At 40.5% G+C, this 144179-nt stretch overlaps 2 protein-coding genes across 3 annotated transcripts; both read right to left on the reverse strand.

Moving 5' to 3' along the window:
* Positions 1–474: 474 nt before the first annotated feature.
* PHKA2 (phosphorylase kinase regulatory subunit alpha 2) lies at positions 475–45993 on the reverse strand. Of its 2 annotated transcripts, none has more exons than XM_075096505.1 (31): positions 45761–45993; positions 40137–40295; positions 38735–38782; positions 38065–38233; positions 37142–37224; positions 36441–36521; positions 33723–33821; positions 33258–33404; positions 32972–33025; positions 32294–32416; positions 30153–30248; positions 28668–28775; positions 27883–27961; positions 26398–26532; positions 23818–23927; positions 20953–21097; positions 20370–20448; positions 19311–19474; positions 18494–18667; positions 17292–17380; positions 16006–16142; positions 14374–14530; positions 12812–12891; positions 12482–12560; positions 12227–12356; positions 10386–10487; positions 9626–9744; positions 4763–4930; positions 3106–3159; positions 1525–1725; positions 475–1005 (listed from the first exon to the last, which is right to left on the reverse strand). In XM_075096505.1, exons 1-31 carry the CDS (start codon positions 45836–45838, stop codon positions 832–834), a joined length of 3621 nt encoding a protein of 1206 aa, XP_074952606.1. In that variant the 5' UTR covers positions 45839–45993; the 3' UTR covers positions 475–831. The 2 variants fall into 2 exon arrangements, with proteins under 2 accessions (XP_074952606.1, XP_074952596.1); XM_075096495.1 differs by having other exon boundaries at positions 16006–16139; positions 45761–45937.
* Positions 45994–48650: 2657 nt separating this feature from the next.
* On the reverse strand, positions 48651–112185 carry ADGRG2 (adhesion G protein-coupled receptor G2). The gene is made up of 28 exons (XM_075096532.1): positions 111743–112185; positions 100709–100827; positions 93031–93651; positions 81969–82010; positions 80602–80640; positions 78670–78702; positions 77712–77753; positions 75822–75881; positions 74505–74572; positions 72861–72934; positions 71743–71782; positions 71576–71610; positions 70082–70164; positions 69347–69407; positions 68022–68758; positions 67061–67259; positions 66559–66715; positions 64357–64506; positions 64011–64133; positions 62843–62888; positions 62634–62737; positions 61965–62089; positions 60842–61110; positions 59914–60013; positions 59330–59604; positions 56645–56746; positions 55750–55902; positions 48651–51041 (listed from the first exon to the last, which is right to left on the reverse strand). The coding sequence occupies exons 2-28, from the start codon at positions 100824–100826 to the stop codon at positions 50857–50859; spliced, it is 4041 nt and encodes a 1346-aa protein (XP_074952633.1). The 5' UTR covers position 100827; positions 111743–112185; the 3' UTR covers positions 48651–50856.
* Positions 112186–144179: the final 31994 nt, after the last annotated feature.

A 144179-nucleotide genomic window follows, 5' to 3' on the forward strand; every position in this document is an offset into this window, starting at 1 on the left:
ATTCTTAACTCTGAGGCTATTTGCAAGGGAAAGGATCGGGAGACTTGGAAAGGGTGTTTGAGTGGAAGAGGTTTATCTTGCTCCACTGAGAGGAAAGGATTACAGGCATAAAACTGTCTGTTACCTTGGAGAAGCTGGAGTCTTGAGATTTTGCCTCCAAAGCCTTGGGGATGCAGGGAAGGAAGCTATTTTGTTCAGATTAAAGACAGATGCAGCTCCCTGAGAGAGGCTATCCTCTCAAATTAGTGGATATTGTAAGACATTTGCCTCTACTGGCGTTAGCCCTGCACCGACTAGGTGCAAATGAGATGAGAATCACAATAAACATGTATTAGAAATATCACCTGGTTATTTCAAGTTACTCCTGTTCCGCTAATTTACACTTCCCTGGATGTTTCACACTGTGCATTAGTGACTCACAATGATGTACATTTACACACAGCAGGAGAAAAATTAATGAATTCCATCACTTCCCTTATTTGGGAGACTTTATGCCTGAGAGAGAGCTCCCTCGTTTTATTATGCCTTTTGATCTCCACCGAGTAATCTGTTTTCCCCTTGGCAGAACTGTATAATTCTTGCTAATTTAATAGGAATTACATTTATGCACTTTGGGCAGAATAAGCCTCATTATTTATTATTTCTCACGCAGTCTCTTCAAACCAGGCCAAATTCCACCTACCTGACCCCGGCAGGTAGGCATGCGTGATGACTAGCGTAAAATGCTGAGGTAGTGGACGGCACACATACATGCAGCAACTCAAGGAGAGGTTCATGCCAGGGAACCGGGACAAAGAGCTTCTGAGCCTTCCCTTCTGCATGAGGCATCGCTTATTGCATTGCGCAGCCTGTGCTAGGCAGGAAATCATGTAAATAAATAATTATGGCTTTTGTTAGGTACGTCATGGTGCCATAGGCCCCACTTGGAGCACTGTCATAAAAAAAGTGGCAAATTCCTGTGGCTACATCTTTCTCCAAGAGCCTACCAGTAGCTCCGAATGATTTCTGAAAAGACATAAGCAAAGAAGTAGAGAGAGTTAGGCGTGCACGCCTATTTATTGGAAAAAACCTGCCAGTTATGATTTTGCATTTGTGCTGAATACTGAAAGCAATTCTCCTTTCTCTCATGAAAACCTTAAGCAGGATCATTATAGGACCCACACGGCTTAGTTGGATCAGTGTAAGTAAATGAGGAACGCATAACTTCTCAGATTTTTGTCCTTTGGGGGCACGGGTGGGATTACTCAAATATTGGTAATTCTAATGCCTCGATGAAGCAAAACTTCACTTCAATCTACACACTTCCTTCACAGCTTGTTAGCTAATACGATTTTATTCCCTTCAAACCTCCCACAATTCTTAAATCACTTTTCCAGATATATTTTCAGAAGACACTTAAGTGATTTGGTCTGGCTTTGTAGCGGAAATAACAAGGGTAAGATCAAGCTCATCACATGTATTAAAAAAGGAGCAGGGGCCAATTTTCAAATGCGGAGGCTTCCCGCCGCTGCCCTTTGAACTCACCAGCTCCTGCAGAAACAGGTCGTTGGCCATGTGCACGATTCGATCCACGTGGATGATGCCCCCGATGCTGTTCACCTCGACGTCAGAGAGGAACGTGAGAACGAGAATAGCTTCCACCAAGAGCTGCCTGTACTCAGGCTGGGGTACGTGGTTCAGCACTGACTCCACGTGCACAGCAAACTTGATTTCGCACGGGGTCATCTGCCAAGTTTGAGTGGAAATGGTAAGAAAAACTGACAAATCCAAAAGACTAGCTCCCCACATCCTGCAAGCACTTAAACATATGCTCCTCTTTGCACATGGGGGTAGACTGACTGAAGCGGACAAGATGTTTGCGTGGCTCTAGCACTTACAGAAACTTTTTGCATTGCTAGGCCCTGATCCTGCAAACAGTTACGCAACGTCCAGGAGACTGCTCCAGCCCTGCAACCCATCACACACACAGACTTCAGTTACATACAGGACTGCTGATGCTTAGCTGGCAAATTAACTCTTTGCTCCTCATGCTGTGGTCTCACGCACTCTGACTCCTAAGTATCTTCCTGGCAGCGCAGGTTAGTTGCAAAGCCAAAATTACTGTTGGGTTTTAAAAATAACCACCTGCTTAGAGTGAATGCTTTTCCACACAGAGATACAGCTGTATTGTTTGTAGAGCAGCCTAATTTACACTGGCATACGGAGCACAGCTGTATGGATGTTACGTGAAAGGCTGCTGCCTTCGGAGGTTTGTGCTTATTTCGTTTGATTCCTTTAAACAGCAAAATTACATACTGTCTAGGTCTGACAGGCTAAAAATATAAGCCTATTTATCTATACAATAGGAATAAATAAAGCTCTCCATTTTGCGAAAAAAGGTTTAATTTTGGCAGAAAATTCCAGCTCCCCTCTTCAGCTGTTACCACCATCCCTCAGAAGAAAAGGAAGCCAGAGGCAAATCTGAGGGAACCGGACAGGACAACAGTCTCAGGCACACAAGCACGTCTCTTGTGCTGACGGATTACTGTTCACAAGAGTTTGTTTTATAGACGTGAATTCAAAACTTGCCAGAGTGCCTAAAGACGGAGTGGCAATCCAACTATGGAAAAAAAGTCTAAGGAAAGGTTATGGATTTAAGGAGTCAAAGCTTTGGTTAGAAACAATCATCCTTAACTGGTATTTACTTTTGAGACTGTGATGCCAAAATACACTGGCTGCTGTTGTGGCATATTGAAAAAAAAGAAAAGGCAGCAAGCAGCGTGTCTGCTTCATTCCAGCAAAGCTGTGCTCTTTCCTCACCCCGCCCGAAGGGCTGCCGTCAGCCACCCTCTTTCAAGCACTGCTCCGTGGGTGCACGGCGTTGGTGACGGTGTGCAGAGGGCAGGCTTGGCAAAGGGGAAAACCTGCCACAAACCTGCTCCCAGGCCTGCCCAGCAGGAACTCGTCTGCACAGCACTGGGGAAGCTGGCAGAAGTGCTGGGGGAAGTTCCAGATCTTCTAACCTTCTTAAAACCAAGGATCTGCAACAGCAGCCCCACTGCATCTTACACTGTCAAACCAAACATTCAGTCAAGGGGCTAGAAAATCGCTGGCATTTTACTGTACCTCTCTGGTGGTTGAAGAAGGAAGGACATAGCCGTCAATGGACAGACCATGGCACTGAAACAACATTTTGACAATGAACAGAAATTACAGTTCTTGAAAGTAAACCTGAGTGTTCTCTCACACCAGCCAATATGTAACAACCCTCGGTTAAACAAAAAAACCCCGAAACAACAAAAAAAAAAACAACACAAAAACCCCCAAACAACAACAAAACCTGTTAAAAATATTATTTCACTTTTGCTGAAGAAGATACTATATCACCTGGCAAACATTAGAAATAGCTTGATATGATATGTAAAGAGCGTGCTGTGTTCTAGTCCAGCTACTGAAGGGGAGGAAAATACTTAGAGCCCCTACAGCAAGGGGCACACAAAGGAGGAAAACAATTCAATGAGAACATTCTGTGGGAAAGGATGTAGAAATAAAAGATCATGCAAAAGCATGACAACAGAGCACGAAAATGAGAACCTTTAGTTTTCATTTTTGCTAAAACAACATTTTGTTAAGTGTTTCAGATCCAGGGCACCACAGCTCAAGGATGTCAACATGTTGCGGTGTTTCGACACGGGCCACCAACAGTGGGGGAGCGGTGGTGTTAGAAATACCAAGTGGGGTAGAAGAGAAGAGTGACAAAACCTAAACGGTGAGAAGGCAGGCTAAGGAATGACATTTCTGGGTACCTGAGGAACAAAAATGCGCCAAGAAGAGGAGAGAGCTTTTATGAATAGCCCAAAGAGAGTTTAAGAATTAAATACTGAAGACAACTTAAATAAGCACAATTGGCTTTAACAGCCAGAAAACCATTCTAACACTCCCAGCTATTTCGTCAGGTCAGGACAGAAGTGACGCTCGCTCTACAGAAAGATCCCATTAGTAAATAGCCACGAGGTCATACATGACTCATCTTGGCTGACATCAACACTAACAGCTTCAGCGTAAGTGATTTTAGAAGGACAACCAAAATCAACCTGAGCTGCTGATGCATTTTTTTCCCAACTGTGTAGGCATGAGCAGCTCAGTGCTGCAAGCTGCTGAATGCTGGCTTTCGTCCAGGAAAGCAGAACAGGTACATAATTACTTTGAAATGAGTAAAAACTCCTAATTCCCCTCTCCTCCTTCCTGAAAGTTGCTTCAACACATTTCCATACCCCTGATCTCCACGGTGCTGGCAAGGGCTACTTTTCACTTAAAAACAAACAGAAAAATGTTAAGAATGCCATACAGCTCAGAAGAGCCAGCAAGAGATCTCAAGACATTTTGGAAGAATCAGCGCAGTTTCCTACCTCATTCCTCACAGCCTTTCCGAGCTGGAGCACGCGCACCGCACTGCACTGCGGTGCCCCTCAGTGGCTCTGACCACAACTTGCATTAGGCCATTGGCGATGCAAAACAGACGGGTGGAACAGAACCGTTCAGCCGAAATGCAGTGCCAGCAGTTTCAGAGAAAAACACACTTTCAAACATGTGAACTTGTGTTAATGGAGCCCTTTTATGTTCAAGAGACACACTCCTACTAATGATTCTAGTTTCCACCTGTCTTCCAGCTGAAGACAACTTCAACCCCTGGCAACGTGCCACTTCTGGACCTCCACCTCCCCAAGCTACCGCACAGCTTGCTTGCTTGCTTGCTTCCTGCCCTCCACAGCTGTCAACTTACCTTCTGAAGGATTTTCCACACCTTCTCATAAAAGCCAACAGGAACTCTGTTAATAGCACCATCAAGCCTTCTTCTGCGCAGCCACTGCCCTCGTCGGTCACCCTGGCTTGTGTCTCCATTGGAGCCAGTAGGAGAAGTACTAGTGGGAGACGGAGGAGTACTGCCCCTCTGTAAGAAGCATTAAAGCCTTTGTTAGCTGTTTTCTACCACCCCAAGTGCTACTCACGGTGAATACATCATTCTGCTACAATGAGACCTCAGAACCAGGGCAAAAATACAGGCCGTGATGGCATCAAGATGACGGACCAGGATCGATCCGTTTCTCTCCCCTTCACAACAAGCTTCACTTCTCCAGTACTTCAATCATTTCTCAATAAAACAGACAAGCAGTTCAACAAGGCAGAACCCAGTAAACTTCACTGTTTGGTTCAACATAACGCACGACTATTTTAACAAGCACGAGTTGGCTGCCAGGGCAGTGTCACTGGTTGCAAGATGGTGGGATTTACAGGTGGGTGTGACTCGGACTTTGGGCTCAGTGTCGTAAGGGAACCAAAAGGTCTGTGAGTCCAGCACGAGAGGTCCTCCTTGCAAAAGGCTCTATCAAAGTAAGTAGATTAAAAATTGATTTCACATGGTCACGTAATCATCATACCTGCCTCTCTGTAAGTATCAGTCTTGCTTCCTTTGTCGTCACTATTACTCTATTATTTTACTCTACCAGACTTGGAGTCTAAATTAGGCAGCAAATAATCTTCAAAGTTGTGGCACTACCATCAAATTCTTGTTCCAGTTTCCACACATGCAGCCTGTCTACTCTCTGTTCCCAGAGACCATGCTCTCCTGTTTCCTCGTTCCTTTTTGCACACCTATTATTTTCAGTCCAGAAAGGACTTCACTGACAGCCCCACCTCAAATCCCATCATCTCTGAGTAAGGAACTGCCTGAGCAAAGTACTGGGGAAGGTGGGAAATAAGAACGAAAGCTGTATGTTTGCTCACTGACTCCACACAGCCAAGCTCTGCAAAAAGACCAGCAAATGCAAAGTCCATATTAACTTCTATTGGTGTCAGTGAGGCGTGTTCCCTTGATGGCTTGATGCATGCTATTCCCTTCCACTGCACACTGAGACAGACAGAACTTCCTCCACCCTGTTGCGCAGAGCTAGGGGATGCAGGAGGTCAGCAGGAGAGTGGGTGCCAAAGAAGAAATCCGTCTGTATACAATAATTAATCTGGCCACTCAGCTGGTTCAGAGAAGCAAAGATCTCACTGAACAATTCTGTGCACTTGAATCAAACACACAGTTGAAGCCTGCCTTTCTGCACTGGTATGTGGGAAGAGACAGGCAACAGCAACCTGGCAGTTGTCAGGCCAGGCCACAGGGCTAGTGGTGCTCTGCAGTTGGGTATTTAGGACAGCTGGGAGGTGTGCCATCGACAGCAAGCCTGCAGACACAGAGAACCGTGAATCACAACCGCCAGTTTAAAGTGCACGCTTAGCTGCAAGCTTTCCGTCTCTTCATGACAGATCTGGAGCCTCAGACTTACTTTAAATTGTTGAGGTTTCTGTTGGTAAAATATTTAAGCAATTATCTTCCTTCTTAACAGTGAGAGCTTAAGAGGAGCTACAGTTCTCTGCCTTGAAAGAAGATGACTGCCTGAGGAGATACCCATGCCCATAAAACCCCTGTCTCAGCAACCTGAAGCTGTTCTGGGTTCATTAATGTCCAGAGACTGCCAGCGTTTATCCACGCTACATTACTTTTAAATACTGATGACACCTGTAACATAATCCACCATCAAGTAGCTAAATCTGCTATAGTGCTTTATCTGCTACAACTGCTTAAGCTTCATAAGAACTAAGTGGATCTAATTGTGAGACTCAACTTTGATTAAAAGATTACTAATGAGAATTGGTTCCCAATGAAGATGAACAAAACAAAGAGGTAGGGTTTGAAAACAAGTTTTTTATGCAGGAGAAGCCACAGGAGGTGTCTAGAACTAAGACCTGTGCACACACACACACGTATGGTGAAAAGCAGGTGCAGAGCTACAGACGGTGTTTTACCGTGGAAGCGAACATGATGCTGGACATGGAGTGGCCCTCGTGAAAGAACTACAAAACAAAAAGAGACACCAACACATCAGCCAGCCAGCCACGACAGAACAGGATGCAAAGAAGGTTAAGTGACCCATCTGTGCAAAGACAAGAAAGATGGAATAAGCTCAGGTCCTCAGGGGAAAGCTGCGACAACCCCTGGACTCTTGCAGTGCTGCACTTCAGGTGACTTTGAGGCAGCTGCTGCCGATTCCCAGGATCACCATGCGGCAGACCCTGCCGTGCAAGGACCCTCCATGATTGTGGTGCAGCCACAGGCTTCCCACGCCATCCACCGAGCTCCAAGCATGGCCAACACAAACTGTTACAGTTCAGGATGCATGCAAAAGCTTCCCTGTGACTCAGGGCTGGGAGAAAACCCCAGGCCCCCCGCTTCCATTCCCCATTCATTGCAATGTCAGCAGCTTCTCTTTGCACGAGAAGGTCATCTTGCTGCAGAAAGTCTGCGGGCTGCAAACTGGGTGGGCAGCACTAAGCAAACAGCTGCAAGGCAAAATTTTTGCTGAAATGTGGATGCACCACCTCAGACTTACAGCACTTCTCTGTAACTGTTCACACCAAGCAGTGCCTCCTAATTAAGTGTTAATCGTTCAGACCCAGGCAAAGGCTTGATGTTCAGACTCAAGAAACAACGGCAGCAAAGTAAAGAGCTACAGTCGCTCAACACCTGAGCTCTAGTGCAGAGATGTTAGCGCTAGTACTTGAAATGTTCCCTGTAGCACAAATTTGATTTTCCCCTGCCCCCCCGCCAAAATTAGTATCTAGTGAATTATTCAGAGAATGCAGTGAGCTGTATCAGGAAGCTGCCTGAATGGCAAGGTGGGGGGAACAAAAATAAAACCAGCCAACTCCTCCTCTGTGCAAAATACCAAGTTTCCATCTAATGCAAAAGCAACACAGGAAATACATTTCCAACCTCAACAAAGGTCCAAGCATTTCAGCTCAGGCCCACCTCTGTATTGAAAACAAAATAATGCTGCCACCTAGTGCCTCGCCCTTCTTCCTTCCTGGGACGGCCCTGAAGTCAGACACCCGCTGTACGACTGCAAGCCCTGCTCAGAGCGAACCCCCAAAGTCACTTCAGGGCCAGTGGAAAGCAGCTAGCAGCACCTTCACAGCCACAGCCGTACAGCGAGGCTCGGCCACGACCACGCTCAAGCAGTGGTATGGCTCAAACATGGTGACCAAGCCTCACGAGACAGACACCGTGCGTCTCACAGGTGCCTTTGCTTCCCTGTCTGACCATGTCCTGTGAAGAATCATCGACTGAACTTTATTGTCACCATCAAATGCTCCGTGCCAAGACCATGCAGAAATGCCACTCCTTTCTGAAGGCTTATCGAGCAAATCTGTTTCATACAAAGGAAAACATCATAATCTTCCTCAGAAACTTAAAGAAATGGCCTAAGATTAAATGAATCGGTCTTGATAAGCTCTCAGAAGAAAGGGTCTTCAAAAACATGTTTCTAATACAGAATCACAGCATGGTTTGGGTTGGAAGGGACCTTTACAGATCATCTGGACCTAGCTCCCTGCTGTGGGCAGGGACATCTTTCACTAGATCAGTTTGCTCAAAGCCCCATCCAGCCTGACCTTGAACACTTCTATGATTCTATGAATGATGGGGCATCCATAACTTATAAAATCACAGAATCATTAAGGTTGGAAAAGACCTCTAGGATCATCAAGTCCAACTGTCAACCCAACACCACCATGTCTCCTAAACCGTGCCCTGAAGTGCCACAGCTACATGTTTGGTTTTTTTAACACCTCCAGGGGTGGTGACTCTACCACCTCTCGGGGCAGCCTGTTCCAACTTCTCTGGGCAATCCAGTGGCTCACCATCCCCATCGTAAAAAATGCCTTCCTTATGTCCAATCCAAAACTACCCTCTTTCACTCTAAATCCATTGTCCTTTGTCTTGTCATAACAGGCTTTAGCAAAAAGTCTCTCCTTTCTTATAAGCCACCTTTGTATACTGAAAGACCACAACAAGGTCTCCCTGGAGCCTTCTCTTCTCCAGGCTGAACAACATCATGCCATTCATTCTTATAAATGTAGTTTACTTGATCAGTACCTCACTACTATTTATCTAGAGCAAAAGAAAATTACTAATAGAAACATAAAAAGAGAGAAATCAAAAAGACTCATAACAAAACATTCAGTTACATTCATTCAGAATATTTTGGAGGTATTTTCTAATATATTACTTCATATGCTTAGCTGCTGTGTACTTTAAAGTACTGAACTTAAATATATATATTTAGTAGTAATCACCCTCCATTCCTGAAAAAAAAAAAAGAAAACAAACCAAGATCTTTTTTTCCAAGTGTATCTCTTCCAAAAGGCACATGGACCACATTAGCAACTTGTGCAGATTATAAAAACGAACACTGTCTGCATGAAAGCTTGATTTGGTACATCTGACCTTTCCTTAGCTTAAGACGATTAAAGAATTGTTTTAAAGTTGATGCCATGAATGCACTGAAGTTTGTTCAAGTTATTCTATATTCCGCATGTGAAACAAGAATAAAAAGAAAGTACAGTTTTGGAGGAAACATCCCTTTACTGCTTTCTATTTAGTGATTGGCTTTAAAACAGAGCATCTTTGGAAACTTCTGTCATTTACCAAGAATCTGTGTGGCATTAAAAACAGTAGCCTAAAATTAACACACAAAATCCTAACATAACGCAGTACCAGAAAAGCTGCATTTTCTGACGAGCATTGACAGGAAACACTCACCTGCTTCATCTCACTCTTCAATTTAGTAATACCACTTCTTTCTGTTTTGGTTGCTCCAGAATGCCCCATTTCATGAATAGAAATTGCAGGGCTAGATGAAGAGGAATCTACAGGTCGCACTAAAAGAAGCAAATGGACATTTTTAGAATTCTAGGGTGTAGAAAACCAGATGAATTTGTATCTAGAAGTTATAGATAAAAGCATATCCTTTCACAAGTGTACAATGCTCTTGGTGACAGTATCCTCTCAAATCATGCCAATAGTTCACACCTGATTACCTCAAGTCAGGGGCCAAGATCCATAGCTGGATATTGGGACCTGATTTTACAAACCACTGAGCAATCACAGCTTCAGAAGACATGAGAGTTGCAATGAGTCTGTGAGGGCTTAAGAACAAAGCTGGGAGACAGCTGAAGTGCCAGTCAGAAATACCTGGGCATCACAGACTTGCTCCTTGAAGGCAGGTTAGATATGCTCTTTTTGTGGTCTTCGTTTGGTCATATAAAATTTATTTATTTTAAAAGTTTGCCTTCATATCACTGAAAACTTGATACAATCTTATTTCAGTGCAGGACAGCTTCCATCATGTGTTTTGTTTATTCCACAGCAGGCATACACAGGTACTGCCCACCTGTGATTAATACATCACCTATACCTCTATTTTACATGCCAAGAGCGTAGATTCCTACTCATAAGACAATCTGACTTTGTATTTATAGTTCTCGCTTAACATATACAAGTACCCAAGTGGACAACTTACAGCTTCTTTCCACACCAAACTCTTTTCCACTGAGAATATGGTGTAGGAGATTTTTCATATCAAAGGGACTTAGATTCATCAAACTCTCTGAAGCTTCTTCACCTAGTTAAAACAAAACAAGAAGAAAAATAAAAGATAAACATTGCTATAGGTTGCTTTATAGGTTGTTCTCCTAAGTGAACTGCTGACTGAATGAAGTTCAGTCACAATTCCCTTATGGCTAGCACTTTCATATTAATTTTCCTTAAAGAGTTGTCACATTTCAAAGAAAATACATTTCAAGACTAAACAACAAACACTGCACGGAAATAACACTAATTGCATTAGTGAATAGTATGCTGCAGCTTGTGTGAAATCTCACTGACGCTGATGATGAGAAAGCAGTTGCTCCTTTGTAGAGCAAGATCGCTTGGAAAGGCGTTACAGCCATCTCCCAAAAGCAGATGACGTGCAGATCTAAATTACAGAGCCAGAGGCACCCAGTAAAGAAATGCATGCATGTGGAAGGCTTGTGTTGTATTTGATTAAAGGATCATGCTTGTACGTGGGAGAGAGAAAAAAAGCACGTACGCACACATGAGCACATGTGTGTGCACAGACAAATCTCCCATAGGAGAACGTGGAAAAGGCAGCAAAGAAGCTGAGGGCAGTGTACAAAGCAGATGGCTTTTAAGGCTAAGGAGTAACAAACGGGATCCCAGGAAAGAGAGGCTTTGCACTGTGAACAAAGCAGCTTCTGCTATTCAGCTACAGGTTTGGGGGAAACATGGCTTTCTGAACACTCTTCATAGAGAAATAGAATTATCTCAGAAGATTACTTGACTCCTTTTGTCAGCTTCTGCTAAGGGAGGAACGTGCCACCCCCCAGCGGCAGCTCGCCACTCAAGTTAGAGAGCAGCAGCGCCCAAAGTCAGCTCCATCTAACCAACTCCCAGGGACCCCCCCTTCACTCCAGGAGGGAGAAAACCAGGGGGACCAGAAAACATGCTCCAACAAAGTGATGCCCTTTTAGGGCGTGCTAGGGCATTAGGAACGGTAACAAGAGCTGAGCCACAAAAATCCGGCCTAGATCGTGCTCCTAAGTGTCACCATTTGACTACATATTTGTCACATTAACTTGATTTCTTCTTATGACTGCTCCTTCTTAGACTTGCGATCCCTTTAAATGGGGAAAATTCTTCAATGATTTTTCAGACCTCTCTTCAGTCATTATTTCACTCTAGTTTTACTTTTCTCTTCCAAAATGAGTTTTAAAACATTTTTGTCTTGCACTACTTGTTTTTTACCCAATTCTTGGGGTTTTATAGGGCATATGCAACGCCTTGGAGGCCCATAAGAATTTTTCTTTACTGACCTCCTGGCAAAATAACGTATTGCTAGCTGAAATCTAAACAGCAAATATTTTTCAGCTAAGCACATTCAAGGGGAGAAGGCTTACACATAAAAGAATACCAGAAGTTACTTTGAATAATAACAACCAGAAGCATGAATTAGGCTCAAATATTCAGAAGATACCTAGTGTTCTAATTCTCATTGACCTTATTGGCATTGCGTCCCCAAATACACACATGCACGTGCAATTTGACGACCTGAACCTCAAACACTTACTGAACGTCAGGGGACTTAATTATTTAATAACCACTTCAGTTTGAATAACTGGGGGGGTGGGGAGGCAGGAATCTTTCATTAAGTCGAAAAGAGAAGTTATTTTCCAAGTTTGTAACTGCAAATGCTGAGTGAAGAAGTGAATAAAAGGATTTAACACATACAAATGAAAAATCAACCACTGAAGTGAAGCAGAAATAACAGCTTAAGTACCTTTATGATAAAATAGCTCTTACCTGAGCATTTCAGACTCTGAGCCAGCTCAGTGGCCATCACCTGAATTATCAGACCAATGCGGAGCCTGAGCATCTCCACAAAAAGACTAGGCTGTGACCGGACGTACATCGCCAAGTACATGATTATTTCCTGTAAGGACAAATCCATAAGGGCACCCATTCAGAGTGGGTCCTCCTGGCTCTCCCAGTCACAGAGCGAACACTGGCACCACACTGGGCACAGCTGGAAGAACGCTTTTTACACATGCTGCATACCTGTGTCAGGACTGCAATACTGATGTCTTGGCCGCTGGCTTCATAAATAAGATCTGTGAGCTCTTCAGGTGGCAGTGGGCTGCAAGAAGGCAAACCACAGTCAGCAGTGTCTCAGGCACTTGCCGTTAACCTCTTGAACAAGCACCGGAGCCAAGTCACCCAGAAACATCTTTGCACCACAAAGGTGCCTACGATTCTGCCTGGGTGGCTTCAGTTCCTTCTGAAGGTGAGGAATAAGTTGTTTTAAAACAAGCTAAGAGCAGCAGAATGGTACCAGCAAGAAGAAGTAGTGCCGGCTGCTTCTGTAACTGAGGCAGAGCTCCAACTTACGTGGTAATGATTTTCTCGCGGGGTTCTGGTGGCAGGCCCACTGTAAGCTGCTTGTGGTGCGACAGAAGGTCTGTGCATGCCTAACACAATGGGACAGAAAGCAAGAGACCTTTCTCTGAGCCATGTGGAAGTGATACAGCTTTTAATTTCCAAAAATGAAGCACTTAAAAAGTGCTGAAGTGCATTCCTGTTAATTACCAGACAGGGAGATCCAGCAGAGTGCTGTTACCTAGTTGCCAAAGATCCCCTGAGGTCAACAGGTCTATGAGAGCCTGCCCAGGCTGAAAGCTTGCTTCCCTGCTCAGTGAAACTGGCTGCATAATGACTAGGGATGCCAGTGGGGTTGACAGATCAATAAAGGACTTTATCATAAGATAAATGTTTGTTCTTTATTTAAGACAAAAAACATTTTTAATCAACGAAAAACTTGGCAGTATTAGCTAAAAAGAAAAAAAAAAATCCTGTGTACTAATACATCTCTTAAAACAAACACACACCAAACGCATTGCGTCACGTTCCTGAATGAGGCACCCTGAAACATTGTGAAATCAGTGGTTCCCCCAGTACCACAGTGTCTGCTCTTTCGTATCAACCCTCCTTTAAAAGCGGGTGTTCAGTTTACTTGTTTTAGCATCCTGAATCAAAGGACCTCACAGAACAATGTTCCTCTGATTTTGAATAGTCTATTTTCCTTCCCTTAGCATAGAACAAAACAGATCCTGCCTACTCTCCTCCTCCCCAATTCTTCGTCACAGTATCTTCCCAATTGAACATACACAGCCTTCTGTGAGCATGTCTGTACTGCTCGTCCATCATGTCTTGAGGATGGAAAAGACATTACGGGCTTAATGAAGTACCATGCAGGGTGATTATCACGAATTGTCACTAAAATAGGGCACCCTAGGTGTGACAGTCAAAGCTTCAAAAATGGCCACGAATTAGAGAAAGAGCTCTTCAGAAATACACAGGGATAAGTAGGAAATTAAACAAATACTTCAGAGTACTTGAGGGGAAACATTTTTATAGCATTCAAAATCAAATCTGTACCCTTACAGTGGATCTTTCTTGTTACCATTTAATAGTCCCCGATATTTTAATGCCTCTGAACTTCCACATCCACACACACGGCAGACTGTCTGCCCGACGGGATTCGAATTGGCAGAACATGTTTTTGCATCGTCACTAGCACCCTGACATACTGGTGCTCCAGAAGTGTTCATGCTATCAGAGCAGCAATAGAGAATTACCAAGACAACTACGGCTTTCAAAGCAGAGTTAAGCGTTTCCAATTAACAGAGCTGAAATGAAGCCTTCAGAATCATTTGCAGTGTGACGTCCTCAGTCCATGCCAACATTAGCACAGTTCACAGTACAGATGAAAGGCAAAGCTGTCGTAATAAGATTTTAGATCAGAAAAGCAACTGATGTTTACTGAAAAATGCTGCACTATGTAAATTGTGAAGTAAGACCTGAAGAGACAAGCACAAGCCCCACTGGAAAACTGGTAGTTTTATCTCTGTTTCCAGACAGGAAACTGAACCAGCATTATTTATATTTCATACCTCAGCCAGGACTTCCACTCTCTTTTTGAGTATACCCGAAATGTAACGGATCAAGCCCCATTCTTGATTAAGGCCTGCCTTCCTGTAGAGCTCGTTGAGAAGGCAATGAACAGTGACGCCGTACTGTCCATCCAGCTCTGTGTCCCAGTCAGCGCCTCTGCCAGAAAAGACACAGAAGGTAACTGTCATCAGATAAAATGCTACACTGCTTAACCTCACCATGCACCAAACAGTCTGATTTTGATCATATTGCTCATTTTGCTGACAGAATTAAGTAGCACATGGGACATACAGGCCTTCACCAGAGATCAAGATCAGTTATACGTGGACAAAACCCTCTTGATACCAGGAACTTTTGTATTAACTTGAGCACTCATTTAGCCATGAGCCTGTGACTTCGAAGCAACCACCCGAGGGATTTCCCACCAGGCTTTGAACTGCGCATGCACGCAGTTTGCTGGAGGAATGCTCCATGTGGTGCTCTTTCAGAGCAGAATTCAGCAATATCTTCAGTGCTGCTGAAGGCTGCACCCATTTTTCAGATGCCTCTAAGTTTTTTGCCCTGCCTCTTTCTTAGCTATTAGCTAAGCTTCTACACTGCTTATGTCATTACTGAAAAAGCAAAGGAGATTTCTGTTCCTCTCCTGGTTTTGAAATTCACCATATTACGGGTTCTCTTTGATAACATTTTGAAGCATCACAGAATGACCTTTCAACTTCTGCTAGAGGAACAGAGTCCACCAGAAGTCCGCCTGCCTGCCCAACAGAGAATCCCTGATGACACAAGTCCAGACAGGAAGTTAAGGGTGTTGCATGTAGTGAAACAACAAAATTATATCGTTTCAGGATTTTCCCTTCCCTTCAAGAGAGGCTGCTAAACATTTTGCTTGGGAAATCAAGAAGATCAAAGAAAAGGTCCTCACAGGAGAAAGAATAAAATAAACAAAAATACAATCTTAGCAGCAGTAAGGAAGACCAACCAAAGCTAACTTCCTGCCAGGTTCCAGCAGTATTTTCCTGCACAGGCAAAAAAAGCCCAATAAAGGCATTCCAGAAGATTATTCCATTGGTTTGTATTTGCATTTTGTTCCCATCCAACCAATTTAAATAGCAGCTGTTCACTAACCCCAGCAGCTGGGGTTAGACTGTTTCCAAGAATGTTTTGAAGAGCACTGAGTTTTAGCCAGTGGTGCGCTTAAATACGCAGAAGCATTAGAGGAAAAATAGTGACTACTTATTAAAAATTGCATTTTGCTTTTAGTTAGAAAGTTACAAGATGATGAAGTTGTATAAAAATCACACCAAATCTTTGCGAACTTCACAGAGTGCCACAAACAGAGCTAGGTGTTTTCTCATTCATGGAAACGGTTTGTGCATTCACTTGTGAGCCTTGGAGCCTGTATGTATTCGTAACTGTGTGCCAATCAACTCTGAAATACGTACAATCTTTTTTTTTTTGTATCAAATTATTGATGTCATCAAGCTAACTGAAAATATTCTCACTAAAGCACAAAATAGTTTAACCTCTCCCCTCAAAACACAATCCTGAACAGCAGAAAGCTTTTGCATGAGAATAATCAGATAGATGTGACCAAACGTAAAGATGCTGAAATCTATACTCGGACAACTCACTTTATTATATGCAAGATATATAAGATATCTGCTTGATCATGGAGCGTTGGACATTCCTTCAGCTGCTCAACAAGCTTCCTGCAATCCAAATCACCGTGAGCGTCTTTAGGTAAATGCAAAACATTTTCACAGTCCTGCTAACAAAAATGGATTAAAAAAGAAAAAAAAAAAAAAATCAAAGAAGTGATCTTGAAAAAAGTAGCAGATCAAATTCAAACTGTAACTTCCATTTAAACAATACAACAGACTTAACTCTGCACTTGAAATACAGACATAACACATAGTCCTTGCCAGACTATGGCAGACATGAAAAGGAGTCTAATCCCAGGAAACACAACACCCAGAATGGAACATTGCCTCTAGTTTTGGTTCAGTCAACACGGAAAGCCATTTTTTGGACAAAAGAAATATTTTGTCAAAGAAGAAAACCAAATTACTTGCCTGCTTTTCCTGTCATTTGCTGTTACTTGTAAAGAGAAAAGCAGAAGGATAGTACCTTTTTTTAGTTGAAATAATTTAGAACTTTTTGAGTTCCATCTCTAACTTGTATATATGTCGTGTTTTATGAATGCAGATGTTGCCATCATAAATTTTCCAAGCTTATTAAACTAGCATGTTAACTAATCAGATGATGCAATCCTGTGGTGAGTTCTTGGATGAAGAGTTTTGTTTAATAAGCTATCCAGCAATTTACATGGTCCTAAAATACCATTTCCGCAAACAGAGCCTGTAGAGCAGAATCCTTCAGGAGGGTGGCTACAGCCTCCTGTAACCATGCTCAGCAGCTGGTCACGTGCACTAAGACAAAACAAGTGCCCAGCACAACCCCATCTTCATGCCTTGCAGTGGGATCTGGCTGGTGCCATAAGGACAGCTGTCCTTTCACACACTCCCCACACACCCACTCTTGCCCAGACATTACCATAAGCAGTATTTCTTGGAGAACATCTCTAAAGGCCGTGAACATCCCATCCTTCCCTTTGTGTGTTCAGTTAGAACTAAAGATGATGACTTAACTTTTGGCCTTTAAAAATAAGCACCTATTGAATAATTTTCTGTTTGGCACACACAATTAAGAATTTTCCACTTGATAACGTCTATTTAACCGAAAAACATTCACCCAGCCAAAAAAAATGAATTCCAAAAAAAGGGAGCAGCTATCCAGGAAGAACGGCTTGTCTATGAAGGAAAATGAGAACTAGCATAGGGTTTGGCTGGGAAACACAGGAAAGGCCACAGTATTGCATCCTAAAAACACAAACAGCATAAAAATTCCCACAGCTTACCTTTGTCTCAAAGAAATGGGGATTATCAACCAGATTCAGAGACTTCCGGTGAGTGTTCAGAACTTTAGTAGGAAGTGACATAGACACAGCTGGAAAGCAAAGCCACCAGAAAAAAGTCCGTTTCAGTAACATGAAAATTGAAAACACCTACATGAAGCAAATATACTAGGTAAAAACAATAGAAATACCTCCAAGACTCAAACTATAGAGGCAACGCTTCTGAGATGCTGTGCATGGAACTCGGAAACAAGCTCATGTTCTGACCCTTATCTCCTTGCAGGCTTGCTCTAAGAGCTCCCGAGATCAGCATGTCAAAGGTTCAGGTGCTACATGCTCAACTGATAGCTCTTACGGCGATGGCCCGTGCCTCAGAAATCCTACAGCCCAACGACCTGACTCTGCTAAGCGCTTTAAACATTTTAACAGGAAATATGTGGAGAAAATGGTCTAACTGGTAAGACATCCAAATTAAAACGATACTGCGAAATGCAGGCTAATACTTCGTTAACTTACTATGTTGAATTCAACAGAGGATCAGATGATGTGGCACATGAAAGATGGGAGAAAAGACTAACAAAAAAGCTTGGAAGTTATTAATTTACCCTGAATTTAAGGGAAGCCTTCCCCTAACCAGGGCACTGAATACCTCATACCTACATATAAAACAATGCATATGTTGGAATCTGCTTATAAATTCAGTCAAAGCATTATTTTGGTGTAAACCCTCCAAGGAGTCTATTAGAAATGTAACATAATTAGGAATACTGCCCTCCCTCTCTACTCCATTTGTTCTTACAAATTTAAAAAGTACTTGCACATACTTATGTTTCTTTGGCATTGAAACATTCCATTTCACCACAGCTTTTTAAAAATATGAAATGTATAAACAGAGACAAAAAAATATCCGCTGGTTCTAAGATTCTATCCAGCTGAGAAGCAGTAGCTGTTTCCATAACATTAACTTTGATTAAATACTATATTTCATAGCAGGTTACTTATGTATTCACTAAGACATGAGCTACTGTGGGAACATGACAGTAACTGCTTCAGACTCATTCTTATTTCTTGATAAGTACAACATACTCATGCCATTAGTTCTTTCTAAATGTAAGAATTTTTAAATACTTGAACTTAACCCTTGTGTCACCCAAAGCAGGTTTTCTCTTATCATCACTAAATAAATAAATAATAGGGAGAAATACCTGGAACCTCCAAGCCCTTTGTCTTGGCCATTATTGACAGTATCTCTTTTGTGGAATGGCTTGCACTGAACACAGGTGGTTGATTCGCAGTCTTTGAAGTTGGAGGCAGGTATGACTTCAGTGCTGTACTCTGCAGGACATCATTTATATACTGATCCAGCTCATCCTGGCTTTCTGGTGTGACATACATAAAGGAAAAGGTTTATTAAAGGTAAAAATCATTATTTAACAGTGCTTTCTTTTTCAAGCACACCACTCCATTCTTGCTTATATAGAAGGGCACTGAAAAATTCAATATCATAAGCAAGAGGTTTTTAACCAAATTGGAAAGTAAAAAAGATTTATCAGTTTTTGACACTGGAAACAGTTACATTATGAAGTTGTTTTTCCCTTTAAAAGGAGACAAAAGGGTTTTTATCTTGCTAGTAGTCCACAGATCACGATTGGACTCTACGACCTTAAAGGTCTTTTCCAATCTAAATGACTTTATGATTCTATCATCTCTTCCACACAAGCTCTTGTCTGTGACTCCCCACAGTCTCTTCCTCCCTCTGGCCTCTTCCATACACCCCCCATCTGCTGACTCTTCAACTCAGCTTTACTGCAGCAGTTACTGGTCAATGCCATACTACGAACATAGGAAGAATATGCACAAATTCCTTCTCCAAACTAAGTCATATGGGTACTGTCCTCGGACTGATGCATGAGAAACCTGAATGACTATCAACTGCGCACAAAATAAACTCTGCATTGTAGATAAGCCGAGTCTCTGCTGATAAACTTGACAGAGAAAAAATTTGAAGTGAAAAACCACTACCTTTTTCACAGAAATCTGCCGGATAGCCTCCATATTCACTGTCAGGACTATTACGGCCTTCATTAGGGTAATCAAATAGTTTGACGTCACAGTCTGGATCCAGGAAGCTCAGATACGTATGAAAAGAGGTAGTAAGAAATTCTGACAGCTTGCCTATCTTCACCCTGCAAACAGGAACACATGCCAAAGAGCGTTAACATCCACCATTTTGATACTGATTAATGCCTACTGATCTTTCAACAACAACTCCAAATTTGTGAGACCTACTGTTAAATCTTCCTTTGGTAACTACAAAGCAGCAGATACTGATACTGAGAATACCAAATGCAAAACAATAGTTGCAGACCCAGCTGGGTACTTTCTGCTTAGCTGCTAATTGAACTTGCCTGTGTTATGGTAACACCTACAGGCCAAACTCCAAGCATAATTATGCAGGGTGTTTTATATTTATATGAAGAGAGACCTTGAACAAAGACCTAAACTCCAAGGATAATGCATGAGAAACTGGGGCTGAGGAGTTCCTGTGAACAGCAACATCTTTTCACAAAACTGCAGTGCTGCTGAAAAGAATAAAGCATACCTGATTTTCAGAGGAAGATATTGTTTGAGACAGGGCAAGCAGAAAGAGAATAGGGAGGTACTGTGGCATCATATTAAATTGCTTTTATATGTAGACAAATGGAATACATACGCTTGCAAGTACTACATGTAATGCATGTTTAAGACATGTCCAATATCTGTGAAAGGTAACTACTTCTTAAGAGCAGACGCCCAGCCAAGACAAAATTTTTGTATTTCCAAAGGTTTGACATTCTTTTTTCCTTCTCCATTAATGGCAATCAGAGGTGATACACCCTTTGGGATACAGATCTTTTCCATTGCACCTGAGGTCCATCTACCATCTGATTGCCACATAATAACTAAAGCTGAAACTTCTCTCTCTGCAGAGCTCTAGTACAAGGTCTGTGCACTATCACAAGTTCAAAACTGAAGCTTGTATAGGATTTAATTAAAAAAAAAAAAATCATGGAGAAAATCATTTGGGGGTTCTGACATTACCTTGCCCCTCCAAAATAACCATCCTCTAATTTTCTTATGGTGGCAAGAACTGCTGGATGAATGTCAGTACCATCATCAACTAAAAAAGAATAATGGAAGAGTTGAAGCTTACCAACACATTCTTAAAGTATCATGTCCAAACAAAGTGGACTACTGGGTGTTCTCTACAAAGCAAATCAGACAAATCTAAAACAGAACCCACAACTGTTATCAATACTAGCTTATCCAAAAACCCCAAACAAGCAACCAAACAAAAAACCCTGAGACAAGTTCTAAAGGAATTTCTCAAGACAAAAACCAACCCACTCAAGACAAGTTCCAAAGGGATTTCTATCAATTTTTGTTGGACAGAAATACTATGGAGACAATGGGGAGATACAAGGATACAAAGGGGCAGGAAAACCAAAATTAAATACTACCATGTCATCCAAATTCACCGTACACTTGAGAAAGTTAAACTGTGCTTTCGATGTTAAAACTCAGATGCTGAAACAGTTATGCTCCTTGCCTCCTCTCAAACCAACCTCTGTCCTACTCCCCTGCAGTAATCTACTCTGCTTGAAACAGAGAAAATTCAGTTTACCAAGCATTGTGTTGGTGATGGGAAATGTCAGGGTTGGTCTCCCCGTCATCCTCCAACAAGAGGTGAGGTAAGCCAGCTCTGTCTTCAGCATCTCTACAATCATCTGATTGTCTAGAGCCAGATAGAAGTGATGCTGGTCAGTAAACTAGAGAACAAAAAAATATGGCATATGAGTATCTGTCAGTCCTCTTCTTACTTTTTTCCATCTCTTCCCTTAAATCATTCACAAAAACCATATGACACAGACTGTGTAAATTAACCTAACAAGGCCTGCCACTCTGGAAAAGAAATCCATGCTTATGCAGAGTCCATTTTCTTACGCTTGTAGGCTGACCATGAAAGAAGCAAACCATACAAGCAAAAAGCAGACAATCACACTCACAAAGTAGAATCTTCCCAATGATGAATTACAATAACCTATGACCTGGAACAGGGAAGTACTCTAAGTGTGGAAGAAAAAGCTAAGAATAGCAACAAAACCAATAAATAGGCTTAAGTGCATGCTGAGGACTGGGGACTACTAACTATATGTCTCTTGGGAACAATCTGAAAGTTGGGCAGAACACGGAAAAGCTGACAGTTGCTGTGGAAAAAAAGGTACATTAAATGTACAGTGGCAAAGTGGGCTGTTCCCACTACAGAGGAAAACCAAGGACCACAGTAAGAGACTATTATGGCTACTTCAGGAGCTGGAAACCAAAAAAGCTGGACAAACAATGGAAAGTATGTCAAAGCAGCCACAACAAAAGTTAAGGAATCACATAAACTTTGAGGAGGAGTGGAAAAAGGAAGTTGGGATGTAAAATAAACATCAACTAGTAAGACACATAATGGTCAGGGAGAAAATATCCTGTAAACACATCAGAAGTAATATGAAAATACAGAAACTGTAGGTCTATTAGTAAAGAAAGAAAGGAGGTAGGAAAAGAGGATACAGACAAGCTGAATAATTTGATGCTGATTTTACTGGCAGAAGGAAAGTAGTGAATTATGACCTGTAATACTACTTTTAACAAAGCAATAGAGTCCAGCCTGAGTATGGGAAGAAAAGGTTAAAAAGCACATAAATTCAAGCTGGCAAAGTCCAGAGAAATTACTTCACAGAACTTAAGGAACTAGCCAAAACAATCACTGAGCCACTTGCAATTAGTTTTGGTAATTCAGGAAGAACAAGTCCCAGAAATCCAGAGAGAAGCAAACACACTGTCCGCCTTTAAAAAGGAAGAGACAGAATCCATAGACTAGTCAAGCTAATTTCAACGCCTGAAAGCACAGGAAAACAAAGCCAACTTGAGACTGCCAAGATAATTACAAAGTGATGAAACAAGATGGCCAGTCATATAAAAAAAAAATCTCAGCAAACCAGTCCAATTTCTTTCACTGGGAGCAGCTAGATGGTAGGTACAAGAAAGTGGCTGACATCTCTCAACTGTTGCAAATTTTCACACTAGTGAGCTGAAGAAAAAACACCTGAGAAGGCAGAACTGCTTGAAAAACTGTCCTCAAAAGGGAGTTATTAACCATTTTGTCAGAATGAGAGGGTATCTAAATGAGGTCAGCCTTTCCCCACATCTAATCAATGTTTTCATTGGAGAACAGGATGAAATACAAACTACGAAACCACAATATTTGTGGACATTACTCAAGATCAACACAGATGAGTTAACTGCTAACCTTAGCGAGGTGAAATTAAACATTAATTCCACCGCCGCAAAAATTAGTCGGGGGAAATGCCTGGCTACAAAGTACAACGGAAAATGTTATGGAGGCGTTAGTCAAATGTGGAATAAGCAGGAACTGTCAGTGTGTTGCTGATGCAAAGATAAATGCCATTTTGGAATATATTAATAAATATGTCCATATGTGATACTTGGCAAGATTTCAGCTGGAATATTGGGTCCTACTTACATAGTAAAATGTGGACAAAGAGATATTTTGGAAAAAAAAAAAAAAATCATGACTCTAAGGAATTTTTCCCTAATTTGCAAAAGTGAAAATTGGTGTGGGGGAACTACACAACAAACAACAATCTGTTAAAAAGCTGCTTGTGATCAGCTGACGTGGGGAAGAATGGGAAGGAAGCCACATTATTTTCAGTAAATATGATGTTGTTTGGATGTCATGAAGCACTGCAGAAATCTTCTATAGAGTCCACTGAATGTCTTCCGCTGGAATATAAAGACTACATTAGTCAAACATCTATTTAGGAGGGTGTGAGTATTCTTTATCCTGCTCTAGTTGCACATGTTTGGAGTAGCTGATCCCTTGGCCTTCTAGTACCAACTGCTAGAATAAGTCTACAGGTGTCATATCATTATATGTATAAATAATAGCCATTAATTCTGGGAGAATCCAAACTTCCAGCTACACTGAAAAAGGCACTAAACAGAAAAGAAAGACAGAACATCCCTTTCTCAGCACTACCGACCCTTTCAATAATACAACGATAATATTACATCTTAGTCTCTTGGGGGTTATAGTACTTGGCACGCTTATGTGAAACTAAATTTTCCATCAAAGCAATCAGTAGGAAGATATCTTAAGTGACCTATTTCTGCAGATACTATTTTATTAGCTAGAATGTTGGTTTGGGCAGAGATCAGTAATAACTTTGTACTATTGATTTGCTGTGCTCTCCTAAGCCAGAAGGCAAAGAAGCCAGACTCTATGACAGAAGAGAGATTTATCAGCACTCCTACCATGCTGATCATCCAACACTCTTAAAAAAACCCACAAAGCAAAGCACATCTGCTTTATCAGCCCTGCTCTATCTAAAGTAGCATGACAGCACGTAAAAGCAAAGCGCTTCGCTAACGATTAGCCATTAAGCAAGCAGTGATTTTCCTGTCAGCTTTACATGCGCACCTGAGGGGTAAAAGCAAATATTTGATTTCTTATCATGTACAGCTTGGAGGTGCCTAACACTCCAATGTGTCGGTGTGGCCGTCCACTTAATTTCATGTTCTTGTTCCGGCCTGTAAAGAAAAGAGAAAGAAAAAAACATCTCCTGTGCGGTTTTCCACAGCAACCATTTTAGACAAGAAGCAGAAGACAGATAACAGCAAGATGCTAGAGTGTGGTGCGTTCTGTAGCACAGAAGCACAGAATCACAGCATGGTAAGGGTTGGAAGGGACCTCTGGAGATAGTCTTGTCCAACCCCCCTGCTTGAGCAGGCACACCCAGAGCAGGGGGCACAGGAATACATCCAGGTGGGTTTTCAATGTCTCCAGGGAAGGAGACTCCACAGCCTCCCTGGGCAGCCTGTGCCACCGCTCTGGCACCCTCACAGGGAAGTTTTTTCTCATGTTTAGGTGGAACTTCCTGTGTTCCAACATGTGCCCATTGCCCCTTGTCCTGTCGTTGGGCACTAATGAAAAGAGCCTAGTCCCATCACCCTGACACCCTCCCTTTAGATATTTATAGGTATTTATGAAATCCCCCCTCAGTCTTCTCTTCTCTAGGCTAGACAAACCCAAGCCTCTCAGCCTTTCCTCATAAGGGAGATGCTCCAGTCCCATGATCATCTTTGTAGCTCTCCGCTGGACTTGCTCAAGGAGTTCCCTATCTTTCTTAAACTGGGGGGGCCCAAAGCTAGAGTTCTTCAAAGGCCTGATTAAAAACAAAAATTTTGGCTTCACTGACCATGGGATTGGATCTTTTAATTATAGCCATTGCTCAGCACCCAAAGCTTCTGCACTTAGTACAAGAGGTATGACCTTTCAAAAACAAGGCCATCAACATACAACTGAGATTTCAGTGCTTTCACTGTAGAACCTCAAAAATTCTTGCCCACAGGAGGCTGAAGTCAAATACCAAGTGCATCCAAATACAAATATTTTCATTTGTCAGGCTAATAAGTCCCACTTTTCTCAGTAGAGCTTATTAGCGAATGATCTGCACTCCACCAGCTCCAGCAGCCAGGAGCTGACTTGAATCTGTCTGAGAAGGAATATGAGCCATGTGCCTGAAAAAATACCACTGTGAATATTCCCAGAGAAGTCACTGTTAAAAGCAATACACCAATGTGTCAGATCATCCTACTCACCGCCACTAGTGAAAGAAAGCTATTATGAGCTATTATGAAATAAATGTAAGCTTCAGCAAAGCCCTGCAAATGCTTCATTTGTTAAAAGTTCTTTGTGATAAAGAGACGAATTATTTCCCAAAAGCAGCACAATTTCCCTTCTCCATGTAAAGGGCACACTTTCTAAGACTTATTTGAAGGCCCCATTTCTTTGGATGCTTCCAAAAAACTTCCTGTTAAAATAAAAGAAAACAAAACAACACAACAAGAAAAAAAAAACCAAGACCCACCCATACTCTCCCTCACCATTATCTGTAATCAAATTGCCATGGGAACGTGCTCAAGGCTGACAGAGAAGCACGATACGACTCCCTTTGTCCACGCTGCAAAGGAATCTACCAGTGCTAGTTCACCCCACCTCAATTTTGAGTCATGAGTTGCTGGCATACTTGAAGTAGTAAAGCTAAGTTCAGTTAGGAATACATGTAACAAATTTTCCACCAAGACACCATTCATTCCAGCATGGATTATGAAAAGTGACAGTTACCAAAAAGTTTTAACTTAACTAGAACCGGTACGAGTTTTGGGGCATTTATTTAATCCAACTGCCAGGCTCTGGGGAAAAGAGGCCTCTAGGGCTATGGCTGAGGAATTGGAACATATTTTAAGTCCTGTGTTTAGAAAAGCCCCAAAGGCTTCTGAAGTTGCAACAGAGACAGAGGGCTTCAGCAGCTCAATTCAGCTTAGGGTTGGAAGGAACATTAGCAAGAACCTGACAGCCCAAAGATGCTGTAATAGCAGCACGGCTTCCCTGATTTGGAGCAGAAAACCTCCCAGGCTGTCTGCTGGTAGAAAGGGAGCCACACTGTTCAGTTTCCAGATTTAAAACAGAAGTACTCTGACTTCTGAAGAGAAAAATATTTTACTTTTTTTTCCTGTGTTTTTAAAGGCATTTTTTCTAAAGCCAGTTTCTCTGTGGAAGTCGTTCCTGCAGGACAGGATAGAGTTAATTTTCTTCATAGTAGCTAGTATGGAGCTATGTTTTCGATTTGTGCTAAAACCAATGTTGATAACACTGATGTTTTAGTTGTTGCTAAGTAGTGCTTACACGACTTTGCCAGATCCCCATGCTCTGCTGGGTGCACAAGTTGGGAGGGGGCACAGCACGGAAACTTGCATTTTGGCCACCTTTTCTAATGAGGTAATTTTTTTCCTGTTGGAGTCCCTTATTTAAGACAGAAGTTCTAATTTTGTTAAGCTGCTTTGCACAAAAGCATTTTTCTAAAATAAAGTTGATTTATATAAAAGAAATTAAATCAAAGAAACTGAGTGTGAAGCAAGAAAAGCAAAAAACAAAACAGCACCCTTACAAAATACCTTGCACAGCAGTAGAGAGAGGCTTCCACGTTCAAATACCTACCCAGCATGGTGTAGAGATTACTCAGGATGCGAGCTGGCTGCACTCTGAGTGGATAGATATCAGCAATACTCTGAACATTGATTCCATGGTCTTGCAAGAGATTCTTGATTTGATTAGATTCTGCCAAAACAGTTACTGCGTAACAGAAAACAAAAACACCAGTAAGAACCAATGTTCTACTCTCTTTAACTGAATGTTTCTACTGTCATCTCTCAACTACTGTATTTCATTGACTAAAAAGGCAAAGGCCTTAATTCTTTCTTAATTTATGAGCCCATGAGATCAAAAGGGACTGCAAGAGGGCATCAGACAGATTTTGGCGCTCTGCTTCTCAACATGTGTTGCCATTCTCATCCACTGGATCACAGGGTAATTCAAGTTGTAAGAGTCCTCACGAGGTCTCTACTCCAACCTCCTGCTCAAAGCATGGTCAGCTCTGAGGTTAGACCAGGTTCTTTGGGGCTTCATCAGTTTTTTTCTGATTTATTTCAGTACCACTAGTTTGGATCACGTAGTCTCTTTCAGCAGATAGGGCTTTCCCCCCGTAAAACAAGGGGTTGAAAATCTTGTTTTCATACAGCACACTATATTAACAGCCAAGTCAATGGGGAACAGGTGCTGTTACTTGGATAGCAATAGATATTACAGAGGCCATAAAAGGGCAGAGGTAGGAAACACAAAATAAGTCCCAAAATCAGAGGAATTTACAATCCAGGCTCTGATCCCACCCCTTGTCCTGCCTGAGGTTTTGTCCATGTTAGCTGGCTTCTTGGTTTGGGTCGGCTAATTCAGTATTATTCTTTGCATTATAAATACTTGTCAACGAATACTAAAAATAAGCCAGCACTTCTATTTCTACTAGAAATTATGCACTTCAGAACAACAAAATGCCACCCATTTTGAGACACCAACAGGGGTAAACAAGTGCCTCTCCAGGTCACAGTATCATTGATGAAGGCTTCTCCTGATAAACAGGTTGTTTGCTTTTCCAGAGCAGTACAGGTCCCCGAAAAGCCTTTAAGCCCTGATCGGCTAGTGTTTGCCCTCTGCTCAATTTTCTGGTTTTGGCTGCTCCTGCATTGACTGAAGAAGCCACCCCTGCAGCAGACAAAAGATAGCCGTAAGTCTGGCTGCACAAAAACCTAACTAAACTGACCTGTCTCCTGTCAGTCCTGGTCTTTCTTGCTAGAATCCACCAAGATTTTCCTATTCACGACCAGACTAAGTTTGCCACTCTCCAGTTCCCAACAAGTCTTAAAATTTTAACATATATTTTTAAAAAAAGTTTGTTAAACCTGATCTTCCCTACTGGGAAAAGGCAGCTACACAAACAAACCCTTTCTCCTTCTCACAGTATCATCAAAGCACCCCTGTCGCATGTAAAAGCCCACACTGGTTTTAAACATGTCTTTCTTCTCTCCTGTGCACAGGGACTTCACCATCACATGATCCAATTTACCCAGAATGTTCAAAAACCTCCCTCACCTTGTACCACAACATCAGGTTTAAATCCAGTGGAAAATCTCCTGTTTAAGGGATCAATTTCACCTGCAGCAAGAAATCCCTAGAATAAATACAAGAGAAAGAAAAAAGAAAGGAAACAAACAAAAAGTAAGTAAAAGGCTTCTGATGACATGTAGAAGTCTTAACCAATTTTCATATTTTATTAGGAAAGCAGGACTTAAAGCCTGGTTTACCTACCCCATCCACTAAGTAGTATATTCAGTAAAAACGACGACTGTGGTATTTTTCAGAACAACAAGAAGATGGCTATGACTGATAATCTGCATGTTTAGATTTCCTATTTTAGAGTTGCAGCAACTGACACAATTTTGCCCAGGCCAGTGATTTTTTTTTAAGTTCCACAGAGATATGCAATGGTTCCTTTAACAAGTCCATGGCTAATATGGGACAAATCTGTAGGCACCTTATGCCACAGAGTAAGGCATAGCCTAGTGGAGCTGCAACAGTGCAAAATCCTAGCTCTGGGGCAGCCAAGTCAACCTGGGCATATTCCTCTAGCCTAACTGTATATCCAGTCCATCTGACAACTTACTCAGCTTGATTAGAAACAGACAATTGCATATCTATATATATACACACACCAAAAAAAGGTCCTGAAAGCTCAGAGTCAATCCTCTGTGGTTCATGTATATGTTTCTACTGGAAAACACATTGTCCCCTACCTGTAAACCAAACTGTACTTAAAGCCCAAGCCATCTCAAAACAAAATTAAACACAAGCTCACTTACTATGCAAGAAACAATTACCTCTGCTAATAGGCAGCTAAGGACATACAATGATTGGCCCCAAAGATGAGGCAATTTTCCCACTGGGATACGATCCACTGAGTGAGGATTTTCGTACTCCTCATCCACCTGAAAACAAATGCAGAAGCAAGAAAAATTACCCTAAAGTTGTGAAGAACAATCAATAACATGGAAGTATTTGAAAAAATATGGTCTATCATCTATCCTTTCTGACCTGCCATTATTAGTGACATCCAGATCTCTTGGTTTTACTTCTAAGGCTACACGTTTTCTGGGACAAGAACTACGCTTCTTTTTCATAGACCGCTCCACCCTTCGAAGCTGGAGGTTGAATGGGGACTCTGCATGCAATTATAGCTTTGGTGTTAGCACTTCCCCTTTCTTGCCACCATGCCTTTGCTGCCTTCCTTCTGGGCAGCTTGTAGGTAACTGTGTCTGCTTTCCAAACCCTTGCAAGGTGACACTTGAACTTCACTGATGTCTATCTAGCTTCATGAAGTAAAGGTGCTTTCCAAAAAATGAAGGCTGTTACACCTTTCCTGTGTTAGCAAGAATGTTCAATGGAAAAATTAAAAGTAGACTCATTAATTTACGAAAAGAAAAACTGCCTTTATTTTGCAGTTTACAGATCTGTTGAGGGCAGGGGAAAAACCCTCCTAGAGAATATATTTACCATAGCCAATTTAAAATTAACAAATGACAGGCAAAATCTACCCTCTTTATTTGGCATGTTCATCAGATCATCGTCATATCAAAATTCACAAGACTGAACTCCTACATCCTTGTTCCCACTAGTAAAGTAATTCAGAGTTTCCACCTCAAATCTGCAAGCAAGACATCAGCTGCTGACGCTCCCTGCCCAAACCCCAGGCAACCCAGCAGGCTCCACACCCTTGGTGAGTGAGGGCTGAGAAGTCTGGCGTGGGAGAAGCTGGCGGGGAGGGCTACAAAGACAAATAGCATGGAAGAGCACATAGGCTTATCTGAATTTCTTTGTCACAATGGGAGAATCAGGTTAACAGTAACAGCAAAGATGGGTGGAATAGAAAACTAACCAAACAGAAAACCCAGCCCCAATCCTATTCCATCGGAAACTCTCACACACAAGGAAAAGAAAGAGCACAATCAATCAATGGACTAGACAGGCAGGACAGTCTATGCTTTATTTCTTCTCTGAGCATCAGTCCGTAAGTCAGCATCAGCACTTCTTAAATATATGTCTTGCTATAAGGATTTAAAATTTTAGATCTGCTTTAATATTTCTGTAGGCACCCAGATTCCCAAGTAAAATATGTGACCATTTGGAAGCCTAAAGTTTACCATTTCCCAGTGGGAGCTGTGAGAGGTCTCTTTTTTAAATAATGTGCAGCAGTCTTTTTTTGTCGCTGGTTTAGATTTATCAGCTACAGGAAAAACCATAAAACTGACATTCATCTTTATATCTATACTTTGCATACTGAAGTGGATGCTGCTTTTTCACAATACCTTTTCTGGAGGGACTGCATACAGTTCAGGCATTAGAACGATTCCATTCTTCTCTCTAATAAGTATTCCTTCCAGAGCCTCTCTATATTCTTGTACCTGGAAGTATTTTTAAAAGAGAGTGAGAATTCACGTTACAGACAGCAAAACTAAAACAGCAAAGGTAAAGTTTTAGTACTTTCCAACAGCACTTTTCTGCTGAAAGTTCATTTAAAAAAACGGGGGGGGTGGGAGGAGCTGGAATCGTGACTTGCTGATGAAATATCAGGGTTCAAATTCTCAGACTGTTCCAGCATCTCAATATTATCAGCCTCAGAAACATGAAAACACATTTTTAATCTATAACACACTGCTGTACAGAAGTACAAAACTTTTAACATATTCCTATAAAGAAGTCACTGGAACAAATCCTACATGAAATTTGCAACGGATGACAATGCAGTGACATGGATGGCAGGTCTGCTAATATCCATAAAAGTGTAAGGTGTATAAATCGTTAGCTTTCTACCACGTGTATTTGTCTATGGTTTTCTGAATTCTGCTTTGCAAGATTGGGAAATCAGTTTCTCTTAACTGATTCGCTTAAAAATTTGCCCCATGGAAGACTTAAAATAGATTTAAACTTTAAAAGTATTTAAGTTAAGTGAACAGAAAACCCTCTTGTTGTTCTATTGATAGACAACGTATTACGAAGAGGAATGCCAGACTGATACAAAATAAAGAACACTTAATATTCTTTTTACCAGTTCCTTTATTTTGTTTCATTTTTTAACTATCCCATTCCAAGTGTTTACTTACAGGGAAGCTGTTTCAAGCACTACCAGCACCTGCCTCTGAAATCCCATTTCTGCTATCCCTTTCTGAGTACAGTGGAACACGTAAGGTAAGGTACCCACAGGTTCACATTATGGTACACTGGTACTTTCAGTATCCTGTCCTTCTCCGCTCTTTTTGGGTGTTCAGGTTGCTTATTTTTCTAACAACTGCTGCCACTGCAACCACTTGTTTGCAGCAGTAATTGGGGAAGACTAGATACTCACCTGAGTGTCTCACTGACTCACTCAGCTATGTTTAAACAGTGTGAACCAGGAGCAATTGCCTGGTCTGACCATGCCCTAGTACAGCCTGTCCGTACACCATAAAAGCAACCACGTACACACCATCCCAGATAATCCAACAAAATTCTAGAGACTGCTTTGCAAAGTGGTATTTTATTGACATGACTGAAGTTTCAGTAAACTTTCCAATTTCCCCCTACCTCATGAAATAATGCCATTTCTCTCTCCACCACACTATTTTTACTGTGTTCAGGAAAGCAACTTACATTTCTAGTGCCAGGAAGTATTTCACTTGATTTACAACATCTGGTACAGAAAGAGGGCTTTTTGGTCTGAAATGCCCTCATTTGTTTCTGATGCAATTTTATTTTTTAAGAGGTTATGCTTAGCAATCTCCTGTCCCTCAGCATACTAGGTGATTTTAAATCACATGTATTTTTTACTTTCTTCAAGCCACCAATCTACAGAAGTCTTGGTATCAATACATGTAGTCCTGGCTACTTGTCCCTCTTTAATTCACCGATACTCTCCAGATGCCACCATAACCTTTGGAGAGCTACAATCAGTTTAGCTCCCCTGACCACTGGATGCTTGACACAGTAGAGGTATGAAGTAACCTACAGAACCATCAATTAATTTAGGAGATTAGTGAGAATTAAATAGCTCCTCATAATCCAATCCCACACCTTGCTGAATGTACAAAAGGACTAAAGGTACTATGAATCTTTTTCTCAGCAGCCAAGCCACAGAGACTGGGGTAAAAAGAAGCTCGTCTCACCCTGCAGTAACTGGGAAAGGGGCATCAAGGTTGGCAGACAGAACCAGGCAAATTAACCCTGTTGAGCCCGGTTTGACCACACCAGCTAGCAGAGCCGCTCAACCTGTTAGAGAGAGGGCAACGAGGCCTCAGGGTATACAACACCTCAGCCTCTACCATGTCATGAACTCCCCAGAAAGGCGAACGCTACTCTCATCCTGCTAATGGGCAATCCAACTGATACCCAAAATAAACATGGAGCAAAGCTACAAAATACTGTGGGTAAATGGCTTTGCATTTCCATTGAAAGTTATTTCTTCTTTCCTCACCTGAATTTTGTCCTCATTGAACACTCCATCAATTAGGAAGTATGTCCAGAATACCGGCCACTCACACTCAATATTCTCAAAAAGCTTGAGCTCAGCAGGATCATAGTGCAGCCTGCTTGGATCCTAGAAATTAAATCATACTCATTTAGTCACAGTGCTAAATTAGTCACTCACATTCCATCCATAATGGCAGCCTTTTTATACAAGTAATTAAAAAGAAGAAACCAATAAAAACACCAGAAATAGTCTCCATACAGTCTCTTGACTTCTTTTTCACACACAGTCTCAAACTCGTTTAATAGTTCCCTAGACAAATCAACCCTTCCCAGTCCCAGAATGTAGGTGTCACCCAAATAATCTTGGCTCTGCCTCAGGGCAGAGATATTTTGGGACGCCTCAGAGACATTGCTTCCGCTTAGGCACCATAAGCATATCTAAGGGTTCGTTTCTTACAGATTTATGAATTAAGCTCTGTCCTTAATATTTGGCTTTCAAACCCTTATCCTCCCTCAGATATACGTCATTTCTAGGGTGGATACCTGGATTACCTCCAAGTCCACTAAAATGTCTTAACAGCGATACAGAACTTCCCCCCTTCATGTAAATGAGACAAAAAATATCTATTATCAAGAGATAAAATTCTTCCTAATGTCTACTGAAAATATATATCAGAAGTACCTCTCTCGGTGTCTTGTATCCATCTCGGAGAAAGCGACAGCAGCCATAGCGGCCCTGTAAAAACAGACAAAATTACAAAAACTTCACATACTGTTCTTCCTTAGCGACTAACATCAGCACAAAAGCAAGTGCTGAGTTTTAAGTGTCACTTAGCAATTTTTCTCCCTCTCTTCCACATACAGATGCACCAAGTCAGGCAACCCTTGTTGAATTAGGATTTTTGGTAAAGAAAGGGAGGTTCTGCTTCTCTTTCCCTCTGGAAAATTAAAACAAAGGAAATCCTTACCTGCAGTTTGGATATGATTTCACTCTTGGTCACATTAACAAGATTTAGATCCTCCACTGCAAAAGCCGGGTAAGAAATAATAGAGAGAAGGCCAGCATCTATCTCTTTTGATGTGGAAGCCCTTGGCAACATGGAGTATAGAATAGACTGAGCAAAACAGGAACAGAAGAGAGATGTAAAACAATTTGCGTACTTCAAACGACTACACCAAGTACAAATTGAATAGACTATCCAATCTGCAAACTGACAGAGAACTCACTGCATAATTATTTTAAACTAAGTTAGAACGAGAATGCTTCACACCACTCACTTTCACACGGTCTACTAGAAACGGTGAACAGTGTAGTCTGAAGCCAACCTTATTATGTTAAGTTCTTTGTTCAGTTAATCAACATTTCATTTAAAAACAATGGGAGTGGGTGTTGGGTTTTCCCCTAGCAAAGGAAACTGAAGACTGATTTTTACCTGACAATGTTCTACTTCATCAGGAAGAACATGAATCACTGATTTGTGTCCTCCATGAGCTCCAAAAAGATCTAGTTCATCAATTGCTTCCAAAGCAGCCTTCAAAAAAAAAAAACCAAACAACAACCCAAAGCCATTAAACACCTTTTAAGCCAAATACACACCCTAGCACCCACGCTTACCCTCTGAAGGAAATTACATAAGACACAAGTTTGAACCACAGACACTTTTTATCTTTAAAGGTAAGCTTGGCAATGTTTTAGAAAAAGTAAATATTTCTGTCTTTCTGCTAGTAGGATACAGGAATGATGTGCTGGTGACCCTTCTTAGAATTTAAAGGCAATGCAAAACAATAGGAATATTATCTTGGCTTCCACCGAGATAATATCTAAATATTAAAGTACAGGCCTGGTTTTGGCTGGAATAGAGTTAATTTTCTTCATAGAGGCTGGTATAGTGCTGTGCTTTAGATTTAGGATGGGAATAATGTCGATATCACAGTGATGTTTTAGTTGTTGCTAAGTAGTGCCTACACTAGTCAAGGACTTTGCCAGCTCCCCGTGCTCTGCTGGGTGCACAAGAAGTTGGGAGGGGACACAGCCGGGACAGCTGTCCCAAACTCGCCAAAGGGATATTCCATACCATATGACATGTTGCTCAGCATATGAAGCTGGGGGAAGAAGGAGGAAGGGGGGGACACTTGGAGTGATGCTGTTTGTCTTCCCAGGTAACCGTTGCGTGATGGAGCCCCGCTTTCCTGGAGATGGCTGAGCACCTGCCTGCCCATGGGAAGCAGTGAATGAATTCCTGGTTTTGCTTTGCTTCCGCATGCAGCTTTTGCTTTACCTATTAAACTGTCTTTATCTCAACCCATGAGTTTTCTCACTTTTACTCTGATTTTCTCCCCCATCCCACCAGGGGGGAGTAAGCAAGTGGCTGTGTGGGGCTGAGTTGCCAGCTGGGGTTAAACCATGACAAGTACTTCGTAGTAAGTGCTTCTCCTGACCTATATTCCAAAATAACCCCCATTCAGTGGCCTTTCACTCCCCCTGCATGAAGGGCCATCCAAGGAGGGAGGCTTGTTCAAGGTGCCCCAGAATCAGCAGAGGCCTATGCCCCAAGAAGAGAGCACCACCATCTCTCTGATACCATTTCCTGAGGGAAAGAGAAACGAGACATCTGCTCTTTGCGCAGCCAACCAATACACAGCATGCTCCATGTCAACAGGTAAATCACCACATCTCATACCTCTTCACCATGACGCATTTGCCTAGTGAAGACATTAGCGGCTCAACCACCAACTCCATTTGGACACTCCTACTTTAACCTAGCAGGCTACAACACCTGGCTTTGCAGAAGCGGAGTGTGCAGCACAGTGCAAGGAATGTGGCAGGAAGAGAGCAAGGACTGAATAGCCAGAGTCAGGCTAGCAAAGCTGTCCTCTGAAATGTGTATTCACAGGCTTGTGGTAGCACTGAATGTTGCTCCGTGCCCATTTTTGTCCTGCAGGTTCACAGTAATGCCAATCTCTGACAAAGGAAGCATTGCACTGTGCAGTCTGCCTTATCTCTCTGCAGAAAGCCAAGGGTATTTTTCTTCTTCCAAGACAAACTTGGTTCTACAGGCTCTGCAGAGCCCCTGTATCTAGCTGAGCGCTAGAGCAGCAGATGTTCCTGACAGCAGCAGAAAGCCCCATTGCAGAATTGATAGCCAGGACCACGGACAGTCTTAGTGGTGCAGAAATGGCATTGAGATTCACTGAAAAGCATAGGCTCTGTGCTGTACTGGTGCCACAGGTAGCCACACAAAGCAGATACGGGAGAGAAATGTTAAGAGAGAGAATTCTTAAGGCAGATTTAAGAAAACCAGAATCTACCTCACCCTCTGAAGCAGGGCCTCCAGTGTGCCTCCCCAGTCCCTACCCCAAACAGCACTTTTACTGAGCTCCGAGCCACAGAGAAGCAAAGCTGTGCAGCAAGTCCCACAGATTGTTCTAACATCAACACGCCCAGAAGTTGTGCAGAGACCACAGCAACCCACATCAGGCTGTTCAGCGCAAAAAAAAAAAAAAAAAATTGCACTGGACAGCTAAGCAGTAACCCCCCCCCCCATGTACACTGCTCCATCGCTAGCCAGCTAAGTGTGGCCAAGATCACCAGTCTCTCCCTCTTGCAGTCACACAAGACCTTGATAACTAATAAATTCTGCTGAAATGCAACTACACCTTCGCCCTTAATGGTATTTGGCTTCCATCAGTCCTCCAGACACCATGTAAAAAGGTGGTTGTCAATCACACATTTACATTTATGGCCTTTTGAGATTAATGTGGTATCTCCATGACCTCGTGCTATGGGGGAACCAGAAATATCCGCTTTCTTTTAAGTACATCTTCACTCATTCTTCTCTCTAATTTGTGAATAGTTTCTTAAACTGATATTCTGTTGTTTTCCAGAATTTACATCTGACTTAATCTTGCCATGAAATCTCGTACCCTTCTTGCAATCCCTGGAACAACTGTGCTGATGTCGTTCAACGACAACCATTATCACAAGGATTTTACACCAAAAAATACTCACTGACACCCAAACAATAACTCTTATACAATCAGTTAACAATTGCAGTGGCCAAGAAGACTATGCAAAGGAAGCCATCAGGTTTGCCAGAACCCTTCAGCATGACAGAACAGCCACGAAGGTAGTGTCAGGAAGACATTCTCACTTTGGCCATCCCTACGGAGCTCGTGTTCAGTTCAGGGATGCCCTGGTTTGTCTTATCACCACGTTCCCAAATTCCATAATCCTGCAACAAAAGCATAACAAACAAAAAATTGGCATGATTATATACAAAAACAATGTCTCCCCGCCTTGGCCCACAACAAAACCAGACTCCTGCATGGAATTAGTTTATTTGCCTTAACAAAAACCAAACCAAACCAAAAAGGCTCCAAGTCTCCAAATAGCCCCTCCTCATTTTAAAGAGCAGCACATAAAAATGTACCCCAGTAGGATCAGGTCTGCAGTCAAGAATAACTGTCTTCACAGAACACACAAAGCCCTTTATCCCTCCCCTGCACATGTTCCTTCCTGTGTCCCTTCAACTCGTCACTTTCCAGAAAGTTTGTTAACACTTTGCTCTTTTCAGAAAGGCCCATAAGATTTTAATGAAACATCAGGAATAATTAATTATCAATAAAGAAAAAATATTATTGTGATAGGACAAGTATACCTCACCCAGGCATCAGTAAATCCTCCACAGCCCTCCCACCATCTCCAAAGATGCTGCTCACAATGTAAAGTGCTGACAGGTTCTGATATCTTCTCATGGAAAGAGAAATTCATGTTTTCTTTCTCCATCAATAAATAATTTTCCACCCACATCTGAGCAGTGTTCAGGTGATTTACATGTAAATAACTACTTACAGCAACTTTGTAGGCAGCTTCTATGTAAAAAACAAGATTCTGAATAAAGGTAACTTCATCGAGGGTGAAGATAATACGTAACCCTGATTAAAAGAAGGAAAGAGAGTAATCATACTGTATCAGAACTGAAATATTTACTCTTCAGTGAGTTTTATGCTTTTGTTTATTTGCTACCAGCTAATGCCCACTGCAATCAATGGAAAAACTCATGCTGCTTTCAAAAGGTCAGGCAGCAAGCCTCAGAACTTGCTGCTGATAAAATACTTCAAATGCCAGCAACACACACTGTTTCAAAGACCAACCAAAAACTACCCCTGGGAGGGTGGCATTCAGGCACAGTGGGTACAAAGCAGAGAAAACTGAGCCAGCTCTGGCTCTCAAAAGCAGCGCAACCCAATTCTGGCAGCTCCCCACCCCTCCGCCTGCTTAGTGCTCTATCGAGGGACCAGCAGGATGACCAGGCGCCCGCTCTGCAAGGGTCAACTGCAAGGGGCTCTGAGGACTACAGCTGAGAAGAGCAAAAGATAAAACATTGCCAGCAGAAGAAGAACACAGACAGGACTAGTGGCACTCGACTCGATGTTGCCACTCTCTGAAGAAACCTTTTTGTCCATTAGGACAGCCTACGTAGTGAATCCGTGATTTCAGCTTTTCACAGCATCAAACACAAAACTCTTCTCTGACCTGACTCTGAATATCTCATGAATTTGTACACCTACAAACATTAAGGGAATGGACACTGCCTGGGCAGTTACTATAAACATGAAATCCTAAGTAAGCCACATCTCTTTTCCACAGAAATACTACTTTCTTCTGAGTAATATCTATGTTTGAAGCTAGTTGCAACTTTTTCAACTTATTAAACAAAAGCTAGAACAGAAAGAGACTGCAACAACAGTCAAGGTTAATTATCTTCTGCTTACCTGATGCAGTCATCTGTGCCAAGAAGAGCAGGTAAAGGGAAGTTGCATCCACCTGCAGATGCCCCCACTGGTCGTCCCCAACCACCGTGGCACAAGTAGCAGAGTTATACTTAGCATGTAGGCAGTCTTTGGTACTCTGCGTGCGTTTGAACTTCTCTACCTTATCTACCTAAAAACACCACAATTTTCAAATACGAAACATTTCAGAAGAAATTCTGCAAACTATTTAAAAATTAGCACCTTTTCCTACGTGAGGAGAAACTTGAGGTCCTAATTTTTGTTACCCCACTTCAGTGTGTTTTGACTGATCAGAGTGCTTACACACATCTCTAACTTCAGGCTCCAGATAAAACAGCTCCCACATCTCTTTGGGAAAGAGTAAAATGAAACTACTTTGTTGAGTTCAGATCTTATTTACAGGTGTGCATCTTGGTGAAAATGAGTTCGCAAAGGCAAAACTATGATTTGCTATCAGAAAACATCAAAAATATGCAAGTAAGATCAGAGTTTTGCTCAACGAAACTGAAGAGTTTTAAAAAGACTCCCCACACCACTGTCTACACACAGACAAAAAAAATCACTCTACAGAAAAGACACAAGGAATACATGCCTCAGATGAAATGCTTCGTAAATGCAACGATACTAGTTCAACTCATAGCTATGACATTACCTGCCTCATCATGCACTGTAAGAGTCCCCGCATCAGCTTCACAACGTTCTGCAGGAACAAAACAGACCAGTGACAGCCTCACAGAGCCAGCCTCAAACACTGTTACAAACAACACTCAAAAGCGACAAAGTTCACACCCCCTACTAATGTCCTGCCAAAGTGAAAAAGAAGAAAAAAAAGTGTATTTTCCTGAAACGCTTTACATGCCTTTTTTTAATGTACTGGTTGATTTTTATTCCCACTTCCCTATCTAGGAGAACGAACCTTTTCGCAAAGGCTCTCTCTAAACAGCGGAGCAATTCCCTGTGGTTCTTCTATCCAGCTAAGGAAGTAAGAGGAATGCTACACCTTGTAATAATAATAATAATGATGATGATGATTTTTAGAGGGACAGATCGAAGGAACACCAGTGGATGACTGCAAGACATTGACATGTCTGGAAAACCTGTGGAACTTCTTCCCCTCGTTATACAACAGAAAGCAGATGAGTAATGTAAAGAAAGGGCCTTCAGTGCGTACAAGGCGAAGCGCAAGATTTTGTCTTAAATGAAGAAATCAACCGCATCTTTTTACCCAAAAATTACTATAGCCTCAAAATACGATCATGCAAACTGAGTCAAGGTTATTCTGTCACCACAGATCTCCCTGGTTTGAGCAGTACAGGTCAGCATAAAATGTATGCAGTGCCTTCAAACCAACAGCAGGACACTGACACTAACAATCCCTCACTTCCTGTTTAGCCCACCTCTATGCTCTCACTTCTGACACCCACTTTCCCAGCTGCAGATTACAGAAATTAACTGTGTGAGTTACCTCCCCTTCCAATTCTCCAGTGCACGAGTCTTACCAGTTTGGAGATAGTTGCCTTGTCTGATCTGACAAACACGTCTATACACCATGTACGACTTCCGTGAGATGACACAAGTGCACATTTCAAAGACTGCTACTTTAAATGGCATGCTTCTCCTTATGGGGAAGGATGGTCTAGCAGACAAATTGCTACTCTAGGATCCAAGCAACCTAGGCTTGATTTTCTGCTCCATAATACACCTCATGAAGGATCTCAAGGTTTAATTAGAGGCTTGTAAAGCTGGGCATGAAAACCCTCAGAAGCTTAATTCTCAACACTTGGCCAACCAATGGAAGCGTCACTCCTACACATTTTTGTTTTGTTTATATTTCAGCTGTAACCCAGTTCTCCAAATCCCGCTTGCCAGAAGGCTGCCGGGAGCACTGCACATCACGCATGGATGCTGCTGTCACAGGAATAAGACGCGTACTCCAAGATGGGAAAACCCTGCCAGATCCTAGACATAGCAGCAAAGCAAATGCACCATCCAAAACCACTACTGTACGAAAAAACCAAACAGCATAACTGGTTTACTTTGGAACTTTGACATACCTGCTCGAGCTCGTAGGCTTTGGCCTTATCCTCGTCCCGGTCAGCATTCTTCCGATAAGCCATCCCCAGCCCCCACACGGCCAGGATGCTGTAGATGTTGTCCCGTACCCAAGCATCCTTGTGGTCCGTACCAGCTGAAAACAGTCCCGTAACTGGATTCTAACCACGGCAGAAAGAATAAAGGACAAACATTACCACCTGGAATCCTATCTATTAAGACACACCAGTTCTTTCCACACCAAAGGGTAACAAAACAAAAGAGTGAGACAGAGGTGATTTCACACTGATTGCACACTGTGTCTGCTCACAATTTCACAACAAAAGCAAGGTCCCATCTTTCTTTCCCAAATTCACACAAATGAAATGCAAAATTTCTTTGAATGCTTCAGGATATAACGCTTATAGCATCCAGCTGGGCATTCTCATCCACATCGGAATATAAGTTATGTCAGAATGAAATTTGAAATACATTGGGGTAACAGGAATTTAAATGTTATGTATTTGTAAGAAAAAGAGAGTACTGAATCTGGGATCTATTCTCTATGTAACTGGTCTGTGGCATAATCTTGAGGAAGTAAAAAACCACTACTTTCCTTCCAGGAAATTAAAAAAAGTATTCATATTTATTCACCTGCTTGGTTTATGACAGCTAAAGCATGAATGCATGCAAAGCCTTTTTATATCTTCCTTTGGAAAATGTACAGAAAGACAAATGCTGCTGGTGTTGAATTGTAGCACTGCCTGAAAACCAGTACACTGAGGAGTCTCCTTCATCCCCAATACTCCATTACATTTTTCATTTCATCACTAATTCCCATCACTTCATTATCATTAATTTTTAAGACCGTCTTTCTCTGCTGTATGTTTTTCACTAGCAAAGAAATGAGGTAGAGAGGCAAAAGTTCAACAGAGCTTTCAGTCAAATCTAGTCTTTACAGCCAATTTAATGGAGTGAACAAAGACCAGTGCCAGGGCTGGTGTGACAAGGGGCAAAGATGACAATAATAAAGATAAGTAAAATTAAAAAGAATACATACACCAATTTTTCATTTCTGCCACACAGCGGTTCACTCAACTCCTTCCGTAGCCATTTTTAAGAAATAAGTTTGGAAGGGGAGGAGCTTCAACTACAATTTCCTGGGTTTTGTATGTGAGAATTGGATAAGACACAGGTGACAGCCTGACATAGATGACTGGGCACAGTCAGTGCTATTGCTGTGGTTCAAATACAGCAATGCCTGGTGGCTCACTGAGAGTAGAAACGTGTAGTTCTGCTGAAACAGTCCCTCAGCACAGTCTTCACAAACCAAACAACAACAGCAGGAGCACCTACTCATCTACCTGATGGATAAAGTAGCACATAAGAACCTATGAACCCCAAGGGCTTAAAAAACTTCTTTCTGAACTTGAAAAGTCAAACCAAGGAGTAACAGAAGAAGAGTAAGTGAATGAGCAAAGAAAGGAGACCCTGCTCCCAGTTCAGCACTGTGCCTGCGTGGCAAAAACCGGGATCTCAAAAGGCAGACTGCATATTCCCAGTATTTTTACAGGGCACTTTGTTTCCCTCCTCCCATGCAGCACAACAAACGTGTATGTACCTGCAGCCCTGGCTTGACAGAGGTTGCCCTGCCTTCTGAGAAATGATCATTTTGGTTTGTTTATCACCACCCTCTATGCTGGGTGGGTTACCAGTTGCAAAATAAAAATGCCTCTAGGTACCAAGATGGAAATCCCAGAAAAGTGGGCCATGCAAGACTTTAAAAGACCATTCAGGCCTCAGGGAGGGACCCGCCTGCCTTCAGGAGGCATGTTAAGCACATCTAAGGGGAGCTATCACCATTTCAGCACCTTTGGTTCCTCTGCAAGAAGGTCCCAGCTGTGGGTTTGTGTGGCAAGGTTTTGGTAGCAGGGGGGCTAAAGGGGTGGCTTCTGCGAGAAGCTGCTAGAAGCTTCACTCATGCCCGATAGAGCCTGTGCCAGCTGGCTCCAAGACAGACCTGCCACTGGCCAAGGCCGAGCCCATCAGCAACGGTGGTAGTGCCTCTGGGGTAACATATTTAAGAAGGGGAAAAAGTTGCTGTGCAACAGAAAACTGCAGCCGGACAGAGAAGCGAGAATATTTGAAAAGATAAACAACTCTGCAGAGGGGGAGGAGGTGCTCCAGGTGCCGGAGCAGAGATTCCCCTGCAGCCCCTGGAGAAGACTGGTGAGGCAGGCCGTCCCCCTGCAGCCCATGGAGGTTAGCGGTGGAGCAGATACCCACCTGCAGCCCACAGAGGACCCACACTGGAGCAGGTGGATGCCCAAAGGAGGCTGTGACCCCATGGGAAACCCATGCTGGAACAGGGTCCCGGCAGGAGCTGTGGCCTCATGGAGAGAGGAACCCAGGCTGGAGCAGGTTTCCTGGCAGGTCTTGTGACCCCGCAGGGGACCCACACTGGAGCAGTCTGTTCCTGAAGGGCTGCGCCCTGCGGGAAGGGACCTATGCTGGAGCAGTTTGTGAAGAACCGCAGCCTGTGGGAAGGACCCACACTGGAGAAGTTCATGGAGGACTGTCTCCCATGGGAGGGACCCCACGCTGGAGCAGGCGAGGAATGTGAGGAGTCCTTGAGGAAGGAGCAGCAGAAACAGCGTGTGATGAACTGACCACAACCCCCATTGCCCGTTCCCCTGTCCCTCTCAGGGGGGAGGAGGTAGAGAAAATCAGGAGTGAAGCTGAGCCTGGGAAGAAGGGAGGGGTGGGGTAAGGTGTTTTAAGATTTGGTTTTATTTCTCATTACCCTACTCTGATTTGATTGTTAGTAAATTAAGCTAGTTTCCCCCAGTCGAATCTGTTTTGCCCGTGACAGTAATTGCTGGGTGATTTCTCCATGTCCTTATCTCAACCCACAAGCCTTTTGTTATATTTCCTCTCTCCTGTCCAGCTGAGTAGGGGAGTGATAGAGTGGCTTTGGTGGACACCTGGCGTTCAGCCAGGGTCAACCCACCACAGGCATACTGGGGCTGACTCTCATGAGCTGACAACACATTAATGTCTTTCCTCATACACATTCAGAATGTTAGCAGAACAACACAATCAGTTAATTGATATTTTAAGGGTTTTTTTTAATAAAGTACTTACTCTTAAAAATTACAATTCTTTTCTTCCATTACCTGCTGACACCATATGAAAAGTACAATCCCTACAAGGTGCTAAAGAACCTGAAGAAACACTGAGTGCACTTGACCCCAAAGATGTCAAAGGGATTTGAGCTCAGCTAGTACTTCAAAACATCACGCCTACACAGTGATCGCTAATTGGACTAGCAGGTCTCATCCTGCAAATCACACTGCATATACAGATCCACAGAGCAAAGAATTTTACCAGCATCCATGGGCTCTGTGAGCTGAGAACACCGCAACAAAGCTGATTGCTGGACTAAGACTTTAAATGGTTGCATCACACCCAATCCTATTTTTAAGTCTATCTGTTAGTCTGGAGACAAAAAAAAAAACACCCAAAACACAACACCAGTTCCTACAGCGGACCAGACACTAAGCAGAACTTGAGCAATACAGGCACAAAAACAGCGAGGTTCTAACCAGAGCAATACGAGTAAGCCTGCATTTAGCACCTTGCTGAAAATCCATTAAATTTGCATCTGTCTCATTGATCCGTCAGATGAAAACTGATGTAAGCTCTAGCAAAGTTTGCAGATAGATTGTTTGTGTGAAACCAGACATAACACAATTGGGGTTACCCATAAATGTATGCCAATATGCTTTCCTTACCAGCTCCACATATTTTTCTCTTATAGTAGCCTAGCACTACTTAAAATGAGCATAAATGTTAAGTTTTGCTGTTTTATAGACATATATTAAGATTCACATTTTTCCTTAACTCATTCAAATTAACAAGTGTAATAAGCAGCTGAGAACCAGCCTTCTGGTGATGCTCTTCAGTGCTTGCTCAGCAACAGTATGGAAGCATCCCCCTGGCACCTGTCCTTGGGGGCATGTGCAACAGCTGGCAGACCCCACAGCACAGCAGGCCAGCATAACTGACACAAGGGCATGAGACAGGAGCCAGTAGTTTGGTCTTAGCCTCCCTGTACAACCTTTAAGAGGATCGTACCTACCACCATGCATGTTGCAGGGACTGATCAGCAGAATGCAATGCTTGCAAAACAAGAAAAAGTTTGCTACAGATCCAATCCTGCAAGGTGCTGCATACAGAAAACTGTCAACCCTGGTGAGGGGTCCAGACCTGTGCTTTGAATGCATGTCTGCCTGGTAGCACGTGTATTTTGAAGCAAGCACTGCATCTCTCCACCCAGCTGAGCAGGATGTTTTCGATCTATTGCAGTGGAAAAACATAAAGAATATAGATACAGAAAACAAATCTAGAAGCCTGTCTTGCAGCATCTCTCTGGGCCCTCTTCTGATATCGTTGTCCTTCTGCCTTGCTGCTAGCCCCTGACTTGCCTTCCATGCACAGAACGAAACTTAGTTATCTCCTTCCCCCTCCTCTGAACTCTCTCCAGTATTGAGCACTTAGTGGAAAAGGCAGCACTGAGGCATGAATATGCATCCAAGCACTATAAATAGCAATTACAAAATCCTAGATCACTGGTATAAAATCTATATTGCCATTAAGTTACCCTTTTTATTACTGTTGACCATTAACATCATTAAGGCACAGCTTTCACGGGGCGTATTTGACCTCTGGATCCCAGAGGCTCCATTTCTCCCCTAATGGAGGCAGTTATTGGCATCCTCATCCTTACAAACACGGAAATCTAGGCAGGCACTGGAAGCCAAAGTGGCTCATCCAAGGTCATCCCACAGAGAAAAGGCAGAGACAAGAGCACAACTCAAAGCACCCCCAGCACAGCGAGAGAGCAAAATTATCTTCTCACACCACTTATACCTTGCGTTTGTTTCTAAAGACTTTACAATAATTAGCACGCAAACATTAATTCACAGGTGTCTGGACCCTTGGCCCCCAACAGCAGCGGCAGGTCGGCGACAGGAACCCCTCGGACAGACATGCCCTGCTGCACACACGTACGGCACAAAGCTGGCACACCAGGCACCGCCAGCCCTGCTGTCGCGGGTTCACACCGAGCTGATGCTGCCAGACATACTTCAGATGCCCTGCCAGGCGACCTCTGGGTTACTGGGACATACTGTGTTACGGGCGTGTATATATATAGGGTTACAACGGGTGGGTGTGTATAATACGACCACGAACGCATTCCATACACAGTATTATTGTTTGCAACCTCAGACTTGATGTATTTTCCACGCATCTTCCAACGCGCATTCCTGTAAGGGGGCAGCGAGCACCCCCGAGGACCCGCGCCGCCTCAGCCTTTCCCGCGCTCCTCCTCAGGCGGGGAAAGGAGGCGGAGGTACGCAGAGGAGGCCAAGCGCCGGGGGGGGCGGGGAGGAGGGGGGAGGAGGAGGAGGCGTTTTTCTCCGCCAGCCCCGTCGCTCCCCTTGTGCAACCCGGCTGCGGTCACCGACCCCGGCAGCTCCCGCCGCAGGGAGGGAGGCCCCGCGCCCCTCGCCGCTCCCCCGCCAGCCCCACCGCGCCGGGCGCCCCCGGCCCCACACAGGCGTCCCGCGGCGGCCGCCCTCACCTGGTGGCAGAGGATGGTCCGCTGGACCAGGCGGGCGTAGCCGTCCAGGCGCACCCCTGAGTTGCTGCGGCTCCTCATGGCCCCGCGGCCGCCCCGCGCCTCCCGCCTCAGCCGGACCGGCTGCAGGCCCGCCCCCTTCCCCCGGTAGCGATCGGCGCGGCGGCAGACGGAGATGGCGGCAGCCTCCTCCCTCCTTCCCTCCTTCCCTCCCTGCCGGCCTCCCTGCACGGCCAGCCTGCGCGGCGGGCGGTGCGCCAGCCCGCCCTGCCTCCCTCCCGCCCACCGGCGGGGCGGAGCGGAGCGGAGCCGGGGCCGCAAGCATCCTCCCGCGGGCGGCGGCTGTCAGGAGCGGCGAGCGGGAATCGGTGGATCGATGGGCCGAGGCCAACTGTACAAGGTTTAACAAGGCCAAGTGCCAGGTCCTGCACTCCGGTCACAACAACCCCAGGCAACGCTACAGGCTTGGGGAGGAGTGGCTGGAGAGCTGCCCAACAGAGAAGGACCTGGGGGTGTTGGTTGACAGCTGCCTGAATATGAGCCGGCAGTGTGCCCAGGTGGCCAAGAAGACCAACAGCATCCTGGCTTGTATCAGGAATAGTGTGGCCAGCAGGAGCAGGGAGGTGATCGTGCCCCTGTGCTCGGCACTGGTGAGGCCGCACCTCAAATACCATGTTCAGTTTTGGGCCCTTCACTGCCAGAAGGACATCGACTTGCAGGAACGTGTCCAAAGAAGGGCAACGAAGCTGGTGAAGGGTCTAAAGAACAAGTCTTATGAGGAGTGGCTGAGAGAGCTGGGGTTGTTTAGCCTGGAGAAGAGAAGGCTGAGGGGAGACCTTATCACTCTCTACAACTACCTGAAAGGAGGCTGTAGTGAGGTGGGTGTTGGTCTCTTCTCCCAAGTTACTAGTGATAGGACAAGAGGAAATGGCCTCAAGGTGCACTAGGGGAGGTTTAGACTGGATATTAGGAAAAATTTCTTTACTGAAGGAGTGGTCGGGCACTGGAACAGGCTGCCCAGAGAGGTGGTGGAGTCACCATCCCTGGAGGTGTTAAAAAAATGTGTAGATGTGGTATGGTTTAGGAGGCATGGTGGTGTTGGGTTGATGGTTGGACTTGATCTTAAAGGTTTTTTCCAGCCTTAATGATTCTATGAGGGCAAGGGCGAGCTGTCTGGGTGGCAAAATGAATGGGAGGAGGCTCGCGAGCCTGCAGATCCCCAGAGAGCAAGGGCACTTTCCGTGCAGGTGAGATGCTTGAAATTCCAAATTCAGCTTCCAGCAGACTTCTCCCTGCAGTGTTTGCAGGGGGTTTTCCAAGCCTCTTGCACACTGCCCTGGGAGTGGCAGGAGAAGGGGGAGCGTGAGGGACAGTGGGCACCGCAGCTGGCAGGAACACTGGGAGGGTGTCACTGCCTGAGGGACTAGAACTAGGAGCAAAGGTGAGGCTGAGTAGCATGACAAGTGCCAAAAGCCAGGCTAAACTGTCAAAAATAAAGGTGATTTTATAAATCCTCTTTGTAGGTTTTTAAGATAAAATGCAAAAGGCCAGAATATTTGTTGGGACCCCTTTTTTCCAGCCTTAAAGAATACCATTTTGAGATCTGATAGAATGAAAGACAAAAAAATTCAAGACTTTATCAAGTGTCCACATGCTGGCGTTGGCTTTCCAACTTAATAAAGAAACAAGATTTAGAGATCTCCCACAGAAATGAACCTGCCATCCCCACAGTTACTCACTAGGGACCCAATGTGCCCTTGTGTGAGGTGCTTTCACGCTGTGATTCCCTAGCATGGTTAGGACAGGAGGGAGCAGAAAGGGAAGTCAGGCAGAGAGAACTAAGACTTAGAAACTCGACAAAGACTTAAAAAAAAAAAGAAAAGACACGTTACATAAGGTTGCAAAAATCTTCAGCGACTTCCCTCTGTGCTCCTGCCAACAGGAAGAAAAGCAATGGTGAGCATAGATGGGTGCTGAAGCACAGAAAGGATGTCACAGAGTAGCTGGAGGTGTGGGATTCACTTGGATTTCAGAAAGGTTTTTTTTATTCATCTTTTTTCTCATGTGAAATTACAGAGAGTTAATTTTTAACTTTACTTTTTGCTGTGCTTACTTCACTGACTGTGTAACTGACAGCCATGGTTGAGAAAACGGTCTTAAAAGGAGACCTCTTTGTTCCGCAGTGGCCGTCAGGCAGCGTTTCTGTAGGTACTGCCCAGCAGGAAGGGGACAGGGCACTTCTCGGAGGTTCATTGGCTCCATCAGACCAGGCCCTGAAGCTGCAGCGCAGTGAAGGCTGCAGAGGCCCAGAACACAGGCTGGTTCTCTCTCCCCTGAACTCTGCCCAAGCTCCTTGCATCAGGGCACTGCTTCTTACTGAGAGGACTGCATACACTCAGGGAAACGGGTTTGCTGAGCAAGGTGGAGCCAGCTCTATGTTGTGCGTGTTGCTGTTTGTCTATGACTAAGGTTAAAACCTCCTTACCGATGTCCCCCAGTTAGTTTTGCAGCCAGAAGTTGATGCATGGAATTTTACTTTGCGCTCTGGGAAGGGGTTGCAGCTTTCATCAGGCTCAGGGCTGCCACGGCTGAACTCCCAGCAGAGCTCAAGAGACCAAGTACCAAAAGGCTACTACAACACCCAATGTGCAATCGCTTTTTCAGCTAGTTCAATTATGATAATTATTCATGGAGCTAAAACAGTATGCTGCTGTGAGTGCAAAATTTTTCTACAATATGTGCGTGCTTTTAAGTGGTGAAGTCAGAAAAGACTCCCCATCCCCAGGAATAAATCAAGTAAAAATGATAAAAAGGATCCTGGCATATGTTAGTGTGCAAAACTGGTAACAAAGGAAGACTCCAAGCAGGTCAGTGACAGTGGAATATGTGTTTTCACAGGGAATTTAATTACTGAAGCCAAACTCAGCTGTGTGCTTTTGCTCATAGCATTCTTGTGGAAGAACTTCAGCGGGCTTCAGGGCAAGCATTGACTGGACAGACTTACGTCAGGGTTTTCTCTGCTAAAAACCGGATCTACTAGAACCATGAAAAGCAAAATATGTGGAAGACAATAAAAGTAAGGGCTAAGCTAGCATTTTCTCCAAGAGGTTAGGTACTGCAGCTCCTGTGAGCTGAAGAATTGTAACACAGCCCGGTGTAATGACACATTTATCTAAAAGACAAAGTTTATATATTTTACATGTTGTACTTGCTGCAAATTTATTACTTTTTTTTACAGTTGAAAATATAAATACAAGAACATTAAATAAATTTACAAGAAACAGTGCAAAGGCAATTAGCCAAATAGTCAAAGCATTCACAGAAATGCATTCCAGCTACTAGCGTTCCGGTACAGTCTTTTATTAACATGCAGTTAAAACCTTGTGGATAAACACAACAAATACTTTAAATTCACACTTCAAAAGGATATTCAGAGTAGTCCTGGACACAGGTAACCAAAGGAACCCATGTGTTGCATACAGAACCACAAGAGACTTTGAGTACTGGAGAGGTTTGATTGCTGAACTAAAAGAGAACCCCAGATAGGCGGCTTTTAATGGATGCTTTTTGTTGAGAAGAGGGTTTCCAGGGTTACCCCTCTCCCCAGGTCCTCTGGGATAGCAAAGCCCTCGCTCCACTCCAGCGTACGTCTGCCTCAAAAAATGCCCTTTGCAGAGTCTGGCACTCTGCAGTGGGGCACCAGTTTGTTCTAGCTCTTGCTCCAGAAGCATCCAACCTTTCCCCAAGAACACAAGGACAAAAAGCAATGGCCACAGCTGCACACCCGTGTGAGGAAGAAGAGGCACATGCAGGGCTCACGCTAATTTCTGTTCCGGAAGAATCTTCATAATGTTGTATGTGCTCTATTTTCTTTCAACTGTTGTGCATGAAGAGGCAAAATCCAGCTTTTTCAGACAAATATGACAGAGGGAATGAAATTTTGCTTCAGGAATTACTGAGCCAGGGCCTTGAGATTTGGCTTGCCAACCAAGGGCCAAAGTACAAGCAGAAATACTCATTAGGCAAGCTCAAGAGCTGCCGCTTAAAAAACAGCCACACAACCAAACAATTTCTTGGCTACTAAATACAGCAGCTAGCGTTCATTGTCTGTATTCTTTCTTCAAAAGACAACACTTCTCTACTTTTCTTTATCATTGCAAATGAGCATCGGCAGTGTGTTCGATCTCTGGAACCACCACTCCAGATAAAATATTGACCCTGCTGGAATCAATGGCAGAAGCTCCCATTGACTTACTCAAGCCAGTAATGTAACTTAGCTGTATTTAATAACCTACCGGCTACTTTATTTATCACTCCTTCATTCATGGCACTCTACTTTGATGATACTCAGTTTCTGTCCCTCTGTGGTGTACTAAGAGGTCACAAAAGGTTCAAGCCCAATAGTGTTTGCATTTACAGTTCTGTATCTGGCAAATATATTTAAACCACTGTCAGTGATTTCACTTATTGAACAAATTAACTTCTGTATCATTCTAAAGTTAATTATTTCAATTAAAGAAAAATGCAAACTTACAATAAAAGTTAAAACAAAACACCAGTTATTTTTCTATACACAGGAATATTTAAATTTATATTACAAGAAATAAATATAAAAGTATCATTAGGATGCTTAAAGGTTGATATTTTTCTGCTTATGTACATCACTATAGTTTGCTACTATGATGTACAAAAAGTTGGAGACAGTGTAGCTAACATTTTTAAAGATAACATCATTTGTACGCACAGGTTGCAACTTCCTGCGTTTATACACTACTACTATGCATTATATCCAGATAAACTTAGTTGCAATGAAAAATTCTAAACAAAGCTTCCCTTTAAATGTAAAAAACAACCTCAAAAAACCCTCTAATGAAGACTCAAAATGGAAATGTGCCACTGTAATTTAACATCCAATATACCTTGTCAAAATAGTAGCTTTTTTTTTAAATAATTGTCCTTGTCAATCCATTGCATGGCTGCCTTGGAGTTCCAGTACCATATATGAAATAAAATCAGTTCTTGGACTGCTCACATTCTGTAAAACTGTTAAAGTAAAACTCTACTTCACACTGTAAAACAATGTGCTGTTTAAAAGGAAATCACATTTTATCAATGAAAGTTAGGCTCCCCCTCTTTGAAGTCCTTCTGAGTGAGATATGGCTTTTTTGGCTGCCTGTATCATCCTTTTCTTGAAATACAAGTTGTTTGCCTGAGAAGTCGTGGAGACACACGTCACCATTCTGTACACTGAAACAAACACCATTCTTCTCACTGGAAAGATGGCCTGTTGAAACAAAAAAAACGCATGCCTATCAAAAAGGCTCAGAATCAAGTCCCCCACACTTTTTCAGCAACTGTAGGGAGTTCTTGCACTCTCATTTTATCCCTGCAACAATTTCAAAATGTGGATTTTTTCTGCACGTATTCTGTATATATTTCTTTTCCTGTGTGAAATCAGTAAAGAGATTTGAGAGACGTTAATGTATTTCTGCACACCAGGATTCCATGTATTAAGCAGCGAAGGTCACCATTCTCAGAATGTAGACTTTGACTTGGAATAAATATCACTAGATAAGATGCAAACTCCTTCTCATTCCAGTTTTGCTTTAACAAGTTAAGTTTCAACTGTTTCTCAGGTTTGCCATGCATCTAAACAAGAAAGTGTTTGAGAAAACAAGGATATTTTTTTCCTTTGAAAGGCACTCAACTTGCAGGATTTAATTCTATAGGACAATCAGAGCACGGCCTAGGTCTGACCACGGATCTAAGCAGTATTTAGACTGAGACTCTTACACATTTTGGTAAGTCTACAATGAACATGTGTAATACCATTGCTGGTTGCAGCCTATTAATGAAATACTCCAAAGCAGTCAAGTTTAAACAATCTTCCAGGATCCTGGCATCTAATATATCATATCAGTAGGAGTAAATTACAAGGAGTACCATAATGGAGAAACCAAAACCAGAACCAATATTTCTTTTGTTAGGGGGATCATTTTGTTAAACACTGAGAAATGAGATCACAGACACAGAGCTGCCATTTATCATTTATACCAGAAACAGAATTAATAAAAAACATAAAACATCCAAGTTTGCTATTTGTGTTAATATTCACAACACTTCATGTACAAACATCATGATGCAGTAGATTTCAGTAGATCTACTGAAAAGACACAACAGTGCAGGTAGAAACTGTTTGTGGTTTATGGTTTTACGAGGAGGAAAAACACTGGTGAGAAACCTCTACGCAGTGAAAGATGACTCTATTACAGGGGTCAAAATCTGAGCCTCTCTAGTATACCTGGATTCAGTCCATCAAATACCTCAGATATCCTGGAGCAGAATCCTGCTTTGGCTCTGTCCTCCCCTTTCACTCTCTCACTCTGAACCCTTCCAGAAGGGGCAGGGCCACATTACAGGATGCTCTTCAACTACTTCTTGTTGGGGTCACCAGAGGGAGAAGTATTTGATGACATCCCTTCCCTGCACTTAATCCCTTCTGCAGAAAGGATTCTGCTGCTTGAGTGACTGGGCTGGACTGTTCTCCTCTTTTCTGCTTGGGCCAGAGCCCTCAAGCACACAGGTTTAGTGTCAGTCTTCCCAAACACTTCCTCTAGAAACCAATCCTTCACTTTAGGCAGACTGCATAAATTCCAGCAGTTATCCTGCTGATTCAAGCAGATGCCAGGGTATCAGTTGTATCGAAGTCTCATTGGCAAAGTTTTCTTTGGAATGAGAGATGGCGTTTTTTTAAATAAGACATGAACATGTATTTCTAGCTGATAAAGCTTACTACCAGTTTGAAAATGTAATGCATATAACTTAAACATCTCAGGATGGGAGTTTAAGGGAGTGGGTTTGTGGTGATGGCTGTCAAACAGAGATTACAAATTCCATGCCAAACTACTGAGCTGCCACTGGACCCACAAATTGGAAGCAATGGCCCAACAGAACAGACCTCTTCAATATAAAGCCTAATATTAAATTATTAATTGAAAAGGCCATCAAGCACTAAAACAGGCGCAAATGTAAACAGGGTAAGACGAGCAGAAGGGCTTTGTTAATCAATTCAAATCAGATAAAGACTGAAATGACAAAATAACCATACTTGCTGACACTGTAATTGTGCATATGTAGTTGTTTAACTGGCTGTCTGACTACAACCGTTTTATTTTGGAGGCAGTGTTCAAAATAGCTGTGCCCTAATGTTAGGACAAAATCTGAGAAGAAAATAAGGCTGTTCTGTGAAGAAATTCAGAAAGGTGGTTTCTGTTCCTCAGTGAGGAATTCTGCAGGTTCAGCCATGTGATACCTAATGGTAGTTTCCCACACATGCAAACCTGTAGAGAAAAACTGAAAACAAGGAAATATTAGTATGCCATGAAAAGATGAAGTTATACAGTCCAGCAGGCAAGCAAAGCCACAGGCTGTATAGACACCCCAAACTTACCACAGCAAGCCATTCAATCCTGCATCTGGAATAGCATTTCAGTGGAAGTAGTGAAGCCAAAACCATTAAGTGTTAACAGCTCAGTACATTTATGACACAGGTTTTAATTTCTGGAGTGTTTTCTTTTTGGAGCTCACTTTTTAAAATGAAGTGTTGCAATGTTATTTTGAAGTTCTAGCTGTGAGAGCAGGGAAATCAGGTTCAGCAAATTAGAAGGTCCCATGCTCCTATCTAACACCAGTCAACTACCTTTTGGAAGCATCTGCCCAGCTCTACTGAGATACAACTGTCCCATGTTTGAAATATTAAGTGTAAGGAACTGCCTTAAAGAGCTTTGCTGGGAGGACCAACTCCATCCAAGCATAAGTTTTGCTTCTTCTTGTGGAAGTCCTGAAGACCCAGAAGAATATTTAGTCAAACTATGCAGGCAAGGTATCATAAAATCCTTTTGATACGAATGGAGGATGTGGTAGAGGGTTCACAGCATTCAAAAGATACAAGAAAATACAAGAGGAGATGAGGTGGGTCATCTGAGATATCTGTGTTTGTGAGCGTATAGGAGCAAAGTTCTATAAAAGTTCTTTCTGCTGCTTTGTCTGAGAAGTTATTGGCGCAGGACTTACTCTCACACTGGAAAGATCTAATTATGTGAATAAACTAGGACAGAACTGGAGCACGTCCCACAGAATTGGCATTGCTGAATGTTTTAGACCATCAGTTCTGCATCTCATCCTAAAATACTACCCAGATCAACAAAAATTTGTTCCAGAAAGCCACAACAGGACCATTCACTCAGTTGCTACAGCAAAGTAGTTCAGAAAAATATTTCTGCTGTTTTTCTTTCTGTTGAGAAAAGTAGCCAAAATGCTTTTGTAGCTGTGTATAAACATGTAAAATGTTGCAGCGAGAGGTGTCACCTTTCACCAGAGTAACTAACATAGCTGGAAAAAAAACCCTACCAGGCATGCAGATTTTTGTGCCTGAAAATTTCTCTCTCTCTGAAAGGTATCACTCCTACCTAAAAATATTGCCTTGCTTTATATTTGATGACAGTGAGAGTTACTGGATTCTGCTTCTCGACTACCTGCTAGATGCAAAGTATGTTAATTATTGCACTGTATGGTTTCCAAACAGAGAGGTTTTATAAAGGAATGACAAAAAACCAAGGACCTAATTTTACAAGCTCAGTCTGGAAAGCTGTTTAGTACATGTCGTTTCCTGAAGCGTTGTGATTTCTTTACAATATGCAGCTAGTACATCCAAATAGACAGTAACTTATTAAGGGGGCAACATATACAAATTCCATAGCTTTTTTCTCTGTACATCTGAGAGATTATCTGCTGAGATTATCTCACTGATTATCTGCTTGTCTTCTGACAGTGTATGCCAGGAAACGAGGACAACACGGCCTCTATGAGCGTGTTCTACAACTTCATACTAAACTGTCTAGCTGACGGCATGACTACTTAGCCTCAACTCTTGATCAACTGGGAAAAATACCTTAGGCACACTGGAGTAATGTCCTGTAAGTTTTGCTCAACTTAGGCTTTTATACATTGTAAGTTACTTTTGTCTTTGAAAAATTGACTGTCTTTACCAAGAGCTCCAATCAGCAGCATGACGTGTGTCTGGCAACAGTGTGAAAAACTAGATTATGCCCACTGCAAAAAGATAATTTTAAATAAGTACATTCAGTGGAGATTCATATCTAGTTTTCTCAACAGACAAACAAGCCACACCAATCTGCAAGTGAGGGTGATTGGAATGCTACATACACCTGCATTTCAACCTCTCAGAAACAGAGCAGAGGGTAACAGTACTGTGTTGGAACAGGAAGGATAAAGAATTTTACTTCTGAAGAATTGTTTCCTGCAACAAAGATAGATTTCTGTTAGGCAAAAAACATCCTTAAAAACCCCACAGGAGAAATAAAGAGCTACAGAGAAATTCCATTTCAATACTTACTCTGTAGCCAACAGTGAGGCAACCCTCTCAGCAGTGCGGTCTTCACTGAGGTGATTTTATAAGTCACAGTCTCCATTTTCTCTTACTTCTCCTCTCAGAAGCAGCTTCTATGTGAGCATGCTACTAATATTTGTCCTCATATTACCTCCTAAAGGATTTCTTTCATACTTTCAAGCTATATTATTATCCTATATTTCCTTCTTCAGGCAATGCTCGCTTTAATAAGGTTTAAAATATGAACTGTTTTAAAACGTGCGTGAAATTTATTGTCATACAGTCAGGTGACAAGAAAAGTGTTAACAGCAGCTTCTGGTCAGTAATTGCTATAATAACGAATATCACCTACTATTTGATATACAAATCAAAAGTTCCCACTGAGTACGAGAAATCAGTATTTTAAAACTTTGTCTATAGTCCCCTAAAACATTTGTGAGGACACCCTGAAATATTCTGACCCTATACTTACAAATAATATTTTGTCAGCACTTCATTTTACGTAAGCATGAAAGAGCATAGAACTTCTGTTTTAGACAAGATAAAAAACAGCCTGAGAAATACTATTTTGCATTATACATACCATTTCCATTTGCATGCACTGAGTAATCATTATTCATTAGCAGTGCGGTAGAGTTAGTTGAGTTACTGTTTGATTGTAAGGAATTGGAAGAACTGGATACTCCTTGATTTACAGTCTGCTTCCTTAAACCATTAGTAGCAGTTCTACTCCAGTCTACAACAGATACATGTTACAGAAAATAGCGCACCACATATAAGCAAAATATAAAAACATAGTTAGTAATGCAACTGAATTAAAATAAAAACAAGTCTCTACCCACTCTCCTCACAGTATTCTAGACAGAACGATATTCTTCTAAGAATTTCATGATTCTTGATGTTTAAAATTATTTAAATCTAGTTCCTTTTTCTCTTGGCCCTTCTTTAATACAAACAGCCAACTGTCATAGTTTTACAACTGCAGACCAGATCAGAAAAATAACTACAGTACAGGTGATCCTGTAAGTTAAAGTGTGTAAAAAGTATATAGCTTTATGAGAAGTCAGCTACTGAATAATAAAATAACATAAAATCATTTATAGTCTCTTTTTTAATTTAAACTATGCTTTGCTTTGTTTTTGTGGAGGCCATTGGTAAAACTACAGTTGACTCAGAAGCTGGAATAAATCTTACAGTTTCTAACTATGATCAAAAGTCTTCTGCAAAGACGTGCCATTATACGGTAGTGGAAGAGATCAACTGCAGTTAACAGCTTAATGCAACAGCATGTAAGAACTGCATCAACTACCACCTTTAAAGAGTATAACTTTGGAGGTTTACTACACCTTGGATAATAAATTAGACCTGCAAATGCAGCAATATGATGTATTGAAGTTTTTTAAAAAGTACTATAAAATACTAGGAACCTAACACTGAGTATAAGTATTCAGAAGTAAAAAAAAAAAAAAGAAAATTACCAGAGTTTTCAGCCAGCCTGAATTTCCCACAACAGAGATATCTCCTCCACTGTTTACGGACATTCTCCTTTGTTACACAATAGAAGATAAAAATGAAGAACCCTACAAAGCAATACCGTTGGAGAATGTTGTAAAATTGACTTTTGCTGCTTCTTAAGGAACAATGTCTTGGTTTTCTTTATTTTTTTTAACATCTAATCAAAAGTAATGACACCTTTCTTTGGTGAAAAAGTTTACAACGCTGAACACTGAAGGGTAGTTTTCCCTTATAAACATGAGAGGAATCATACACACAAACACAAGAACAACGAATATAACCAAATCCACAAAGTGCATAGTTTCCTTCTATCTAATAAGAAGTGAAAAATTATGTGGATCCTGAAATTTACTTAACACTCTTGGAACAGAATTCAAAGCAATGTTAAACAGAGGGTACGATACAACACTGTCAGGCTATGCAGCCATTAGCACATGGTGTGACACTGTCCCATCTTTTACTATTAGCTAACCTATTACCACCAACTGTAACAGAACCAGTAGTGCTACAAAATTTTGAGTGTTCATACAAAGACAATAACTCCTATCTAAAATAATAATAAATGGTACCCACTTTACGACAAACTGAAAGCCAAATAACTTCTAGAAGGGATGGGGCTCATCCCTGTCTCTTGCCAGTGCCAGGTTACAGACTCATTCACTTCTTACTGACACAGAGTGGGACCTAACTTTCCCTGCCTAGAAGTCCATCATCATCGTCATGGTTTAGCCCCTTCAAGGAAGATGGGCACTCAACCTTTGCACAATGTTCCAGCTGCAATGTGCCCCTGAGAAAAGATGTTAGGTTTACAATGAATAGAAAATAACATGAAGAAAACTAAATGGTCAGACTGATGCAGACGTACATGCATGTTATGTTTACGCTCCTTTTAAGGCCAGTTAAGCATGTAAAATCCCACTAGAAGAGATTACTAACATCCTTCTTTGCTTAAGTATCTTAACTGTGGCTTTTAGGATGCATTTTTGAATGTAACTTAAGTGTTGCTCTACACAGATCATTCTATACCATTTTCAAATACAATTTTCAAATACAATGTATGCACATTTATTTCTTCGAATATCAAAATTTGCCCAGCACCTAACTTAAAACTGGGTAAAATGGGAACTTAATTTCACATAACACACAGATTCTAGTCTTGTATTAGTTCAAGACAATCCCATGCAAGACCTGGAAAGATGTGGGTTCAACCCCTCAAGTTACCAAAGAGTAAGTGTCGTGGTTCAGCCCCAGTTGGCAACTAAACACCATACAGCCGCTCGCTCACTCCCCCCACCCCTCTGGGATGGGGGAGAGAATTGGAAGGGCAAAAGGAAAAAAAAACCCAAACTTGTGGCTTGAGGTAAGAACAGTTGAATAATTAAAATTAAATAATAATGATAATAATTATGATTATTATAATAATAACAATAACTATAATATAATAAAAAGGAAAATGGAAAAAGGGGAAAAAATCAGAAACAGTACAACCGCTCACCACCCGCCAACCGACGCTGCCTGTCCCCAAGCCGCGATTGCTGCCTCCCTCCCCCAGCCAGCTCCTCCCAGTTAACATACTGGGCATGACATTACATCATGTGGAATATCCCTTTGGCCAGTTTGAATCCGTTGTCTTAGCTGTGCCCCATCCCCTCCCGGCTTCTTGTGCACCTGGCAGAGCATGGGAAGCTGGAAAAGTCCTTGACTAGCACAAGCACTACCCAGCAACAACTAAAACATTGGTGTGTTATCAACATTGTTTTCATACTAAGTCCAAAGCACAGCACTGTGCCAGCTGCAGTGAAGAAAATTAACTCTGTCCCAGCCAAAACCATGATAGTAAGGTACTCAAAAATCAACATAGCAAATAGAGGAGGGTATATACACTGAACTGCAATTATCTTTGCTTTAGTCTCTCTGGGAAATCATCCAGAATCATCTGGGAATAATCTAAAGTGCTATTTAAGCAGAAGTCTGGATCCAAACTTCAGTAGGACAATTCAGGTATACTTAGGTAACTGCAGGCACCTACAGCACCTCACATTTATATGAAATCTTTTGCAGCCCCTGGAACTCTGCTTCTGGATATGCCCAGTAGCATCTTGGCCTTTGCAAAGCCGCATGCCTTCATATCTACTCCCTATACGTTCTCAAATACTAAAGGCCATGCTTAAGAGTGAGAGTACTAACTCTTTAGATGTTGCAGCCTTGCCTGTCTCAATGGCCCTTTGTTGAATGTCACACCTCACCCCGAAGCCTTAGGGGTGAGTGGAGAAATGATACTGTTTTCACTACATTAGCTGCATTATTATGTGAACACTTACAGTAACTGAGTATTTACAATTGATCTGTTTGACTAGAGAAATACAGTCACTTCCAGTGGTGTCTGGTTTGCATACATTTTTAAAATGATAGTGTTTATAGATATAAACACACTACACATATAAATAGTAGCTAGCTTTCCTGTACCTTACTGTAACATAACTGTAACTTAAGATTACAGTAAAGCAGTATCATCTGTAATTTAATTAATATGTTAAAGCATATATCAAAATTACATCTTTATTGCTGGATCAAAAGAAAATGCCATTTCCAAAAGTTTTGTTCACTATATTGTATGCAATGGGCTGTGACATGAAGGATGAACCTACCTTGTAAAGTGTTGAAAATGGTAAAGAGGTAAGTAAATACCTCATTTACTGTGAAGAAAGCAAATCCCCAAGTAATTCCCAACAAGAATGTGAGGCCAGCGACACTCCTAAGGTCTTGAATACTGGTTTTCCTTTGAGCACCAAGTTGTTTTTTCTTTTTGATACGACAGAGCTGGATCAGCACAACAATGAACATGCTGATATTGATCAGGAATACCACACAGAAGTATCCCACAGCAGTAATATAGAAGACAATGGTATTTTTAATCCAGCAGCTAGAACACAAGAACAGTCTGTCAACCATTATCAGAAACAGAAATTAAGTAAAATAAATATGAGATAAAGGTGTAGTTTGTTGCACATGCAAGCCTTTTTTGCCTCCTTAGTAAAAAGTATTTTTTTGGCCAAAAGGTAAGAGCTTTCATATGGGCAATAACCACAAAACACATGACATACCTTAGAGCTATACCATCTCAAAGCTCTCCCATTGCTTCCTTCCCTTCCCCACCTTTACTTTAAAGAAAACCAATTTTGTAGGACCTCCCTCCCGCCCACCCTCAAAAAAGTGCCTCTCTTTAACTCACAATTCATCAGGTCTGCTTACTGAAACCCTTCCAGTCGTTATAAGTCCATAATTATCTGGTGATACTGCCAACACAATGGACACAACTACTGCCGGCAACCCTAAAGAATTATGAGCAAACACATAAGTCAAAATAACGACAAAGACAGTATTATGATGACTTGAAATTATATTTTTTCTGTGAAATCTACAACCTGTTTCTGAAATTTGTCTGTTGTATTACGTTGACTACTCGTCATCTGAAAGAATCTAAAAAATGGAGCATTCAAACTGCTCAGGAGCATAACTTGCAAAGAAACAACAGTTCTCCATAGCTAGCTCCAAACCTTTCTGAGTAAGTCAACAAATACCATCACTCCTCAAACTATTTAAAACATCAAACACAGGATACCCAATTTCCTTTCTTGCAGCTCTTTAAGAAAACAGTTCTATTGGTTTTAGTGCCTTCACTCATGTTTACTCAAGTGGCCAGAGGGGATAATCAGGTCCAGAATCTCTTCGTCCTTTAACCAGTTAGATCTGTTCTGCTGCTTTTTATTAGCAACAGTGCTATCCCAGAAATGGAATATATATACTTATTGGCATTTATTTTCAAAACAGAACTGACACCATCCATCTGGGAAATGGAAATGGAAGTATGCATATTCAAAACTGGTTCTGTTGTACAAGGAGAATTCATTATCAATTTGCATTGCAGTAGCCTTAGTTCTGCAGTTAGGGGGGAGTCCTCTACCTCGGAAAGGTGGAATATATAGGATCAGGTTTACTAATAATGCATACCTGGTCACTGCAAGGTCATAACATTTAATGACTGCTTCATTTTCATTTCTGAACTGTGTCACATTCACTGAAATACTCGATAAGAGGATTTATCTATTTAGCTTTCAAAACAAACAAACAAAGAAACAAACCCAGTAAAAAATACATACCCCAACCAACAATGCAAAATTTAAGAATGTACTTCCGTACATAGGTATTAAAGACCTTCACAAGGGCCAGATACATGTGGAAAGCTTCTAGGCCCATCCAGGTGAAGGAAACCAAGAGGAAATAGTGAAGAAATACTCCAACTGCAATGCATAGGCCTCGTGTATCATACAGTGCAATCCATGAGTCCAGGAGGAAAACTAAATTGAGAAGGAGTAATGCAGCACACAGCTGAATAAGGATTTTGGAGGGGTAGTCTCTCCTGATTTTCCTAAAAAAGCAAATTAGTGAGATTACATCAGTTGTCCATAGATCCCTGGTTTACTTCCTCTCTTGTAGTCCTTAGTGCACAAATGCCAAGAAAAAAATATATATTCTCATCCATATATAATGCTTCATATATTGCATTTATACATGGAGAGAGTAATTGACAAAAGATTTACAAATTAATGGTCTGTATGAATAAAGTTTGTTATAATAAGGTTACATAAATGCAAACAATAACTTGGATTCTTACAGTTTAGTACCATGATTTTTTTTTTATATTGTATGTTGGCCGCCTCCTTGTTACAGTACTTCCAAAAACCAAAGTGTGATCATTCTTTATTGCTAAACTAGACTAGGCTTGTGACTGGGCTTCTAAAACTGTAATAGAGACAAGTAAGTCCTTGGTGACAGGATAATGAGAGAATAAATGTGAGCCAAATAACTTTGAGGAGGATTTCCAAAACACAGCATGGAGAATTCAATAGTTATGGCTCAAATAAGAAAATGTTCCAACAAAAAAACAAAGAATACAAATGCATTTAAAAATGCTATCATTCTGCACTGCTCTCTGTATTTGTATCTTAAACACGTTTCTTCACACTTCTATTACGATAATCCATTTTTAAATATTTAAGAGTGATACTTCTTCACTTCGTACTGCATAAAGCCTCACGATTAATTCACTTGTCTGCAAGATTGACAGTCCTGAAGACTGATCAACACCTTCCTGACAAACTGGACAAATTTGTGCATTATTAACAAACACGGAATCTGTAACTATTGGAAAAGACTTTGTAGTGAAGACTACAAGCAATCACAATTGAAGAATAATGGTAGCTTAGTTGAACGGGTACTTACTCAAAGGCTATGTAGGTCACAAGAGTAATAGAAAGAAAAATTGCAGAGAGGCCACAGCCTATATAGGATATAAAAGTCAGTACCAATTCTTGTGTGGGACTCAAAGGAGTATTTCCATACAAGTTCTAAAATGGAAACAGAAGTTAATTTCAGATAACATGTTTATTATATGGAAAAAGATCAAAAAAACGCAAAAGGTACCTTTCCCTCTGTGGTTAAATAAAAAAAAAAAAAGGAACCAGTTCTTTTCATAATGGATCTTATAAAAGGTTAACAGAAAAACAGAAAAGCCAGTCTAGTCCTGTAAGGAGCAGGCAGTTGGACTCGATGACCCCTATGGGTCCCTTCCAACTGCAGATATTCTGTGAATCTAATTGTGAAATTTTATTTGTTAAAAACCTGTTATAATTTTATTTATCCTGATATTTATTTCCTATAATATAACAACAGCCTAAATGTAAAAGCTGCAGTTTAAAAAGCAATTAAGGAATTTTTTACTTCAATGGGCCCCCAATTTTATGGCTATATGTACTAACACTAAAGTGAATAGGACGTGAGTAGTATTTTATAGGTGGTATGTGCTTACTGAATCCTCATTTGCTTAAGACAACACATGCTTAAATGTTTTCTTGAATTAGGGTAAGGTTGCATAATTTTTTATACAATTACCATCAAAACTGCAAAGCTTGTGAGGTGGTTGCATGAACAGACTGTTTCATTTACTCTACTTTCTTTAACTATGCAACCTTCATATGACCAGCCTCCATGTCCACCTGTTAAAGAAAACAGCTTTGTTACTCGTAAAAGCCTTTATTTATATTAACATGAGTTAACATAGCTAAAACAGGATGATGTCTTGGGTGATACCAAGTACTTACCATTTTTGCTGAAGTCCCAAAAAACACATCTGACTGTTGAATTATCCTGTTTGGAAGGTTAAAAAAAAAACCAAAAAACAAAAAACACACCAAGGATCTTTTACTAAACTATGAGTTTATGATCAAGTAATTTATGGATTTTCTACAAAATGCAGGCAAGAATAAATACTGTATACAGCAAATATACCTGTTTTACATGAACACAAATGAATTCAGGTGCATAGAATGATTTAATATTGCAATGTGCATAAGAGAGAGCTCTCATGCTTATGCTAAGGTTCTGTTCTGCTAGATCATTATGAATGTTGTTTCACTGTCTTCCCAGACTACAGAAATCTTGGGATTTCTCATCCTTCCTGATTTTTTAAATATCAAGAAAATGACCACACAGGAAAGGAAAACTCTTTCATTTGCAAACATTTGATCACTTTATATTACTAGAATGTTAAAGGTTTTAATATAGATTTCACACACACACACGAAAATCCTAAAAATAATAGCAGTAATACACTGTACTGCTATGAATACTAATACTTATCCAGTTCTATCTCAAAACTCAGGATTATATCAATCCAAGCAAAGACTACACTAAGCCAGCTCTAGCGAAAATCTTCAGGTACATTAGTGGAATCCCTACATTTTTCAGTTTATAATATTTTAGTATTTTAAACCTTTTAAGATATCGGATAGAAGATTTTAATCCTTGATGCTCATTTAGGAAAAAGATGCTGCATATGAGCCCTAATACTTCCAGATGACACAATCCTGTGTTCCAGTTTAAGGAAAAACATTCCCCATAAGTAAAAGGACTTATATTGCTTTCTGGCAATACAGCACCTACAAATGTCATGATTACAGCATCTCTGTAGCAACCCTCATTGTCATGCTTTCATCTAAGAGTTTTTATTCTTTGAAGAATAAAACAGAAGGGTCAGTAGGAAAGATAAAACTGTATGGATAAGTGATAGAGAAAAATTACCTGAAACCATCTGAGAACAAAAAATGACACCAGTGATAAATAAGCAAAGATGAGTGATTTTTCAAGTCCAGATGGAGATCACTAGTAAAGCAGAACTAACTGATTGGTATTCTTAGCACAGTATTTCTTCTACAACTCCAACAGAGGCAACAAAATCATACTTTAAGTCTGCCAAAGTGTAAATCATACCTGATTAGGTTTAATATTCTGTAAAGTGACAGTAACATTTGTCTTTAAGTTGCCAATTGTGAGGTTAGCAACGCTTGATGATATAACATTGCTGATTAAAGATACATTCTTCAAGGATGGATCCTGGAATGACAAAAAATAATCAGATTTTAAAATCCTAAAGAAAACATCAATAGAGAAGTACCCGCAAGCTCAGTTATTATGCAGAGTGAGCACTACACAAAAGCAATTACTTTTTAAATCAGGAAGTTCTGAAATGTGTTTGTGGGGAAAAAAGTCCACTCATATTTTATTTTGTTCTAGGCTTGAGTTTAAAACCCTTGTGAACAGAGGATCAAAAAGATACCTGGAACAGGGTGGTCTTTTTAAAGAAGTTGAATATAATTCTAGAAGCCAAGTACAACTCTTCAGGCGGCAAATTTGTCAGCAGTGATGAAGGAAGTGTAATTGATCCGAGATTATTTAAATCATGAATTGCATTAGTGCCTAGAGAGATCTGAAAGATAAATGCAAGGATTATGCTTCATTTCAGTCACTAAAGAAAAATTTAAAATTATGACTTATTTTCCATTTAGAACTTTAAAATACATATCTGTGTAATCCCTATCAGGAACTCACTGATGCTTTCTCATTCCTCTCCTGTTCCAATCAATGAATAAAGAGCATCTGCAGGCCTGAAAAGGATGCAACTCATTTCAGGTCTGCCTACCATTGAAAACACTCTGGCTTTACCCATTCCCTTACAGGGCAGAACACCTCACTGTGGTGGATAATACTGATTTGAAAAAGGTGAAGAGCAACGACCTACTTAGGTCAGAAGATTAACATTTCACAGCATGGAAGCGTGCACAGGCAAAGAATTTTTATACCCCCTATGAAGTATGTCAGAATTCAGAAAAACTGTAAATAGCCATTATTTGTCAATAGGTTTTTAAGTACATAGGTTAAGCAGGACCTAAGAACATAAACCCTAACTTTTTGATCAAAAATGACAAAAATAAACTGGATAAGCTACAATTCAGATATCTCAAGAGCTTAGTGATCTAGCATTATAAATAAAGAGATCTGAACTTTCAACCAGTTTTCTGTGCTGTACTTATGGGACAGAGAGCTTTGTCTAGTACAAAATCTCTAACATTTTCTTGTCACACATCAGTCACTTTACATACAAATATCATAATCTCAGAGTTCCTGAGAGACATGAAACATCAGTAGAACTGAAGAAAGAAATTATCTATATATTCAAGGAATGGTTGTAATAGGAATTACAGTGTGAGCTTTCCACAGTGCCCTAACAAGATGGCTTAACTCTTCTTTTTAGACCAGTGGTCTCCAAACAGTTTTGGTCATGCACCCCCTACAAATTTTTTGAGCATGCTCCCCAAAATATATCTAAGTTATATGCACTAATATATTATGCATATTAAAAACATACACAAAACCAGAAATTTTAAAAGGATGAGATAAAGATTAAACATGATATATTTTTTAAATTTATTAATAATATAAAAAAATATTTTCTTCCCACACCCCAATGGACTGTCGTGTGCACAACCTGGGGTACTCACATCTCACTTTGGAGATCGCTAGTTTAGACAGCTACCAAAGAAAACCCAAATCAATTTCACAAAAGCATTCCTATTGCTCTGATTTGAACTAGATGATACTCGTTGAAAATTCTCTGCATTTCATTGCCAGTAACATGGGATTTCCAGAAAATAATTACTCAGCAAATATCTGTTTTTCAGCACTACCACCTCCTAGTCACCTCACCTTCAAGCACTGCATATTGCTAAAAAAAGAAAAGAACTCAAATACTAACATTTTATAACATTTTCAATATCATAGAACAGTCCCGGTACTACTTATGGCTCATGCTGGATTAAGCTATTTCCTTCTCTGAGAGGGAAGAATGTGCCAAAATTGTCCAGAACTTTCCACCTCTCCCTGCTTAAGCCTGCAAGGCTGGTATTGTCCAATTATTTCCCCAACCAGGAGGAAGGTTTTGAGTGAGACAAAGTGGATCCAAACTTTCTAAGCACTTCTTTCTTAGCAAGACCAACTAGTCATGAGTGAAAAAATGTATGATAATCATTATCCAAGCAACATAATAGCTATTTCTTTGGAGCCCTCTGCAATTAATATCCTTCTAATAGATGAAGCCATCTGGCAACACTCCTTGACAAATTTCAGCACTGTCAGAGCGGGCAATTAAGTGACTCATGAGTCAGGGTTTTTGAGGCAAGGTTATTTCCCCAAGCACTCTGTCCATTCCAGTGTTCTGGCTGTACCCTCTCTAACAGCTTATTAGTCAAATGCTAGTTTCTGCTAAGTCTGTTGCTTATTTACACCATAATAGAAAATGAAAGGAAAACTTATGGGCAGCATCAAAAACAAAGTCTTTTCACTGAAACTAACATGAACAAAAGGTCCTGAAATTGTGACGTAAACACAGAAAAAACTCATGTTACATATAAATATAAAAACATAAATACTTAAAAATAAATGTTTGAGAATTTGTAAGTATTTAGAATTATCAGTGTTTAACCTGGAGATCAGCTGAGTCCTGGACAGCAAAAGCCATTTGGTTGGAGCGGATGCTGTTGGTTTTGACAACTGCCAGAGCCAAGGAAGGGGAGGCAAAATCAGCAGACGCTGTTGAGAACTTCAGTTTTAAGCCAATATAATCCACCAGTTTTATAATTCTGTTAAGAAAAAAACGTACTTAGTATTACCAAGCACATACACCCAAAATTCTCAGGCAAGCTGTGGCTATGAGGCAGCAATCCAAGTGTAGTGTAAAATACAGCTGACTCTGCATACTTATTGTGGCATCAACGCACACAAAAAATAATACACAGTTTTCCATGGAATTATGTTACAGTAGAGCTGGTAACACCAGGATGATACTCCTTCCATTTTGTATAAGTACATTAAAGAACAAGAAGTATTCTTTTTGGTTATGATTAGGAAAAAATAAAACTTGCTGAAGCCAATTTACCAAGACAATCAATACAACACACCTTTAATCTATTGCCAGAATGACCTACCTGTTAGAAATTCGGGGTGGTAATGGTTGAGAAGCAGTCAGGACTTTGCTAACCTCACTAACCATCCTTTCTACATCTTTTTGCTCCACTTTTCCGGCTGCTAAATCATTTTCTATTTTGGACACGATTTGCTCAGCTGTGGTGATATTAATGGTGGCATATACAGAAGTTGTGTATGTGGTAGCTGATAGTATCTTTCCTGTGACAGAAGAAAAGTTGTGCATTTATTTAAACACTGTGTTCAACAAATGAACTAAGCTTTAAGACAGAGAAAAATTATATGTTTCTCTTTACCAACAAACCTTATCACTACTTTTAAGGTCTCTCAACATTTTATGTGAGACAGAATCCCTATTTCTCTCTATCAGATACTTTGCAGGTAGCAATACTTTAAATCTTATGAAAACATAAATCAAGGTTTCAAATGGCCAGCATTAATTCCACTTTTTATTGATTATGAAGATCCTCACATCAGACCATTAGTCATGATAAATAATCTATTATTTTGGATTTTTAGCCACTGGATGCCTAAAAGTAGAATAAAATCAATCTAAGATCAACAATTTGTACAGTCTTCACAGGAAAACACTAACAATATTCCTCATCAATAACAATATTTTAAGGAAGGTCCAACATTGATTTGCAGTATTTTAAATGCTAGCTTAGTAAAAAAGATAGCTACCTGCCTCTGTGACTGAATTTATTCTGCCAAGTGTACCTGTTGGGAACTTAGCACAGTACCCATCTACCACAGTTACCGACCAATTTGTAGGGTGAGGCATCGCTCATCATGGCCAAAGGCATCAGAATGTGTTTCAAAATAAATATACACCTCATGAGAGTTTTCTCAGGCTTTTCACAGTAATTGGAAGGTCACAGGTCAGATATATAATCTTGTTTGATGAAGTTTAAAAGCAAATTCAGTATATGGCATTCAAATTATTTTACTTGTCATATTTACCTGTGCTCCCATTAGGCAGGCTACCATGGCCATCAGCAGTAGAATGAGAATGAGAAGCTGAGACAGAATGGTTGAAAGGACTAACCGTAGGTGTCAATGTTATTGTGAAAGGAGTAAGGGGAAGAATAGGTGCTGTAGTAACATTTTTGTTACTAGAAGTGGGTTGGGTGGGATCTGTAGCAGGATGAATTTGTGCAACAGATTTGGTGGTAGTCTCAAAGGGGGGGATTGCTATTGGAGGTTTTGGGGGAAGCTTCGAAGAGGAAACTGCAGAATGTTTAGTGAAACCTATAGAAGGAGAAATTATCGTAATAGGCTTGCTAAGATACGCAGCATCAGATTTAATTGAGAAAGCAGCATTAGTGACAGATTTTGTTGTAGGGGTGGAAGTAGTGACAGATTTATTAGAAGCTATGGAAGGAAAAGTTGACATAGTAGGTTGAGCAAGAGACTCAGAAGAGGAAAGTGCAGTGATAACACTGGTGGAATACACAGGCGTTTCAGTAGGAGATGTGGTAGAAGTTTCAGAGGGAGGATTTGTAGTGGGAGATGTGGAGAGAGTTCCAGTAAAAGGAATTTCAGTGATGGGTGGGATCAGTGGTCTAATTGTGAGGCTTTGTTTGGTAGAAAGCATAGTGGGGGAAATAAAAGTATTAGGTTTGGGGGAAGTCTTTTTAGGGAGAGAAGGAGAACGAGGGAAAGGAATCCATATAAAATGAGGCGGCGCTTTTATAGTACTGTAAAAAAATGCACAGAAATGCATGTTAGGTTTAACATTGTTTATATTTTAAAGAAAATTAATTATAATAGAGAAATATATATGAATGACATGGACATACTACTAATAATGTATATTTTAAAATCAATCAGATTGGATGTTTCATGCTCTATTAACAAATATGAATTTCATAACATTTTGAGGGTTCTTACATTCTATTTTGCTGCAGTTGTTAACTAGCAAGTCCATAAATACTACTACTGCCTTTGCTGCCTATTCTGGAGATGACCTAATGCTGAGTGCAGAAGCTATCTGCATCATGGAGAGGAAAAAAGCCCAAACCCAAACCCAAAGCCAAACCCAAAGCCAAAATAGGAAGGGGAAGGGGGAGGGGGAGGAGGAAGGGGGAGGGGGAGGAGGAGGGGGGAGGGGGAGGAGGAAGGGGGGAGGGGGAGGAGGAAGGGGGAGGGAGCTCTATAGGAAAATGCCTGTCAGGTTGTTCTTGTGGAGTCCTTCCTAGCTGTTACACTGCAGCATAGAAGTTGACTCTATTAATGCATTAGGAAATTTAGGAAATAAGCAAATCAAATGTTATGTTTATACTTACTACATTTGTAATTCTTCAGCAGTCAAGGAACAATACTTCAGTGATGAACAGCAGCACCGTTCTGAAATTACAAGCATTAACCCAGTTTATCCTGAAGCATAAAAATTGCTAAACCCCTAAGTAGTATTAATCAAATAATCGTGTTTTATGTTTTTTTTTTAAACAATAGTGCATATTGCATAATTGGTTTTGGTTTTTTTTCTGAAATGACATTTGCAAAGCAGATCTTGAATTTGACCAGTCAGAATACTGCAATACCCCCAGATTTTTGCTCAATGCTTGACAAGTACAAATTTATCTTTTTGTTATTGTAAAAAAAACAAAATGCAAAGCTACATCTTTTGAAACAAAGTGAGAAATGGTATGTGTCACCACTCCCTACTGTCACAGTAGCACTAAGAAAGTTTGGCTACTTTATAAACTTTTCAATTCAGATCACCATTTCAGTAACACATTTATGTTCTCAAGTAGTTGTATACCTAATCTTTTCGAAGTCTGCTTTATTAATGTTGTCAGTAATTTTATACTGAAGTTTTTTTAAACAAATGTCTATCTTTCCCCTCCCCACCCAAAATCAGAAGGCTGCATTTTGATGTACTTATATCATTCATTAAAAATTGTTTTTATCCAGAAGTAACAATCTTTTCTTCTAGCTACTTGGAGGTCACCTGTAAAGATATGAAATGTAATCTGCAAGGGTAATTGTGATGAGACTGTGTGTAAAGCATAACTTACCAACTTGGCTTTTTTCTGCCTTGTCTGTTAAACTGCTTATATTCTCTCTCTCAGCCAGCTTCATTATGAAACTGCAGCGTATACTATTACAAGAAGAAAAAGCTTTAGACTCAAGAAACAGATCTGCCTCATCTTCACAATGCACAAAACTAATATTAAATGCTCCATGAAAGCACATTAGCACAAAAGCTAAGTGTGAAAGTATATTTTTCCTAGGCTCTTTCAGATTTGGGGATGTTTTTAATGCACACAGAACACTTCCAGGATAAAAAGAAGAGTAATACATCAGTTTGTGGCAGCTTATTATCTCTTTTCTCTACAGACACTGTTGATTATTAAATAGGGTCCTCCTTAATTAATGTTAGCCATTAAAGAGTTGATAATTTTGTGAAAATAATAATGTATTCTCCACTGTTACTGTAAAGAAACTCCAGAGAGGAACTACCAAGTGTCCTAGGTGGCTACGTCAATGTCCATGAAATCTCCATCACCTGGGGAAAGGCAGTATCCTCTCTCTTGACTTGAGAGAACTTAAGTGACTCACTTAAACATGCAACTACACATTTACGATCATGGTTCAATGATGTGAAACCCTGCCTAAACTAGCAAACCTACAGTAAGAATTCTTCACGTTCAGCAAACTCAAACACACAGGTGAAGTGAAAAGGCAACACATAAAAGATGAAGTGAAGCTTCCTTCCAGCTAACAAGAATGAAAGAGTACCCTACCTACTGCCAGTATATGACATGAAGGTGTGATCTGAGTTTCTGTCTATTACTATTTGAGTGTTTTGGACTTTTCTTTCATTCTAACCCAGAAAGATAAACCCTCAAATTCAAGTATTTGGGGAAATGAAGTTCCACATTTTGTTTTAGAATCTAGTGTTTCCAAGCTGATCAGTTTAAAGGACCAGCATTTTAGTGGTGAGTAGCAATTAAACTGACAGACATTATCTACATTTCAGGGTTTCCAGGATCACCTCTCTGGAGCAGCCTTGCCATTCTGATACCCCCATGGCTTCCAAACTCTGAAGTGGCTATCTTCTTAGGCTTCTCCTACACCAAGGATGGCTGGTTTCCCAAGCTGAAGAACAGCAACTTGGGATGCCTGAAGCAATTCCCTCATAAAGATTGCATTGTATTCACAAGCTCTGGAAGTTTGGTGGTCCCAAATCCCATAGCCTTAAATGCTTAAGTGACTGTGTGACTCAGCTAATACAAAGATGCAGAAGGAATATGGCAGGCAAGACTGTTCTTCACCAGAAGTTTAATGAAAGCAATACAGTTATGTTAAAAAAACCCCAAACACTAATGCTAGGAGAAAAACAGGACCAGAATTTGTCAGCCTACATACATTTCTCCAGCCTGTTTCTCAAACTTAACTTCCTAGAAAGTTTGTTTTTTCTTCTGATACATAGCCATTCATACTTGATATATCACAAGACAATATAAGAGCTTTTAAATATATGAGCATTTAAATAATTAACAACAAACCTCTGGTTTTCTGCACTGCATTCCATAACAGAGGACTGTAATGACAAGTAAAAACGGAAAAAAAATGTTTTGTCAGGAGAAAACAGGACTTATACTTAGATAATGACATTATCAGAAATAATTTGAAAAAATGTTTTCCAAACAGTAGCAACAGTTAGTAATCTTACCTCACTTATTGCTTGCAAGGTTTTGTTGAACTCTGAAATTCTTTAAAATAAAAAGTTACCATTATGGGGGATTTTTACTTATATTCCTAAAGACAATTACAACAATATAATGAAAAGAACAAGCAATTACTGGGGGGGTGGGGGCGGTGGGGGACGGGGACCAAAACACCATTTTTCCAGTTGATAAGTGTTTCTTAAAATCATACCAGTTCTAATATTGTAAAACCACTTTTCAAGGGGTTAAACATTTTAAAAGTTGCCTTTCATTAGTCACTCCACAAACTAAGTTTAAACCTCTGTCATCACACGTTTTAAGATCAACCCACTTTTTAAAAAACTTATTTAAAAGAGCAAAAGATAAATCATAATGTTGCCTTTTGGCAAACCATCATTTGGAACAGAATTCTAAATTTATACTCAAAGCCACAAAAATAGAATGAGTAAGAAATATGGATTTCTTCTACAAACAAAACCTGTTGGCCAATTACGTCTTTTTGATTTTCAGAATAAATTTTGGGAATAGCAGTAAATATTCACTCATTCAAACCTCTCCTTATAAAGACTGTGAAAGAAGAAACTAGACCAAAATAAAAACATAGATATAACACCAAGAAGACATATTTAAAGACATGCAGCTATGGAAGTTCTTATAGTAATTTCCTAAAAGACAGACCAAATCCCTGAAATAATAAAAACCATCTATTCATTAAGAGCAGCAGTCAGACTGGCATTCTCAACAATCCACAGCTCATGTCCTCAGGTGGTATATTTTTTTTTTACCATGATTACTACCATTATTGCTGTTATTAAAATCATCAGCATATAAACAACAAGGCCTTTGGGCCTTGCTGAGTCCCAAGGAAACTAAAGGACCTAAAAGGAAATCAGCAAATGTACCATTTCTTAAAACAAACTCCAGTGGTACATAAAACAAAACTAAGACCATTCTAAGCAATATGAACTTTACATTAAAGAACAATAACTTATAATTCCTGAAATTTTTAATTTATAAAGTGCAGGAATAATGCAAAGTGAAGAGTCCGCTAACCACATGGAAGGTCTCACTTCATCTGTTTCAAATATAACAAAGATTTCAATCCTTATTCAAAATCACTTACGTCAGTTCTTGTGGGGTAGATGCTGGAATTGCAACTAATTTTGTAACATGATCGCTGATGGTTATGTTATTAATCTGTTAGAAACAAAGATTCCACGGCTAAGTAAAACCATTAAAGTTTAGCCTTAAAAGAAATTTAAGTTCATTTCACACATTTTAACAGTCTGAAATTCCAAAGATAAGAAGCATTTTCTCATGACTACACTTCAACAAATATTTATCATGACATTCTTGTCATAACTTATGGAAGTAATTGGCTCACTGAATAACAGGATCTAATTTGTGAAAGACATGGGCAAGAGGATAGTGACCTCACCATATCTCATTTTGGAAAAAGAGGAATTTGGCTTAGTTTGCTGCAAAGACAGCTTAGACAAGACACTGAACAAACTTTCTAACTGTACATGCAGCATTGGGACAAGCTCCATAATAGACTAAGCAACAGGCAAAGGTGAAAGGCATTTAGAAATGATCTAAATATGTACATTCTAGGGTTAGGGCCAGGGCATACACTAAGGTTTATCTAAAGGCCCTTTATAGGTCGCATTCTTATGTTCTTCTGGTTGCCACCGTTACCAGTTAATTTTACATTTCATGCAAGCCACAAGCACCGTGATGAAAACATCATCTGACATATATGGTATTAACATTACCTAAGAAATATTCTGCTAAAATGTAAAAGTTTCGAGAGACAGGAAACCTGTTTTTCTAATAGGTGTAGGCATAACATTAGTACACTAGGATGGTTTCAGTAGGCATTATCACCACTGAAATGCAACACAATGCAGAGGTGGCTTTATCCAGGGGCCCCTCCCCTACCCAGACTCAATGCTGCATGTGCACCTGTGCAGTAGAGCTCTGCGGTGATTTTGTTGACTACTCTCATGCTTGCAGACTGGTATGTGAAATCTCAGACTGAGTGCAGAGAGGGATGTGTAGGAGAAAGATACAAGGTCCTTTTTTTTTTTCTCCCTTCAGTCTTCCATCTATAACAACCAAGCATTCTCATCCTCATAGTATTATCTCGATACTGAATAATCAATATAGTCTTTGCTTTGCATGGTATTGTTGTCTTAAACCTTTGTTGTGTTCCATAAGTGGACACACTCATGTCACATTGGCCTATTGCAAAATTAATAAGTGATTAACCACATGCCAAAAAGCATAGAATGATACCCTATTTATGAGAGTCACAACATGAATTATTCCCAAGATGCAATCCAGCTTAATTTATGGCCACACTGTTGCCATCTAATGATGCTCGCCTTCTAAAGGAAAGTGCCTAAATTAACCTCCAAAGGAAGATCCTGTATGCCTAAATGGCATTCCTCTTAATTAGGCAGTTCCTCTCTCCAGATTTCCCAGGGCTTTCCCCTCCTTTCAGTGGCTATATAGAGGATACAGGCCCCTTCTGTAGGAAGTTTACTCAGCTGGAATTCTGAAATTTAGCAAAGCAGCTGTTCAAGAAAAGGAAGGTAGACTCATCCATGCAAATATTAACTTGTACTGCAAACTGTATTTGAAATAAAATAAAACTACAAAAACCACAATAAGAATCATGTTGGGGTATCAGTATTCTAAGTGTAGACAAAGAAACCCATTTTAACCTTCCTTACAATAAAGTTTTAAAAGAAAGAACACTTACTAGTTCTACATTTAGTGACGTGTTACTTTCTTCACTTGCCTGAAGATTTACCTTGCCCACATAGAACACTAAAATCAAAAGACAAAAAATTTATGAAAAATCAATGCTAAACACCATGATGTAAAATTATTTGAGAATTTAAAAATTCACTGCCTTGTGTTACAATAGAAGAGAAACAAGAACACTGACACTAGCTTTTCTGATCATTCACTACTTTTGCAATTGTTCTTCCATCTCTTCACTTACTATTTCCACAAATGAACTAGTCCAATAGCTTCATTTTCTTCTGTATATTTATTTCTGCTGGCTGTCTCTAAATACCTTCTAGGGTATTTGGGGTTTTTTTTCCCCAAAACAGGAAAACAGCACTGTACATTACTACTAATACAACTCTAACTCCCCCAACAAGAATAAAATGTGTGGGTAAAGGCAAAATGATACTCTGAAAATTATTCCCTTGGGGATTAAAGAACTTTCAGGACACCGTATTCAGAGCATCATTCAACAGTCCTTCAGAGCTGGTATGAAGCCCATTTTGGAGACAAAAAGGAACTTCTACGACACTTCCTGCAGCCACACATTCAGTGCAGGTTATAGAGAAAGACCCGTACAGGAATACATACATTACATCACCCAAATCATCTAGCAGTTTACTGTGTCAACCAGGAGGGAAACTTTAGGGGGGGTGTGGGTGATAGGGTGAGGTGTGTGTGTGGAGCAGATACTTATTCTGCTGCTTTCTAATCTATAAAGTACTCAGCATATGGCTACTTGGCAGAACTGACTTAATTTTCTTAAGTATTTATCATAGTAGCCATTTATCAAAGTGTTGATACATGTTGCTGCCTTCCAAAACAAAATCTCTTTACTACATTTTTGTTAACACACATAAAGGGTACATAATTTTCCGTTATTTGCCTGTTGTGTCACATTACACTTTTAAAATATATGCAGGCTTTTACAATAATTCTCCTAAACACTATTTCAGCTTCTATTCCTAATACAGTTAGGCTCAATATGACAGACTTTAGCATCTACCATAGCATAGTTTGCTTTTTCTCAGGTTTGTAATTCTTACGTGCATCTGTGTATCCTTTGATAATAAACCAAAGACCAAAAATGCAATAGACTAAACATTACTTTTAAATAAAAAAACCCACAGTTTTTACAAGTTATACAAAATCTCTCTAAATTCACAAGAAAATTTATTGCAGAGCTAGCTTTTACATAGCAATTAAAAGTTGCCTCATTGCTCAAAATAGAAAATAGCTGGACATGTGTTTTTATAAGAAAAAAAGGAACAAGAAAACCACTAACCTGAAAAATTACAGACAGGTGTTACATTGCATAAAATGGTTTCTCCCGCTACAGTGGTTTCTTTTGGGGAAAAAAAATAGTAAGTAAAAAAGTTGAACTTAAACCCAGTACTGACAAACACATATTTACAATAATTTCAATGTTTTAAATGTAAGGTCTTTACGTTTTAGAAATACATCACATACTGTCTAGGCTTCACTTCTCTAGGGCACTTACCATGACATTTTCCAAGGCTTAGTATTCAGAGTGTAACATGCTGGGTTTGATTAATTAATTTTGCATAATTTTCTGTAACAGTTTCCACAGAAGACCTACATGCAAGTGGTCTATTTTTTTTTAATCCAAATAAAACAGAAATCAGCGTATCATAACTAAGCCCTTCAAATATCACAGTCAAGTAGCATCTGCTTCTGAGGATTCAGCTACAGCTACTTACAATAGCAAGACACTAAAACTGTTGTGATAGAATTCAGACTATGATGATAGCAAATGCTTACACTCACTCCTCTAGTAGAGCATGTCTTTAGTTAGTTACAGCAAGCTTTTGGCTACTCCCATATTTTTAATACTACCTACACTGCAAAGAAATAACATTGGTCCCAAATTAAGGGTCCTGTAAACAGATCGCTCTTTTTTTTATAAAATCAAAATAAAGGAGAAGAAAGATATTTTCATCCAAGAAAAAACTCCTACACTTGTTCATAAAAACAATGGGGCAGCACAACTTTCCTTACTTAAGCAGATAGATTGACCTCCATTAATGGAAAAACAAATGCTGTTTGCTCTGCTGTTATCATTAGCTAATTACCAAATGAGATGGGAATTTTTAAATTTTTTAACTTTTTTTGTGATACAGAAAAATTTGCCTGTTGTAGCTTGATGCTTCATCAATTTTATTACCATCAACAAACAGCCATCAGAGGGTGTGGATTGTGAGCTGGTGGCAATATTAAAATTATTAGAAAAAAAAGTTTTTTCAGACAGCAATTTAGGTTCAAATAAATTTGCCTTCCCTTTCATGTTGGCAGTTGTCAGTGAAATAATTATGAAAACCATATCAGCGTTTTTTAAAAAAATACTTAAATAAAACGTTCATAAATAACTGAATTTGTCAAAATTATTAACTACATAAAGAACAACGCTACTTATAAAAACCCAACACAAAATCCAGGAGCGACACAATAATAAAGATTAACATCAACCTCTTTTTCTTTACAGAGCACCCATTCGTGTGCCACTTAGTCTTGCTTAGGAACTCTGCAAGCCACTAAAATGCACAAAATAGATAAGCAGTGTAGAGAGTAAAAGACTGATCAAAGATCACTAGTGCTTCCAGCCCCAGAAGATCATCAGACAACATAGCTGCAAACCTCCTGCAGCTCACATTCACACAGTCAAATTGTACTAGCCAGTATTTCTCCAAGCCAATTCTTCTACCACTTGCACTAATTCAGTGCAAATACATTCTAATTGGTCTACCAGGCTTCTACATGGATAATAAAAAAATTAAACACAGCCTACTCCTATAGACTGGACCTGTCCTGAGAACATCATGACTGGATTCCGGCGGCTTCAATCTACTAAAAAGCATGAGGATTTTTTTTTTTTTTTAAGTAAACATGATCCCTGAGATTGTGTTTCCTACATCTTTGTGGTAACCTGCTGCTCTGACTTACAAAATAACCGAACTCCTTTGTATGCGGCCACCTAGGCAAGCATTGCAGAATTAGACCTTCTACCAGACTGGAGATCAATGTGAAGTAAGGCAGACTGCTAATATGGCACAGTGTAATACTGAAAAAAAAAGATCCTATTAAACATTTTTGGGAGAAGACTTCCTGAACTCACACACACTTAAACAAAAAATCAGTGGTGATATATGATTCCTACCTGGTGTTGAGGTGAAGTAATAATCAGTGATGGTAAGAGTTTCTGTTAAAAAAAATATTTAAATTAAGTTTTCACATTTTAACTCCAAAAGCCTACAAAATACGTGTCACAAAAATTAGTTTTTACTTTAGACTCTGTGATTCCCAGAAGTGTAAACACATCACCATTTATAAGGGAATTAAGTTACTTTCAGCATGGAAAACGAAAAAGCAGCATTTAGAGTGAGATCCATCCAATGAATTGTTTATGTCCCCATATGAGCCAGTTACTCTAGGCTCCCTCTTATTCAGTGGAGAAAGTGGTGCTTTTAAGGTGTGATTCCCATTTAACCTATTCATCACGGGCATGTCAGCATAAGATGAATCATGTTGTAAAAATGTGCCTTTCTCTCCATTGTCTATGAAGAATAGCATGATGTCTAGCTCATATACAGACATGTAGGATTCTGTACTGATATGGGATGAACCTACTCCCTGTTTTCAAATGAAAACATCAGGGAAAAAAAAAGGTAGCAAGTTATTCTGATTGAGTCTTTACTGATCCTACTTGGTAGCTCATTGCAAGAATGTGTCTTTAGAGAATGGGGTGTACATTTTAGTTCTGTAAAATACTTTAAATAGTATCAGAAAGTGTAGAACGCGTTCTATCTATAGATATACCAAAACCCTACATACTTGCCAAAAATAAATATGCCCAGTTTGGGCTTTGATAATATTCTGAATATTATCAAAGTAATATTCTGAATAAAAAGAAAGGTTAACAGCTCAGTGTCAGTTAAATGTGCTTCAAAACCCTACCCATGCAGACTTAAAATACAGACTGGAGATAAATATAAATTTTAAGATCATATCAGAAAAGAATTTAGACAAAACAAATCCCACTTATTAAAAAAAAAGGCAAACTTTCATGAACGCAAACATCTCCCTTCAGACCTTACTCTCTTCATGCTGATTCTCACCTGCAGTTTGTGTAGACTCCTCTGAAGTCATATCTGAAGGAGAGAAATTAATAACAGTAAAAACAATAAAAATAAATAAAAATTTTAAAATCTACAAAAATTTAAATCTAACTAAATCTAAATAAGAGAAACTTTAATAAAATCTTGCCTGAAGAATTAATAGGATAGGTGATAAAAGTAACAATAGAAGATTCTGGAAAAAAGAAGAGAGGAGTAAAAACTGTATTAATACAATATGTTATTTCTATGAATTTTGGAGAAAAAAGATCAAGCATGCAAAACTTCAAACAGGAACTGAATATTATTTATCTAAGTTCCATTTTAAGAGCAACTGCAGTGCCTCTTAAGAAGGTTCATGTCATTTCAATAGAAATATTTGAAATGATGTTCACATTATTTTAAAAATCTGAGTATCTGAATACAAACACCTGGTAACCGTGTTCCATCAGATAAGTTCTTTTTACTGGTTTCACTCTTTTAGAAGATGCAGATTAATTTGGCATATCCAACAGCAATAACTGCTTAGCCCCAAGGACCTTTTTCTGCACAAGCTTACAACACTCATAAGCAGAGATGACAAACTGGGTTTGGCAAACAGTCTCTCAAAATAAGCTATTTTTGCCAGTAACCATATATAAATACAATAGAGTGAGGATGCAAATTTTTTTTCAGCTACAGCAAAAGAAAATAAAAAAGAAAAGTACATTAAGACAACAGAAGAAAATTATAGATTGCTCAGGAAGGATGTGCTTATTAAGCATATTTTAGGTGTCAGCGCACGAATACTAAGTAGTTAGAGGACCGCTTTATATCACTCCAATATAACAACTTGGTGACTTTTTTAAAATGGGCCAGAACAGCTTCATAACTGAAGAACATTATGCTTTCCAAACTTCTTTACTAAAAACATCACTGTCATTAGTAGAAGCAATATCTTAAGTACAATAAAGAAAAGTCGGTGGCTTTGCATAAAGATAGTCGTGTATCAAGAAAAAAAAAAGCAATCTACTTTGTTACCTGGAGAGGGGAAAGGGAGCTTTTCTTTCTGATTTATTTATTTCAATTAGACTAGCCATTTTGACTCTTTTAAAAAGTACCTTCATAATTCCATACTCAGAGTAAAAGCTAAGCATATTTGGTTCTCAGGTAACAATCCTGAAGACAACCTATTTTCTAAGGCAATTAACAAGCAGCCAAAATAAGAGGAATCAGAGAAAAAACTAAGTGCTGACTTCATCTGTGTTATTTGGCTTGGTGTAAACTACAACTAATATTGAACTGGCTGCAGTTGTTAAAAGATGAAACATTCCCAGAGAAAGATTGTTTTATTCTGCAAAAAAACAAAAGCGTATGTTTGTGTCTCTTTTCTCCAGAGAATTATGTCAATACACATTAAGCAAGAAAGCAGCTGGCTTTCACACAGCTACTTCTGCGTCTACATTCTTCACTTTTTAAAAATGCTTTCATAGATGATATGCATCACCTCTGGTCCCAGAAGTTATTAGTCTCATGCATGTGTGTGCGTGCACACATGCAAGAGTGTGGTATACCACACTGCATCAAACGACATACACACACCTGCTAGGTTGGGAGATGTAAGGGAGCTCCCTCACTACAGTGTTCCTCCTCTCCCATCTCTGCAAACTGTTCACTGTTTAAGTTACTGGACAAAAGGCTCCGATCAAGCAACTTGCGCCTACTTCATCGCCAAGCATCACTGCCACAAACCATGAGTCATCCTATAAGGTAAGCTATTTCATTATGAAGCAGAATGAAGAAATTAATTTTCTCTTCAAAAAATAAAAAACGAAAACACTAAATGTTGGAGGTAATTTACATTACAACTTTTCTGCATTACCTCAGATAAAAGCAGATTTATCTAAGAGGAAATAACAAACATTGCAGTAACCAGAAAAATCCTGATTTTCTTACCAGAAATGGTTGTTGCAGGTGATTCTCCTGAATTTGCAGGTTTTGTTTCAGACCAAAAAAAAAAAAAAAGAGAGGAAAAAAAAAGGACCATAATGAAGTTTCAGACACATACATAACCATCCTCAGCAGCCTTTCCTTATATTATCAAGTTTACTACATTCACCAGAAGAGGGCAACACCTGCTAATCAGAAGAGCACTTACTTCCAGATTGTCAAAAAAGGCAGATGTAACAATCTCTGATAAAAGATTACAATTTTTATGAATTCGGATAGAATTCAACTGAAGACAATTTCTTTTCAACAAATAATGGAAAGTTTGCATTGTATAAAGTTAAGAGAGCAAAGATCATTGACCCAAGATACGTGCCACCCTAGCCTGAAAGCCACATATCCACCCTGAGTGTCTTGCTAATTCTGGGAATGGGAATCAAGCATACATAACAAGATGTCTGTAGTTGGGTATGAAGAACTCTTCTCAGACTTTGTATGATAACACTGAGACTTGCCATTTAAAATTTATCCCATACATATCTGTTCTCTTTTCTATCCTGCAAAAAGCAGCATTACAAAGAACTAATTCATTTCAAGTTTGAACCTCTGATCTTGATAGGAGCCAGCCAACTATTTATATAGCAAACACTAGCCACTAAATCTTTGATGTTGTTACAGTCAGTATTTTGATCAAAATAAATTAGGGAATTTGATATCTGGTTCACACAGCAATTCAAGGTTGGCCCTTTCATTCAGTAAGTGGTTTTTGACATGGACAAGTCAAGTCACAGATATGACAGAAATATAATCTACAGAACAGTTGGCTGCAAATATGAAACACTACTTAAAAAATATACTTAAGGTATTTCAACATTTCTCAAAACTCAGAAGTCATCCTATAATGTCACTTCCAATGCACTAATTATACTGTAAAGCCTTTCCTACTGTTGTAGAGGAGTTAGGCCAGATACCAAAAGTTTCTGTAGAAACCCAAATTTTCTTGGTTAAACATACTAAATAAGGAGTTTATGAAATGCTAGCCACTCACGTGATTCCTTGCTCAAACTATTTACTTGCTTTACTGAAAACTAGTAATAGCTTCTTTCCAAAGGATAAACGTAAATATAATTTCTGCAATTAAAGGAGAATCGGAGTCATCTCAGTGACCTTATTTTCATTTTCTCTGGAAAATAACTGATCCTATTTGCACCATGCAATATGCTAATAAGCAACAAGAATGGATAATTAATTTGCAAATATTTACATATTCCTAACTATCGCCATGAATTAAAAAGTAACAGCAGCAGCAATCTTCCTACGCACTTTCTAAAATACAAGAACAGCAGGGAAAAAATTACACAGAATCCCCCATATACCTGTTATCTGTTTTCTGCCAGGCAACATAGCAGCAGTTTCACCTACAAAGGAAGAATATTTTTTAGGAGCAGAAGCTTTAATACGTATTTGTACACATGCATATATACACACACTTTTTTAAACACAACCATTTTAGACGTGCTACTCACCTCAGTTCAAGATGGTTTGCAAGACTACTTTGCATCCATTGAGAAATGTGTGTCAAGTCTTCTTGAAAGCTGGAAATTGAACTCCTTGAGTTCAATTTTTCACTCAGTTTATCACTTATATACTTATGGAAGACACAGACTAGGCTGTGAGCTTTCCCACTGCCCTTCCATGGCCAATGCCTTCAGAAACCCTTTCAGCACATTTGCTTGAGTGAAGATGAAGTAGGATAAATAGCAGCAACCAAAAATGTAATGGGTACACACGACTGTGCTTTCACTGAGCTATTTTTGCAAAAATGTGGACAAGAAATGCTGATGAATTATTCAAGAAGTGAAATTTTATTAATACAAAGAGAAACAGAAAAATTAAACTAAAAAAAGCAGGGGGCAGGAGAATTGGGTAAGATAGGGATGCTTTATTCCATACATATTTACAGATTATATGAGATGTACTTTGAGAATACATCTACATCATGATGTGCATATACATCATGTAGATGCTCACTCGCCCAACAGCTGCATCACCAAAGAACATCTAAACAATGAGCAGATAGATCAGGCTGCCAGAAATTAAGCTGATCGGGTGGACCTGGACTGGGAATGAAAAGGTGAGCTATTTCTAGCTCAACAGGCCCATGAAACGTGTCCCTAGGGGCACCTAGGGAGAGATGCAACATACAGATAGGCCGTTGATCAAGGTGTGGATCTGACAATTGAAACTATTGCACAGGCTACCCATGAATGTGAAACATGCGCCGTAATCCAGTGAGCCAAGTAACTAAAGTGTCCCTGGAATAGATGATGGTGGCTGGGCTATCAATACAAGGAGGCCTAGCAGATCGATTACATCTGACCACTGCTGTGAACCTGCCACCAAAGCAAGTGCCATGTGCTTCCCGTGGTAGAGGCAACTAGCAGGTAGCTAGAAATGTACCCTGCAGCCTATATCACCACCCAAATCATTAATCTGGACCTTGAATAACAAGTGGCAACACAGCATGATGTACAGTTAAGGCACTGTCACCTACTTCAGCACCCTTGATAGCTGAGACCCTGGCTGTTGGGGCAAGGAGGAAGAGATATCCCCTTCAAGTCACTGAACCTGGTGGGACAATCTAGCCATAGCCAAGATGCAGGCCCACAGGGCTGTGGAGGAAGAGAGATTTTCTTTGAATTGCTGGAGCTGCTACAACAGTTTCTCCACAGTTAGTGCCCTGATATATAGCCAGTCCATTATCACCAAGGTGTTGGCATATTCCGCTGATGCGTAGTGTACTAACCTCTGCCACATTGCCCACGTGCAATGGACATCATCCATCCAGACCTTTGGGGACCTAGCTGTTGTCTAGGGTGCTGTAGACCACCTCCACCACTGCTAATTCCCTCAAATACTGGACACCTCCTTTCTTCCATCATTGGCGGTCCACTTGCATCAGTAGTCCTCAAGACCATCCTCAGACTATGAATCCAGTGATCCAAGTTCAAATCTCTGGGGGACTTCCAGTAAAACAGGAAAGTGCTCTAAGGCAGCAGATTCCTGGGTAGCAAGGTGTGCAGGAGAATTTGGGCAGGTGCCTAGAGCAGTCTTCACCTTTGATGGCCTGGGAGTTTACACCTGAACAGGCACGGAATCCTATTGAATTGGCAGACCACTTGAAGGAAGGATGTCTTGCTTGCACTGAAAACAGACAGAGACTTTTGGCGCTGTGCTGGGGCCTGGCCTATGCCTACCTGGCGTGTGTCCAGCACGCTGAAAGGAGCAAGAGGGTCTCTGGATCTAAGGACATACAAATGGATGCTGTGGCTAAACCAGAGACACAACCCTAACCATAACAGTCGCATCTGCAGTCAAGAAGAAACAATGGAAGTACTAGTCGACTGACTTAGTGAAGGAGGAAGAAGCTCCTCTTAAGGGGATACAAGAAGACTCAGAAGAGGCATCCAGTTTTGCAGCAGGGCAGCCACAAGAAAAGGAGGGGGAAGTGACAGAAATCATAAGTGAGACAGAAATGACCTAGTGCCTACTCCTGAGCGAGCTGCAAGATATGCACAAAGATTACAGCTACCAGCCAGGTAAGCAGATTGCTGCCTGGCTGCTCCAATGCTGGGATACTGGGGCCAACGATCAGGAGTAAGAGACTACATAAGAGTTCGATGACATGTAAAGAAATGTCAGTTCATTTTTGTTGAATGTCATACACTGCATGAAGCTAACAGCAGCAACTCTGAAATATGGCAGGAGGAATAAATGGAAATTAGATTAACTGCACAATGTCTAATTTTTAGGAGTTTTCATAGAATCACAGAATGGTTTGGGTTTGAGGGCACATTTAGGGGTCATCTACTCCAAACCCCCCTGCAGTGAAAAGGGACATCTTCAACTAGATCAGGTTGCTCAGAGCCCCGTCCAATCTGACCTTGAGAGTCTTTAGGGATGGGGCATCTACCACCTCTCTGGGCAACCTGTGCCAGTGTTTCACCACTCTCACTGTAAAAAAATTTTTCCTTATATCCAGTCTAAGCCTACCCTCCTTTAGGTTAAAACCATTACCCCTTGTCCTGTCACAACAGGCCTTGCTAAAGAGCTTGTCCCCATCCTTCCTATAGTCCCCTTTTAAGTACTGAAAGGCTGCAATAAGGTTTCCCCAGAGCCTCCTCTTGTCCAGGCTGAACAACCCCAACTCTCTCAGCCTGTCCTCGCAGGAGAGGTGCTCCAGCCCCCTGATCATTTTTGTGACCCTCCTCTGGACCCGCTCCAACAGCTCCATGTCTTTCTTGTGCTGAGGATCCCAGAGCTGGACGCAGCACTCCAGGTGGGGTGTCACCAGAGCGGAGTAGAGGGGCAGAACCCTTGACCTGCTGGCCACACTGCTTTTGATGCACCCAGGATATGGTTGGCCTTCCGGGCTGCAAGCACACATTGTCGGGTCATGTTCAGCTTTTTGTCCACCAGTACCCCAAAGTCCTTCTCTGCAGGGCTGCTCTCAATCCCTTCATCGTCCAGCCTGTATTGATACCGGGGGTTGCCCCAACCCAGGTGCAGAACCTTGCTCTTGAAATTAACTGTTAATTAATTGTTTAATTAATTAAACTTATCTGAAATTAACTGTTAGTTTTAGTTGATCTGCATCCGGGGCAGAAATTCTCTCAGGTAAAAGAAAAGAGAGAGAGAGGGAACCAATATTCTCAGTAAAATATTATACATCCATTAAGTAAAAAGTAGAAGTAAATAATTATACCCTCATACGTATCAGCCTACTGACTTTATTTCAGTAAAGACAAAACCAAGTTCCATCAAGCATCTCATGTGAGACAACTTGGATTCTGCCTACAGGGAAATACAATTGGTCTTTTTAACATCTAGCACTGTATGAACTTCACAGATCATGAAAATTTGGCTATAACCTTAATTTTTACAGTCAATTTCCAGAAGAATTAGGACTTCTTACTATATAGCAAGTCCAGTTAAAATGCATGATCCTATAAGGCATGTGTTCTAGAGCTCTTATGTAGAAGCGTTGTTACTTTAACATTGTACAGTGATTAGGTATTATAGCACCTGTAAAATTATTTTTTAACACCTGGTGTGGGTTTAGAAAAGACCCTTAAGATACAATATTAACTTTAAATAATATGCAGAACTGAAGGAGTAGTCAGATAAAACTGTTCTGTAACATTTAAACAGTAACTAGTTTTTTAAGGTAGAATGGGTGAATAATAATAGAGTCAATTGTATATAAGTAAAGTGGGCTTTCAGTTAGAGAAGGAAATATTCTTTCACATGTGGGTGAACTGGCTTTCCTACCACAGGAAGTTGTTTCCAACTCCAAAAATTTACCTGCCACTGGTCCTGTCTTACTAAGTGGTTAGTACCTTGTGCAAAAGCCCTTATCTCCAACCAAAGAGCCCTGAAAGAAATTAAATTCTCAAAAGAAACCCAACTCTTGAAGTATGCAACATCTCACAGAAAAGACCACCACACTGCTTCTTCTGCCCGCTACAAAAATGAAAAAAATCTGCCTGGGTAATCTGACCTTGAGGTCTTTCTCACATACTCTTAAGGAGTCAGTGTAGATATAGTCACTGTAGACAAACTGCATTTCCCATCCTCCATATCCCTTCAACCTGCTTTTTGAATTTTTGAGAATACAAGTAGTATCCTGAGGTAGGTAAGAAAATTGTCCACTAACATGTTCAGCACTGTAGGTTAGTAGGAAGATAGTGAACTCTAAAAATGCCAAATGCTTTTAATAACAAATCCAGCAGTACACGGAGCAAAATTAGCTAAACACAAGCCACGAATTTGGAGCTGGCAAATGCAGCAAGTGATGATGGCATGTGTAATCTGAGGGGCACTTTTTTCTGGACGCATCTAACCACGACTTCTCTTACAGCACAATATTCACATGTCTACAGTTGCTAGGAATTATCCATAAGAATGAGACTTGTCACTGATCAAGGTGCAGCATTAAGTTCACTAATCAAGCCTTTCATCAGAATCACCTTTGCATACAGAAAGAGGGAAGGAGAGGCTGTCATACATTATTTATTTTCACTTACATTTGTCAATTCTCCTTTGTGTGTTTAAGAACTAGAAAAGAAAGTGAATAGGGTTTATCTGGAGAAGGATTAAAGTCCAATCTAAAATATCCCTAGAGTTGACAGGTAAAAAGGAAAGCAAAATAACTCAAGGTGTGCTAGTTACAAGCTAACAGAAAATTTATTTCCCTGAGGTTGTTTACTATTGATACGAGCAAGAAAATCCTTATGTATACAAAACCTCATTTTATTTGCTCCGTGAATTTTTATTTGCAACACTGTTTAAGATAATCAAATCAAGAAACCTAATATCCTATTCCAAAACAAGACATTATATATTACAGCAATACTTTTCTACATTTTCTCTAACAAAGAACATTCCAAACAGCAAAAAAAATAGGCAAATAACATTGTTCAGTATTATTCTTTGCTTTTGCTGCAAGGGAGACAGAATAGGTCGCCCAAGAACTTTTTTTCTGAAGGAAAAGGCAACTCCAGTAAATGAGATAAGCACCAGTTTCTGTTACTAACATGCATCATTGGAAACAAAAGCCTTCGTGTGTCTTCATATGTCTTTTGTACTGTTCTGAAACAAACAGCTAGCTAAGCCAAAACTTGAGAATCCCATCCATGCAGGCAGAGGAAACTGTTCTACTGGTACGAAACCTGTTTAGCGGCTCCTGCCATCGTTCCATACCACAGCTGCAAAAAGCTTACCTGGAAACCAGTATTTGCATTGTGACAACCTTCATTTCCCATAATGACTTTCTATGACAATGGGAACCAGTGTAACTTTAGCAGCTCCAATCTGGTAGGAGACTAAGCCCATTAATAACAGTACTTAAGGCTAGGTCTGCAAACTGATGTAGCTCTGAGAAAGACCAGTGCCTGGCCCTGTCTACAAAATAGCCTTGTCCTTACAGCATTCCTTAACATGACAGATCTTAACTACCAGCCTACTGGCTCTTTTAGGATGGGATGGTCTCCACAGGTCCTGCTGAACCTGTTCCACCAAGCAAAGCAGAATTCAAAAATCAGTTCGGCCAAAAGGGAAGAAAGGGAGAAGGAGGCTCTGTAACACAGTAGTCAAGATGGGATGGATGGTTCTGGCCCCTGCACCGAAGGCACTGTCACTCATAGCACACCTTTTGTTCAGTAACCTAGCCACAGGATATAGAAAAAGCCCTTAAAGCATGAACAGTGTAAAATGTTCTATCTCTATCTGGAAGAATGAAAAATATCCTTTTCTTCTCCCTACTTGCGATCTAACTTATGATCAGTACAATCTTAAAATTTTCGGAAAGGCAACACCCTTTCCGATTCACCTGTTTTCTGGCAACCCACTCTGCCAGAAGCAGTTCAGTTTTTCCAGGGTGGAGGAGTGAGAAGCAGCTAGGACCTGGCTGCAGATAACAACATCGTGCAAGAACTAACACACTGGCAGCTGCTTCTTGCTCAGTTATCTCAGAGGAAGTGTTGCTGCTGACTAACACTGTTTTGCCTAACACTTTATGATTGCCTTTAAACTTTTGCAAAAAGCATCCTCTGAACAAGCCTAAGACAGCAACTAGAGTGCTTTCATAGGAAAAGGAGAACTGCAGTTAACTAGAGGCTCACACGGACACCTATCCTGCCCAGCCTGTGCAGTGTGGCAGGGCAGGGGAGATGGTACAGTGAGAAGGGTCGTGCCTGCTGGCCTCTGTCTCTCAGGAAACACGGCAAGAGAATGCAAGTGGCAGTTGCTTTCTAGTCAGGTCCAGAGGCACAACACAGCCACCAAACACTTAAGGAGCAGCAACAGCTCTGGCAATCTGTATAAGCACAGGCAACATCACTGGCAGAAAAACATACCTTTATGGACTTAGATGTTCTGGGGTCTAGATGACAGGTTTATGAAATGAAGTGCCTAAAATTTTACTTGTATTATTTGGAAAACATGCAAAAAATGATAACAGTTTGTATGATCACCCAGGCCTATTCTTTCAAACTAAAGGTACCCTTGCCCATGTTAGCTCTCACAAATAGATCACCAGCAGAATCCAAATGGAAGAATCCCAAGGACACCTTGGTGCCTATGTAATACGGTCTCCCCACGCCGCAGTACTTCGCTGACACCACAGAATGGCATTAGATAGCCACGACTGTGTATTGCTGATAAGATCATTTTTTACTTACAAATGCACACAAAAATACCAGAAAATTAATAAAAATTAGATTTTCTAAATAAGATGTGGTAGCAAACAGTGCTGAAAGTTTTTTCACCAAAAATTCAACTGATTCAGGCAGAGGAATTGATTTCCATTGAAAATGCCCACCAGAAATGCCAAAGTGGAAGTTTTCATTCCAAATAGATATATCACTTTCTGGCTCTAAAAAATTGATTAAAACCATTTTACATCAAAAAGTCAATTCCACACTACATTTTTAAGTCTATGCAAATTCTCTTCTAAACATTCTCACAGGCAACAGTTGTGTGTATTACATCAGTTACCAGTACTGTGCAGCAACTACCATCCATTTGTGTTCAGTGTTATTAGGATACAGCCATAGGAAAACACCTGGCACTAATACATTTCACAGGACTTGCATATGAACAAAACTGAGTAGCCCAAACAGCAAAATTTCAAAATGGTACTGTTCTAAAATCCATCTATTTACAGAAATAAGCACCAAAAATACAACATTCAATTATCATATTCAAATTAAATCCATATTTTCTATTAAGATATTCGGTCCCTTTAGTATCTGATAAACCTTTCAGCTGGATAAGCATTCTGCCAAAATGAACCATCCTGTCACACAAGGCATTAAGAACAGTAATGTGAAAATCCTCCCCAACTGTTCCACTGTAGACATTAGCCCATATTGACTTTTTATGTAAGTTAGATTTTGAGGCACATTGTATATGTTTATAGGATAAAACTAAGTACAATCTTAATTTTATGTTATAGTGCCTCTCCTGATACCTCATGTCTGCTCTGACTCTTAGCAGTGGCACTGTGAAAGAAAGGATGAGTTATTGGCTGTTGGACAGAAGCAAATGTAAGAAAATTATGAAAGTCCTTGTTCACATCCGGCTCTGTCACTTTGGTCAGTTCATTTTAGTACCCTTAACAGAAAATTTAGGTGCAATATTTTTAACTCAGCTTTGATGTTACCCATGTTTTTAGGAAATTAGGTTATAAATGCAGTTTTTACCTGTTTGTATAAAGCTGTACATTAGATACTGAGGTGAATCAAATCACCCATTCTCTGGTAGGCTGATTTCCAGAAAGCTACTTCCTTTGATATCACAGAAGAGGGAGGCAATGAGAGCAAAGAAAGGGAAGGTCAAAACCACATTCTGTTAATAGGTACAAAGTAGAGTGGCACATGACTCATCAAACAGGCACTCCAGAGTTAGGTATTTTCTTCCTCTTCCTTTAAGAGCTTCTAGAGGTTTCTGTAGTATTCTGTCCTTACAATTTTAGAAAGAAAATGGTATTGGGGCAAATAATTTATTTTTTCATCTCCAGCTTTCATGATCCGCTCAGTAAACTTAACAATAAGGCCCAAAATTTGGTACCCAACAGACTGGGATGCAGACTGGATGAGTGGCAGCTATATTTCCACCTTCTGCCTGAGGAGGTAAACAACTGGGACTCCACCCTGCCTTCCAGGAGAGCTGATCCAGTCATCAGAAGTGCACACAGCTTGGGAAATCTTTAAAAGGGATTACATGAGCCTAAATCACATCTCCTATTGCCCTCACCTGCAAACGAGAACAGCAGCCCAAACTGAAGTTTTCCTCTTCCCTGAGCATGCAGAGGCAAAACAGTCATATGGGGCCCTGGTCACTTGCCATTCCTCCCACCAGCATTGAACTGCTTTGTTCCCACAAGCCTGGAAACCTCCTCCAGCAACACCAGTGGCAGGCCCTGCAGTATTGCAAGTGAAAAGGATACATGGAAAAGAGGGGGCAACACCTTATTCTTGAAGGTTGGACAGGACAGTTTAGAAAAATCTGAAATGCCACAACATAAACGCTGAATTGTATTTATGCAAAAGCATCCAACCAAAAGCAACAGGCACTGGACTCCTGCTAAAACTTAGGGCGCTGATACCACAAATGAGATGTCAGTGCTTTACTGTCAGTGATACTATTTACAGTTATGCCATAAATAATCTATTTTATCTATTGAAATTTGTAAAGGATATCCCGTCATCTCTGTGCTCCTTGCATAAATGCACAATGTAACAGTTTGGATATTTATAGTTGGATTAAGAATGTTACTGTTTAATGTGTAACTGAAATGATTAATGTTTAAACAGTACATTTCTCCCAGTTGTCAAGTTATTATTAAAGGCAACTTGTAAACATGCCATGTAAAAATGACATCTGAAGAGATGGTGCTCACAGATGACTGAAGTTTCTTTACAAGCATTTAGCATTTTAATTTGCTTGTGTCTTTGTACTCTCTTACATCACCCAGAGCTTTATACTACTTCTTCCCTTGGATTCTGCAGAGACAATGGTGATATCGCTCACACTGTCTGCATTAAAGTATGTAGCTAAACAGGAATCATTCACCAAGGGAGAAGATGAAGAAATTTTCCAAAGTTGGCATTTGGAACAGTGAGCACATCTTTCTTCACTTACATATTTTTAAATACCAGGAGGTGATCTTTAAAGTGAGATACATTCAACCTGTGGCACTCTTTCTCCATACCACAGCTGTTAGGCTACTTCTCATTCTCAGCAAAAGGAGAATTATCAAAGGAACCTGAGGAATGTAAATGGAAGGTTAGTGACGCACAGCACAGTGTGTGGGGCCTCCTTCCCTCTTTGCCCTACCTGCAATATTTACACCTGCTCAGCATGCAATGGCTACACCAAGCAGAGGAGAACCAGAAGACTGTGAGACTGAGAGAAGCAAGAGTTGCATCTTTAACTCAGATCTAGAAGTTTTCCATTGCTAAGTTCCATTAGTCCAAGAAATGTGATCAGCCCTTGTCACAAAGTGGGAAGCAGTCAGATATGTCCTTCCTTGCAAATCTTCAGATGCATAAGATAAGTAGCAAAGGTAATCCCATCCACTTCTGGGTAGCAAACTACTCGGTTAAAGTTGAGCATACCTTTAAGTGTTAAACATGTGTCTAAAATGTTTAATTGTTGGACTGATATTTGCTAAATATAGGCCTTTCACCGACTGACTTGGAGGGGAAGGGCAATCAGCTAAAATACATCTATTCCTGAAAACAGGCAAATAGACTGTTAAAAAAATCCAGCGAACTTTTCTTCAAAAATCTGTTTTTCTTCCAAGTTATCTAGAGGAGATAACTTACGTTTGGCAGTAGAGGTGGCCTCTGTACTGAAACAAACCTCTGTCAGCATAATTACATTTCAATTTGGCTAAGTAACAGAGCTTTGGAAACCATGCATCTTACACGTTCACTAGAGAGCTCTTGCAGTTATACAAAGGATTCCACAAGCCCCTAAATCAGTAATTCTTAAATCATTAATCAGTTGGGGCTGGAGTTGGGAATTGCCTAACGAAGTTGCCCTGTGATGCTCAAGGATGCTCTGTATTCAGGGCAGAAAGTGCTGTAACTGAAAACAAGAAGGTTGTCCTTTCTGTGCCTCAGTGAAAGAGAACCAGATGCTCAACTCTGACCACTATCTAGACAGATCCCTCTCGGACTTCCTTTGTATCAAACTTTTGTCTGGTAGCTAGAATGTTCCCCCTTTCAGCCCTAGGACTGAACAAACACAGTCACACACAAGCAAAAGGAGGACATCTTTTCTGCAGCTCCTCTCCCAAATCACACAACGCAACAGAGAGAAACCATTTGGCCATTTTAATAAAGGAAGACATTACTCATACAGAAACAAGAAGAAATCAGAGCTTCCAGTAATCTTTACAGATGTAAACCAAACCAGCTAAAGATGGCGTAGTGTGCCAGTGAAGCAGTGAAAAGTTGCAATCATTGAAGTTCGGGCTCAGAGAATGTGCAGAATGAGGACCAGCAATGCTTTCCTCTGTATTTGTTCCCTGAACAGAAGGTGTATAAATTAATTATTTTAAGATGACCTTGATAGAAAGCCCTAATACTCCAAGGAGTTTTGGTTGGATGCATCCTGCTCTCATTACCATAACATGGACAGTAGACAGACACAAAAGTCCAAGGAAGTTGAAAGTCTTTAAAGGACTGCTGCTATGCTTCTTACATTTGGATAAAAGCTGGCAAAAACTACAGATCCTCACATGATCTCATTAAGCATTTAGCTAGAAATGACTAATAGACAAAGACTTGTAAAATCTGGAAGAGAAATGTTAGATGTGTTCAGATCAACTTTTGACTGGTTTAAAAGCAGTGGTGCAATGGTACTTACCACATGGCAAAGAGCTATCCTCTTCTACTGTCTTATTATAGTCCCAATCCTCCTTTCTCCAGCGTATAACACCACTATCTTCGCAGTCCAGAGATTGCTTTATATTTGCTTTATCCCACATTCTGAACATGTACAGCTCCCCAGTCATACCCAGGTTAGGTGACGTAGCTGTTGCACCTGGCAGCTTTGAACAGCCAAGTAAGAACTGCCCTTTTCCAGGGAAATTTACTTTCCCGGTTAGTTTTTTGTTAACTTTTTTTGTTCCATTTATGAATACCTTCATCTCCTCATCTGCACTTTTCCACTGGATACATATTTGGTTCCAAATGTTTTCCCGAAGCCTTGCTGTTGTATTTATTTGATTTCCAAACAACCATATCCTCAATTTACCATGATCTCCTGTAAGTCCAAGATCATACTTATTTGCAGAGAGATTGGTGTGAGGTGTTTCTTGGTTGTATACATATGCTGTCCAGGGACTATCTGAGGAATATAACTTGAGGTACACACAGACAATGAATTCTTTCAAGGGACGCACAGAAATTCTTGGTGACATAATCCAAGGATCTTCACATGCAGACTTAAAGACGGCTTTATATTGTCCTAGGAAATCCACCTGATCTAAATAAAGAAAAGGTGATTTGTAAAATGATTTTGTTTTTAAAAGGATCTTCTATATGAATGTTATTCTTCCATATAGTACTGCTCCTAGGCATTTACCTAGAGTTTTCAAAACAACACATTAAGAAACAACCTTGTATCCTTCTCTTTTTTTTTCTTTTTTGTTGTAGTGGGGAAGTGGCAAATTTGGAGGCAGTCAATAAATCCTAGCTGTTCATGAAAGCTTTGAAATAAAACTCATGCACAAGATGGAGGATGACCACGTAGCGCTCTCTAAGGCAGCACTCAAACAAGTAAAGGGCAAAAAGAGAATCAAAGATCCTGGTTCTTATTTCCAGGACTGCACAGGTATTTTGAGTTTAATAAATATTGGATAAAATACAGAAACAGAGCTAGAAGAAGGGACTATCACCCTTACTGCCTTCTCATGGCCCAGCTTCACATCCTTCTCTGAACAAGATCATGCTTCTCCGCTCCATTTTTTTCCAACTCTGATATTCTTAAATCCTCTGCTGCAGAGTTTCAGCAAGAAAGGTAGAAAATAGCCATATTCTTGAGAATGAGTTTAGGTAACTTTCAGGAAATTTGTTTTGGAGCCACTGATTTATTTTAAATTTAATCCCATTCAGCCCCCATTCCCTGTTCTTTACCAGGGCATTTAATTGCAGAGACATCTGGTGTGTGAACCTCAAATCTGCTGAGGCACTGAGATGGTGGCAACCCAGAGTTCAACTGTGACAGAAAACAGAATTTTAGGTGCTGGCAATAAATTTACTGGTGAAAACAAGGTGTCAGGCTCTGTCAATGCTGGTAAAACAAGTAGTACTAGGGAATGCCCCACACACTGTAATTTGATCATAACTGTTAAGTTCTTGTAGGTGCCTCATTTCCTCCATTGTCCCACTTAGAGGAAAGTACAGGCTTTTGTGGCTGTCGATGTAAGCTCTTTGGAGCCGAGTCTTATTTTGTGGAAAACTGCACATTCCAATCGCACAATCATTACCATGATTGCTTGCTTTATGGTTCACCCATCAGCAACAAAATAAATCCAAACTAAGAAAAACTGCTATGGGACGTGAAATGGAACTACAGAATAATGAAATAGCCTGGTAGATGCTCAACTAGTGCAAGAGAACACATTACTGACACCTTTAAGGAGGCATTTATTTATCAATATATGCAGAGCTTTTATATACCCTCCAGAAGAGACATGATTAGTCATGATTAGTCAGAGTTGGATAGCAGGACAGGATCCATCAATATAGGAAGAAAGCTTTTCCATTAGCCTTCCTGTGAAAATACAAATTTCCAGGCAACTTGGATCAGGTTCTTTTTTCCACAGTAGGTTACATTCATAGTCCTACTCAGCTGTCATGGTCATAGCCAGCTCTTCTGTGATCTTCTCAACCAACCAGAGCACCAGCTTTCTCCAGGCCAATTCTGAATTAGGAATGTGTTCAACTTTTCTGCCTCTTCACCACAGGGCTCTCAAATTTCTTTTTCAATAGCAACAAATGAAAAACAGGAGGACATTCCTAACTTCCAAGTGCAGCTTGATAGGTACAAGCTACCAGAAAAAGTTCCAAACACAAAATATATCAATCCAGTTTCATGGGAAGTCATTGATAACAATTCTTGTTACATACTATAGCTTTGAGACTCCCTTTGTGATGCTCATTAGCAGAAGCCTGTAGGCATCTTTCACTACCCTGAATCGTTCCTGAAGTTCAACATACATCATGAAAGTGCCATAGAAGGTTATAGACTAAACAAAAAAAAACCCCTCAGGGTACAGGCTGACCTAGGTGAAAATTCTAACTAGCAGACAGTGGATTATGAATGGTGAAGTAATACTTAGCATGGTTCTATGGCAATGGAGAAGAAAAACATGACTTGACCCAACAGCAAGCAGTAGAACTACTTCCTCCCTGCCCAACCCTAAAGCATGAATTCACTCATTTAGTTTGGCCATTTGTCAGAGCCTAATAGGCAAAATCTGGGATGCTCAGCTAAGAACAGTTCAGCATGGAAAACCAGTTTTTAAAAAATTACTTAAAAGCTGGGGTGAGGAAGATTGGGTGGGAGGTGGAGGTTTCTAGATACAGACTCAAATGTACCTACCTTTTTTAGTAAAAGGATGACTACAATTAAAATATATCTGCTACCTTCCAGTTTGGACAGATCATGAGGAAAACAAATTAATAAAGGAAAAAGCTAGCTAGATATTCAGTTATAAGCCAACACTTGTGACAGTCTCTCTGAAGAAAAATAACTGCTCAAGTCTTTCATTATTAAGCAGGAATTATGCTGAACATTTTGAAAGATTTGATGCAGCTCCTGTTCCTCAGAGAGTATATGCCAGAAGTATACTTGCATGACTCATATACCCTCCAAAATTTCTGTAAGCAATCTTGAGCATGCAGGGATGGCCTAGAGTGACCAGTTAAGGAAGTCTCCTACACAGCTTCAAAACTTGAAGTCACTGTTAACTATCCAGACTAGAAAATTGGAAGTCCATGCCTGAGCAAAAATGTTAATCAAAATTTGAAGTACCATTAGCACACCTTTCCAGCTTGTCATGATCTGCCATATGGGCAAGAAGCCAGGAGGGGAGGGGCCACAGCCAAGACAGCTGACCCAAACTGGCCAATGGGTTATTCCACACCATGTGATGTCATGACCAGTATATTAACTGGGAGAGTTGGCACACAGGGGAAGCGGTTGTGGCTCAGGGACTGGTGGCATTGGGTCGGCAGGTGGTGAGCAGCTGCATCATGTGTTTTTTGTTTTGGTTGTTCCTTCCCCCTTCCCCAGGTTTCACCTCTCTCTTGTTATTTTCCTTTTCATTACATTATTATTTTTGTTGTTGTTATTATTACTGTTTTAATTATTAAACTGTCTTTCTCTCAACCCACGAGCTTTCTCACTTTTACCTTTTTGATTCTCTCCCCCATCCCACTGGTGGGGGAGTGAGCAAGTGGCTGTGTTGGGCTTAGTTGCCGGCTGGGGCTAAATGACAACACCGGGGATGGAGGTGAGGCTGACTGGCCTATAGTTTCCTGGGTCCTTCTTCTCGCCCTTTTTGAAGACTGGAGTGAGAGTGGCTACCCGCCAGTCCTCAGGCACCTCTCTTGTCCTCCATGGTCTTTCAGAGATGATGGAGAGTGGCTTGGCAACAGCATCCACCAGGTGCATCCCATCAGGGCCCATGGACTGTGAGGATCCAATTTGTCTAGGTCATCTCTGACAAAATCCTCCTCAACCAAGGGGAAGTCTTCCTTTCTGCAGATTTTCTCTTTCACCTCTGGGGGCTGGGATGCCTGAGGGCAAGCCTTAGCAGTAAAGACTGATGCAAAGAAGGCATTCAGTAACTCTGCCTTATCTGCATCCCACGACACCAGGGCACCCGCCTCGTTCAGCAGGCCCACAGTTTCCCCAGTCTTGATGTATTTGAAGAAGCCCTTCTTGTTATCTCTGACATCCCTTGCCAGATTGAGTTCCAAGTGGGCCTTGGCCTTCCTCATCGCATCTCTGCATACGCTGACAACATTCCTATATCCCTCCCAAGTGGCCAGTCCCTTTTTCCACATACTATAAACCTCCTCCTTCCATCTGAGTTTTTCTAGAAGCTCCTTGGTCATCCATGTGGGTCTTTTGGCTCCTTTGCTTACTTCTTTCTCCTAGGGATGCACCAATCTTGAGCTTGGAGGAAGTGGTCCTTGAATACTGACCAGCTCTCTTAGACACCCCTAATTCTAGAGCCCTAACCCATGGGATTCCTCCAAGCAGGTCTTTGAAGAGGCCAAAGCTGGCTCTCCTGAAGTCCAGCACTGTAATCATACTTGTTGCCCTGCTTCTACCATGCAGGATCCTGAACTCCACCATCTCATGGTCACTGCAGCCAAGGCTACCCCCAACCCTCACATCCTCAACTAGACCTTCTTTGTTTTTTAACACAAGGTCCAGCAGCACATCTTGCCTCATTGGCTCCTCCACCACCTATGTCAAAAAATTATTCTCAGTGCTCTGCAGGAACCTCCTGGATTGTGCACGCCTCGCTATGTTGCTTTTCCAGCAAATATCAGGGTGTTTAAGTCCCCCATGAGAACCAGGGCCTGCAATTGTGAGGCTACTTCCAGCTGTCTGTAGAAGGCCTCATCAACTTCCTCTTCCTGATCAGGTGGCTCCAAACAGTTTAAAAAAAGGAAAAAAGTGCCAAAAAGGGGTGCCAAAGTTAAGAGAATAGATACCAGTACTATCCAAATCGTTACAAGAAAGGCTTGGAAAATTTTATACGCTTAGTCTACCCAAAGAATGCTGAAAAAGCACAAAGAAAATCATAACCATAGTCAGAAAATACACTGTGCTGTTCCAAGTGGAACACATGCCATACAGCATTAAATTAGTTAGAAATTAATTATCAACATCATCATTGCTAATTCTGATATGTGGCTGGATGCAACGTAAGTAGGAAATGACATTACTTTAAAGCTTTTGGAAGTTCTGTTAATCATTGCTTATTTTCTCTAGTAATGGTACTTGTGGGCTGCAGCCCACCCTTGACCATAGAACTGAGGAGCTGGAACTGGCTGTGCTCTGACAGTGGCATTCCTGGCTTACAGTTAGTTCCTTTGGGTCCAGACAATACAAATCACATTCAGAAACCTAGTCATGAACATAGCTTTATCACCACAGCACAGAAAAGGTAGCATAGGAGAAAGAATGATCAAAACAACTCCAGAGTAAGAAAAATACGCAAAAAGCACAGTTTGGAGTCAAGAAAACTCCATGCAGTGGTAGTTGTGGGCTGACTTTTCCATGTTATTTTCTGTATTCAGGCACTTAACCTCTTTCAGAAATGCAAATTATTCCTTCTTAATATATTTATCTCTAATAGATACAAGAACTGGGGGTTCTACCCTCACTAAAACTAAGAGCATCCACTTAATAAGTGTGTTCTCTTAAACCCTAAAAGAAATCCTGAAATGCATGCACATACTTCCAAATAAACTTCCTGAGAATGACATGGTAATGTAAACGTAAACCAAAAATGTAACCTCTCTTTTTTCAAACATTTTCAGATGTAATAATTGATATCTTTACAAGAGATAGCCAACCATAGGTAATAAGCATTAGACATACAGGACCAGATCACTTCAGTACATAAGCACCAGTGCCATTTTGCTTACATTACCAATAGCTGCTGTATCAGTATAGAGGAGCATTAATACAGTTCAGTATTCTCTTGAATAAAAATAGTGACAAGTTTATGTGTCTGCACAATCTGGCTTTTAATCAGTAACAACAGCCATTAATTTCTGTGTGTTTGCCACCTGTAACATATTTGTCTTGCTACAGTCCATTAAAATGACATCACAAGAATCTTGTATCCTAATATATTCTGCCTACAGCTCATAACTGTTCTTTATAAAAAGCTTAAGACTCTAAACTTTCTACATGTGGGTCACTTGATTCTGCTGAATGTTTTGGAAATCTGAAGCTAAGAACTGTCTCCTAAAAATGAATTTCATCCCTTTTCATTCACAGTTGTATTTGGATATCTGGGGATAAACTATGCCATATTATCCAGAGTGTCCTAGACATTGGAAAGAACACAGGGAGTTCTTCTCTTTTCATATTTCCCGGAGAACACAAACATATTTTGGCACCTTAGATGAGGAGAGGATTGAGTAGAGATGCTGCTGACAGTGCTAACAGCCTAAAAACAAAAAAAAGAGAAAAACACCCACAAAAAAACCCAACACCCAAAGGTGGAACCGTAAATAAACCCTTGCATCAGTTTAGCTTTTCTTGAAGGATTACTGACACTTGAGAGTGACACATAGGTGAAAAACAAGGTCCCTCTTTGCTTGCTTCCTCAGAACTTGAGGTGCAGTTGAATCTTCCCTGGAAAAATTCTTGTATGACATTTATCCACCTGCTGAGCAGCCCTGTCTTTTTTACTATTCAGAGTACATGAGGTTAAAAACCTCACCATCTTAGTAACGGTTCTATCATCTGAATCTCAAATTTTGTCTCAATAAAAGCTTCATTTTACGCAAATCACTGCGTTTGGAAAATTAGAATCAGAATTAGTCTAGTCTGTAAACCTATGAAATTTCATTGCGAATACAATGCCATTAAGCAGGCATACTCACTAAGTACATTTGAACTGCAAGAGACTCTGACCTTGTAAAGTAACATACCACAACACAGGAAGCAGTATCTAAAACTAGCATTAAGTACATGGCAAAAAACATTTCTAATTTTTTAATATTCCATGCACATTACCAACATCATAAATGTACTACACGCTATTGATATAAGGACATTTTTCAAATGACAAGCACTGTTATCTGTATCAGCTGAGGTCCAGAGCAGTGACAGACTTGTATCTGCCAGCTTACAGAATAGCCGTGAATTAAACACAAATTGCTGATTCTACTATACCTCATATAAAAGCATCACCATATCAGTTACCCAATTTGTGCAAGAACCTTAGGAATATATTTTTCATTTACCATCAGATAAGGAACATAGACTTACCAAATTCAAATGCATCATTTTGTTACATGTTTTGGACCTTACCACCTTTTCCTTAGCCATATTGAGACCCACAACCAAGACCAACGCGATGTTCTGTGCTCACACATGCACTAAGTAGAGTGAAGCTCAAAGGATGTTGCGGTGTTTGTGTAAGAGCAGTGCAAAAGATTTAACAACATATTCTGAAAATGGTAACACTTCCAGTTCAAAAAAATAACAAGTCAGTCATTTGTCTTGTTATTATATATTGTGTTTACATTCTCTCCTCATCCATAGATGAAAAAAAGTTACTACTGCTGATTTTTTAGGAAAATGGGTACTGTAAACAGAGGGTTTGTATATCCAAAGTGCTAAGCACCATTTCATTTCTTGTTAATGGCAGTTTTATCTCTTGGTTTCAAGAGGACAGAAACTTGCCCGTTCTGAATATATTCAAAAATCCTGTTCATCAAGACTAATGCTATTTATTTGGAATACCAACACTAGGTGAATCAGGAAAAAATTGTCTTACCTTTGCCTGCCGTAGCCAGGAACACATGAAGTAAAAGGACTGCTAGAACAATCCTGAATCTCAAGAAAATGTCCTGTATTCTGCCAACACAGCAGCGATGTTTTCCCCAGGCAACCATTCTAGAAGAAAAAAGAAAAAAACCAGAACGCAGTGACTAGAAGTGCAGGGTGCAGATACCATGACGAATTATGTTTCCAACCCAAGAGTGTAAATCTTTTCAACCCTGTTGTACTATTGGGTATACGTTGTCCAGAAATGCACACTCTGTAGAGTATTGCCAAGTCATCAAAAAAGAAAGGGCTGTTTGCTGAAAGGAAGAAAAACAAAACCAAAGAAACCCCATTCAAGCTCTAATTCTCCAAAGACTCAAATACATCAGAGCATGGTCATGAGCCCTTGCACAAATAAGGATTTCAACATTTTAAAAACAAACAAAAAACACCAAAAAAACCCCAACCAAAAAGAGCCAGAGAGGAAGCTTGGAGAGCTTATCCAAAAGCTTTGTTAACCTAAGTATATAGAAAGCATTTCTCCGGTCCCCTACCAGCAGGTTCTATCATCTGACATTTTAATAGCAACACTGTGAACTCCTAAGGAAGAGTTTGATTCCCAATCCTCATCTCATTCTCAAGGCAAGAAGCTACTGCAGAAAAGTAAGAAATGCCACAAGTCACTGTGGGCAGCAAGTTCATGGAGAGTATCATCAAAACCTGATTTGTCCACATTTCTTCCTAGTGATGGTTGCCTAATGTAAGCAATAGGGCATGGTGGTGGACAAAGAACATGCCTCTGCTATAAGAGATAACGTTCTATTAAATTATACACTTTTTAAAAAGAGATCTTTTAAAAAAAGGTACATCATCTCAATATTTTGCATGTTGAAAGAAACATTAAGTGAAACATTCACATGCTTTTTGCATGCATTATTTCTTAAATAAAAATGTTTAAAAATAAATAGTTGCAACCAATTCTATAATTGATTTTTGAAGCAAATGCAAAGCAGTAAACTTTATGTATTGTTTGTCTTTAATGTTTCAGCTTTATGGTGGACCAGATCATTCTGCATGACGCCAGGACTTTAACTTTGCCATCACAAGTTTGGTGTATGTGTGAGCGTATTGGTTAGCGCTCATGCTGCTCACAAACCTTACTGTATTTTTTGTAGATGCTGTATCAGGCTGCAATAGATTCCCTTCTTCTCAGGAACTGTAAATTACAAACTCTTTCAGGAGTTGTAAATGTCTGTTAAGGTTTGGGCTAAAATGTATCTTTTGCAAGCATTCACAGTAATGTAAATTTTTATTATAATACCATACAAATATATAATATAAATACCACACAAATATATAACCATACAAAATGGTTACCATGGGCTGAACTCTCCAAGAGAAGTGCTGCAGGAATAGGCTGAGAAAGAGTGAAGCTGCTAGATAATTGACATTTTGGAAATTAAAGGTACATGCAAATAAATTATACACATTTGATAATGTAACATAGAAAACATAAAGCAAAGACTTTTTAAAAATTACAGCACTGCAACATTGTTGCCAGCCAGTGTTTTCAATAGCTGTACAGTGTGTGATATTTGTAGCACAAAAATAAGATCATACTGATCAGATTGAAACAGACCAATCTGGATGATGACACACACTGCTTCAACTTTGCATATTCTGGATGCCACACTTAAAACTGAAATGCACTAAAGAAATAATAGTCAAATTGTGGCAACATCATGAATGACATCTGTGTGGGTGCTGCAGATGTTAACCAGCAAGAAGAAAGGCTATTGATAGAGGAATACGAAAATCAAGTATACTAAAGCTGAGAGAAAATAAAAGGTATGCTAAAACAACGGACACAGCTAATACATGCAATCCTATGCAGGAACAGAGCAAAACCAAAAACAAGTACAAAAAGCAAAATTTGTCAAAGGTGAGCTAGCTTTCTAAAGATTCACAGGAAACATGTCCAGACCTGTCTTCAGTTTGCTCCTCTCGAATGCCTAAAAATCATGTATTAATAAAGCTGTTTGTAGAATTACATTAATTATCCTAAGAACCTGATAATGATAATTGTCATGCTTAAATATATTTGACAACTTCAAGGACTGTGCATCTACAATATAATTTACTAGGATTAAAAGAGATGTCCGTCCAAAAGCTGTGTTTCCTTTCTTTGCTGATTCACACTTCCCATCTAGTCTCAAATTAGGTCATTTCCAAGCAAAGCCAAGCTGCCCATCTATTCCTCCATTTCTTGGGGAAATCTCTTCTTTTGTAGAGTAAACCATCTATCCATAGTGATATATTTGGACAACAAACCAAACATAAATTCCAGCATCCCTTGCCTCTACTACCTAGACATCAAGAGTTGAAATGTGCGTGGGATGGAGCCCAAAAATACTCAGTTGCACCCACAAATTTAGCCATCGATGCTGGTAAGTACTGAAGCAAAATGCTAGCTCTGTGTCACATACAACGCTGATTCAGAACGCTCCTGCATTTAGTTTCCTCCTTAAGCCCCAGTTCTGCAAAGAGATATACATGAAATGAGCTGACTAGGACAGAGATTTAATCACGCACTACCAAGTATGCCTTCTATTTGATCTGGTAGACCTCATTAGACAATCACGTTAGTGCCTCACCCACAGAAGTAACAACTGCATTCCAAGAGACTAAATTTGATGGCTGGAGACAAGAAATTCCTAGTTCTGACTCCAGTTCTGCCTGAGTCCTATGCAGCCCTGTGGAGTTTGAACGGACCTTCCTCTAACTCAGGTCTTCCAGAGTGGGCTTTGCTAATATTTGTCCAGTGTTTAAATGAAAGGCTGTAATAAATATTTTCAGCACATTTAGGTTTTTATCCCCTCTGGGTGTTGTTTGTTGGTTTTTTTTTTTTGACATTGTTCTCACTTCCTGAGATGGACCTGGGGGTGGACGCACAGCTTCTTGTTGACAGAATACAGTCACATCAAGAACTCCAAAGCTATTCAAAGCTATGAATGCAGATTAATGGCCCCAGGGACAGCAATAAAATCCAGATAGCCGGAAAGCATGAAAATGTATAAAGCAAAATCCTGACATGGTCACAGCTCCCTTGACTTTTTGCAAGACTTCCAACATTCATGCTAGCTCAAGATTTCTTCCAATGTCTGGATAAAAATTAAATTATATTAAAAGAGTTAGGAAACTAACATTGGCGTTTATTTCTTTTTGCAACAATGCTCTTTAGACAGTACCAAAGAAAAAGATGCTGCTAGGTGAGATAGATTTTTTTAATAGATTTTTTAAATAAAAAGACGTAAAATATTATTTCACCATGCCTCGTGAAATAAAGATCATACGATACATTCCAAAATATTTGGACATTATGTTTTTCTTACACTTATTTAAGCCCTTCTTTGTATTGGAATTCTAAAGCTCTATTCTTAATAATGATCCTGAAAAGTAATGTAATTGTAAATACATAGTTGTGGACATGACAGAATTAGGCAAAAATGATTTTTTTTCATTTGTTATTAGTTTTGTTCATTTTTTCAAATAAATTTTTTATTGTTCATTAGAACAGATGAATACAGCATGACTCTCAGAGCCCAGCATGAATCTGCATTGTTTTTTGCAGTAGGATGAAAAATTTTCACTTGTAAATCAAGCAAATCTAACGAGTACAACGGCTTCTGGGCACACCTACTGAGCCACCCAAGTGTGGGAAAGAATTCTATGGACAGACCACCGGTAAAGATATAACTGGTTGTCTTTACTTTCTCACTTACTATTCTCAAATAACAATTAAGTCACTTTTATTTACAAAGAGCTACCTGCCTGAAGTAGAATATAATCAATTACTTTTCTTTATGGTCAGCGGGTAAAACGGAAATCCAGAAAACAGAAAGTAAGGGCTCAGGCATAAAGCCGTTCCCTCCTGTTCGCTCTCCATGAAGAGTGCTCTATCTTGACCAGTGACAATCTTGTAGCGTTGGCACCCAGGTTTCATAAAACATATCATACCATGTCATTAATTTGCAAGTGAAACTAGAATTGATAGAACTTTCCTTAAAACAAATGAACAAATATTCTTTGAAAAATTAGATGGTTGTTTTATATATTGTGTTACGCATGTTGCAGTTCTGCATTAATATCACATTCTCTGGAAATTAAAGAGGTTACTGGCAGTGAAGACAGGAAGATGGCACAAAGAGTAGTCTTTATTCTTATCAGTAGTATTAATTAGCTTTTTTCATGCTGTTTTACTAGTGGAATTGTCCTTTAACACAATGGGAGCTTTACCTGCCTAAGAAGCACAGAGTTTCTGCAGAAGTTACTAAAATCTAACAGGTTGACCAAGACGAACACTGTGACATGCAGCCTGCTGCAGAAGGATAGGCAGAAGAGGCATGAACGTCAGTAAGCCGACAGCAACCCGCAAGAGCAAGCAAAGAAAACTGTTAAAACCAAGGCCTGTAAGGCTTTTACTGTGTTTACTCTGCTGTACCCAGCTTTGTACCTCCGAAAGATAAGAGACATTGTTTGAAGTTGCTGTTTTTAAAGCCCTTCAGCTAGCTAGTGAGTCACAGGTATCCACAGTGAAAGGGCTTTGAGGTGCCCCAGGAAACCGGGCTTGTGTTACAGACACAGCTGGAAGTCATGCCTCTGCAACCAGCCTCAGGGGGGGACTGCATGGTGCAGCTCCACTCAAAGTGCAGCGTGAGAAACCTGGACTGCTTTCCAACTGTGAACTCACAGGTGACATACCAAGAGATACAGGGCTTACCTTAATACACTGCTTGCCTTGTATTACAGCAGATGTATTTTCAACAGGCTTAAAGCCAAAGAAAGTGCAAAACATAAATACAGCTGTTCTGTGCTGTACTGAACTTTGTTAACTCACTTTTGGAAAAATACATTCAAATTTTACAATTCTTCTTGAATATATCTATTTACTGGCAGTCTTTAAAATTCAAAAAACTTTTAGTTCTTTTATGCAAGAATTAGCAAGAGCAGGTTGTCAATGCCAGCATATGGCAGTGTTGGTAACAGAAACTGATGTTGGAAATCATGATGTGAAGCAATCAATCATTTACTTCTAACCATGCTGTCTACTGCGGCACTTCAAGCTGTTTTGTTCAAGTCACACTTATTTCATCCATAGTCTTTGGGGCTCGTTCTGTCCACTTTTGTAGTTATCCCCTATTTAATAAAAATATTTCCCAAATTTATAGAATTTACTGCTGAGGAGGAGGGTAATAATGAACAGTAAGTTTCTAGCTTTTGTTCTGTGATAGTCTGCATTACTGAAATGTATGCCAGGTGATAAAAGACAGAAAACAGCAAGAGAAACATCACACTGCCCAGGTATGAGAACTTGATGCCTTCAGTTACTTTCAGAAACATAAGTCTGCAGCCTTCTTCCATCAACCCCTTATATTTTCCAGACTGGAACCAACATGTAGTAAAGTTTTTATGTTATTTTTAAATTTTGGCTGAAGCGAGTTAGATGTAATAGGGAGGACGCTTATGTTGGAAAGTCTTATGTCACTGTGAATTTTGGCACACAGTATCCACTGACATAACACCAGAAGTAGCACCATTGATTTGAAAATGTTGTTCCATGGGGGGAGGAGGGGGTTTAATGCGTTTTTCCAAAAGACAGTAATAATCCTATTACTGTCTGATAATAGCTTGGTTTTCATTAATTTTCTCTAGTGTTTATCAAAGGCTGTAAAAATAGGCATACTGTGTTCTACAAAATTCAGTCACTTTATGTAGAACTGCAGTTTTTCCTAAGACTGCAATGGTAATGTGTAGAGCCAGTGGAAGGACCTTCCAAACATGTCATCCTGACATAAATCTTTACTGTTTTCAGAGATATTAAATACTTTGCTTTTTAATAAGTTGGCTTATGAAGAGCAGCGAGCCACTTAGTTACAGACACCAGTCCTCTGCAAAAGTCATAGCTCACTGGTTCAGTTCTTAACAGAAATAACCAGGAGGACAAATTCTCCAAGAAATCCATTCTTTCGTTTAGTCTTTCAACTGCTGCAGGATATTGGTATTAGATTTTTTTTCCTTGTATTTTACAAATACCAAGCTCTGTAAGCCAAGCTCTGCCCTTCATTTTAACTCACAGATCTTCCCTTAGATTAGTGTAAAAGTATAAGCTTGATCATTAGGGTTTATGTAAGTGGATTCATGAGTGTAATATGGTATTGGATGGTTCTCTGTTACAGACCTCAGAGACAAAAAGCACTTGTACAGCAGCGTATGCCCCAACCGCCCCAAAGTCTTAAAAAAGAAATTATATTGTGATTTCATCCTAAGCTTCACTTTATGGACTTAACAGGTCTCTTGGATCTTGCACTTGGAACTGCTAAAATTTCTCTGGAAGCTAAGCAGCACAATACTTGGTGGAGTTGTTTGTTTGTTTGTTTTTTCTCTTTTAAACACTCTCTCAGACTGTTTTAATCAACAGCCCAAGGACCAATATTAATAGTTTGTACCAAAGAAATAAAGCTCATCAGTTTTAAAAGATGGATGCACTGCAGCAAGTATCTTCCAGAGCCCCACTACAACATGGCATCGCTACCCTACACAGCCTGAGGGAATACAGTCTCTTTGGCACCTCAGTCTTCACATGGGGTAAATATTTGGAGGTCCTCTATTAAGACATTCTAGGAAATGGGGTTATGCCAGAACAGCATTCTGGGCATCTTTTAGCACTGCTCCTTCCTTAGGGTACAATGTAAGTCTATGGAGCACAGGGGAAAGGAGATGGCACTGTTGCCAGGAGAAGCCCCATAATCAGTTGTTAGGGAAAGAAGGGGAGGCAAAGTTCCGAATGGAGTACACATTAGACTAATACAACTGAAACATGTTAGTCAGCAGTAATCATTCTTAAATACTTGAAAAGTGGTCACATAAGAGAGTAGATGACTTCAAAGCAACTTCTGAATAATTTATTTAAACCAGCGCCATTTCTGTGTGCAGCCCCCATGAACCTATCAGCTCAGAGAATTTACTTTGTACAACTACACTCCACATGGCTTCTTTCACCATCATCACCTCTACAAAAAAACAGTGATTAGCCTTCTTGCCCTTAACCACCCTAACCACAATGCTGACTTGCTGAAACAGATAGGGGGAAAAAAAAGAAAACACTTTTTAATTCAAGTTATAAGAATACTTGGACTATATACTATAAATAAGTAATGATGGAACAAAGTCCCCCAGACTTCAAAATATGAAGTGGCAAGTATTATCAGAAACGCATTCAGACAGCTTATGTCCATCATTAATTTGGTGCAAAAGAAACAAAGATAGTCAAAGTCTGGTTAAGAACCCAGAAATTAAATATGGAATTTGGCAACATTCACAATCAGGCATGCCCAGATGTCTAATAAATCCAGGCAGAGAGCCACAGTAATTTTTTCTCTAAAGCATATAAAAGGGATTTTTAAGATAATATTTAAAATACTAAAAGCATCAGTAAAAAGGTGTTGGGTTTTGTTACGTATGCACAATAATATTTCCATAATCAGCATATTCACATTAGTATTTTTCTTGCTAGTTCTACCATTTCTAAATGTGTCACATCTTGTCAAATGTGACAACTTCTGGCAAACCTACTGATGGATCTCTTAGGCCTTAACTCTTCAATGATTCCTTTAAGGAACACCATAAATGAGAACATAAACAGTGCTTAACTTGTAAGCGGTTGTTCTTTTTTGGCAACTAAGGCATCAGCTGAGGTACTCAGATCATGCAAATTTCAGAAAACAGAAATAATGTGATAAATTCTAGTAATTTCCCTACATTCTACAGAGTGAAGAAGTATTTTAAGTAGATTTCCATACACTGTCTCATCTAGTACAACTGACATTCAACAGTTCTCTTTTAAAGCAAACAAAAATAAGTAAATTATATTAAAAACTACAGTTTTTCTCTGAGATGTTAAGGATACTGTATTTCAGTAGCCATCAGAAAGGGACCTAGAATGGAAGAACAAAATCACTGTATTAATAAGGGACTAGCTGAAAAGCAGCTGTTGTGTCAAACAATAATTAGATTTCTGGGTACAGTGCTCATCCATAAAACAAAACCAGAAAATGCTGAGGCTGGGAATTTAGCTGCCAAATACACTTCTAAAATCTTGTATCAGTTCCACTACATATTACCTGCAATACAACTGTCCCAAAGCCGAAGTAAGTAACACTCACAGGCTGAGCACCTGTGGTATACAAGATGTTCAGCTCACAGCTGGAGACAAATCCATGTGACTCATGCAGGGAGGAGTTTGAAAGCAATTTTTTTTTTGTCGTTGATTTAACATCAACTACAAAGGACCTTTTGTCCACCCTGAACAACAATAAATTTCAAATAAATTTTGGCACAAATTGGCAAGTCTCCCAAATAACTGAGTCCTATTAATTGCCATATAGTTACACAAGCCTATCTTTTTGTAGAGCAAGTATAGACCCTTTCCAAATTGTAATTCCACCAGGAATTTATGACTGGAAAGAATAAGACCCTCATCATCATAAGCACCTATCTAATGAGCATGAAATGATTCACTCTGCTCCCTTCTTCTTTGCAAGCTGAGTAGCACCTGCTAGTGTCCTGCAACAAATGAAAATTCTCTAAATCCATGCATCTGAAAAAAGAGCAAAGCTTTTAACTGAACCTAGATACAACAATACTACTAAACCTAACATTTATCAGAAAGCTAACTTTTCAGGCCAAATAGCATGCCTTATTCATGCCAATTCTGCCACTAAAGTCAATGAAGTTAATTGCATGAGCTACCCTAATTTTGGCCTTCAAATAATCTAATCTACTATTCCACTGAAAATACAAAATTCCAAACTCTAGTGACCAGTTTTAAAACTATACCGTGTTTGCCAAGGCATGTTACATATTAAGAAATTAAAATTGTCCAAATTTAACAACAGTTATTCTCTCATGAAGTCCAAAACTTTCTCAATATGCCAACATTCTACAGTTATTAATGGAAGACCTGACTAAAAGCATTCACAGCACATAAACTGTATAACTTGAGCAATTAACTCAAGAGTGGGAATTTAGTCCTTTATATCTCTGCAGCTGGCTCTAATTTAAGTCAATTTCTGCTGCTGTATTAGAAATAGGAGTTTAACATTACGTTTGGAAGGCACTGAGGAGAAAAAATGTGCTCACAAACTCCATCTGACCTATAGAATGACCTTAAGATACTAAAGTATTATTAATAAAAATGCTAATAATATTATTTCACTTGGTTTCTGACTGCCACAGCAGAAATAAAATAATAGTAGCTTGCAGTGTAGGTAGAAAAATTTTTGGCCCCAATTCACATCTGAGCAAACCTTGCTTACACACAATTTCTTTCCTGCATCTTCTTTCAAGGCATTTCACTTTAGAGATTGCATTTATCAGTAAATTGTGCTTTATCAGTAAAGTGTGCTTCCTCCGTGAAGACAAGTGCTTGGAGACCCTCCTAAGCAAAGACGTGTTTTCTGTTCTTTAGCTTAATTCAACAAACACATTTCCAGTCACCCGGCAGAGGACCAAATCCTGCTTGTTTCACCCATGCAAACAGTTACAGAAGCATACTTTCCAGCTTCAGACAGAATGGCTAAACCCCTAAGCTTAAAGCTTAAGAACAGGAATATCAATTTGTGCAGCTCTCTTCTGATGATGATGTACACTGTTAGCCTGCACAAGCAAAAGGAAGAAACCTATTTTGAGCAGAGACACCTAACACCAGCTTTACTGTTTCAGCACAAATGACAAAAATGGTTTGCTTTGGGAGCAAATAACACTTAGATCTGCACACCTGAGGTTGTAAACTCTATTTTGGCTCATGCTGAAGCTCATTCTACCACATTTTCAGCATTACTATAACTGATTTTATGCAAGTCAAAACCAGCCTGGGCTTGCACAATCACACGTTTCATTTGCTGAGTAGGCATGCCTTTAGAAGGCTAGTGAATTAGTTTCCTAGCATTTCTTCAACGTTTCTGCATAAATCAGTGCAAGACAACCACAGAGTAAAAGCAACAAGAGTTCAGTTTAGTATAAATACTACCCAAGAATGACAAAACCTCCATATCTGTAAAGCAAAGCAAAACCAAATGCAGCCAGAAAAGGATGCTTCCAGTACACCGACCTTTCCTCACTTGGCTGGTGTCAAGGGACAAGACAAAAAACTGGCAAAAACCCCCTCAAAACAATTATTGTGCACAACAGGTGATCCTGAAGACATCTTACTTTCAGTGACAGAGGTTACCTTGCAGAATGTAAAAGAAAAAAGCGACAAAAACTTCTGAGCTGAATATATTCTCAGCGCCTGTTCCCACAGAAAATGTGGGTGAGAGCAAAACCTGACCCAGCCCAGAAATACAGCCCCAACAGGATGCTGCCCTAGCTCTTTACCGTCAACCGCATTCAAACCCTACTGACACATCCCTCAAAATCATTCACTTTTTAAGCCAATTTAAATACGCTACTGATTTTTTTTACCTGATTAAGCGCTTAAAATGAGGCTGGAAAACAGAGGGAAACCTTTCCACCGAGCAATGTACCTGATAGGAAGAGCAGTCCACCCTCTGGACGAACTCAGAAACGTGTCCCCCGCAGCCCCTTACCGTGGCTTCGCAGCCCGCACTGGCCCGGCGGCGAGTCCGGGCGACGAGCCCCAACGGCCCCCAACGGCCCCGGCAGCGCGCGGCCCCACCCCGTTCCCACAACACGGTCCGCGCTCGCCGGCAGGATCTCCTCGCAGCCCCGCCGGGCTGCGCTTCCCCGGACCGAAGCTCACAAGTGCCATTCAAGGGGAGGGATCCGTGAGTTGGACGTGACTAAGCCGCGAGGCTCGGCGGCGGTAGGGGGGAAGCTCCCCGACCTGCCCTCCACCGCCCGCTACCGCCAGCCTCGCTGGACCTTTCTGCCCTCACCCCGATCGTCCCGCGCGGGGAAGGTGGGCGGGAAGGCTCATCCCCAGAGAGCCGCGCACCTCTGCCGCCCAGCCCGCAAAGCTGCTCACCTCAGCCCGGCAGCGCAGGGCGACTCCCACCTTCGCAGCCCGCCGCGTTGCCGGTCCCTCCTCGCCCTCGAGACCCCGCCGCCTCTGCCCCTGCCAGCCGAGCAGCCGCTCACCTGGCCCCAGGGGACCGCCCGTCTCGCCCCGTCCCGTCCCGCCCCGCCCGCTCGGCACTGGCCGCAGGAGACGCGGCGGCCGGCCCCGGCAGCTGGGGGAAGCCGCTGGACGCGGCCGGGGGGGCGGAGGCAGGCGAGGGAGGTGCTGCGAGGAGTCGAAAGGGCACCCGGCGCGGTGGCGGCCGGCGGGGCCGCGCGGGAGCGGTCCCCGCGCCCCCTCGGCAAGGCGGGCCCGGTGGCGGCGGCGACTGAGGGCGCCTCCTCGCCCGGCGGCCCCGCGGGTGCGGGCCTCGTCCCGGGCCGCTGTGGGGAGCGGCGACCCCGCGGGGCAGCTCCTGCGGCGTGCGGCTGGCCCGGGACAAGCTGAAGGCGGCGAGCGGAACCGGCCAGGTAGAGAGGAAATGTGGGGACGCTTTGCAGCTGGATACAACGAACTCGCGGGGGAGGAATGACCGCTCCGATTAAACTCTTCTAAATTCCCTGGTGGACAACGTGTTCAATGTTAAAAGGGCCTTTTTTTCTTGCTTAACTTACTTCACTTTTAAAACAGACTTAACTACATTAAGCCTTAACGTAAATGTAGTTTTTCAGAGATGGCAGCCTTAATTCAATTTCGTTCGAGATTCATACGTTCAGTCAGTTCAAACTATGGATGGTGTGAATGAACTTCACTTAGCCATCAGAAGGACAGCAGTAGGCTGCAGCCGTGGCCCTCCTCTTCCCTCTTCTTAATTGTTTGGGATGAAGCGTATTCTGACAACACAGCATTTTCAATGACTTTTTTTTAATTGCTTTACATCACCAATTTTTAATTGCTTAAAATAACCGAAATGTTCAGGAACCCCTTTCTGTGTGTGGGCTGGAGCTTCAGTCACTAGGCACCGCTGAGAAGAGCCTGGCTCCGGGGCATAGCTGGGGAAAGCAGCTCACACTGCACATCCTGAGGCAAAGGCTGGAGCTTTAGGCAACAACTCTTCTCAGTGTCACTGAAGATAAGAGAGGGACAAATCCTACAAAATCCACAGACAGCAGGCCTTCCTGAGGGTGCAGGGTGTGATGAGTCCACGTGATGAGCAGGATTTCATAGGGAAATACTTGTGAAGAAGAGCTGCAGTTAGATGAAGAGGCTTGTTTAATTTTGCGTAGATTGATGATTTCTTTGGATGCTTTGGAGCCAGCATCTAGTGGTACACAAGGCTGGTGCTTTTGCAGTTCCTCACATAGGAAAAAACAGGAGACATTTATCTTTCTCTACCTTGATTAGTAGGATATCATTAACTTCCTCAAATGTTTAAGTACCACAAATGGTGTTCTTTTCTCTTCCTAGCTCATACTGCTTGTGAGATGCTTATACCACATCTGACCTGGAAGTCTGAGGTAAATAAGGAAGAAGAGAAAAATTGTCCTGAAGTTAATGCTAGGGGCGTGATATGTGAGAGTATTGTTTGTCTATGAAGACTTGCCTAGCAGCTCTATATCAGTACTCTTCTGACACATCCACAGTGTGCTTTACCAGTGTGGCTTAGTGATGTCTCAACAGAAAGGCTAAAAGGTTGAATGAGGTTGGAAACTGAAGCCCAGCTTACCCTGGGCGTGTTACACGTTGGCAATGCAGGGTTAGTAAGCTTACTGCGTTGCTTGTTGTGTGAATAGTGTACAGATAAGTGGAAGTCTGCCTCTGTTCAGCCAACACCTCTGACAAATGACATCGTCTTTTGGATAAAAGTCAACCAGGTGCTGAATTTTCAAGCACCGAAATGTAACTGCAGGCAGGGGAATTACCTCAAAATACCTATTTCCTTTCCACTCAGATCAAGTTGATTTATTAGGGGAAAATACTGTGTAACTTACCAAAGGAAAACTCTCAATTTATATCTGTAATTGTTTATTTAAACTGTGTGTTACATACAACTGCATAGTATCCAGTAACATACAGAGAAACCAAACAGAATTTATTGGTAACGACCTGAAATCGAGGACAAAGTAAAGAACTGAATTCCGAAAATGCATTTTTATAGCTGTGCTTTGATGGAAAAGTCCCTGAAATCTATCCACTCACTCAGGTGCGAGTACGCCAGCTATACAGTTCTAGGATCTGGCCAGCATTGCATGCAAGCCAAAGGCAAACTGCTATGCACGTACCAAGAAAACCTAGACTATAGCAGGTCTGATGAACAAGCGTGGATAACTGAACAATAAAGAACTTTTTCGTTCCAGTAGTTTTGTCATGTTTTTGAGAAAACAAACAAACAAAAAAAGTCGTCTTAATTCAGGTTGCTCAATGCCTCCTGTCTTGTGCAATACTGAACACCAGCTTAGTAGGAATGGCAGGTGATGTGCAGGTTTAAGAGAATGATACTCCCTTGGAGAGAAGGAGGCAAACCTCTCCCCAGGCAAAACGATCATATTAAATAACATCCTGAATAAAGCTAACAGTTCTTGGAGCTGGAAGTCTCTGCACAAATTTGTTGATCAAAAGGCAGCTAACTTGAAAATGGGAGCACGGATACCATAAACTGGTGTCGATATAAGTTTGGCCATTCATCTTCCAAGTAGAGGCATACCGGATTTCAAGGGTTCAAGGCATTTTATTTTCACCTGTGTTCAATGTAGAAACCCCAACGGTGACTCCAACAAAGCCAGTGCCTAAAAAATTCCCATTAACTTCACCTTGACCAGAATTTCATATTATACTTTCTAATTTGTTTGGGATTTATTATTATTTTTTCTTTAAACTCTTTCTCTATTTATATGTTTGTATACATGTTTCCTAGGGAGATAAGGACATTACTGTGACATACTGCAGCATTCATTTAATGTTTATAATTGATGTATCCAAATGGGACTTGTTCTAATGATGTAATTCCTGTCTCAGTACAAAAGAAAAATATCAGTAGTTGACAAGAGAAAGGGAGGAAGAAAGGTGGTGGAAGAGGTGAAGTCTGTTTGCCTTTGTGCTGTGAAGGCAGGATGCCGTTGTTTCACAAAGGTGCTTGACGGGACAGGCCCGTTCTGTGCTTGCTTCTCTCCTTCCCTCTTCCTAGTGCACAGGACTGGAGGTTGCTTTGCCCTGTGGTGTGTAATGTGGTCAACCCCAGGGAGTTTAAGTAGACCATTCTTTTAAAAAGAACTAAGCATAACGTTAGGGGAATGACTGTTTCAATGAATCACATTAATGTAACGCCATTTATGTCAAATCTATTTAATTTAAAAACAAAGCAAAAAGACCTGATGATTGCCATGACTCTGGATTTTGGGGGATTTTGTCTTCTTTGCCACATTACATGTTTCTGCAAACACCAGAAACTGGCTGGAGGCACAAAGAAGCAGTTAAAATGTTTACGCTTCTCTGTTCAATATATAAATGTAGCCATCCCAAAAAATCCTTCACGTTCTGTTCTGTAATCTCATGTACTAGTTGTAAGAGTCACGTAAATTATAGATTATTAGGTAAAAAGCACGTTAGGTCGTTTTTTAAACTGATGGTAACCTTGAAGATTAAATAAAATCACCTCCGAGTCTTTCGGTCTGTGTTCTGTTTTCAGTGTCACAAAGATGTAAACAGCAAGTGAGCAATTTTAGGATAAGGAAATGATACGGACTAGCTGTGATGCTAAAGAGTTACATATATCAAGGGAGGAGGATCTTAAGTCTAATCTTAAAACTACACTTATTTAGCACAAAGTTGAGAGCTCGGTTTGTGAAAAATAGGCTGCCTTTGTTCAAAAATTGTGCCTGACCAACAAATCCATATCTTACAAAAGAGTCCTTGGAGTAGATATACCTATCTAACATTCAAATAGAATAACTACTTATTAATATTATTTTGTCAGAACTTAGCATATAGGCGTGGATACCATGAGCGCAGTGTTTGCTGAATGTTAACTGAACCAATATGTAAAAGAAATCTCTTAGATATGTAATCATTAAATAAGGAGGTTTAGTCTATCCAGATGTGATTTTACACGTTGTCAAATACTAAGTACAACACCCAGGGTAAGATTTTCTCCTGACTGTTGCAATTTCTTCATAAGAAAAGAAACATGTAATTTATTCTCTAGTGAAGGTCCAGGAAGGATATTAAAATAAGAATAATAACTATAACTCCGTGGTTACCTTCTAAGCTTCAACTCACCAAAGAAATATGCATTTCACTAGTTTTTAAAAGAAAACACATTTAGAGAGTTGTGCCTTACATCAGTAATGATGACAAGTGATATTTATGTTGCCCATGTTATTTGGCCATATTGAATTCCATGTTGCAGGTCCTCCTGCTTACAGACACACAGCTTGTTATACTGGGCTGTATTCCCGACCAGTGTCCTCATTGCATTCACATTCCAAAATGGGATAAGGGTGGGAGGCAATTTGTTAGGTACCCAGGCCAAAAGAAAAGAGAAATATCTGATGCTGTTTTGTTTAGCAAAATTTCATCCTACTCAGACAAAGAGCAAGTGGCTATATGTAGCAGCAGGATGAGCACCCTGCTTTGTTGGGTGACCAGCCCTTCAGTACTTCACCCTCTGCATGTTTTCATGCAACGCCCCATCTTGTGGAGTTGAGAGCCTTCATTATCAACTGGTTGGAGCTAAAAGTGAACAGAGCACAAACTGAAATGCAAGAAATTCCATTTAAACATAGGAAAAAACTATTTTATGGTGAGGGTGATCAAACACTGGAGCAGGTTGCCCAGCGAGGTTGTGGAGTCTCCATCCATGGAGGTATTCAAAAGCTGTCTGGATACGGTCCTGGACAACCTGCTGCAGCAGCCCCTGCTCTGCAGAGGAGGTTGGACTAGACAATCTCCAGAGGTGCCTTCCAGCCTCAGCCAGTCTGTGATGCTGTGAGAAGAACTGTTGCTAACACTCTGCTTTCCCTCTACTATAAAAATACACTTTTGGCCAAGCAAAGGACAATGATCCTCAAATTGTAAAAAACTTGGAGGTGACGAAAGGCTCACATACCCAAAAGCCCAGACCGAGGTGCTAATTAACATTATGGGAAACTGCAAAGAAGAGTTGCCAAGGAAAGCAGTTTGGAAGAGAACACCTGGAAAGGGCTATAAAACCTTTCAATTCTCTTATTTATGACACCCACTCTTTTTAAATTGTACCAACATTTGTATTTCCATTACACAAACATTTTAAAGGAGTTGTCACTTGTCCATAAAAAATGAGTCCATGTGGATCTTGGCAGGCAAATTCTCATTCTGGGAACATTTCACATTTTTGCTTTTTCTTTTTTAAAAACTTAATTTACAAAAAAGCTGTATTAACCTCGGTAAGTTTACACTGACTCTAGTAATTCCACATTAAATGCTCTTGTGTAGTAAGACCTTGATCATAGCAGGAACTGTTAAAATATATCTCAGGGGATTACTATACCCCTGTTGCTTCCCAAGTCTATGTAACCTGTAAAGCAACAGAGAAGGATCTTTTTTTTTATCAGGGAACACATTTCCAACGTATGGTCTGCAAAGTGTATCTTTCACGTACCAGGGAAGGGATTTTAGCTTTGATGCCAAGTCCTTTTCTCCCTGACAACACTCTTTTTCTTCTTTTCTTGAGAGGAAAAATTGCCTTTATCGTTGTCCTGTCTAAACTCCATTTTCAGCTTTGCTGCATCTTTCAAACACAGTATGTGTATCTCAGCTGTAAAATAAGAGGTAGATGGAGGCAGGCAGAGTAAAATGTGAGATGCCATTGCATTTTGAGGATCAGCAAGGGAGGCAACCTGCTTTTTATGTATCAAAGGAGTTTTCCTTCCCCCAGTTTAACTCTCTGATTTATTCCTGTTTCGCAGTCTTGAACACTGCCCACAATTTACAGCAAGTGATTGAATCAGGGAGTGGGGGGAGACCTTGGCCAACTGCTGCAGTACTTCTGGAAGACCTTTCTGCTGAAGTTTCAACTCCTACGACTTTAATGCCACTGACTGTATTCCTTTTCAACCTTTTCCATTTTTCAGTCTTTTATTGGTTTGGAAGGGAGGAAAGTAGTTCCTAAAAGGTCCACTAATCCATGCTGCCTCTGATTTTACACCAGCATAAATCTGTTTCATGAAGTTTCTTTTTAATCATACTAGAACTTTTGGGAGGAAAACCAGAGTTGGAAAAATTTTCAGCTCAGAAGAGCCCTTCCGCCATGGCTCTGCCTTGGATGCAGGAGTATATACATACAGAAGTCACAAAACTGGCTGGTAATACTGGTATTCTGTAGTAGGATGAAGGCAAAGGAGGTATCTAGCTTTCCAAAGAGTGCAGCATATCTAGAATTTACAGTAAATGATTTCTGAGGCGAAGACTGGAATTTCAAGTGCTGTTCAAGTGGCAGCTTCTGGGACAGGCTACGTGCAGCTAGACAACTTACTACAGGTCAACTATGTTTCAACAATCCTTACACCTGGTTGGAAGCAGAAACTACACATGGTAAGAGCCATCACATAAGATATGGGTAGTTATCTTCATCTGGGATGCATTGAAATCACTAGTGGCATGTCTGGTATCTGATGGAAAAGGACAATAAAATGGTAGACTGCAATTTGGTTGTTCACTTATAGACCAGAGGTAATATTTCAACCCTTTTCTGTATACATTAGTTGTTTTATACTAAATATCTTTTCATTTAATCTTTTAAAATGTTAATGGTGATGCTAATATGTCATTCTTGGTGGTGCCAGAAAGCTCTTTGGCTAAGTGAACCACAGGAGTTTTAATAAACCTCAGCACTGCCATTACTTGTAATTTGACTGACATTCTGAATGCTCTGTTAAGAAAATCCACTTCTTGTTTCTACCTAGGTCAAATAATTTTCAATATTAAATATTAAACAACCTATAATACTGGATGTTTGAGATAAAAAAAGAAGTACATGAAGTGCCAGGAAATTAATGTTTTCTTCTACCCTTACATGCCTGTCTCCTCAAATAGTTTGGAATGTCTTCTTAAAAGTCCTAGATATTTCACAAAACTTGATTTTATTTAAAAAAATAGTTTTTGCAACTGGAGTGACTCAATTGTATAAAACATGTTTTTATAAGAGAAGCTATTACATTTTGTGTCATGGTGAGAGAGGGAAATTTTTTTAATTTAAAGAATTACAGCTTTTTGGCTGTACAGCTTTTCTGTATTGCATCTCTTACAATTATTTTTGGTCTTCACCCCTCTTCTTTCAGGCTTACTTGGCATTTGCCCCGTTTTTCAGATATTGTATGTATTTATCTAGATGAAAGCCTCCATTGGGATAAGCACAGTAAAGCTCTGGAGAGCTTAAGGGAGTAAAACCTTTGAAAGAAAACTGTCAGTCTGATTCTAGACCATTGTGTCTTTTCTACTAATGTTTTTCTACTCCTGAAGCCCTACTTACTCCTATTGCTTGCTTACATTACTTATTATATTGTATTCTTAATCACTTTTTATATCTCCAGTTCACCATTAGATTCCCTCTTCCTACCCACCCTGTTTTGCTGTTCAGCTAAATGCAGTAATTTGGCCAACCATGGAAAACACAGGATTGTACTCCCCTAAATCCAGCTTTGCATAAATAGAACTCACTTTAGTCTTGAATTTGATCCATGTGCTAATTATTTTACTGAAATCAAATGGACCGGGTACTGAGCATACAGGTCCTTACTTTTCTATCTGTTACACTTAGAGGAATGCTTTCCTTGTCCTTCACAGCATCTTTAAACTCTTAGCAAAATTCTCCTTGAGGCAAGCAATCATATACATATACATCATATTACAAAAAAGATGATATTGCTATATTTCTTTATACTAAAGAGCAACTTTAAGCTTCCAGTTCAGGTTAGCTTTTTTTATGAGCAAAGAAAATCATAAGATACTCAAGAGAAAGTAATGTTTGTGTCTTACAGTCCACCTTGACACAGTGGCAAACACTCGTGAACAAACTACTATTGTCTCTTCCTGTAATGTTACTGGAATGTACAGATTTAGAGAAAAAAAAAAAGTCAGATTTTTTCAAAACTTTATGCAACCCCAAATTTTGCTCCAAATCTCTCAAACTGTGTTCAGAAAACATGTAGACATGGCACTTCAGTACATGGTTTGGGAGGCACGGTGGTGTTGGGTTAACGGTTAGGCTTGATCTTAGACATCTTTTCGAACCTTAATTTATTCTATTCTATTCTATTCTATTCTATTCTATTCTATTCTATTCTATTCTATTCTATTCTATTCTATTCTATTCTAATTTTGTTTTGTTTCAAAGCTCTGCTTATACTTCTGTGCTTTATATCAAGTCCTTGCTTGGTCTGGTAGCTGACACCTGGAACATGCTTAATTAAGACACAATTTAGTTGCTTGGAGCAGACCAGAACAGATGTAACAATGGTCTTCATGTTTTCCAAGAATACTGTGGAATAGTATAATGAAAAAAATAAGCAAGAATATGGATGTTTGTACTCAGACAGTAGGATCTAAATTTTTTTTTTTCTCAGTAGTTGTGTTTGGCCTTACATTCCTAATTATTCTTAAATTCATTGCACACTGAGATTCATCTATGATCTTTAGGGACCATATATGACATTTCATGAGATCTTGTCTTGGCGGTAGTTTTCCACCAGCAATATAAGGGTTAACCTTATAACTTCTGGTAACTTCAGGAAAATCATATTTGCAAAGTCTTCCGGCAACAGTCTTGGGTACCTTGCATCTTTTTTTATCTGCTAAGTTTTTACTTAGCCACATATTAGTTGTGGTTTCTTTGTTTGCTGTTAAGAACATTTTTCATTTTATTTAATGGTTTAGTACATTAAAACGTTGCCCCACAGAAATATTTCCATTTCAAAATAATTTGTCATATTAAATTGTTAGGTCTTTAAAATATTAACTTAGCTTTATGATATCTTCAAAGAGCTGTCTTCAGGATTTGCCTTTCATGATATTAAAATATTTGAAGCTGAATAATTTGATTTCAAATGTATGGCATATGTGAGGTAATTTCTGGGGTCTCTTAGTTCCAGAGACTGTATCAGGCATAAGCGTAAGAATGATCAATGTCACTAAGGGCAATGTCACTAAGGCAGAAGCCACAGTGAGCATCTGGCATGTGTGTTTCCCTCTGCCATATCCACACAGTTCTTGAGTTCCATATTTTGCAGCACTGTGAAGTAAGAATGTGGTCCGAGCTGCACTAAAAACACTTAAGTGGCAGTATATTGTAAAAGAAAAGAGATATTGCTGCTTATAAAGGATAACAGAAACTATGATAGTACACGTGGTGCGCTGGCCTTCTCGAGCTGCCAGGCACCCACCCAGCCACTCTCTCATTCCCCCACCTCAGCAGGATGGGAGAAAATTAGCTTTTTCAGCTCAAGGTCAAAATAAAGGCAAGGACAGGCAAAACAGACTTGACTTGGGGAAAATTTGTTTATTGCCAAGTAACATAGAGTTGGATAGTGAGATACAAAGGAAAAATCTAAAACACCTTCCTCCCACCCCTTGTTTTCCCAGGCTTAAATTCCCTTCTTCGTTCCAAACTCCTCTCCCCCCTCCCCCCTAAGCTGCACAGGGGAATGGGGAATGGGGCTTGTGGTCAGTTTAGGACAGTTCTCTGCTGCTCCATCGTCCTCACACTTTCCCCTGCTCCAGCATGGGCCCTCACCACAGGCCTTAGTCCTTCAGGATAAACCTGCTCCAGCGTGGGTGCACCATGGGATGCAGTTCCTGTCAGGAGAAGCCGCTCCAGTGTAGGCTCTCCATGGGCTGCCATGCCTTCAGGATATATCCACCTCCATGGACAGCAGCGTGCATATCTGCTCTACCATGACCCTCTCTGTGGGCTGCAGGGAAATACCTACTCCACTGTGGTCTCCTCCGGGGGCTGCAGGGGAGTCTCTGCTCTGGTGCCTGGAGCACCTCCTCCCCCTCCATCTTCACTGGCTTTGGTGTCTGCAGGGCTGTTTCTCTCACTGTTTGTCCTCACTCCTCACACTGCCATGTGGTGTTTTGCCCTTTCTTGAACACATTTTCCTAGAGGTGCCACCAGCATGGCTGCGTGGCTCAGCCGTGCCCTGGGGTGGGCCGGTTGGAGCCCGCTGGAACCATCTGTATCTGGCACAGGGTAGCCCCAGCCACTGTGCACAGAGGCCTCCCCACAGCCCCCCCGCCATCAAAACCTTGCCACCAACACCCAAGGCATTGCATTAAAGTTCTGTATTGCTTTTCAGACAGGGGTAAATCAGAGTTGGTTTTCTGAGCTCTGTCAATTTAAGTTATGTCAGTTTAAGACCCCAGACATCCTCTAGTGAGAGACTGACACTTTGGGGTACAGACTGCCCCCTAATGCCACAAGACGTTGCTGAAACAACAGATTTATTATGGTTCATGTGGGAGTTGCACACTGCTATGGTAACAAAATTCTGCCATAGACTAATAAAATATTTTCACAAATTGCTGAAGATGAAAAGCATGCTTTGCACATCCTAACTTGATCATTTTGCCAAGAAAACATCTCAAGGTCCAATAATTATATTTTGTATTAAAAAATGGCCCTTTTTTTTTTGTGATGGCTGAAAAAATGGCTGGTTTTCTGCAAAACTAATAAAAATGTCTTTCTCTCAATTTAGTCAACTATCTCTAATTCCATTTAATTTAAATTTGCTGACACTTCAGATCTCTTTTATGTGTACTGGCTCTCCAGCATTCTATTAATAACATAATTGTAGTTTAAAAGATTCAGCTATTGAAATATAAAGATATTATTGGCTTAAAGATAATGTAGATTTTTTAGGCCCTGGTAACTCATCTAATCCTGGTACCAGATGTTTCAGCTCTGTCTTCAAGCTATTGTGATGTGACCAGGGGGACAAAAAGAGACTTCAAGTGTTCCCGCATGATTGGAATTTTTCACAGTTGATAGCTGGAAACCAAAAATCTTGAAAGTGCTAATCTTAAGATACAGTAAACCTAGCAACAGAAAAGTAGTTTACTGGGAAAAATTGAACTTGCTGCCTGGATTCTTCTGAGTTGATTTGCGATATTGTAGCTCTTGACTTGTAAATATCTCTCCACATGTAATGTATAATTTACATAATCTATGGAATATAACGTGTGATAATATGATAATTTAATGTTTCTATCAGCCTGCAGTATACACTCTTAATGCCTGATTCTCCTCCCAGTTTGCTTTTGTACCAATGTAAATTTAGGCTCAGTAACCACCATGAATCCTGTATTGCTCCTTGTGTGAGGTACATACAATATAGAATATCTATGTGAATTTATGTTTATCTTTTAGGTATGTGTATATGTGAACAATGAAGGATAATAATCAAATTGATTAAAAGATCTGATTTGTCTTTAATTATTTAGTATCATAAAAACAGAAATTAATCAAATTTTTCTGAAATGTAAAAACAAAGTGAGCATGATTACATATACCTGCAACTAGGCATATTCACCAAACTTGAACTGAGAAGTACCCTTGAGTGAATGTTCTCAGCAAGTAGTTTATCTGAAAACATTTACTTTTGTCTGAATATTACTATTTTTATTTGCTTCTGAATTACGTTCATTTATTAGGTCAGTATTATTCACAAGAAGTAAAATGAGAGCATCTGATTGTCGAGTAACGGTATGCAGTTTGTTTGGACAAATCCATCTCCCTGAATCAATCTGAAGATGAAAGAAGGAAGCAAGTTCTTCTGCCTGTTACCATTGCATGGGCTGAACACCCAAGTCTTGGCTGGTTTAGATCCGTATCTCCACTTAATTCATGGTCAGTGTAAACTGGATTATAATTCCAAATACTTACATGTATTGATAGCTTCAGGTACACTATTTACAGTCAACTTAATGGCCAGAGTGGGAAAATGAAAATTGAAACTTCGCTTAGTGGCCTCAGAAGAGTATTTGACTCTTCACAGTTCATTTTATTTGCAGGTAAAACACGTATATAGTGCTCAGGCCTTTGGTGAGCAAACCAGGGCCTGATTATTTTCAAATACTAAAGTAAATATGGCATGACATTTGGCTAGACGTTATGCTTGCCCCTCTTCATCCACTGAAAAACAAGCTAAAGGTTTGAATTTGCTATCGGACGTGCCTGTCTGAGTGAAAGCGTTTTCATAGCTGCTGGTTTCTCCCAGGCTCCATATATATTGCCTATAGCGTTTTTCCTGAAGGAAAAGGCAATGGCTACTGTAGGCTGTATATAATACAGATTATAGCACAGATAAAGTAAGTGATTTTATCAGCATTATCAGGAACTAGCCTGGTCAAACAATTTTAATCTGAACGATGCTCACGATCCCTTATACTTACATATCCAGGATATTTTACTGCGTCCTTGAAACAAGAATAATACTCCTTTGCTGTTGGCAGACACATGGATAACCATTTGAGCTTCATCTGCTCTGCACATTAGTCAGGAGCCATGATTTTTGAAAGACTTCTGTTCGGAGAAGAGGAGAAATAATTTCCTGGAGGTGTATAAATAACTCTTTGACGCACATGGTTTTCAATAATTTTGTCAGAGATTAAAGAACAACAGTGTAATTGCAAGCAAGTGGGTGGAGCAGGGACAGGAATAAAGATGGCCAAGTTTCTTTCTAGTGACCTGCTAACAGTAGGTTTCTTGGCATCATTTGAAGAGCAGGATAGAAGATCACTTTCCAGTTCTGGCAGGTTCTGTCAAGATCTTGTAACAGAGAGCAGAAAGCTGAATGAGAAGCTGCCTGAGCTACTCTGTGAAAGTGCACTGAAGAGATGTGGCCAACCCAGTATCTGCAGGTCTTGTTTCAACTTGATAACCACAAATTGTGAGCTTATTTCAGTTCAGGCAGGGAAAAGGTGGTAAAATGTGTCCCAGTCTTAAATCATCAGAGCAAATAGGGGAAGGACAATTCTCACTCTGCAGACAATGAGCTACAAGGAAGTGTGATTTACAGAAAACAGGGGGAGGGGAAAAAAGAGACTGTTTGTCCCTTCTGACTCCCAGCCCTGTCTTTGGGTGCAAGAGCATTCTTATGTTATAATCGTATTTCTGAGTGAGCCAACTGTGTTTTCTCAAAAAAACCCCACAAACTTATTTGCTCTTTGTTGATTAAAAATTTGCCACCATTCTATGTCAAAATTTGACATATATCAAATCAGAAGCTTGACAGCCTTCACCGATCACTCTCCCTGAATATTCCCCTCATCACTGAATTATTTAAGCAGTAATGAAAAACGGAGGCTGGGAGATACTACTGCTACTTTCAGCTACTACTTTGCCTCTGACCAAGACTGACATATAATGACATTTTTACAGGTGAATGAATGAATGAAGATTAATAGATACACAGCTGTGAGGATTAAATAATCCAGAATCTCTACTGGATGGAGAAAACTCTCATGAAATATGCTGGGGAAATGTAATAAGCATTTTAAAGAATGACTGTCAAAGATAAATCATGTTTTTACTACAAAGCCTGGAAATTCATCCAGGTTTATCTTAGTAATAAGTTTGAAGTTGAGCTTCAGAAATATTAAAAATTAATGTGAGTTATTCCATATACACAACTGAGATACTGCTGTCTTCGGTGGGAGCAGTCAGTAAGTATAAAGGGTGAGGAAGACCTCACAAAGTTTTCTACAGGGAAAAGAAAGGCCATTACAATTAAAGACTATATAGAAGGTGTCTGCGGATAAATTAATTAAGAAAGGCAAATGTTCATTCCCCAGGCATACCCACTCCCTATTAATGGCTTTTCATGCTGGTCACACTTGCTGCAGATCTGCTGATTCCCCTTGAATGATTATTCTTTGTGAAGGCTTGCTAACCATTTCTTGTGTCTACCACAAGCTACAGGATTTTCAGATATGAAATTGCATTTTGAATTGTACTGATATTATGGTTCTGTAATAAATAACTTGCCAAATATACATGAGCTTCCTCAGCAATAAATAGAGATCTCCAATTATAAAGAAAGCAATTATAAAGAAATTCAATCCCTGCGCATGTGTCAAGCAGAAATCAACATTTGCTGCTGCACTTCCATGTGACATCTAAGACAGGCTCAGCCAGTGCACCACATCCGCTGCTTTTCTCCTGTTGCCCATCTCCATGGGTTTCTTCTCCCCTTTTCACATCATGTCCTTTTCACTTTGTACCAGAGCTACCTGGGTGCCCACCCAGTGAACTGGGATTGCTTGCAAGGGTAGCTTTCACCTGAGTTTGTGCCTTGGCCCAGGGAATGAGGGACCACATGGGATGCTTTCATACAAATAGAGGAGGATGTCTCCAGTCAAGGAACAGGGAGCAGCAGGGGTAGGGGTGAGGCAGGGCCACTCCTTTCAGTGGCAGTCTCCGCCTGAAGCACTCATGGGACTGCTCTGTCAATGCAATCATTTCCTGTTCTAAATTTAGTGAAAATGGTAATGCCAGATATCGCTGTGTGGTAACTGCTAGCAAATTCCTCCCTTTTGAAATAATGAGTACCAAATGTGCAGCCAGTTAGACGTTTGTTGTTACATGTTCAAATTATGTTGAAGGGTCAGTCACAGAAGCAGGCATGTTCTTAACAAGCCCATGGCATTTATTCTCATTTCATTTTTGGTGATGAAAACTGCGTTGTGTCTTTTTCTGGACATAGTACTGATGTTCCAATATTTAGTATGTGGGCTTTTTTGTATGGAGATTCACTTTAGAAGGCACAAGATATCCCTTCAAAAAAGGTGTAAAAATAAAACCCTGCATTCAATTAATGTATGCATGAGTGATTAGAGGGTGACTACATTCCCAGTCTTATCTGCGTGCCACATATATACATCCCAAAGAAACAGTGCCTAAATTGCAAACCCTGCAAAACCTGGGTGCTGAGAAACTTTATGATCTGCACGGGAGGAGAAGTCAGGCAGGACCTGATGTTCTTCCTAGTTTACTACCTTCAGTTTATGGACACAGACATAAGAAAAAATGCTCATAGGAGACTGTAGTTTGTTCGGGAGCTATTGAAAATGTTTTCATTACTTCACAGTAAAGTCATCTCACTGTATAGAGACTGTACATTCCAGGGGTTTCTCTTCTCTTTTTTAAGCATCAGAATGCCTGAGCAATGACTGAAACTTTTCTCATCCTTTACTGGATAGAAACGGTTTCCAGGAGCTTACCATGTGTGGTGATGACCTGAGTCCTGGTAATTATGGTCTGTACTCAAAGAATTCTACCCCACTGTACTTGGTAGACTGCAATTCTGTGTGGATACACTTCTTGCTAAAGTAAGAAGTGATTGGTCAGAAAACATCTGTAAAGCCTATTTTTATATACTTGAGTCATCACATGCTCCTGGGGAGGTAAAGAGCAATGTTAGTAATGTATTTTCTCATGCACAGCCCTGCCCATGCAGTATGTACACAACAAATCAAAAGCAGAAAGCATTAAAGACAAGAAGCCATTGGGATAAGAAAAACAGGTTAGGGCAAATCAGAGGCAAGGAGGCTACGTGAGATAAGAAGGTTTGGGAGGAAACTTCCCCTTTACTCCCATGTTTGTAGTCCACAAAGTACTGAATGATGTGTGGGGAGAGAAGTTACTGGGACCTCCTGTTTTTTCCAGAGACATCTATTGGATGTTTAAGTAGAAACACAGTACCGGGAAGCCAGTCAGTTCCCTATAAGAAGAGGTACACTTCCCAGCATATGGATTCAGTGTACATAGTCAGCGTACGGATTGATGCCAAACACCAGAAGGCAGCAAGGTCCTACTTCTGCAGGCAGATAAAAAGATGTATGCTGAGCCACACTCATGCTCACGAAGTTTAAGACCATGGTCTGGTCTGGCAGGTCTGAACACAGTAGTCCAATGTGTAACCAGTAAGGGAAGCTTTACCATAGGACTGGAACAGTTATCAAAGTTTTATAAAACTTATCAAACTTCAGCATAAGGCTGTGTAAATACATAGAATTCCAACACAGAAGATCTACAGTTAGTATAAAATGACCTCATTTTTCTTAAATAATGTAATCTTTATGTTTTTATTACTTCATTGTGTCCTCTATTAAAGTTAATAGAATCGTAGACTAATTAAGGTTGGAAAAGACCTCTAAGATCATCAAGTCCAACTGCCAACCCAACACCACCATGCTTCCTAAACCATGTCCCAGAGTGCCACGGCTACATGTTTTTTGAACGCCTCCAGGGATGGTGGCTCCACCACTTCTCTGGGCAGCCTGTTCCAATGCTTGACAACCCTTTTGGTGGAAAAACTTTTCCTAATATCCAATCCAAGCCTCTCCTGACACTACTTGAGGCCATTTCCTCTCATCCTATTGCTAGTTACTTGGGAGAAGAGACCAACACCCACCTCGCTAACAACCTCCTTTCAGGTAGTTGTAGAGGGTGATAAGGTCTCCCATCAGCCTCCTCTTCTCCAGGATAAACAACCCCAGCTCCCTCAGCCATTCCTCATAGTACTTGTGCTCTAGACCCTTCACCAGTTTCATTGCCCTTCTCTGGACACGCTCCAGCACCACCTCAATGTCTTTCTTGCAGTGAGGGGTCCAAAACTGAGCACAGTACTTGAGGTACGGCCTCACCAGTGCCGAGTACAAGGGCACGATCACTTCCCTGCTCCTGCTGGCCACACTATTCCTGATACAAGCCAGGAGGCTGTTGGCCATCTTGGCCATCTGGGCACACTGCCGGCTCATGTTCAGCCGGCTGTTGACCAATACCCCCAGGTCCTTTTCCACTGTGCAGCTTTCCAGCCTCTTTTCCCCAAGCCTGTAGCGTTGCATGGGGTTGTTGTGACCGGAGTGCAGGACCTGGCACTTGGCCTTGTTGAACCTCGTACAACTTACCTTGGCCCATTGGTCCAGCCTGTCCATGTCCCTCTGCAGAGCCTTCCTACCCTTAAGCAGATCAGCATTCCTGCCCAGCTTGGTGTCATCTGCAAACTTACTGGGGGTGCACTCGATGCCCTCCTCCAGATCATTGATAAAGATATTAAACAAGACTGTCCCCAAAACTGAGCCCTGGGGGACACCACTTGTGTGCGGCCACCAACTGGATTTAACTCCATTCACCACAACTCTCTGGGCCTGGCCAGCCAGACATTTTTTTACCCAGCGAAGAGTACACCTGTGTAAGCCATGAGCTGCCAGCTTCTCTAGGAGGATGCTGTGGGAAACAATGTCAAAGGCTTTGCTAAAGTCCAGGTAGACAACATCCACAGTGTTCCCCTCATCCACTATGACCACCTGGTCATAGAGGGAGATAGAGGTTGGTCAGGGAGGACCTGCCTTTCATGAAGCCACGCTGGCTGGGCCTGATCCCCTGCTTGTCCTGCACTTGCCTGGTGAGCTCACTCAAGATGAACCGCTCCATAACCTTCCCTGGTACTGAGGTCAGGCTGACAGGCTTGTAGTTCCCCAGATCCTCCTTCCGGCCCTTCTTATAGATGGGTGTCACATCAGCAAGCCTCCAGTTGTCTGGGACCTCCCCTGTTAACCAGGACTGCTGATAAATGATGGAGAGTGGCTTGGCAAGTTCCTCCACCAGCTCCCTCAGTACTTTCAGCTGAATCCCACCTGGCCCCATAGACTTGTGAGTGTCCAGCTGGCTCAGCAGGTCCTAAACTGCTTCCTCCTGGATTATGTGGGGTTTATTCTGCCGCTCCCTGTTTCTGCCTTCCAGCTCAGGGGGGCTGAACACCCTGGGGATAACTGGTCTAACTGTTGAAGACCAAGGCATAGAAGGCATTTAGTACCTCAGCCTTTTCCTCATCCCTGGTGGCAACGTTCCCCCAGGATGGAGAGTCTCCTCAGCTCTCTTTTTTGTTGTTAATGTATTTGTAAATACATTTTTTTACCTCTTACAACAATGGACAGATTAAGTCCTAGCTGGGCTTTTGCCTTTCTAATTTTCTCTCTGCATGACCTAGCGAGACCCCTGTACTCTTCTTGAGTTGCCCACCCCTTCTTCCAAAAGTGGTAAACTCTCCTATTTTTTCTGAGTCCCAGCAAAAGTTTTTAACAAGTGAATTTTGCAAGCTTTCTTCTCAAAAACTGATGGCAATTCCAAGGGGTGTTGTGAAACTAACTTGGGATCTACACAAAATACAAGTTAGTTTATTTCCAGTCTATTCCAATTATGACATCTTTTTGGCTCAGTGATATCTAATGGTGTCAAGATAACTTCTAACATTTTTTGAATAATTGGATGATTTCACAATAGTATCTAAAGTAATCTGATTTTTCTTGGACAACTGCCCAAGATCTTTCAAGTGACAGAATAATGACCTAACTGCAGATGTAATGTATGTTGCCTGCTTAGAAATTGTATTCAAAACCTTGCTAAAACCCACCATCTTGAATTATTACAGAGTTTTTAGGAGACTGAGGAAACTGTGTTACACAGAGGATAAGTTCCTCCTGCCCTTAGTAGATTTTATTTCTCCAGCAATGATAGGTCCTTGGGAATTTCTATGATCACTCACGCCTATTAGTCAAAGGAAAGGACCATCAGCCAGATCCAGAGATGAAGCAGAACTGATTTTGTAGCGTAAGAGCTGTGAGACTGTTAAACAAGTCAAGTTCTTTTGGCATTTCCACCTGGTAAACCATTCACTCTGTCTTCTAAAATAAAATGTAAAGGTAACACCATGGCAGTTTTTGCAGGGACAGCTAACATACTCTGCTGCACACTGTCTGACTTTTCAGTGCTGCGTGCCTGATGCTAGGCATCTAAACAAAGGTGGATCTATGAAGCGGCAAATGCCAGCTCTTGTCATTGACCTTCACCCATGCAAAAAGGAGGCTGTTTGACTTACTTAGACATCTAAATCCAGATGGGGTTGTCTAAATCTATTCTGTTCTAGGAAGATGACTTTGAAAATTCTGGCCACAGCCCACAAAACACTTCAGGATTTTTTTTTTTATTTTAGGATTTTCAGGATTTTAGGGCTGAGAGGGGTTAAACTATTCAGTCCATAGAAGGGCATTTCAGTTCCATCAGCTCATCAGGTAGGCCTAAAAGGGAGATAACAAACCATGTGAGATAGCTAAACATTATTTAAAGCAGACAATAAAAAATGGTGAAACCACTAGGTATTTTTAAAGGCCTCTAATTTATATGGACAATTTAAAGAAAGCCTTAGGGAAAAAAAAGTTTCTTTTTTAATCAATAAAAAAGTAAAGGGTGGTAAGATCAGACCTACTGTTTCTGTAAGATGTGGTGCTCTGAAAAAGTTGTTTCAGTTACCTAACTACACATAAACATTCCTTAAATAATCTTTAAATTCAAAGCATATTTTCATGGTCTTTCTTTGAATCCAGTTTTCTATTGCAAAAAATTCACCTAATGATCAAAATGTTTGGAATTCTTTTTAGGCACGTTAATTGCCTAATTTAAATTTTTATCTAAATGCACCTTGACATAATTCACCATTAACAAAAATACCAACTAGCACAGAAGAAATATGTCATAGAAGATGACCCCTAAATTGTGGTATTCCCCAGGGGTCTGTGCTGGGTCCAGTCCTGTTCAATATATTCATCAATGACCTGGATGAAGGGACAGAGGGTACCCTCAGCAAGTTCACTGATGACACCAAGCTGGGAGGAGTGGCTGATACACCAGAAGGCTGTGCTGCCATCCAGCGAGAGCTGGGCAGGCTGGAGAGCTGGGCCGAGGGGAACCTCATGAAATTCAACAAGAGCAAGTGCAAGGTCCTGCCCCTGGGGAGGAACAACCCCAGGCACCAGTACAGGCTGGGGGCTGAACTACTGGAAAGCGGCTCCTATGAGAAGGACCTGGGAGTGCTGGTGGGCAGCTGGCTGACCCTGAGCCAGCACTGTGCCCTTGTGGCCAAGAAGGCCAATGGTCTCCTGGGCTGCATTAAAAGGAGTGTGGCCAGCAGGTTGAGGGAGGTTTCCTCCCCCTCTACTCCACCCTAGTGAGACCACATTTGGAGTAGTGTCCAGTTTTAGCCCCCCCTAGTTCAAGAAAGATAGGGAACTACTGGAGAGAGCGGAGAGCTACCAAGGTAATCATGGGGCTGGAGCATCTCCCTTATGAGGAAAGGCTGAGTGACCTGGGTTTGTTCAGCCTAGAGAAGAGAAGACTGAGGGGGGATTTCATAAATACCTATAAATATCTAAAGGGAGGGTGTCACGATGATGGGACTAGGCTCTTTTCATTAGTGCCCAACAACAGGACAAGGGGCAATGGGCACAAGTCGGAACCCAGGAAGTTCCACCTAAACATGGGAAAGAACAACTGTCCTGTGAGGGTGCCAGAGCAGGGGCACAGGCTGCCCAGGGAGGCTGTGGAGTCTCCTTCTCTGGAGACATTGAAAACCCACCTGGATGTATTCCTGTGCCTCCTGCTCTAGGTGTGCCTGCTCAAGCAGGGGGGTTGGACAAGATGATCTCCAGAGGTCCCTTCCAACCCCTACCGTTCTGTGATTCTGATTTGCAGTATTTTCTCTTCTGTGTGCCACCACCAGTTCTGACTGCAAAGGAAGCTACTAAGGGTGGGGGCAGTTCAGAAAAGAGTTTTAAATTACTTCTTTGCTTCCTCTAATCTAGAAATTATCATCATCATTTTCTGTAATGCACATTTTGGTCAACTGAGAAGATTGTACAATTCCATTTAGAAACATTGCATGTACAGCTTCTTTGTTGATCTCTGCCAGAATTGCCAAGAACATACAAGGAGGAAAAGCTTTTCATCACTTACTATGATCACATTGGTAAAGTATTAGGGAAAGCGAGTGTCTGATTCGGACATTCAAAAATCCATTTGATTTAACCTAGGGCTCAGCACACCAGAATGCCGGAATTCTGAGTGCTGTAGCTTTCTACTAAATAAAATAGTAGTTGCTAAAATGCTCTGCATTTTGAACAATTTCTTTCTAGCTGTTTATTTCCTAGCAAGTTGCCAGCAGCATCCATTATGTACAGTAAAAATTTTATAAAAAGAACTTTCCATTTCTAAAGCTAAATATATTAGTTTTTCAATATAATTATGTTAAAGCAAGGCATCCCATAATTACTGAAGGAAAATATTATCAGAGACTATGTAGTGTTTTCTGGTTACATCAGAATATGTAAATAAAAGCAATGAGCCAACATAAAAATATTGAACCAAAAATGTTGCAATATGAAGGAAAAACTATTACATGAGATCACAGACACTATAATTATCAAATCGTATTTACAATTTGAATGTGCCAATTTAATTTCTTGTTTCTCTAAAGCTATTAAAATTTCTGTGTCACAGGCGCAGCTGCAGAAATCCAGCCCTTCATTGATTTCAGGAGAGTGAGATTTTAGCTGCTCCATTAAACTGGATATTTTACTGCAGAAATGTTGAGATTAAATATATAGTCAATATTCAACTTTAATAATTGTGATGCGTCCATTTCTTTTGGAACGACACTCACAAGAGAAGTAGTATAAGACCAGAGCCTCTGGCATTTTTAGTGTTGGTGTGTCAGCCTTTCCATTCTAAATCCTTACTTTGAGGTGTTTTTTAGTATAATGTAACACTTGGCAGAGAATCTTTTAGCACTGGGGAGATTTTTTTTAAAAATAAATAAATATAAAACTAATATGACTGTTCTATGTTACAGGACACAGAAGAAGAAATAAAGTCTGCGGTTCCTACCTCCCCCAAGCTGATTGCCTTAAAAAGAGCCTGCTTCTAATATGTTATACATCTCTCTGGCCTTTTATGTGGGCTAAGATATTTAGGAGTTGGAGATAGCAGGAAAGGATAAACGACAAGCCTAAAAGTGAATTGCTTTTGTAATAGGCGGTGATTTCATATATTTGTAATGAATAAATGAATTAATTTATTCAACATGTGTCCATGATTCGAAGTGAATCAACATTTGATAAGGGCCCAGGGTCAGTGTATCGTATCTGGGTTAGGAACGTGTTTTGGAAAGCCTCGGGAGCTGTGGTGGCCTCTGGGATGCATTAGGGAGTGGCAGAGCAGAGCTTGCCACTGGACCCAGCAGCTGCATCTCATTTCGTTTTCCTTGGACTGTGCAGCTGCTGCCTGTACAAAAGTGAGCCCAAGGGTGTGGTGTCCCAGACCTTGGAAACTGTGGCCAGCCCACGTGCTCTCCCAACCAAATGAGGCCTTTTCAACACCTACTTAGCGTCAGCCGGAGCCCTCCCTGGTGGCCTCATGGCCAGGATCCCACACCCTCACCTCTGGGTTTGGGATCGACTTCTGGTCGGGGGTGGCTCAAAAAGATGCACCAGCCAGTGTCCAGCCACACGGCGAGAGGGAGTGACTCATGAACAGAGCTGCAAACGAGCCCATAAAAAAAGTACATAGCTGTCAGAGGAATGGCTTGAGCCAGTTGACCATGTGCTTCATGGCTGCTACTGCCACCGCTGTCATTATGGTAGGAAATCATAGCTGGGGTGAAGGGGAATGAAGGAACCGTCCCCATCGGCCACACCATGACTGCAGGTCGGCTGGCTGAATGAGGAAACTCAGCCTGGGGGGTTTCTTATCTGAGCTTTAGCTTCACACAGACAACCTCAGGGGAGAAACTCAGTGTACTTTCGCCTGCATTAACTGCAAATATCAATTTTTAAAGATCCACTGAAATTAAGCACATAAAAAAGCATCAACTGTATTTGTCTGGTTGAAGACATCCAAAGACTGGATTTTTTGCTTTTAAACCTTTTTGTTATGCCCAAGTTACTATATGGCATAGCCTGGTTAGCAGCTTGGCATAAACATATGAATAATGAGATATCCTGTAGCTAAACAGACATCAACAATAAATTACTGTAATAAAAAATTACTTGAAATAAAAAATCAACAATAAAGCGCAAGCTCACCACAGTTAATTCAAATGCATTATGGATCAGAAACTAAGTACTGGGAAAACTATTAAAAAGTAAACAGTTTGTGCCAAGGTGACTGAGAGAAAGTAATTTCTACAGATTTATTTTTTCTCTTTACCTGACGAGCCAGATATGGAACACGATGGCTAATGAAAATGTTGTATAAACAAATTCTTCATGCGTTTCTTCAAGAGCATACATGAACGTGACAGTTCAGGAAGAGATATGGTAGGAAACGCAATACTCCAGCCTAAAAATACCCCAAGACTACAACACTTTTATTCCATTAAGACATACATTCAACTAACACTTTGAAAGAAAATAATTACATCTTCTCTATGTTTTTAGGCCAACATAAGGAAATGAAAAGATAACATACTGTAATGGAGTTGGGGATACGTGAAATTAAATATCAGCTGGTTCCAGGAGAACCCAAACACTCTTCAGGTTTATGTACTCTTCAGGAATGGCAGATCTATTTTCCAAATCTCTCTGGAAATGAGGTGGAAAAGCTTTTCACCTTGGGCAGGCCACGCAGTAACATGTATGTAGCTTTGTGCTATCATTGGTCTTAACTTTAGCCTGTATCTGTTCTGGTCTTTCTTTGACAGTTTTGCTTACTTCTAATGCTTTCTTATCTTAAAGTTATAACTCAGGTGTTCCCCTGGGGCAGTTCTTATTCACCGGACAGTATCGCTAACTCTTGTTAAGCACTACTTAATCTGAAGGTAGGTGGCCATTGGCTGATACTTGAGCTATGCTCAGACTGGGGATGCTGCTTAGTCCAGCAGATTTTAGGCAGGTCACCTCCACTCCTGGTCAGATGAGGATGCAGCTCTCTCCCTGGCTGGGATTGCTCCCGCTCCCACTAAGCTAATTCAGCTGAATGGAGGTAACTGCTGTACTCCCAGGATGTTGCTGTTACTGTCAGTTCCAGCTATGAGGTTATTGTGCTTATGAGGCTTATGAGGCTGCGTTTCTCACAAAAAGAACTTCTTCCTACCTGAGAATAATTCACACAGGTGGGAAGGTACCTGTCAATAATTCACAGTTTTACCATGATTGCTGTGAACATAATTTGCTATCCTTAAGCTTGTGCCAAAGAGCTGAGGAAATAAATTTCAATTCTTTTTTTTTTTTTTTTCTACAGAGTATTTCATTTGACTATTGGCTGTTCACTATTAACGGTATGTGATTAGTCACAGATGTCTAACAACATTTTCCAGTTGACTGCCCAGATGCCTGAGAGCTTTAAAACAGGAGAAAAAGGAAGGATGATTATCAAATACTGAATAATCAACAAAAGGAGCGTTCTTGAAAGAGTTTCTTATTGCTGTATATTAGAATATATTAGAACATGTACTCTGTGAAACAAGACACTGATTGTGCACTAGAATATATCTAAAGTTACATTCCACTGTAAAAGAAGTCTGTTATATCTGAAGTATTGGATTGTGTATGTTTTATAACACACCAATACCCATGCTCTTTGTCTTTCCATTTGAGTGTGAGCAGCCAGTTTGGGTGTTCCCAATTTCGACCCAATGGCTTGCTCATGTTGATTACATAATGACACATATTTCCAAGGCTGTGGTTGGGTGCAGGTGCTAAGATCAAGTTCTTTGTGTTTTGATTCTCAGGAGGATCTTCAGAAAATGAAGCATCTGCGGTTACATTAATAATTATAAATCATCCAGTGAGATCATTGTGTCTTTGTTTTCGTAATAACAGCACGTAACATTTTAAAGCGCGTAGATTGTATAGCGGAAAAAGCATTTAACAGGAAACATCCCAAGGTAGAGTGCCCTGAAGATTTCTGAAGCACTAATTTTTATATACTTGGAGGTTGTTTTAAAATCCTCTCTCTTTTTTTAAGGCAACTCCTTCGCAGATTTTGCCAACACTTTTCAAGGAAAGCATACCAACTGTACTGCAAACAAAGGCAATACCTAAACAACGCACTAATGGAAGGATCTTCTTTTAATAAGGGAAGTTAAAGTGTGAAAAATCTGTAACCATTTTACTATTCTGTAATAAAAAAATCACCTTTTATTGGCATTACTACCATTTTCTTCTTATTAAGGAAGTGGCAGTTTGTACACAGTACTGTTTGATCTACGTGATACAAATGGAAATAATAAGCTAGTGGCTAAATATTTACTTACTACATTCTTCCCCTATATGCTATTCACCAAGTCATGTAACTTGCAACTTTATATAGGAGAATGATCAATGATTAACCACAGGTTACATCAAATTCCCTGCACAATCCCACAGAAATTTCTGCAAAAAGGCTAATGTTTATCAGAGGTGGGTACACCCACAATGGTTATTTCTTCTTTTTTAGGTGAGTTCTTTCTGTGACCAACATATTGTTTTCTTCCATATTTTTTCTGTTCTACAGTATTTGGTAGAAGAGAAAGTGGGCAGTTTGTGTGTCAGAACATCACAAACATTCACAAAATCTTTTCAAAAGTAAAAATACTTTATCACAAACTGCAAATATTTTCAGTAAAAATAATTAATTGTTTAGGCTTGCAGTATCCTGAAAAAATTCTGATTTTCCTAAGGACGGCAAATGTTTTCCACAAGATGCTTTGCTCATTCATATTATGGTCTATGAAAAGCAAACAAACAAAACACAGTTTCATGACAATTTCATGCTATAGAGGGTAAGAAGAGCTGATAAAGGGAAAGGTGTGCCTCTGTGGCATGGCTCACCATGCAGGGACTCTGTGCCAGGCAGTGACCACCTGGACCGAGCTTCTGTACGCAAGGACTGTTTTGCTGCAAGCTGTGCAGCTGAGCGGCACGGTGGTGGAGAGGGCAAAGGAGAAACAACAGAAACATGTCTTAGAATAACTTGGAGAGAAATGGGAGTCCAGCAGAGGCAGGTGAGAGTGTTGCTCCTCTCTGCCACTTGGCTGGGCGGAAAAACTGAATGTGCTCCTTGTCATGAGGCAGGGAGAAGGCCTCTGCTGAGCCAGAAGGGAATATACAGAATATAGTTTCACCAAAAAACGTCAGCCCTGCAGAACTTCTCGAGGAGCTTGGCAAATCCTTCTTTGAGCACGTTGTCTTAGGGACTTCATTTGCCATTAAAGAACGTGCAGGCCAAAAAGTTGTCACTGTGTGTCTGTCAGCTACTCAAGCACTGTGCCAGGCACTTCATGATCTGTTGCCCACTTTCCCTTGGTGAATCAAGGAGCAAATCATCATTGTCTTCTTTTTGATGGAGTGATCTGTGGGAAAGCTGAAACTTATATTTGCTTCATCTTGTGGTCTGTGTGCATGCTTCACTCACTGATACGTGTATGTACCTCTTTACACTGCTATACCCTACCATGTACTCCACAGAACATTTCTTCTGAAACCCAGCTAACTCCTTATTCTCTTAATTTTGGCCTCATTTAAAAGTCAAGGCAAAATGTATGGTGGCAGGAACGTGTTTACAGATTTACATAATCTGAAAATGAAACACCCTTCATATACTTCTGTACATGCACACACATTTTAATATACCACACTAAACCACCTCTAATCTTATTCCTAAAGAGATCGCTCCACATCTACTTTCATCACAGCAGTCTCTGTGCCACAACTGCAAGTGAACTAGTGGATGGCAAAGGTGAGGCTGAAGAGAGCACATTGCATCCTGAGTGATTTCTCCATTATATATTCTGTCACGTCACTCCCAGGAAAGAAAGGACACTAAAACTACCTGGAGTTAAAAATAATAAGTGACAGGTATAAATTCAAGTTATTTTAGAGGCTACAGGAAGAAAGCAGGAAGCCACAGACTGTCATGTAGTATTCTAGATGTTTTTCTGACAAATTCACTGAGTCACAAAGTTAATGGGTTTAAAAGGTTGCTCGTTGCTTTCACACCACTGCTAGTGTAGAATTATTTCTTATACTGCTTTCTCAAGTGCTTTAATCCACTCCTATATTAATATTTTCTATTTATACTTATTTTCCTTAAGTGCATTACATTGATTTTTTCGTTTCAGCACTCCACAAAGGCTCCTATCACCATTAGGGTATAAAACAAACATGCAAAAAACCCCACAGTCCTGAGTTGAGAGATTACAAAATAAAGCCACAAAATACCCTGTAGAATTCTATATATTTCTCTGAGAGAAATTTCCCTGATTCGCAGAGTTATTAATGCATTAAGACACCTATAAACTTCATGTATGTGAGTAGTCCCGCTGAATATAATGAGAATGCTCATCTTGGTTCTTGAAAGTGTTTATGTTTAAGAGTTTTATGTTCTTTGCCATATATCTAATCTCTCTTGTTCAGCAGCATCCTGAAATGGGAGATTTATACAGGTAAACAGCCAAGACATGTTGTCTTAAGAGACCTTCAATGCAGCATTATAAATGTTGGAAAGAAAAAAAAAACCAACAAAACAAACCACCAGAAAAACAGAAAAAAAACAGAAAGAAATTTCCCTCTCCCGTACAGACAGAAATTCACCCTAAGCGGAAAGCTAGCACAAAATTTGTGCACTCCTAGAATTCAGTTTACACAAATGGGTCCATTACTTAAACAGAATGTAATATTTGGGGATTTCACTACTACAGCAAACAACATGCAGGTTTCTCTATTCTTTCATGTAACAGTATAGATCGTCTCATTATCTCATTGGACTGGATTCTGAAATCACAATAAACATCCCCCCTTCTGGAAACAGTATCTACAGTCTCCTGTGAAATATCTGCATTTTCATATTATTAAACTGCTGCCATGAATTTACTAGTAAGGTCCAACTGTAACAACTGAATTTCTCTTACCAGTAGCATTCTTCCATGCTATTTCTAGTTTAATTATCAATAAAAATAAGGATATTTACTCTGTGTGGTATTTTTAATGTTTGTGTTTGGTGACTCCTAAAACAGTTTACGGATTACTTAGCACCAACATAAATGTTAGGCCCAAAAGATGACAGAGTTTGTAGCCACAACTGATTAGTAAGATTGCAGAGAGACAGGCTAGCATAGGAAAATACCTAGAATCACAGAATCATAGAATCATTAAGGTTGGAAAAGACCTCTAGGATCCTCTAGGATCATCAAGTCCAACTGTCAACCCACACTACCAGGCCTCCTAAACCATGCCCTGAAGTGCCACGTCTACATATCTTTCAAATACCTCCAGGGATGGTGACTCCGTCACTTCTTTGGGCAGTCTGTCCAAAGCCTGTCCATCCATCCTAAAATTTTCCATTCAGAACATCTCAAATTTTAACAGTGTTTTGCAGAATTGAGGGCAAGGCTCCTAAACCTTCCTGTTGACAGCTCTAGCCCTCACCAAGGTGTGTTATATTCTCATTATGCTATTCTAAATAGAAACCTCCATAGTTTGGAAAGACTAAACATTTCTATTTAATTTACATTAAACCTATATCTCTTTTTTTAGCTAAAAGCATGAGGTTTATAACCTCACAGTGACTAGTCGAACATCTGAGCTGGTTTTCTGTGACACCTGGCTTGGTATAACTCTACAACTTATTTGAAGCCGATATACAGTACACCACATTTAGCCAATGAAAAACAGGCTTGGCACTTCGCTAGAGTTTTGTTAGTCTATGATTTCCACTGGTGTTTTAGCCTCCTCAAGCATAAAATTAGATTTTCCTTAGTTCCTCCATATCTGTGCAAAGAATTAAGCCCCACAGAAATCACTGAAGTAATTCACGCCTTCCAGGAATGAGCAAGAGGCTCAGTCTATCAGAAAGGTGACTTTCACTTCATCATTCTTTTTGTAACTACCCAGAGAAGAGGCATGAGACTGAAGGACAAGCATGCAGTGTGCTTATCTAGGGATTAAGTGCACCTTTGAATGACTTACTCTCCAGGTAAAACTTTTGCTTGGAAAGATTATGCCATCTTCTTGTGGTGTGCAAGTGTCCCTGGCATGTGCGTCTGTTCTACGAGCTGGCATTAGAGTCTTGTAGATGTGCATTTCTACTGAAAACATGTCAGGTATTTGGGAATGCAGCAGAGGAAGACCAGTAAAGAGGTAAGCTCAGGGTCTTCTCATCTTTACTTATTCCCCCTTTCTGCAGCCCAAGACCCTGTGAACAATGAAAGGGATATCCCATCTTCCTGGGAGGACTTCCCATCTCCTATGCCTTGTCTTTCTGGAGAAATCTCTGATGTTCAGCAAATGTATGTGTACTTGCAGCTCACAGATGCACATCCTTGCACCTATGATATATTTCACACTGATGTCTCTTCCTGGGAACTGGAATATAAAAAATGTGTCCCTAGAATAACATATATTATTTTCTCCTTTTTCTACATATTCCTAAACACAGAGGCATAAATTGGCGCGTGTAATGATTTGTGAAAAGCTTGGAATGTTCACTCTCTTATTTTATTCTGTTTTTTAAAAGTAGATTGAAAAAAAAAAAGGTGAAACAAAACAGAGTAAGTAGCATTTACAAGACAAGTGGGGAAATCTGATAAACACTAATAGATTGGTGTACACATTGTCAGAAACATACAGTCTACCATCTGGTCAATAGCTACTGCTACTTAGTTTTAGTGATTGCACCTTTAAATCAATAGCTCCTTTTTAATATTTAATGTCCTCATACCATTAGCCTGTTCTTGTGTCCCTTTTTATTGCTAATCAAAGCTACTGGCAATGACCTTGACATTTTTCTAAGTTTTTAGTGGCTCAGGTTTCACTTAAATTAGCAAGCACAGGAAGAGCTTTTTGTTGATTTAAAGTTTACCTACACTTTAAGAACTTTAGTTGCACTTTGTTATTTCACCAGAAAGCAATTCTATCATTTTTATATGACACATAAGGCCTAAATTAAAATGTTTAGGACTTTTCTGTTTTCATTATATATAGTAGCCAGGTACAATCAAAGTGACTTCTTATATGTATATAATTATGTGTATGACTGCAGGATAACAAAAAAAGAATGTCAGTCTTCCACTGTAATTATCCAGCGAAGCCATTTTCAGTTTGGGTTCCCAGTTTGGGTTTGCAGTTTGTTTAAAAGGATATTTGGGACATTTTCTTATTTCATCATTATTGTGTAGCTGTGGTGGAAGGTATTAAAATGCAGTGATGAGTTTTATTAAGTGTGGAACATACTTTTAGCTTAAAATTTCTTATTTTTAGTAACAGAGTAACTTCATAGTTAACTGCACCTCAAGCATTTCCGTCTACATTGAGGACAGCATACGATAATGTTCTCTGTGACAAAGAAAAGCACACAGCATCTCATTATTTAAATTAAGCAGGTACGAATAAGGAACAAGGTTCCAGAACTGAAATCACATAGCAATTAAATAAGCATCGATCCAACACTGCTTTTCACACAGACTGCTTTCCTGTTAATGGTGTTTTAGCAATTATCTTATCAGTTGCTAATATCCCAGTAGTGATTTACATAACTCTGCCCGTGTAGTTAGACCAGTGTTAGATTATATCCATTGAAATGAATGTAGCAGTTGTATTAAATAGCTCATTTACTTTTCAGTGAGTCACAGGAAATACTTAAACCCATTTACTTTGTACTAGCAAAAGCTTTGTACTAAAAGTTTAAAAAAAAAAAAGTAGGATCTGATCCAAAGCTCGTTGAAGTCATTCAAATCTTTCCACTAGCTGCAATCAGCCTATTATATACATGCATAATACCTAAAGACCAGCGTTGGTCTCTCCTTCTGTAATTTCTCCTGTCTATAGTAACTCCTGCAGGTTTTTTAGCATGTGTCTCTCACTGAAGTTGATCAGATCCCTACACAGAGCAAGGCTGAGGGCTCAGGTAAGCGTGTTGTTAACCTTCCCCTATGCTCAGGGCTGCATCTGCGCAAGTGAAGTCCAGAGGGGTCTTTCAAAGTAGGTGTGGCTGGAGGCAAACTTGGCGGATGTCCTAGTCTTATGCAGTGCTTTAGCAAAGCGCTGACCTGATCAGAAGGAAATGTAGGTGCTATTTGCTTAGAGCAGAATTGCACATGTTCTGTGGGAAGGCGTCCGAGAAGCACAGAAGTTGAATGCCAAGGTCGTGACTTTGTCCTTCAAACCACTATTTATATGAGCCAGCCTCACACTCCACTGAGAGAGGCATATTCATTGCCCAAAGACATACAGAAGCATTGTTAGCAACACTTCTTACAGACTAGAGCCAAAGACAAAGCTGCCCACAAAAGTTAATGAAAATTTTGACAAGGAAGCAATTGTGGAACAAATTCCATCATATATACTGGAATAAAAATGATATTATATGCAGCTGAACAATCCTTTTCACATAGAGATCTCAAGGCATTTCCCACACATGGATAAATATTTTCTTTCTCTGTGGGCAAGTGCAAAAAGTAATTGCAAAATAGTGGCTTCCCACAAGTGATTAGTAGAACTAATCAAAATCATGTTGAACTACCTTTTAAGGAATCCTTACTGCAAACTGAATGCCATTTATTTCTCTTATTTCTTCTATTATTGCTTGTTTTTGAGAAATATGCATACCCTCTTTTTCATACTGACAAAACTAACACGTGTAGCTTCACTGAAGTTACTTATGCAAGAAAATACCAGCAAGAGACCTGTATAATCCTGCCCTTTAACAAGAAGATTATTTCTGTGTCCATAAGAGCCTGCATTTTTATCTCCTTGTGACAAAGGAAGCTTCTTCCGTTATGAAGCCTATGCTATAAATGAATTCCTGGAAAACTTGCCAGTTCTAGAGGTACATTGTAATATCAGTGGCACCCTACAAACGCTGTCTAATGTATCCTGTGAGTTAATCTTAAACAAGTAAAATAATCAATATTGTTGCAACATGGATCATGCTCTGTACCACCACTATCGTAATATTAAAAGTGCTAAGGAATTTCAGGGGTTTATTATACGACTGCCCAACACAGGAAATGTCAGAAAGGTCTGGTTATTGTGTGCTCAGCATTTCCTGGACATCAGGCTTTGTTTAGATGTCTCACCCTCAAAATAAAGTATTACAAATTATAACTCAGCCCTGAAAATATTGGCTATTCTTTGCAGATGCAGCGGTCAATGGCTCAGGTAAGTGCAAAGAGTTTTAAATTATGTTAATAAAGTGTTAACTTTGTTAAATTAACAAAGAATTAATGCTCAAAGGCTATGCTGAAGGCTCAATTTCTGCTGGCTACTGGCATACTAAAGATGTACAAAGGAGCAAATGTATTTGTAGGGCCTGTTGCTGGTGTTGCAATAGCTTAGTAGTTTTCAAAAAAACAGAATATAGAGGCAATGGTGACATTGCCTGGCCAGTCTGAAAAATTGTAGATGTTCTTAGGTATGTAAATTCATTTATATACTTAGAACCGATATATGTTACTCTCTTCTGGAATGAGGTATTCAACCCTTGAGTATGATTTTAATCTAGGTCTTCCATGATCAGGTAATGACACATTTTGGTTATGTTTTGTATTAATATTTGTTTCATAACAAAGACAGAGCAAGTAATGTGTTCAGTAGTCATGTGTTCTAGATTGTTACAAGCACCCTA

Source organism: Phalacrocorax aristotelis, chromosome 1 (genome assembly GCF_949628215.1).
Source record: "Phalacrocorax aristotelis chromosome 1, bGulAri2.1, whole genome shotgun sequence".
Taxonomy (NCBI): domain Eukaryota; kingdom Metazoa; phylum Chordata; class Aves; order Suliformes; family Phalacrocoracidae; genus Phalacrocorax; species Phalacrocorax aristotelis.

Bases quoted from the DNA above. Each gene is read 5' to 3' on its own strand.
- PHKA2 (XM_075096505.1), bottom strand. From the start codon at position 45,838: ATGAGGAGCCGCAGCAACTCAGGGGTGCGCCTGGACGGCTACGCCCGC. The intron at 38,234-38,734 runs GTAATGTCATAG...TGGTGTTTTTAG, and splicing joins TACAGTGCATGATGAGGCAG to GTAGATAAGGTAGAGAAGTT. The intron at 17,381-18,493 runs GTATTTCTCCCT...TTTGCTTTCCAG, and splicing joins AAAGGGCTTGGAGGTTCCAG to CTGTGTCTATGTCACTTCCT.
- ADGRG2 (XM_075096532.1), bottom strand. From the start codon at position 100,826: ATGGTTGCCTGGGGAAAACATCGCTGCTGTGTTGGCAGAATACAGGAC. The intron at 67,260-68,021 runs GTAAATATGACA...CTTCTGTCACAG, and splicing joins CCTGCCTAATGGGAGCACAG to GAAAGATACTATCAGCTACC. The intron at 62,889-64,010 runs GTATGATTTACA...CCTTCCAAACAG, and splicing joins AGAATATTAAACCTAATCAG to GATAATTCAACAGTCAGATG.